Source organism: Euprymna scolopes, chromosome 8, assembly GCF_053919585.1.
Source record: "Euprymna scolopes isolate OS-2025 chromosome 8, ASM5391958v1, whole genome shotgun sequence".
NCBI classification, from domain to species: Eukaryota; Metazoa; Mollusca; class Cephalopoda; order Sepiida; family Sepiolidae; genus Euprymna; species Euprymna scolopes.
This window is the reverse complement of record NC_136489.1, coordinates 102,586,808-102,730,986: the sequence shown is the minus strand read 5'-3', so window position 1 is coordinate 102,730,986 and position 144,179 is coordinate 102,586,808. Positions and strand designations below refer to the sequence as shown.

At 33.4% G+C, this 144,179-nt stretch overlaps 2 protein-coding genes across 7 annotated transcripts in view; one reads left to right on the top strand and one right to left on the bottom strand.

Annotated features, from left to right (window-relative positions):
• The window catches only part of LOC145283684 (H/ACA ribonucleoprotein complex subunit 2-like protein), a 26,543-nt gene extending 11,435 nt beyond the window's left edge, over window positions 1-15,108 (top strand). Inside the window, exons 2-4 of one of the 2 annotated variants that reach the window (XM_080132709.1) lie at window positions 7,084-7,156; window positions 11,260-11,365; window positions 14,900-15,108. In XM_080132709.1, the coding sequence (XP_079988835.1) occupies window positions 7,084-7,156; window positions 11,260-11,365; window positions 14,900-14,920 (200 nt within the window). In that variant the 3' untranslated portion in view covers window positions 14,921-15,108. The remainder of the gene's footprint in view (window positions 1-7,083; window positions 7,157-11,259; window positions 11,366-14,899) is intronic. The other variant, XM_080132708.1, reaches the window with a different exon arrangement.
• Window positions 15,109-49,886: 34,778 nt separating this feature from the next.
• On the bottom strand, window positions 49,887-110,272 carry LOC145283681 (uncharacterized). 5 transcript variants are annotated; one of them, XM_080132703.1, is made up of 6 exons: window positions 109,376-110,272; window positions 90,616-90,672; window positions 86,533-86,589; window positions 86,255-86,332; window positions 82,511-82,958; window positions 49,887-55,346 (listed from the first exon to the last, which is right to left on the bottom strand). In XM_080132703.1, the coding sequence occupies exons 4-6, from the start codon at window positions 86,282-86,284 to the stop codon at window positions 53,806-53,808; spliced, it is 2,019 nt and encodes a 672-aa protein (XP_079988829.1). In that variant the 5' UTR covers window positions 86,285-86,332; window positions 86,533-86,589; window positions 90,616-90,672; window positions 109,376-110,272; the 3' UTR covers window positions 49,887-53,805. The 5 variants fall into 5 exon arrangements, with proteins under 5 accessions (XP_079988829.1, XP_079988833.1, XP_079988831.1 ...); XM_080132707.1 differs by having other exon boundaries at window positions 82,697-82,958; window positions 109,376-110,226; XM_080132705.1 differs by lacking the exon at window positions 86,255-86,332 and having other exon boundaries at window positions 109,376-110,244.
• Between the last annotated feature and the right edge of the window lie 33,907 nt (window positions 110,273-144,179).

Genomic DNA, 144,179 nt, shown 5'->3' with positions numbered 1-144,179 from the left:
AAATTTCGTATTTATTATTAGAGAGCCAATTATCTATTATTATAGTGGACCTAATATATAGTAATAATTTCAAAAGTAAAAAAAAAAAAAATGATCTGTGTGCTATCAATTAGAATTAAAACCAAAACACAACTCTTCAGCCTTATCTGTTAGCATATGACCTAAATTCACATATATATATATATATGTACAAAACTACAAAAAATACTGTTGTTTAACCTTTAACTTTTATTTAATGCATGTGCATAAAAAATGTAGCTGCCAGTTTTTTTTTTTTTTTTTTTTTTTTTTTTTACTCCTTAACAGCTATTTTACCATCTAAAAACCAAATCAAAAGTGTGCTTCAGAATCAAAAAAACTCTATATATCAAATTTCACCTCTGGAATTTTGTAGACTTTTTGCACACACACTGACAAGGTCACTTATATAAATAAATATTTGGTGCAAGTCTATAAACGGTCCACAAATAATCTTTTTTACTATAAAAATCTGAAAAAAAATTTTATAATGTACATACTTGTCACTGCATGAAAATGTCATATTCCAAAAATTATGTTAATCGATCAAGTAGTTTTTTCATTTAAGAAAATCAAATATTATCAGACATTTTATTGAAGCTTTGCTACATGCCATCTTGTTTGAGAGATAACAGCACTAGCAGTGTCAGAATCTTTGGAAAAATCGCCATTGCAAATTTGGCACCCCTAAGACAAAACTGCGAATAAAATATAAAAACTCGTAATTTCTGTTTTTAAAGTGGGTTGTTTATTTTCTTTATGGAATATATTTCCAAAATAAACTATTAAAGTTGTTTCAAACATAATAAAAAATTTCTTATTTGTTAAAAAAACATGACAAAATATCCGCTTGCGGTGATTGAATACGTGGACATTTTGTCTACACGGTCTTTTAACAAATAAAAAATATTTTTATTATGTTTTAAACAGCTTTAATAGTTTATTTTGGAAGTATATTCCATAAAGAAAATAAACAACCCACTTTAAAAACAGAAATTACGAGTTTTTTATATTTTATTCGCAGTTTTTTGTTGGGGGTGTAAAAAATTCCGTCAAAATTCTGATACTGCTATAACAGCACTAATGACCCCTGGCGGAAAAATGGTGGAAGTATGGGTCAACAAGGGCAGATCAACGACTTTTTTTTTTTTTTTTAATGTCGGAAACACTTTTTTATAATACAAATAAAAAATAATAAATTAACATAATGAAACATTTTTGGAATTAAAAAAAAATACAAAATGAGAAATTAACATAACGAGAATGTCTAAAACGGTTTTATTTTATTTTTTTATATAGACTTTATTAAGCGAGCATTGAACCATCGACTATTTTAAGTTTGTTTGTTTTTTTTTTTTTCTTAAATGTCAAACACTTTTTTATAATACAAATAAAAAATAATAAATTAACATAATGAAATATTTTTTGAATTAAAGTCCGTTTTCATACGGACAAATAAAAAAAAAAAAAATAACTTGTGTTTTCCACATTCTCTTTATTAAAAGAAGTCAATTTATTTATTTATTAAGTTAATTTATTAAGAAGAAAAAAAAAACTAAAAATAGTCGATGGTCTGCCCTTGTTGACCCATACTTCCACCATAATGCCGCCAGGGGTCGTTAGTGCTGCCACCTCTCAAACAAGATGGCATGTAACGAAGCTTCGATAAAACGTCTGATAATATTAGATTTTCTTAAATAAAAAAACTACTTGATCGATTTACGTGATTTTCGAATATAACATCTTCATGCAGTGACAAATTATAAAGATTTTTTTTCCAAATGTTTCTTATAAAAAAGTTGGGTTTTTTTTGGCCCCGTTATAGACAAGAACCAAATATTTCCATGTGCTATAACGTTTTCATTTTAAATTCTACACAATTATGCAGAATGTAGAAACTTGGCATAAATAGAATTCAGCATATTAGTGAAATGAAACCAATCATCTAAGAAACAATGAATAAGTAATTAACACTAATTTTTTTGAAGGAATATGCAAATTTGTTAACCTGCATATAGTCACTTGCATATTCATGACTGAGTATATTAAGAATTTCGCTTTGATAATTTTTAAATAGAAAATGTAGGCTTTTAATATCAATGTCAGAGCAAGAAAACTCAACTTTATAGGTATATAGATTAAATAATCCATAGCTGGTTGATATTCCATAAAACAAACCTACCATTTAGGCTGAATAAAAAAAAAAAAATGAATTCAAATTTTACACCTTATGGTGATGTTTTCTTGTTCATGATGGTTTCAGTTATACCTGAAGAAAAACAACATACAATGATACTAAACCTTGTGTCTGGAATCCTTATTCCAATTTTGCAAAAAATTTGTCACATGATTTTAATTCTAGAAAAACATCTCAAATTTAAGCTTAAGGGGCTTCAGGAGAAATTAAAATTCAGGGAGTTTTGCTTAATGTGTAATGACTATGGACAAAATGCAATGCAAATATGTAAATTGAATTTTAGTTTGAGAGTAGAAAAAGTGCAATAAGTTCATTGTAGCATATTTATGGATATACTTGTAAAACCAACACAAAGCTGTGATATGACAGCTTGGCAGACAGTGCGAGGCCTATTAGGTAGGAAATTGTTTGGTTGATGCACAGGCGAATGGTGGCATTGGTGGATATTGACCGATGAGAGAAGCCTTTTGGCCATGTAGAAGAAGCTGCAGCAGTAGGTGTATCAGAATTTTTGTAGCAATTTTTGACACCCCTAACACGAAACTGCGAATAAAATATAAAAAAACTCATAATTTCTCTTTTAAAAGTGGGTTGTTTATTTTCTTTATGGATTATACTTCCAAAATAAACTATTAAAGTTGTATAAAAAGTAATAGAAATATTTTTTTATTTTTAAAAAAAACAGTAATGAAATTAATTGAATTTTACGAGTTCAGTATTTTTCAATTTTTAAACTTTAAAAATCTATCAATTTTTCTATTGATTCTATTTTATCGATATTTTCAGGGTCAATGTGAAATTTTATGCTTTATCCAATAAACCGAATATAATATTTTAAACAAACGGGTTTTTTTTTTTTTTAATTCACGCCCCCCCCCCCCCCATTTTCAAATGTCTATTAAAAAGTAAATAATTAATTTACTCACCAAAGTGTTATATATCAAAAATTGAAGATAAAAGATCAATAAATAATATATTCAAATTTAAAACAAAAAAAGTTGTTTTTTTTTTTTTAGAAATTTACCTGTAAAGTCCGAAGTTTGAAATCTTTTTTTTTTTTTTTTTTTTAAAAACACTTTTTTATTTATTTATTTATTTATTTTTTTAATGAAACCTTGGTCCTTGCTCCTTTAATTGAGGAAAAAAAAAAAAAAAAAAATTAGGGTTTGAATTACATTTTCCGAGTAGTTATAAGCTTGGAAGACGGGTTGGAATTATTCAATATTTTTCACAAAGTTTGACACACCTACTGCAGCAGACTTGGTAGCATTTAGAATGTACTTATGCAGCAGACTTGGCAGCATTTGGAATGTACTTATTCCACTTTAAATTTGATAAGTCCACTTAAGTTTGATAATGTCATGCCAAGAAATTTAAACTTTGGACTCTTGGGAAGGGTGCTATCAGCCATGATAATTGGCAGTTTGAAAGGTCTCTTATGGTTGTTAAAGGAAAAGAGTTGTCTTAGTAGCATCAAACATGATCATCTATGTTGTATCCCATTTTGCTATAGGTCATTTTTTAAGGATTCAACCATTGCCTTGCATGTATAGACATTTGATTTTACCTTGTGCCGGAAATAAACATTTTATTTCATTATATTAAATTTACTCAACCAATTTTGAGAAAAGATTAAAAGAAAGATTAGGTTGAATCCATTTTCTCAAAGCTAAAGGTCTTATTTTTATGCTACAGCTACAGCAGGATCTCCAAAATATTAAGGTAAGAGGTCAATCCTAAAAAATTCAAATCCCCCCCCCTCCTCCTCTTTCTTCAACTTGCACTATCTGATGACTTTTAAAAATACCTACACTCTTCCGACAAGAGTTTGTTATTTGGGGGCTAATATATATATATATATATATATATATATATTAGCAATACACATGGCCGTTAAAACGCTTTGGATAATCAGATTTCAAGGGGTTTCTGTTAAAATAGTCATATTTTAAAAACCAAAGCACTTTGTCTTCAAATTACCACCGTTTTGTTTGGAAATGAATATACTTTCAAATGAATTAGTAAATAATAACATACATTATATATTTTTAGAGTTTTAAGCAAATAAAGTGATAAAAATGTGAACATCATAAAACGGCATTTTCGGTAAGATTTTGTAACGATCCCCCCCCCCCCCGATTTCTAAACATTCGTACAGTGTTTCTGTGAAGAATTTTTAAATGAAATTTGGAAATTAGTCAAAAGAGATGTCATTTTTATTAATTTCGAGTGTCTGAAATTCATTTGACCACTCGTTTTTTTGTTAAAAAAAATTTTTCAAAATGATGAGTATTGAAAATTTTGAAAAGAATTTTCTTAGAACACTCACTATCAAATAAAAAAATCTTTTTACTATGTTTATTCGTTAAAAAGATGATTGAACAGTGTTTTCTCTAGTGGTACGTAACAATTTAAAAACATAATATCCGAAAAAATCGTTATGAATTTGTCTCTGATGTATCGTTATTTTCATGGAAAGTGTTCGACTGAGCTTCAATCTATGGTCCCCCCTTGCCAAAGTTTCACAAGAAACACTCGTCTAGCTGTAAACACTATCAATAATTCCCCCCACTCTTTATCTGTGCCTAAACCTAAACGTAGATTCCATGAACAAAGCTTCTTTCTTAGAACTGCACGCCTGTGGAATTGTCTTCCGTTTTCCTGCTTTCCGACTGACTACAATATGGTTGTGTTCAAGTCTAAAGTAAATAAGTTCTTGATGAGCCGTTCCATATAAGTTATCAAATTTAACAAATTTTCATTACTAATGATTACTATATTGTCCAATTTCTACTGTACACTCTTTAACCCTTATCCTTGAGTGGCCTCTGGGCCTTGATAATGTGGTGATGCCTATGTAAAAAAAAAAAAAAAAGAATCAAGACTTCTGTAGTAGTAGTGGTGGTGGTGGTGATAGTAACAGCAGAAGCAGCAATAACATGGCGTAAACAGACGTTTTGTTTTTGTTATTTTTATACCAAATCGATTTTTTTAGTAATTGAAAATCTTACATGTTTAGTTAGAGCTATTTTGTTATCAACCATACAAATATTTAAAAAAATTGGGTAATAGAAAATTTTCAAATATTTTAACAAGCGAAAATGTGAACTATCATTGTTTTGTTCACGTGTACGAATGGTAACACACGCTTCTAATTTTCGTCCCTTAAATGTTTTCAGTGAATTATCGAATGGAAACTAATCTACCCGATTATTAAAAAAATAAATAAAATCAAAAAAGTAATCAATATTTAAATATTTGTAGGAGGTGCTCAGTTAAAAAATAAAAACAGTCGGAAAAGATATGAAATGTAATTAAAAATCAAAATAACATTAATTCAAAATTTTTAACAATTTGTCAGCTTTAGCAAAAACTTGTTTCTTTTTTTATATTTAAATAGAATTTAAATACTTGATATTTTCCAAGCATCATGTTTTCTGTTAGAGGGATGTCACTTTTTTAAATAACATTTATTTTTGTCTGTCATAATTCTTGTAAAGTTTCACAATGGGTATCAAACACCCTCTTCAAAAAAAAAAAAAAAAACTTGCTTAATTCTATATCTAATCCTAGGTATGAGTGGCAAGCGTCGTCCTAAAACCTTTAGCCTTAACAATAACGCTAAGTACAAGTAGCAGAGCTCCCCACTAAACAAACTTCCTCTGTGAGCTCATATAAGCGTTAAAAAAAGAAAATGCATAAAAAACGTTTAAAGAAAGTGCACATAATTAATCTCCCATAAAAAAATAAATTGCTCAACTGTCCTAAAATGCTAGGATCGTCTTGAAATGGTGAATTATTTTACATTTATGTGAAACCAACCCCCCACTCTAAATTCTAAAATTTTCGTTTTGTTTCTATCAAGTCTTCAGGATGTTCACACATAATTTTCCTTAGCCCTATCATTAACCCAAAGTCAGAGTGGCAACCTCCCCAACTTATCATAATTGCACAAAGACCCTCTTAAAACCATGCATAATCACCTTTTAGAAAACAAACAAAAAAACATCCAGGATTTATCTATCATAGGAAAAAGGGGGGGGGGGGTAACTGCCCTAAAACACTCAAATGATTCAAAATGGGAAATCATTTTACATTAAATTCTAAAATAATTTTTGTTTCTTTTATTAAAGTTTTTCAAGTTGTTTACATGCAATTGTCTATAAAGGTAGAATTGCATATTTTGGAGAGGTGGTCAGATGGGGAGGGGTAGCAGAAAGTATTAATCTACAATAATACCAAAGAAATATTGCAATATATTCATTTTTAACCAATCCTAGATTTCGATTTCGGCACATAAAAATGCATTACAACTAAACTTTGAGTTCTAACTTTTCTTCTAATGAATACATGGCATTTTTAAGCAATCGCAGCATATTTATGTGAATTTACTGCAGATTATTTGGAACCCATTCATTTCTGGAGATTTTCAGTAGCATATTCAGATTCCTTGCACAAAAATACAGTTATGGCAAATTTTATTGCTTAGTCTTAGTTTTAACAAAGATATAGCATTTTTACTGAAAAAGTAGTGCAAAAAATGTGACAAAACGCATATGGTCTTAAAGAGGGGAAAATATCCAAACATGCAGGGCATAAAAATAGTCATAACGTCCTTGATTTTAAAAATTTAAAAAGAGTCTTTCTTAGCTTATCCAGCTCTTTCTATATATACCAATATTGAAATATTTTAAGCCATTTAAATTTTTTCATGTGTAATTACTGATATATATATATATATAAATTTTTTTTTTTTTTTTTTTTTTTTTGCAATTGTAATTTTTTATTTTTAAAACTGAATTTTTTTTCCCTCCTCACATTAAAATATTAATAATTTCAATATTTTGTATCATTTGTTTTTCTTTTAGCTTCCAAAACGAAAGGTTCATTACGAAAAGGAGTTCGTGAGGTTCAGAAATTTATTAGAAGAGGAGAAAATGGGTCAGTATTAAAAGGAGACAAAAACATTTACATGCATGACATTTTTTTTCTCTCTTGTTTAATTATAATGAAAGTGGCATGATACTAATTGGTTTTCTGTCCAGTCCATTGCTTTTGTGTTTGTGTTGATATTGTTATTCCAATTATCTGACTCTACTGCTTGGATATTGAGTAACTTTAGCTGTAATGGTGAATTATTTGCTTAGTTACACATGCTTCTTCCTTTCTTTCATATAAACGGTAGACGCCTACCGAGCCCATCGATTGACACTTCACAACATTCGGTAATTTCTTGAAGCATTTTAGTAGAGATAATGCATAACCTGTTTAAATGTCATTTGTGAAAATAATAAAATTTTAATTTTGAAAACTCTTCAAATATTTCAAAAGCCTTACAACCTCCAAAATTTGTTGCTTTTTTTTTTTGCTAGGGGAAGAAGGTAATAGAATTGAAAATAGGAATGGCATTATGGTCTGAAGTCCTAGCAAGTTAGTCACTAATAAGATTTTTGACTAACATGATTACATTTATAACCATCTTAATATTTTCTTATAAAAGTAGATTTCTTTTTTTCCTAGACTTTTATAAATTATTTTTATAAATATAAAAATATACATTTCACTTTTGTTATTTCTCTTAATCTTAAAAACCATGACTTTTGTGTTCAAACTAATGAAGCATATTTATGCTTTTTTTTTTTTTTTACTAATAAAGTGGACATTCATTTTTTTTTTTTCTCACATAAAAATACTTTTTGATTTTAGGAATAAACCATAATATTCTGCAAATATATAAGCATTTGTGTGTGTAAATAGTCAAAATACATACTTATATCAAGTGAATTACAAACGTTTGTTTCTTTCTACTAAAGCAAAACAATTCAACTGGTTAACTGTTAGTCTGACGAACTCCTTTGATGGAATGAAACACTTGTGATAAGAGTATATTTTATATTACTGCAAAGCTCTAGAGTATCAAGCATTTATTTATATATATATATATATATTCTCGGGGTTTTTTTATTCAAAAGTAATGGACTAATGAATTTAACGAGGTTGTTAGATAGTGCTCAATAAAAAGAGCTGATAATACTTGTTTATTGTTATATAAACATGCTCACATCCCGCTGCTACAAATAGCCACTTGTTTCAATCAAACAACAGATATCATCAGGCAGCGACTTGACTATTCAAAAGTTCAATGAATAATCATCAAGTTCTTTTGTAGCAGCGGGATGTGAGCATGTTTATATAACAATAAACAAGTATATATATATATATATATATATATATATATACTAGCCTGGGTGTTTGGAGGTTTGTATTGAGCAAAAAAAAAAAAAAAAAAAGTTGTAGTAGGCAGCCAGGCTCGAACCCATACCGCTAAAGAGGAAAAAAAAAAAAAGTGACGTCTTTGCCGTTGCATCCATCGCCAAACCGGAAGTGGTGAAGGCTTAAATTAAGGCTAGTCAATCAAAGAGAGGGGATAACTTTCAAAAATATTGGCAAAAAAGCGACCCCCCCCCCTTGTAGAAAAGTGCCCAGTTGAGGGTGAAGAAATTAATGTTTTTAGCCAATATTTGTCATTATTTAGGGTGGATAAATATAGATATATATTTTAATTTATTATCAAAATAGATATTTTGTTATTTGAAAAAACTCAACAACAGGAAATGTGAGGATGTTAGAAGAATATATTATACTGGCTGAGTGATGGGTGGTGACCTTAGATTCATAGGACTTTAATATTGAATTGAATCTCAGATCGCGGTTAAATTGCACACCCGCAGTTGATTTGATTGGCTGAGGAAACTTCACCCCAACCACATCGGGTCAATACGCTCGAAAATTAGTCAGATTGCTTTTTGATTTCGGGGAGGACAAATTGCGTGGAGACCGCTGTTCCCTGAAGACATAACTCCTCCTCTTCCTCCACCCATCTGATGCTGTCTGTGAAAGATTTGAGACTTGAAAAACTTACTAAGAACTGAACGATATTTGTAAAAACATTGTACATAAGTTTGTGAATCAATTCTGTAGAATAGAATTCACGTGTCTGTTTTTCTTTCTGCCTGCGGCTTCGATATTCGCTTTCAGCATACAGGATCCAATGTAACAAAAAGGACCAGACGATCCAAGCAGAGTTTCCAGACAAAAAGGGGTCCTAGCCGAGCTTCACCAGGGCACCAGGGTGGAGTTACAGGGTATTAAGTTACTCCCGGAAATGGCTGAAACAGTTTACAATCTAAAAATTACTTGAGTATATGTATATTTTTAACTGTGGGTGGGGTGGAATATTAAGTTAGTCCCAGAAATAGCTGAAACAGTTTATGATCTCAAATTATTTTAATTCATATATATTGTTGGTCTTCTTTGAAGGTGAACTAGGCCAGTTTCTGTAAGGGGGGAGTCCTTTTCTTCTGAATTTTCAATGTTACCTTCAGGGAATGACATCAGTTGTAGTGGTGGGTAGAAAGAAGTATAATTATGTTGCTTTTAAACGTGCTCTGGAGTTCTCTAGGATTACCAAACCTTCTCTTTTGGAGTGGGGCTGGAGGAAGTGATGTCCGTTTTGGGGTCCCAAAGCGATCTCCCACAACGTCATAGTCCAAAAATATGGAATACCTGTGGAATCATATTCCGGAAATGACATTGTTTCTCTTACTATTATGTTGTTGGTGGTGGGAGGGAAGAACTACATTACTATTGAAATAAATGTATACATATAAAAGGCAAAATGTGTGTGCACATTTTGTGTATGTCTGCAAAAGGCTTTTTTTCGCCGGGATTCTCGGGGGAGGGGGGGGGGTTACTATCGCTTAAAACTTTTTATATACCCCCTAGATCATATGTATGATTTGTGAACACGCATCGCGGCTAGATTTATTTACAGTGACTTTTACAAAATTATTGCTATTTTGACCTCTCACGTGTTCATTCGGCTTTTTTTGTTCAAAAGTGAAACTGATGTGAAACTAATGAGCTGTTCCTGGCTAACCCGGGAACAACGTTCAGAAAGCAATGGAACCGTTTCATCAATGTCAGTTTTTCACAATCATATCATACAATTGCTTTTATTAAACAAACAAAACAACTATCCCGCAGTAAAAGGATTTGACCTCATTAAACACATACTTAAAAACTGCAGAATAGCGTGATGTCTGACATTAATTCACTTTTTAATTGATCTTATATTGCTACTGTCGCTGTAACGCAGGTGTTCAGGCTTAGCCTATCGGCCTCAAGGCTCTGGGTTCGAGCCTACCTGCCATCAACGCCCCCCCCCTCCCCCGCTTTTTTTTCTTTTACACCTACAAAAAATTTTTTCCCCCCATTTTTAAAATCACTGTTCAACATTTTTTTTTTTTCCCACGATCGCACGGACATTCGCTATTTAGATTGAAAGAAAACTTGTTTTCGTTTGGTGGGGTGGGGAGGGGGGTCCAGTGCTCAGGCTGGTGGAGAAGTTGTCACCTATTTCAGTTCTTTTCTGGGGGTTGCTCAATATATTTAGTATAGCAGTTGTCCAAACCAAACTTCATATCCACATGGGCAATGCCCGGTATCCATGCTAGTTCTAAATAAGCATCAAAAAGTGATAATTATGAGCTTAACTAAAACTTAATGAGAGCATGGGGTTCAAAGAGTGAGAAGGGTTAGTTTGGAAACAGGAAGGGAGGCTTTTCTTCAACCATAACCTCTCTGGTAATGAAAGTTTTTGATCATAAACTTATAAAATCTAAATTCTGAGAATTATTTTTTAGAACTGAATGTTAAACCAGTCTAAAATAGGAAGGAGGTAAAGGATGATGTTAAGTGGTTTGCTAAATTCTTGTGACGTGATGTCCTTGTTCTTAGGAATATGATTTCTTCATTGTTTTAACTCTTGATCTGAAGAGACATGGCTGTTTTGATTCCAGTCAGAACTTCAGGTATAAAAATTTTAATATTGATTCCAAAATTTTAGTTTATCTATATTTTATTTTCCTGAATTTTTTTTTAATTATTTGTAAACTTCTTTTTAGGTATAAATTTTTTTATTTATTGTTACTCAGTCTTGTGTGATGAAAACTTTTTTTTTTTTTTTTTTTTTTTTTTTTAAGATTTGTGGTTCTGGCCGGAGATACAAGTCCTATTGATGTTTTGAGCCACATTCCCGTGTTATGTGAAGACCATGAGATTCCTTACATTTACGTTCCATCAAAAGAGGTAATTTTTGTTTATTTCAACAAAAATAGCTTTTTGGTCCCCCCAATAAAAGGAGGGTGGACCTGTAAATTCACCTTTGTCCGTTTGTCTGTTTGTCTTTAGTCAAAACATTTAAACATGTCCGTTTGTCTTTAATTAAACATGATATGAGTAAAAAAAAGTAACAGAAAGGATTTTCTGGCAAAACTCCGGTTGTTCTTCCCCCCCACCCCCACCCACTTAGCAATGCCTATCAGGCTAAATGGCTAAAATTGACACTTTTGTGCTTATTAAAAAAAAATTGATGCCTTGGATTTTTAGAAAACTCTCTGAAAAGTTGTAACTCACTGATTTTTATATAATTTTGTTTGTCTATACTTTGCGATAACTCTTGGGTGTGTGCCCCAGGGGCTCTTTTAGGGCTAATAAAAACACTCCATTTTTGCCAAAATTTTCTGTATGTCTATTTAGCAGTTTTGCATGGTGCTGAATTCATATTTAAATGTTAAGACCTTGAGAACTTTTAGGGCTAAATGGGGTGGGTGGGGAATGATGGACTTAGTCAGTTCTTTTTTTGCATGGTGCAGAACTCAAATTTACATATGTTAAGGCTTAAAATTGCATTCACCAGGATTTGACATCCCCTGGGGACTTTAGGGGCTAAATGGGGGTGGGGGTCAAATACTGAACTTGGTTATTTTTTATTTATTTATTTTTATTTTTATTTTTATTTTTTTTTTATTTTTTTTTTTTTGTAAGTGCCTCATTCACTGTGCACTCAGGGGACCATGCATACTTCACTTGTTCTTATAGAAATAATCATAAATCATTTTTATAAGTTAAAATGTAAGCTATTAGGCATGTTTGTTGGAGGGGATGAAAATAGTGGATACTAAAAAAGGATGTAACAATGTTGAATATCTCATCTGGTGTGATAGAAATATCACCTGGTAGGAATAAAAACGTATGACACAGATATGCACCTGCCTGAAAGAAACAAATGTGGCTAATTGACATGGACACCTGATTCTTCAGAAAATAAAATATAGCTGGTGATTGATGTAAAAACACCTGCAAAGGTGACCTACAGATGGAATACCTCATTGCTAAATAAATGCCCTGTAGGCATAGCCACAGTGAAGGTGAAATTCCCAAATGGGTATTTACGAGAATTTATTTAATCGAGAGTTGATTGGTTAACGAGTTGCGGAATCAACCGGTACTTCCTCCACTTTTCTCCCACGCTCCTTGTTCGTTGCCACCCAACAATAAAGGTATATTTTTATACATTAGTGTAATTTAGGTTCTATTAATGAGGTCACAAATTTGCCGATTGCAACTCCATGCAGAATGTTTTCTAAGAGTAATGCTCCTACTCTATCTGTAAAATTTCCTTTTGAATGTAAAGTTTTCTAATAGTTGATGGATGTTGTATCGTAAAACAAAGCAAACTGTTCTAAGAGCAGGGTTTTTTAAGAATATAAATAATTATTCTATCTATAGGATTCTATTTGACAACTTTATTTGGTATTAACACATTTATGGTTGATATGCCGTTAACCAAACCATTCAGCATAATTTTATTTTTATCTTTCATCTGATACACTTTAAAAAGATATAATCTATTATAATAAGAGTAGGTCTATCATGTGTATTCACATAATTCTAGAGAGCCAGATTTATAAAATATCCTAAGTGGGGAGTTGTGCATTTTTTGTTGTTCACATTACATTTAAATTTCTACGTGTTGGTAGACTTACAGAAATGTAGTATAGAAAGAATTCCAAAGGCAAGCGGTTCAAGGAAAGATTTTTTTCTTTTTTCTTTAGAGTAAAATGTTTTCCAACATTCGGGGACATCTACAGTGAAAGGTGAGATTTTACTATGGGTCGGGGATACTTATGTGGAGAAAAGTGCAGGTGTAGTAAGTTTATCGATGCACATTCCATCACAGTACTTGTATAATAAGCAAAGAGATGCTACATTGCAATGACAGGGCTAGAGCCTGGTAAACAATACAGAATTTGTATTTGGATTCATCGGACTACTGTTCTCATCTTGATTGTGTTTTTTCACAACATTTCAGTCGATGTAACTTCCGACCTTCTGCGGGTGTATCTTGTCCGATGAATCCAAATAATACAAATAACCAATCCTCATCTCAAAAATTCAGAAACATCAATGTAGGATCTATTAAGTTAGAGACTTTTATGTACTCTAAATACAAGAGACTAGTGCTTAGTGCGCCCATCCAGATGTGGCAACAATACTCCATGCATGAGCGGATGTTGACTTCATTGAGATATAGGATACTGGCAGGTGTGAGAAATTTCATAATCCAATAGAGAATCATCCTTATTTGCAGCAGACTTGGCAGTATCTTCTATGTATATAAGATTTGAGACAGTTTATGTATTGGCAAGAATAACAATTTTTTTGTTCTTTTAATAAATATGCAACATTTCAACAAGAATGTTTTTATTTCAAATGCTAATAAATTTAAAATATATTAAAATGGCAAAAAATTTTGTAACTGTTGCATTTCTTCCCTTCATTATTTTCAATCATTATCATCAGTGTAACGTCCATTTTATATGCTGGCATGGGTTGGATGTCTTTTGCAAATTGACTTCCAAACTAACCTAACCTTGATGCAGATTATTATAATGCTTGAAATTTTTAGAATTTATAAAATTGTTTGTCATTTGTTTTGATGTTTTAAAGTTTCCAAATAAAATATTTATTCATTTGGATGAATAGTTAAATTGTAAATGGTGTAAAAGAAATATAACACATCTATAAAGGAATAAAGTGCATGACTTATTTGTAGATTTCTTTTTTATCATCATGGGAATAAGCAACAACAGATTGTGAAAGCAAGTCCTGGACATAAGATGGGGCGAACAAGTCTTGTAGCTCTCCTAGTAGTTGCAAAAACCTATCACTTCAGACAGTTTTTGTTTTGAGTCTTTATTTCATAAGAAGCTTTGTCTATTGCAAACAAGTTATAAACTTGTAAAACTGGATACTGCTCAGTTTACCTTTTTGTGTGGTCACATTGAGTTTTGCTCTAATAAGAGTGAAACTACATATTTGATTGACTTGTTTATAATGAGCAGTATCTATCTAACATTAGTCAGAATGTGAAGTTTTTTTTTTGGGGGGGGGCGGTTGCACTTAGGTAAAACCACTTTATATACTGCAATCTAAAATAAGAGTTATTTACTCTTTGATTTTTCATATTAGCAGCACTCTGCACAATACTATTTTTTTTTTTTATAAGTTTATATTGACAGTAATACTGTACAATAATAGCAAATGAAAGTTTCATTTGTTAGCTAAAATGTTATTTGGGGTCTGACTTTGAAAATACAAGATAACTTTGAACAGCTGTTGTGAATCTATCAAAGAATTTTCTGCCACGGTTCTTTGTGGACAACTTTTTAGAAAAAAATATCATGGATTATGTTACTTGCAATGATATATAAATTCTGATTGATCTTCTACATTATAAGCTTCATTTATTTAATTTTCTTGTATATATCCTTAAATTAGATTTTTCTTTATTGCAACTAGGACTTGGGTGCTGCTTGCGGAACCAAACGACCAACCTGTATGATAATGGTAAATAAAAATGACAACATAAAAGAAGCCTTTGAAGAATGCTATGAAGAACTCAAGTCATTACCTCTTCCGATCTGAATGTGATATAATTCAAAAATATTTTTTTAAATTTCTTTCATTTCTTTTATTTTTTTTATTTTTTTTATATTAAAATAAAATTTTTAAACCAACATTGAAATTTTTTATTTTATTTATTTTTTTATTTATTTATTTTTTTTGCCAGAAAAATCTGTGATATATATACACATGACAAAACAAGAATATCATATTTCGAAAATTATGTAAATTGATAAAGTAGTTTTATTTTTAAATAAGAAAATCAAATTTTATGAGTAACATAACCTTTGTTAGCCATTTTGAAATAAATAAATCAAACTTGCGAGATTTATGCCTACAAATTCCTATTAATTGCTTAAAAATGATTTTCTTTATAAAAAAAAATAAAACTACTTGATCAATTTATCTAATTTTTGGAATGATATTTTTGTTTAGTCATAAGAATGTACATCAGATTTTGTTTTCTGAACAAGAACCCAATATCTTTGTAAATCATGAGATCAGAAAAGGTAGGAGTGTGTCTTGCAAATAATCCTATATGCATCTATAAAAGTGAAATTGCCTGCCTGTGTGTACATTTCTCTACCAAACTACTTTGTCAATTTTCAGTCTACAGACTCGAGATTTGACATAATGAGAAAATCTTTTTAATCGGTTTTCAGCCAGAAATTTGCCTGTCAAAGTTCAACGTTTAACCTTTGAAAACTTTACCAAACTCCTGCCAATTTTGGGTTTAAACACTTGAAATTTTAGATGTAGGTTACTTGGACATGGATCAAACTTTTTAATTTGATTTGAGCCCAAAACAAATGTTAAGGGGTCAAAGTTTCAAAAAAACTTGACCTCTGCGGTCTCTACCAAATCACTCAGCCAATTCTTGGTCTAAACATTTGAAATTTTACATAAAGTATATATAAACATAGGATAAGATTTTTAATTGGTTTTTGGCTGCTAAGGGACCAAAGTTCAAAAGATTTGACCTTTGTGATCTCTAGCCAACTATTCAGCCAATTTTGGGTTTAAACATTTGAAATTTTACATAAAGGGTATTCAGACATGCAGCAAGCTTTTTTAATCAGATTTTAGGTAAAAATTTGGCTATCAAAGGGTAAAAGTTGAAAGAGTTGACTTTTGCAGATTCTACCAAACTCTTCTGCCAATTTTGGGTCTAAACACTTGAAATTTTAGATATAGGCTACCTGTACATGATCAAACTTTTGAATGAATATATATATATACACACACACACACACACACTCTATCTATCTGTGTGTCTGATCACGAATAGGCTCCTATATGGTTGACTGTTTAAAAAAAAACTGATTACATATAATGATAGATGTATCGAGGATCAGGAATGGGTATGTTTGATCTGGCAGAATGGTGGTTCATAAAAATTGTGGGGTCTGCATTTGTGCCTGGCCCCCAAAGTATGGAAATAAAAAGTGAAAAAAAAACAAACGTTTACAAGGGTTTTTGATATAGATGTACATAAGAATACTTTGATAAGTATGTTTCAACTTTAATAGGGATCGTATAATAAATTTGTGAGGTCTGCGTTCGCGCCTGTACTCCATGGAAATATGGCACAAACTTTAACAAAGACATTTCATATCTATTTGCGTAAGTTTACTTTGATAATTATGTTTAAGTTTGAAGAAATATGGTATGATAAAATTATGGGGTGTTCGTTCGTGCCTGACCTCCATAGAATGTAAATATGTTACAAAGTTTAACAATGTTTTATAAAAGGGGTGAGGGTCCACAATAACACCTTATCGATACTCTATGGCTGACTGGGATAGCTTCCGTACATTAATATTTGACCTACCTCTGCATTCCATGTTTAAAAAGGATGTGTCCTCTATAGTATCAGACCTGACAGAATGGTTAATTATAGGCATAGACCGATTCGTACCATCCAAAAAATTCCAACAAAAATCTAACAGCCAGCCATGGTTCTCCCCTGAATGTGCTGCTGCCATCGCGCACAGAAATCACTTTTTGCATAGCTACCAACCTAGTAGATGTACTGAGACAAAAGCTGCTTTCAGGACTGCCAGCAACCACTGTAAAAGAGTAATAAAAAATGCAAGAGAGCAATATGCGCAGTCTGTTAAATCCAAAGTAGCTGAGCAGCGGCTTGGTTCCCACCACTTCTGGCAAATAGCAAACAGGATCTTGAACAGAAGTGTGCGTTATATCCCAACTATCATCAATGAACCTGAGGTCATCTCGTCAGCATCAGACAAGGCCAAACTATTTGCCAAGAACTTTGCAGCTAATTCTACCCTATGCGACAATGACCATCAACTCCCTGTATTTCCTCCTATAACAGACAACACTCTATGCAACATACAAATATCTGTGCATGAGGTCACGAAGCTAATGAAGAACCTTGACTCCAGTAAAGCAACTGGCCCTGATGGCATTTCAGTTATAGTGCTGAAAAAGCTCCAACCAGAACTTGCCCCCATACTTACAAAACTGTTTAAGCGTTGCCTTAAGAAGTGCTTTTCAACACCCTGGAAAACCTCAGTATGCCCTGTATTTAAGAATTCAGGTGAAAAGTCATCTCCCTCTCAGTACAGACCAATAAGTCTCCTGTGTGTCATGAGTAAGTTGTTGGGATCCATATTAAATAAAGAAGTAGTCAACCACCTCAACAGAAACAACCTTCTTAGTGACATGCAATATGGTTTCCACTCTGCAAGATCTACAGCAGATGTGCTAACAGTTATATCACACAGGATTAGTGAATTTCTTGACAAAGGTTTCCTTTCCAAGGCAATTGCTCTTGACATATCGAAGGCCTTTGATAAGGTATGGCATAAGGGCCTACTTCACAAGATTTCCAGCTACGGTATTACTGGAAATGTTTTCTCAATCATTAAATCATTTCTCTCCGATAGGCTCATAAGAGTAGTGGTTGATGGGCAGAAAACAGAGGCCCACAGTATTAATGCTGGAGTCCCTCAAGGGTCCATCCTGGGCCCAACTCTCTTCCTGATCTACATCAATGATCTCCCAAAACACATACTTAAATCAGTTGTTGACATCTATGCTGATGACACGACCATCTATGGCAACACATCAAAGGCCATAAATGACAAAGTTCTCTCTAATTCTCTCTCATCTGATCTTGAGCACGTGGTACAATGGGGGAAGAGGTGGCTGGTCACTTTTAATGCATCCAAAACCAAGCTTCTATCTTTACATTATCAACGCTCTGATCCCCATCTGGCATCAATTGAAATGGATGGCTCTCGTCTTGGAGAGGCTCCATGTTTTGACAAGCTTCTGGGTTTGACCTTTACTCCTGATCTGAAATGGAACACGTACATCAAATCTGTTGCCAGGGACGCTGGGAAAATGGTGGGATCCTTCTACCGCTCCAGAAGATATCTCACTACTGATGCAATTCTCTATCTGTATAAAAGCCAAGTACGTCCAAGGATGGAGTACTGCTGCCACATCTGGGCAGGAGCTGCTAAAAACAGCCTATCCTGCCTTGACAGAGTACAAAATAGACTTCAGGGTTTAGTGGGGATGCCCTTTTCTCTTCCCTGCAACCTCTCTCCCACAGAAGAGACGTTGCAAGCCTGTCTTTGTTTTATCGCTATTTCCATGGCAGGTGCTCGTCTGAGCTCCAATCCCTCGTCCCCCCTAGCCAATCTTTCATGAGAAACACTCGTCTGGCTGAAACTACTGTCAATAATTTTCCCCACTCTTTATCTGTGCCTAAATCCAAACGTAGATTCGATGAGTAAAGCTTTTTCTTAGAACTGCACGCCAGTGGAACTCTCTGCCGCTTGCCTGTTTCCCACCTGACTACAACTTGGACATATTCAAGTCCAACATAAACAAACTTCTGACAAACCGCCCCCTTAAGTAAGACACTCTATCAAAACCCCCAATACTAATGATTACTACAATACTATCTCATTGATTACTGTACACGCAATAACCCTTATCCCTGAGTGGCCTTCGGGCCTTGATAAGTGGTGACCTCCATGTAAAAAAAACAAAAAACTTTAATCTTAATTCACATTAGCTTTTATTTATTTTTTTTGAGTTGAATCATATTGTGTCGAATAAATTCACCTCATAAATTCATGTTCTTATTAAAGTGAAAGCCAAAAATAAAAGTTGGAACTTTTGACAATTCTCGACACAAATTTTGCATAACTCTGTTTTTTTCCTTCTCCAGTTACACGTGGCACTCTTTTGAAAATAGATAAATAATAAAAAATAAGAACGTTACTTGTTATCGTGTCAAAAGAAGGAAAAAATCCTGCTCACATGATTACGTGTCTTTTTAAAAACATTTACATAACCTTTTTCTTTTTATTTATATATCTGTTTAAGCTTTTGTTTTTGTCAGTGATTACAACCCTTTCTGCGTGTTCTTTACATTACAATAGTACAACCCTGAATCCGACGGTGCAATACTACACCGTTCAATACTGTAAAACTGAAACGAAGCTGTTCTGCTTGAAAAGGGCGCCATTTTCTTCTTATTCATACTTATATCGATTCTTTGCTTTAAAAAACTAAAGTAATTACGTGTTTACTTTTTTAATATCCCATTTTCTGTTTCGGATTATTTTACTAAAGCAAGTAAAGCTTCATTATTTTTTCAAACTGTTTTTGTTTCTTTGTTTTTCGATATTTCGTCAATATTATTTAGTAAGAGTGTTTAGCAGAAAAGCCAACAAGCGACTACCCAAAAAAATAAATATACTAGAAATAAATGTTACCATAGTCAATAAAAGTTCAGTTCATGTTTTTTTTTGTTGTTTTGAAATAGTTTTTAATGCTCTTTACTTGAAATAATTTCAGCGAACAGAAATTACAACAAAATTTGAGTCGATAACTACTTAAATGAATTTTTATATAAACTACACATGCCATAATCGAATATTCCTTAAGCACAAAACAACGGAAAACATTAAAATATGTTTATAAATATTCCTTACGTTGACGGAAATCTCTTTAAAGAATGCTCAGGTGCCCCTCCTTCAAATTGAAAATGGGGCTCTCTATTTCAAAGTCGCTACCGTTTTGATTTTTTTTTAAAACCGGTTCGTGAATTAAAAAAAAAATTTTTTTTACAAACTACTTAAAAATACAAACCAATGAACTTTTCTTTTTTACATAGGCATCACCACATTATCAAGTCCAAGAGGCCACTCAAGGATAAGCGTTAAAGAGTGTACAGTAGAAATTGGACAATAGAGTAATCAGTAGTAATGAAAATTTGGTAAATTTGATAACTTATATGGAACGGCTCATCAAGAACTTATTTACGTTAGACTTGAACACAACCATATTGTAGTCAGCCGGAAAGCAGGAAAACGGAAGACAATTCCACAGGCGTGCAGTTCTAAGAAAGAAGCTTTGTTCATGGAATCTACGTTTAGGTTTAGGCACAGATAAAGAGTGGGGGGAATTATTGATAGTGTTTACAGCTAGACGAGTGTTTCTTGTGAAAGTTTGGCGAGGGGGGACCATAGATTGAAGCTCAGTCGAACACTTTCCATGAAAATAACGATACATCAGAGACAAATTTATTGACTATAGTAACATTTATTTCTTGTATATTTATATTATTATATATATAACATTTTCTCTTTGTAAAGAAACATCATTTTGTTGGCCACTCTTGACTACGAATGGAAACAAAGTTGATAAAAAAATATATATTTTCGCGAAAATTATCTTTACTTTCATCATATTTTGCTTAGGGTAAAATTTTTGAGCATCAAAACCTATCTCTTTACAACCCCCTCCTTTTCATAACCTATCATACTTTCATCAATCACGGTCCATTTTCTGTAGGCTGTTTTTGAACCTAGTCAACGACGGTTACTTCTGCTAGTATATATATATATATAATGCATATAAAGCTATGAATAGTACATAGGGTCCGAACAAAGCCGAGCTGAACTGCTAGTTACAAACAAAACAAGAACATGAATTTTAAAATTCAGACTTATCTTAAGGTCGCTGAAAAAATGGTTGGATCATTCTACTGCTTCAGAAATAATTTACAAAACATTTTAGAAACATAAGAAAAATATAATAACCATGATGAAAATAAAAATCGGAAGGAAAACTAGACAAAAATACAGGCAAAAAAAAAAAAAAAATCATACAAAAAAGTTAATTGCTACAAAGTCGATATTCTACTATAGTCCCCCCTGCCTCTATCATTATTTCTATGGAAAACCTTCAACTGAGCTCAAATCTTTGGTTCCTCCTTGTAAGCCATTTATAACAAAAATTCTTCTAGCTATCATAATGGAAAAAAACATGTACTTATCAGGTAGAATTTTTTTTTTTATGGACAGAGCTTCTTTATAAAGGGTTCTCATCTGAAAAACATTACTGCAGGACTGCTGCTCTGTTACAACAGTCAATAAGTTCTTTTCATAAACTACCCTATAAGTAATCAAACTCAGTTCATATTATTGATCAATGTTAGTACTCTGTTAGTGTTCCCTATCTTTCAGCTGACACTGATTACACTTCATTAACCTTTATTCTTAAGTGGCTTCTGGCCTTAACAAGTAGTAACTAATAGATGTTTATCTGTTGTAATATGCAGCTAAGTTGGGCATGAAGTAGCAATACACATGAAAAAACTGAAATGGCTTAAAATAATAAGCAATAATGACATGTATAGAAAGAGCTGGATGAGTTAAGAAAAAATCTTTAAATTTTTTAAACCCAATTAAAATTACGGAAATTATGACTATTTTTGTGCCTCACACATTTGAATATTTTTACCTCTTTAAGACCATATGCGTTTCGTCAGATTTTTTTTTTTAACACTACTTTTCCAGTAAAAATACTATGTCTTATTTTCACACTACTTTTCCAGTAAAAATGCTATGTCTTTGTTAAAGCACAAGCTTAAGCAACGCAGTTTGTTATGAGTATATTTTTGTGCAAGTGATCAGAATGCCACTGAAAATTGAAAATTTCAAGAAATTATTAGTTGCCAAATAATCTGCAGTAAATGCACATAAATGTGCTGCAATTCCTTAAAAATGCCATGTATCCATTAAAAGAAAAGAGAACTCAAACTTGAATTGTAATGCATTTTCGGTACAATAAACTGAAATTTAAATCTAGGACTGTTAAAAAATGAATATATTATAATATTTCTACGATATTATTGTAGATTAACACCTTACATTAACCCCTCTCCATCTGACCACATCTCCAAAATATGTGATTCTACCTTTTTAGGCAATTACATGTTAACACCCTGAAAAACATTAATGAATGATAAACAAAAATTATTTTAGAATTTGATGTAAAATGATTCCTCATTTTGGGGCCCATTCTTGCATTTTAAGACAGTTACCCATTTTTTTCTGTAAAAGATAAATTCTGTGCATTTTTGTTTTTTTTGTTTTGTTTTGTGTGTGTGTAAGATGATTGTGTGCTTTTAAAATCTTTGTGCAATTATGGGAGGATATGGAAGCTTGCCACTCTGACTTAGGGTTAAGGGAAATTGTGTGAACATCCTGAAGACTTGACAGAAACAAAAAAAATAATTTTAGAATTTAGAGTGGGGTGTTAGTTTAACATAAATTTCATGTAAAATAATTCACCATTTTGAGACCATTCTAGCGTTTTAGGACAGTTAACCAATTTATTTTTATGTGAGAAAATCATCTGCATTTTTCTTTCGGGAAGGATCTGTTTTTTGTTTTGTTTCTTGTTTTTTTTTTTTAAACTCTTATATGTGGCTTACAGAGGAATTCTGTTGGGTGGAGAACTTGCCATTCATGCTTAGCATTATTATTAGGGTTAAGAGGCTTTTAGGAGGAAGCTTGCCACCTGTACTTAGGTTAAGAGGTAGGATTAAAGGAGCTTGTTATTATTTTTGTTTTTTAAGAGGGTGTTCAACACTTATATTTACGGTTAGTGGTTCATAATTATTGGCTTTTGAAAATGTTATGCCTTAGATTTTGAACATCAAATTACTTTTGAAACTAAGGTAAAGAAAGGGGTGTGAAACATTACAAGAGTTAAGACAGACAAGAATAAATTTTATTTAAAACCCCTGACGTCACTAAAAGGAAATGTGATGTTTGGAAAAATATTAAGTAATTTTTGCTCACCTATTTAAATATTAAAAAAAAGATTTTTGCTAAAGCTGACAAGTTGCTCACAAATTTTGAATGAATTGCATTTTTATTTTCAGCTAGCAGGGCTACCCGGCGGTGCTCGGGATTGTATAAAACAAATGAGAAAAATGAAGTTGATTTTGAACATATCTGTTATTCTTAGGATAGAGGTATTTTTGATGTCTATGTATCATTTGCTATGTCGAGCAAAGAATATTTTACTTACCCTAGAACGGATATTACACAACATATGTATGAAATAAGTGTACCTTCCCTAGGACAGGTGATTTACAGCACGTATATGAAATAATTTTACCTTCCCTAAGACGGGTTATGTAAAACACACATTTAAAATAATTTTACCTACCCTCAAACAGATAATGTAAATACATATATGAAACACTTAAACATACTCTCGACAGGTATTGTACAACATATATGGATTAGTTTCTCTTCCTACTAACACTATCATAATTTTAAGAAAAATGAAGTCATATTTAGAAGGATCAATTCTTAAGAATAATTGTTTCAGCACGTTCCGTATTCTGCAAAAGTCAATTTTTGTTTATTAAATTGTGAGATGAAAGTACAGAATAGTTAACAAAATGCCCTCCGCTCCCCATATTAAGAATGTTTAACACATCATCCCGCTCTCAGTACAGGCCAATAAGTCTCCTGTGCGCCATAAGTAAGTTGTTGGAATCTGTGTTAATTGTTTCAGCACGTTCCGTATTCTGCAAAAGTCAAATTTTGTTTATTAAATTGTGAGATGAAAGTACAGAATAGTTAACAAAATACCCTCCGCTCCCCATATTAAGAATGACTTTCTAAATAAAAAATATTCCGGCACGGCCCATACTCTGTATAAGTCAGTTTTTTTTTCATTTATTAAATTGTAAGGTGAAAGTACAGAATAGTGACAAAACACCCTCTCATTATATTAAAAAATGTCTTTCTAAATATTATTTCAGCATAGTCACTTTTAATGCATCTAAAACCAAGCTTCTATCTCTACATCATCAACGCTCTGATCCTCATCTGGCATCAACTGAAATGAATGGCTCTCGTCTTGGGGAGGCTCCATGTTTTGACAAGCTTCTAGGCTTAACCTTTACTCTTGATCTGAAATGGAACACGTACATCAAATCCGTTGCCAAGGTCACTGGAAAAATGGTGGGAGCCAGGTACGTCCAAGGATGGAGTATTGTTGCCACATCTGGGCAGGAGCTGCTAGAAAGACCTTATCCTGCCTTGACAAAATTCAAAATAGACTTTGTAGCTTCATAGGGAATACTCTTTTCTCTTTCCTGCAACTTCTTTCTCACAGCAGAGACATTGCGAGCATGTCTCTGCTTTATCGTTATTTTCATGGCAAGTGCTTGTCTGAGCTCCAGTCTGTGGTCCCCCCACCTAGCTAAACGTTCACAAGAAAACTGTGTAAACGTTGTCTTAAGGAGAATTGCTTCCCATCACCTTGGAAATTCTCATCAGTATGCCCTATATCTAAGAATTCAGGTGATCGTTCATCCCCCTCTCAGTACAGGCCAATAAGTCTCCTGTGAGTCATGAGTAAGTTGTTGGAATCTGTGTTAAATAGAGAAGTAATCAACCATCTCAGCAAAAATAACCTTCTTAGTGACACACAATATGGTTTCCGTTCTGCTAGATCTATAGCAGATGTGCTTACAGTTATATCTCATAGGATTAGCGAATCTTTCGACAGAGGCAATCTTTCTAGGGCAATTGCTCGACATATCAAAGGCCTTTGATAGAGTCTCGCATAAAGGTTTACTTCACAAGATCTCCAGCTATGGTATAGCTGGAAATGTCTTCTCAATTATTAAATTATTTCTTTCTGATAGGTTCATAAGAGTAGTAGTTGAGGGGCAAAAATCAGAAGCTCACAGAAATAATGCTGGAGTTCCTCAGGGGTCCATCCTGGGCCCAACTCTTTTCCTGATCTACATTAATGATCTTCCAAATCACATCCTTACATCATTCATAGACATTTATGCTGATGGCACTATAATCTATGGTAGCACATCTAAGACCGTAAATGACCAAGTTCTCTTTGATCTTGAGCACGTGATACAATGAGGAAAGGAGTGGCTGGTTACTTTTAATGCATCTAAAACCAAGCTTCTATCTTTACATCATCAACGTTCTGATCTCCATCTGGCATCAATTGAAATGAATGGCTCTCGTCTTGTGGCGGCCTCATGTTTTGACAAGCTTCTGGGTTTGACCGTTATTCCTGATCTTAAATAGAACACTTACATCAAATCTGTTGCCAAGGCCACTGGAAAAATGGTGGGATTCTTCTATCGATCCAGTAGATATCTCACTGCTAATGCAATTCTTTATCTATATAAGAGCCAGGTATGTCCAAGGATTGAATACTGTTGCCACATCTGGGCAGGAGTTGCTAGAAAGGACTGGTCCTGCCTTGATAGAGTTCAAAATAGACTTCGTAGCCTCGTAGATGTCCTTTTCTCTTCTCTGCAACCTCTATCTCACAGAAGAGATGTTGCGAGTTTGTCTGCTTTATCGTTATTTTCATGGCAAGTGCTCGACTGAGCTTCAATCTATGGTCCCCCCCCTCGCCAAAGTTTCACAAGTAACACTCATCTAGCTGAAAACACTATCAATAATTCCCCCCACTCTTTATCTTTGCCTAAACCTAAACGTAGATTCCATGAACAAAGCTTCTTTCTTAGAACTGCACGTCTGTGGAATTGTCTTCCATTTTCCTACTTTCCAGCTGACTACAATATGGTTGTCTTCAAGTCCAATGTAAACAAATTCTTGATGAGCCGTTCCACTTAAGTCAACAAATTTACCAAATTTCCATTACTAACGATTACTATATTGTCCAATTAGCTACTGTACACGCTTAACCCTTATCCTCGAGTGATCTCTGGGCCTTGATAAGTGGTTATGCCTATGTAAAAAAAAAAAACAAAAAAAGAAAAACACTCGTCTAGCTGATCACTTTATCAATAATTTTCCACACACTTATTTGTGCCTTAACCCAAACAGATTCCATGAACAAAGCGTCTTCCTTAGAACTGCACATCTATGGAACTTTCCAGCTGACTACAATATGATGGTCTTCAAGTTCTTGATGAGCCGTTCCCCTTAAGTAATCCAATTTACCAAATTTACATTTCTAATGATTACTACGATATTGTCCCTTTGACTACTGTACACTCTTTAACCCTTATCCTCGAATGGCTTATGGGTCTTGATAAGTGGTGACTCCTATGTAAAAAAAAAAAAAGAAAAAGATTATTATCCTCATCTTTCTTAGATGTTGTTTCACAACGTTTCAGCCAACTATTCCCCTGGCCTTCGTCAGGTGGTAACCGCAACAGGATAGGAACTCCGAATCTCTTAACTGTATTCTCAGCAATTACTGCCATCCATAGTTGTTGTCGTGTCACCACGTTTTGGCCAAGTAAGCCTCTGGCCGGCTTTTGTTTTTTTGGGTAGGATTGAAACCGCTATCTTCAGACAATTCTCACCCGGAACCGTAGAGATTCAACCTCTATCCACTGCACCAAGGTTGGATTTTTTGGTTTTATAAATCTATGCTTACTCAGCATCTGATCTTCCACTGTTCGGGTCCATACCGAATGGTATATATATTATTTAATTGGAATTCATTATTGAAATGAGCATTATTTATTAATTCATTTTATTGCGGTCACCACCTGATGAAGGCCAGAGGAATAGTTGGCTGAAACGTCGTGAAACAACATCTAAAAGATGAGGATAATAGTCCGCAATAAAATAAATTAATAAGTCATGTTTTGTTTATTAAATTATGGGTGCACACCTGTAACAAAGACGTAAAGAGACATCTTTCTTTCTCTCCTATATATATTGATTATATTGCTTTTGTTTCGTAGATTTTAATTCAATGAAACTGTAGTGTTAATAAACTAATTCTCAATAACAAGTAGAGCAGGGTATAATATAAATTTCTTTATTAAATAATAAAATGTTTGTATAAATAAAGAAATTATGTGCGTGATCAACAGGTAAATAAGTCAGGAAATGGTATAAATTAGTTTTAATTTAATAAAAAGGCACTTTAAAATTTCAAATTACGAAATTTCAAAGAAAATTCCCCACAACTTTGTTGGCTTGTATTTCACTTAGAGTAGGTTAGACAAAAAAAAAAAAGGTTTCCTAATTGTAGTTCAATGTGTCTTCTAACTGTTTATAAACTTTAACGAATATTGATGTAGATTTGCTATTTATTTTTCAAAACAAATGAAACATGTAAAAATAAGTTTGAAAAAAAAAAAAAAAAAAATCATATTCAGCTGTTTGAAACAAAACACTTTTTAATTTGTCGTTAATAACTTATGCAATGGATAAAAGTGCATGCAAGTTATATATTTAAAAAGCTTATTTTCTTATCTTTTTCACCATATAAATATATTTTAAATTTGACCAGAAATATGTGAGAAGATGCAAGTTGACCAAAGTTCATAACGCTAGGCTGGTTGGGATTGCTTTAATTATATATTCTGATAAAACAAAATAGCTCTAAGTAAACATATAAGAGCATTTTTTTATAATGCATATTTGTATTTTTTAAATTCGTGCTGGAATAAGTCAACAAAAAACTGTCTGCTTCTACTACAGGGAGCTCAATAAATAGGAACTTTTTTTTTCGGGTATCAGTGGGTGCCCGAAGAAAATTTTTCTTTCAATATTCGTCATGTTTTTTTTAACACAGGCAAAAAAAAAAAAAAAAAAACTATTAAAAGTGACGTCTCTTCTGATTCGTTTCCAAATTTCATGACAAAATTCTTCATACAAATACAGTATGAGCATTTAAAAATCAGGTGGATCTTTACAAAACCTTACCAAAAATGCTGTTACATTTTTTATCACTTCATTTGCTTAAAATATATAATGTACATTATTATTTATTAATTCATTTGAAAATATATTCATTTCCAAACAAAACAGTAGTATTTTTAGGACTTAAAATAGTCATATTTTAAAGATCAAAGCACTTTAACAGAACCCCCTTGAAATCTTTAATTATCCAAAGCGTTTTATCGTCCGTGTGTATTGCTATATCAAGTCAGTTGGGGAGGGGGGGGAACTCCGTTCTGGAAGAGCGAAAATATAGCTGATAAGGAGTCCAGAAAGATACTTCAAGGAAAATATCTTGCTTAAATATTAGTATGAAAAGAACATTTTTAAGAATACAGTTGCAAATTTCGCCTTTATTATTTTTTTTGTGATATTTTAGCATCGCCTCTTTTCAAGATTATATCATTTATCTGATTACCATTGGCCAGTTTGACAAAATGACTTTGTGGATTAAAGTCCGAATCCAAATTAATAAAATCAGGTTCCTTGGTGATAACGTGTGCTGTAGTGCTACAGTCTACAAAAAGACTTACCGTTTGTCGTATTGCCAAATTTACGTGTGAATAGAAATGTATGTTCGTCATAAAAATTCTCAATGTTTTTGATGGAGTCCACTTTTAGGGTTTTGTATCGACATTGGAAACTTTTGTGATTGGATTGTCCACAATTATAAAAGATAATTTTATTCTTTTTCTTGGGAAAATTATTTTTGGGGAAAACATTGTGGCGAGATGTGTAATTTGGTAGTGTCGGTTTTTGAGAAGCATTTTTGAACTTCATGACATTGCTAGAGTTATTATTGTTCATGAGCATCCGATTCGTCTCTTCATAACTATGCAATACCACTTCAAATTTACTGAAAGTTATGGGTTTGTCTTTTTGAATTATAACAGTTGTAAATGGTTTAAAATCGGCTGTAAGTTCCTTGAGATTAATAGGCTGTCGCTTATTTCAACCGAGAGTTTTAATGCATTTACTGTTGTTTCTGCGCTTATAACATAATCAATAATTGTCTCGTCTCCGATATGTTTAGAGATGTTAGTTCTGTATATAGAAATATAATTTTAGGTTTCCCTTTTGATAAATGTTTTAATACGTTCAACGCTTTACGTCCATCATCCAAGGCATCTCTAATACTCAGAAACAGACTTCTGTCGTCTAAGTATTGAATCAGTTCTGCAAAAACAGTTGCATTCTTTTCGATAAATTTGGGGTTGTTAGGATTCTCTGATGGAGATTGAATAACTAGTTTTTATATCCTTAACTACCCCAGAAATTTCATCTGCCACAATTTGAATTTAGATTCCGATCTGTCAAAGCAAAGTCGATGGTTGGGTGCATAACCTGTTAAGTGTTGAGCCATTCTGCAGAACAAAAGATGGCAGCAGTAGATCCAGTCTGCGAAGAATCAATGTAATCCATGATCAGCAGTGGTTCAGTCATGTCAAGACGGAGACTGATAGTGAAATGACTGAAATCCAAAATTTGATATTTTTATAATTAGATTTCTCATTGGTTGGTTATCCTATGATGTAAATATAAATAAGATCATCCAAATTTTGGGAGCCATACCCTCCACATTCATCAAAAACATTTTAACAAGGACATTAAAACTAACTGATCTATTGGACTTTGCAGATCATGCAACACCATAACACTTAGCTAGTAACAACAGAAAGGTCAAATTTGGAAAAATGAGAAATAAAGTGGACATCTCTCGATTGCAATCAAGGTAAGCTGAGAAAAAAATATATATATATATCTATATATTTGAGAAAACAGATGTTTGAAGAAAATCACAGCCAGACACAATGGGTAATGGAGAATTAGTTAAGAGTTTATAGTTCAGACATAAATAGACACTAGCAATGGGACCATAATGATGCACACACCAATGTTGTTCAACAAGTCAACTGTATACACTACCTGTGTCTGTGTTCTTATGTAGGTAAATTGTGAACTTTTTGCACACCAGCAACCATCTACACTAAAATCTTAACATGGTCCATAAAAAATAAAAACCCACAGCATGTGTTTATGTAAAATAATCACTTTGGGGCACAGGCATAGTTTCACGTGGATAAAAAATGGGGGTGAAAGCCCTTTATGAAAGTTTAACTATGTATTAGAGATAATAAATATTCCTAAAATTTTAATTTTTTTGGAGTATTTTAAAGTGGTTTTAAGGAATTTCCTTCCATTTGAAAATTCAAATGTTAGATTTGCATTGAATTTTATCGAGCTATTGCACATCAATCAAGTAAATTTTAATTTCTTAAGCTTGAATCTTAAACATTTTCTAATATCAAAATCATGTAATGAGTTTAGTTATCAATGTATATGTTGATTTTGATGTTCATAAGAGAACAGAAAAGTAGTGCGAATCTGTTTTGTTTGGCAAATTAATTTTTACTCATTTTGAGAGGAGTATTTCTCTAGTTTATTATACTAGAACTTTAGAGGAATGTTTTCAAGATTTTTGCTGTTATACCTCCCTCCCCTTTGACTTTTAAAAGTGCCCTCTTAAAAATGCTCTATCTGTCCATTTGTGGTTGAAATAGTGCTCAGACCTATTGAAACACTATTTAGTTAGCTGGCAGAAATTTGAAAAGTTACCTGAAGTAAAGGCAGTGTCATTGTCAGAGATAAGATATGACAGAGAAATTTCAAATATGAAATTTACCAATAAATTCTCTTGCCAAAATGTAAAAACTAATTTCAGTGATAAATTTAATAAATAATCGTACACAAGTGTTTTTTTTTGCTTTTTTTTGGAGGGGGGGGGGGCTTGGTAGATGTAAAGTGATTGCCAATTTTGAGTTGAAATCGTGTATAAAGCCAATATTCAAAAAGAAACATTTTGTTTCTTTTACATAAGAAAAAAAGAAGATTAACTTGAAATAGGATAGGCTCAAGTGAGAGTTCTATCCAGAGTTGAATACAGTAAATTGGCTTTGTTGAAAGTATATGTAAAGGAAAAGGAGCGATTTGTTGATCCCCCGGTCATTTTGGGAAATTGGAATTGTAGATAGAAGAATTGGGAATATATGTTCTATGCAGTGAAAGGACCAAAATTTACCCACAAGAGACATTTAAACCAAAGCAGGAAAAGATATTCTGATACTGTAAAGGACACAACTACAAAAGAATTAATGGCTATCATGTTTGACAATCAAGTCGCCAGTCCCACAATTAATATCTCAAATGTGAACATTAAAAAAGAAAAGGGAAAAGATACCAACTTCATGGAAGTCAAACCTATAGAGAATACTATATTGCCTCTTTACGGAGCATAGACTTAAAGTTAGGAGATAAGCTGAAGTACTTATTTCAAGAATAAATGTACTTAGAGATAATACAGTTATGTCTAAATGTTGTGGCAGTTATGGCCCCAGAATCAAGATGTGTACTTCTGGAACTTACTTTTGTTAATAAATATTTTGTGAATTATACCACTGTGTTCGTCTTGATTATTACAGGCTTGCAAGGCCACAACAGCTGTGTGCAAAATCTACATCTTAAAGGAGATACTCTAGTATTTGTTACAGAGAATGGATTAGTGGTGCCAGTTACAGGGCAATTAAGAAAATTAAATGAGTAATAAATCTGTTTATATCACCAGAAACAGCTGATAAAGAATGCTGTTTGATAAAGGTTTATTGTATTCCTACTCCAAGTGTGTTATGTCATGTTAACAGCCAATTATTGAAAGATCACATTGATCTAAGAGGTCACATGCAATCCAAGATATCATCCTCAAGTCAACATAGCATAAAGAAAATGGTGAAATTAGGAGGCAAAGGGTGCTAACTGAAGACATGATTAAAATGTCTAAGGCAAACATTCAGCTGGTAGTAGCCCCCACTCCCAGGCTTTTGGTATTTGTTGTTGGAACTGGGAATTGCTAAAGATTAGGCTGCTGATCAATGCAGACGGACGGCTTTAATGTGGTGAATTAATTTGAAACTGGCTCAAACATCCTAGTTGAATATCATTACAAGTACAACATTACAGAGAGTGCCTTTTAAATAAAAATTTGTTTGAATGTTTTAGTATAACACCAATCTGGATTTAAATATTAATTTTATTCTCTACCACAAGCAATGAGAGACAACTATAAAAGAAAAGATGCTAGTTGCCTATGAGAGAGAAAAAAAATCTTTTGAGCAACATTCATATGTATTTGTGATACTATGACCCCCCCCTCTCTCTCTCAGGCCAGAAAATGATTCATAAAAAAGGAGTTGTTTGTAGTAAAGAGAGTCATGATCAAGGACAATGGAAGACAATGCTATTTTCTGCTTAAATAAAGACGAGATGCTTAGAACTTCAAATCCGAAATCAATATATGTATGAGTCAGAGTTAGTCTATGGTAGCTGACAAGTTTGTAGATCAGGCAGAGCTTTAACAGATAAGGAGACAAACTGACCAAGATACCTCGACAAATAGCTATCAACAAACTTCTGCCTGTCCTTTATCACTCACTCAGAACACAACTGATTTATACCTGATGTATTGGAGTTGTGTTTTTTTCTCGTGAATCTCTTGCTTTTATTTTTGTATACTTGTAAACCAGTGCTTGCACCCTCAGTAATCACCAAGATGAGACAACCAGAACAAGAAAAAGATGAAGGAAAAAAAAAAAAAACTCCATAGCACACCAGCATTAGGATTAACAGTTGTCAAGGAGTATTATATAGTCTTACACATTCACCAACTAGCTTTACTATCACAGAGCATGAAGAGGTTGTACATAACTTAGCACACCTTGACTCAACAATCCCTGACATCTTTTCTATTTTTTGAATTATTCAAACCACTGTTCTTATCTTGGATGTTATTTTCACATTTCAGCTGATGTAACTCCTAATTTTCAGGTATATTTTGTCAAATTCTAGAACCTATATAGAATTTTGAGCAAAACTCTTTGAAGTAGCTTGTTTTCGTTTCATCCATAATGATTGGGTAGAAGTCTTAAGTAGGGCTCACGATGCAATAAATAAAATTAGAAATAATTAGTTCTAAATCACTTTTGGAGTGATACGAAGAATACAATTACAAATTACTTAAGACTTCTACCTAGCTATGCCCGACAGAACGAGAGCAAGCTATCCCTGAAGAATAAATAAAGGGTTCCAATCTACATTCATTACAAATTCCCAAGTTTGATAATATACATCTAAAGACAGTTTGAGATTACATCAACTGAAACATTATGAGAATAAAACCCAAGATGAGAACAGTAGCCTGAATAGTCCAAATATCTCATCTCAAAAATTCCGAAACAATGTCAGACGCATTGCTAAAGCATCTTATTCCTGATGATAAAGAGAATTTAGTAAAATAAGAAACCGACAAAAAATCTGAACCCATCACAAAAGTTTTACAAGTCTGAAAGTTGCTCATGAACGATGAACTAAATTCATTGAAAATTGGCTTGGCAGTTTTCAAGGTTGGGTTTTATTTTTAATTTTTCCAGTAGTAGCAAATATATATATGCCTCCCAATGAATTTAGTAGTTAGTGCTCAGCTTTTATTAGTTAAGCTCAACAAATAAACTAAAACAGAAGACTAGAAAGTTAGTTTAAAGAAGGCTGGGATGCTCTACTATGCTTAGATAGATAAGTTTTCTTTCTAGTCTTTGACCAGCTTCTAGTTTGTGAGTGGACAATCCGTTATGCAAATACTGCTTCATTTAGGCAAGAATCATTCTTAACTATTTGAAGCCGTTATGATAAGTGTTAATTTGATTCTACATATCCTCAAACCTAAACTGCAGCTGTAATGGTTTTTGGAGAAAATGAGTTCCTTTTGATCTGGTTGATTATGAAGTAATAACCTGGACAATGCCCAGGCAGATTCCACTGGTATTGGCTTAGTGATACTGGATAATGTCAGTCTGCTAGTTACAGGTTGCAGTATTGGTAAGCATAAAGTATGCAGCATGTATTGCTCAGTTAAATGAGCAATATGTTGAGATAGGTTTATCTCAGTTCTAAGCTGGCAGTAATATCTGCTTTGACAAAATAATATTCCCAATCCTCAAGATCCACTATCCACTATACTGAATTTACTCATTGGTGCTTAGCTGTCTTATCAGTTGAGCTTAATAAAAACTGAGACAGAAGCATAGACAGTTAGTCTAAAGAAGGCTGAAATGATTCAATATGCTTAGATGAACAAGTTCACCCTCTGGCCTTTGACCAGCTGCTATTTCACAAGAGGACAATCCATTATATAAATATTGCTTCATTCAAGCAAAAGACTTCCAATCAAGTATTTAGAGCGCTTACGTTAGCAAGTATTAATTTGATTTTAACAGCTGCAAGGTCAGTTTATTGTGCGAATCAAGCTCCCTCAAAAAGAGGGAACTGAACGAGTAAAAAAATTAGTTATGACCGGTCCTGTTAGCACTCCTTGGCGAGTGTTTCAAGCAACAAATCCTTATTAACTATTACTTTGAAAGATAATGCTCCCCCCGTCCCTGAAAACTAAATAAAACAGACACTACACTAGTTTGAAGGTCAGGTATAAAGTTTTGTTTCTCTGCTTACTATCATTGTTAAATAGTGGTTTACTTGGAATATACTTACCAGGGTCATTTAGTTTTATAAACAGTTCTTAATAGAGAGCCACCTGACCCTTTATGCAAGATGCTGATAGAGCAAGTTAGATGACAAGACATGACGCAGAGTATTTGAAACAAATTTAATATTTTTTGGAAATGAAAGAAAATAATGTCATATCTTACCCAATAACTGATGTATTCTCAAAATACAAACTGCATCTATTAAAAGGTATTTTGCTGAATACAGCTCTCCCAAAGAATTCACACCGAACTTCTAGGCGAAACCTGTACCATAACCATCTGGTTTTTACGGTTTCCTTAGAGAGATGCCTGAATGCCAGTTTGATCCTGACAATCATCTTGCCCTCGAGTTGGTGGGAGAAATACACATCTTTTATGGATATTTATTAATCCCATCCAGGTGAATTATTTCTGATACATGTTTCAGCTTAAATCAACTTTTTTTGGTTAAATAACATGCAAACTAAGTGGAAATAAAAGCTCTATCATACTTTACTATCAGAGCTTTAAACTTCTCACAGCATTTTGCTTGTTTCAGAATGATGCAGTCCATTTTGAAACAAATATTTTAGAAATACCTTGTGCTTTTTCCGTTAAAATCAGAGATTCAAGCTTCACATCAAAGTCAAATATAGATGTAAGATTAAAGTCACCCCCGCCCCTCTGTTGCTTTAAAAAATAATTAAAAAAAAAAAAAAAAAAAAAAAAATGTTTAATTTTTATTTAAAGTAAAAAAAAAAAAAAAATCTTTAGCTGAAATGAAAAATAATAAATGAGCCGATCATTAGAAAGAACTTTTTTATTCATGAAGTTGTCAGGAAAAAAAAGTCTAATATAACAAACCAGTCAATCTTTCAAAATGCCTTATAACTTTAGGCTTTGTGGGTGGGGTGGGGGGTAATCCCATTCAACCTCCTTTTCTAACAGAACAATAAAAAAATTAATCGAATTTCAATTAAAATATGACAATGTTAGGAAATTTTATCAAATAATAATTAAACCTGGTAAGAAATAAAAGTCTGCTTCCTTTTACTTTAGTGAAGAAAAAAGAAAAAGTGCGTAGATATGAACAACCAATCAAAATCAGTTGTTGGTAGTTTCTAAGAGTGTGAAGACAAATGGATGTAAGGGGAGGAGAGATTATAGTGAAGATGTTGAATTGCTAATCAAAAATAAATAAATAAATAAAAATTGGAGAATAAACGCTTTAAGGGATTTGACTGACAGTTATATTTTTTAAGATGAGATACTCACGGTAGGGAAGAAAAATCCAAAGTGATTTGAAAAAAAAAACAAGTTTCTATTTAATTTTTAAAATAAATTATTTTATTAAATTTCAAAATAAGCATTTAGCCAAATTATTTTGCTTCAAATTTAAAAATCATTGATCATTTTTATTCTTACTAAAAAAATAAATGCCGACAGATTTTTTTTATGAAAAAGACTTTCCTCGGCATATGTTTGATTATTCAAATATATGATTTGTTAAACTTTCAATAAGAAATAAGGTTCTTTGATATGAAAAGTGTATATTTGAAAAATTCATCTTTTTCTTTGGTTTAGGAGCACAAATATAGAGTAATACTTGACTTATGCCTTTAAAGTTTAATTATAGCAAAATTTCTAATTGAAAGTTTAAAATGAAAAATAACATTCAATTTTATACTGCCATGAAGTAACTGGGACAGCTATTTTATCCTATTATTAATAGGTTGAAAAATGTCTGTTTAGTCACTGGAAAATTTAAGAGTGATTTTGCAGCCTTTAATGATAATTAGAATGTATTTATTTATTTATTTTACAAAAGAGTCACCTCTTATTAAAGCCCAGAGGCCATTCGATGATAAGGGTTAATGAGTGTATGATAGTCAATGGGACAATATCGTAGTAATCGTTAGTGGAAATTCGGTAAATTGGATTACTTAAGGGGACAGTTCATCAAGAACTTGTTTATGTTGGACTTGAAAACAACCATATTGTACTCAGCTGAAAAGCAGAGAAACAGAAAAGAGTTCCAACGGTGTGCATTTCTAAGAAAGAAGCTTTGTTCATTGAATACATGTTTAGGTTTAAGCTCAGATAAAGAGTGGGGGAAATTATTAATAGTAGTTTCAGCTAGACAAGTGTTTTTTGTGAAAGTTTGGTGAGGGGTACCATAGATTGTAGCTCAGACGAGCACTTTTCTTGAAAATAACGATAGAGCAAAGACAAGCTTGCAACGTCTCTTTTGTGAGAAAGAGGTTGCAGGGATCTACTAGGCTACAAAGTCTATTTTTAATTCTATTAAGGCAGGATAGGATGCTTTGAACAGCTCCTGCCCAGATGTGACAACAGTACTGCATCCTAGGATGTACTTGGCTCTTATACAGGTAGAGGATTGCATCAGCAGTGCGATATCTACTGGGGCAGTAGAATAATCCCACCATTTTTCCAGCAGCCTTAGCAATGGATTTGATGTACGTGTTCCATTTTAGATCAGGAGTAAAGGTCAGACCTAGAAGTTTGTCAAAACAGAGCCTCCCCAAGACAAGAGACATTCATTTCAATTGATGTCAGACGGGTCAGAGCATTGATTATGAAAAGAGAAAAGCTTGGTTTTAGATGCATTAAAATTAATCAACCACTTTTTCCCCCATTATGCTCAAGATCAGAGGAGAGAGAATCAGAGATCTTGGTCATTTACGGCCTTTGAAGTGTTGCCATAGATGGTAGTGTCATCAGCATAAATGTCTACAAATGATCGTAGGATGTGATTTGGGAGATAATTGATGAAGATCAAGAAGAGAGTCAGGCCCAGGATGGAGCCCTGACACCAGCATTAATACTGTGAGCTTTTGATTTCTGCTCATCAACCAGTGCTCTTATAAACTTATCAGAGAGAAATTATTTAATAATTGAGAAGACATTTCCAGCTATACGGTGGAGTAGACCTTTATACCATACCTTATCAAAGATCTTTGATATGTCAAGAGCAATTGCCCTATAAACGACCCCCCCCCTCCAAGATTTGCTAATCCTATGAGATAACAGTTAGCACATCTGCTGTAGATCTAGTAAAACGGAAACCATATTGCGTGTTACAGAGGCAGTTATTTTTGCTAAGGTGAGTGATCACTTCTCTAACACAGGTTCTAACAACGTACTCATGATGCACAGGAGACTGATTGGTCTGTACTGAAAGAGAGATAACCAATCACCTAAATTTTTAAATACGAAGCATACTGATGATGTTTTCCAAGATGTTGGGAAGCATTTCTCCTAAAGACAATGCTTAAGTTTTGTAAGTATGGGAACTAGTTCTGGTTGAAGCTTTTTCAGCACTATAATTGAAATGCCATCAGGTCTAGTTGCTTTACTATAATCAAGGTTTTTGATTAGTTTGGCAACATTATGCACAGATATTTGTAGGTCACATAGCATATTTTCAGACACAGGAGGAAATATGGGAGGCTGGCAGCCCTGATCGCACTGGGTAGAATAAGCTGCAAGGTTCTTGGTAAAGAGTTTGGCTTTGTTAGATGTTGCCGAGATTACTTTAGATCCATTGCTGATGGTTCGGATAGAGCACATGTATCTGTTCAGAACCCTGTTTATTATTTGCCAAAACTTTGGACTTGACAGACTGAGCACACAACTCATGTTCTTTATTACTCTTTTACAGTGGTTGCTGACAGTCTTGAAGGCAGCTTTAGTCTCAGTACATTGATTTTGTTGTAAGCAATGGAAAAAGTGATTTCAGCAGCATATTCTGGGGGACATAACGGATGGCTGTTAGGTTTTTGCTAGAATTTTTTGGAGAGTACATAGCGATCTATACTGGCAATTAATCATTCCATCAATAAAAGAAAAAAAGAATGTTTCATTAAATAGTGGCTTTTGACATGTTTGAAGAGAAGCAGTATCCGGCCATGTGTTTAATATTTCAAAACTTTTTCATCAAATATAAAAGCCATAGCAAATAAAGTAAGACAGGGGTATTTTCAAGTGGTATTTGATAAGCAATGAAAGTGAGATGTGTCTACACACACACACACACACACAAAAGGGAAGCCATTTTGTTGTCAGGAAGATCAAACCAGAATAACAATGTTAGAAAAGGAGGTTGGTGACTTGGAAAGATTGTAAAACTGTCATAAAATCAGAGTAGGGATGGGACGGTTTGTATTTACAGGGGAAAATGACAAAAAAATATTTCCAAGTTGGTAAAAAAAAAAAAAAAAAATGCTTACAATAACAGACAATCGAGGGGGAGGGGCATTCATTTGTAAACTTTAATAAATTTGTACAATCCGTTGCAAATTATAAAATTTAGAAATTCTTATGAAAATTAATTTTCATTGCTCTCAATACCGTTACAAGAGAGAAATAAAAATACACAAATGAACATTATATTCAGAAGTCAATAGAATTTTGGTGTTGAATTAACAGTAAACAGAATCTGTTTGAATCTAACTTTGTTTTTGTTTGTTTTGTTTTTCCACTTTCAGCTGTCATCTCAATATCAAGATGAAATCAATCGGATTCAAAAATACACAAGATAAAAAATACAAGAATTCATTTGTCAGTGATTTTTCATTTACAACACAGGAAACAAACACTTCAAATTAATCTTTAAAAAAATAAAATAAATAAAAATTAGAAATTTAAATAAAACAGCAAAAATTCAAAATCTTTTTAACGTTTTTCATGCATTATTTTCAAATTATATAAACATATTTTAATACTCCTATACAAAAACAGTTAATAACAGTGTAATATATTAATATACAAAAATGTATATAAAAATGATTCTTTATCCTTATTCAAAATAAATAAAAATAGACCATGAAAAAGAAGGAGTAGGCAATACATAGATGAGGAAGAGGACTGAAGAAATGAAGTCTAAAAATATATAAAAATGTTTTTTTTTTTTTTCAAATAGAGAAATGGAAAAAGTGAATGAATTTGAATTTGCAAGCAGACAACACTGAGGAATTTTAGGGAGCTGAAAAGTTTCACATTGGCAAGAAAATAGCAAATCAATAAATTATCAAGCAATCAAAAGAGGGGTGGTGACTAATTAAAAATGTGGTACAAGCATTCAAAATATAATGGAGAAAGAGATTGGAGAGAAATACAGAAATAATACTTCTCTCTCCAAAACTGTCACAAAAACTGACAATTTGGTGTATTCTGTCTTTGAAATCACAGACCGTAAATAATTCTTTTCACCCGGTTTTATTTTGTACAAATTTATAAAAACAAAAAAAAACAAAAAAATAAAAAAAATAAGGGAAGAATTTAGCCATTGCAACAGGTATTTACAATTTCTCTTTCTATTTTTATGTAAAAAAAAAAAAAAAAAAAAAAAAAAAAAGAAGAGTTTTTTCAATTTAATACAAGATAAAAAATTATTTTTTATATGTGTGTATTTAAATGACAAACTTCTTTAGCTGTGGAGTCAGAGCAAATTGCTTTGGGACTCAAGAGTTATTGAAAATTGTCTGACTAAAACAAAAAACAGCATACATGATGATCTCCCTCCCCACAATGTTAAAAGTTTTGTGGCATTATTAAGCAGTGACCCTACAACCACCTGTAATTAGATAAGATTTAAGTGAAGGCCAGCTGGTTTACCCATTCAGATAAAAGAAATAATCCAGTTCATATCACTTCACTAGTTATATATCTATTTCCTCCTCAGATCCTTGAAATGAAAGAGGCAACTACATTTTTGTTTACATAAAAAAAAACTAAAAAAAAAGACAAGGATATACTTTTTACCTAGTTTTCATACCTGTTCATTGCGTAACTCATGCAAAATTTTGAGTTTTCTGGGAGCTCATTCTCTAACATATTTCCCGTCTCGTTAATGAGTTCTTGCTACTGATTTTTTATAACACAGAAAAAAACACAAAAGGTGACTCTTATGACATCTGCTACACATTTAATAATACAGATTTTATTCATTAAAAAAAAATAAATAAATAAAAAATAAATTCATCCACTTTAAAATCAAAATCTAACATATAAATTATTATTATCAGAAGTAGATTTCTTAAGCCAGAGTGAAACCTTATAAAATTGTAGAAGTTTGGCCAATTGATTTCACAACCCTGTATACTACACCTGCCTTTTCTTTTTAACAGATCAGAAATATAAACAAATAAGCGTTTTAAAATGTGGTCAAAGAAAAGAGTTTAAAAAAGAAAAACAAAAATTATTTTGAAAAAAAATCCCTGTGAAAACACTTTGTAACAATTTATCTAAGTTTTAGACCTCCATTTTTCAAAAAAAAAAAACAAAAAAAAACTGCATGCACAGCTGCACCATTGACATGAAAAATGGAGTGAATAAATCACTCTTCATATCATATCTCTATTTCTTTGAACCCAAAACCTCCAACTTATCAGAGTCCCCTTGCTGTTTTTTTTTTTTTTTTTTTTTTGGTATGTATATAACATAATAAAATTAAGCTGAAAAATAAATTTTTGATAGTAAGGTATACCTATCCAGATAAATAAAAAAAGCTAAGAGGAGCAAACAACAATAAGTTAAGAGAAAGTAATGTTACATAGGAACTTTACTATATTATCAAAACCTATCCTATTCCTCTTTCTGTAACCCTTATTGATTTGATAATGTAAAATTCCTATGTAGCTTTACTCTGTATCTTAAACTATTTTCTCTCTCTCTCTCTCTATATATATATATATATCTCACAATTAGTTGCTTGATCACTATGAACCGTTTTTGTATGACATTTATGCCTTTACAAAATGGTTAACTTAAATATTGTTGTGGTTGATGGTGCCCCTATGGTTTGTTCCTTTCTGATGGAGACAAAGATGGTTTCGTTGCGGGGGTTCAAATCCCATGACCAGCGGCAATCATAACTTCCTGCATTGATGATTCTGGAAGGATGAAACATTAGTGTCTGTAGGTATTAAAAATAATTATATATATCTTGCTCTACTTTTGTATGGAGTACTTTTGTATAAACCTTGTTAAACTCATTGGATGTTTTCATCTTTGAACAATATTAATCTGGAATAATTATATATATATAAAAAAAAATGTTTCATTTTCCTTTTACCAAAAAGGGAAACAATGCAGATAAAAAATAAAGTTACAAAGATTAATTAAAAAATAAATTTAAATTAAAAAAATAGATATAAAAAAAACAAAACAAATTCCCAGAGGCTTTAAAAAACACACTAGACTTCTTTAAAATAAAAACCCTATAAATATGTAATAACATAAATTATACTATTAGCAAAGATGACAAACTATAAGAATCTATAATCAATTTCATGTCTGTTAAATACCTGCCTTAGATATCAGTGAAAATGATAACAGTTACCTGCATAGATTGTGAACATGGCATGCAATGTTCAAGTTCTGTGTGTGTTTTTAATTAACTTTCTCTTCTTTGCAGGTCTTTGAAACATGTGCTCATGCGATGGTTTATCCTCTTATGTGGTCAATTGTATTATTGAACTCTACAATCAGTGCAGCTTGAAAGATCTCAGAGTAGAGGGCAGACAAGAAGTACTGCATCATTAAGTCCTCTTCTCCACATTTGATGGTTAGGTCTGTTTCATAGCCCCCCCCCCCATCTAACTAAGCATCTTTTGATCATCTCATTGTCATGCAGTTATCCTCTATTGGACCCACAATATTTCTAAGAACTTTAGAAGGGTGGAATTCTCATGTGAGTAGGAGAGGAAGCATTCTCCATCCCTTCAGTCCACGGTTTCTTACTGTGGTAGGAGTGGTATCAGAGCTACCAGACTCACAGAGCTCTGGTAAAAGTTCAAGAAAAGCCGGCATCAAGATCTGACATCTCTGCCTATGCACATAGCAGACAAAGATGTGTTGGGCGTGGAAGCATAAATCAATGGAGTGAAAATGTTTTGCATCAAACCTTTCTCAACTTCGCATACAATTCCTAAGCTAGGCTGCTGCCAACAAAAACCTGAAATCATTGCAAATTAACAGATAGCTGTGACAATTGAGGACTTTGTGCAGGTCAGATAATCCTGAAGAACAAGTGTTGTAAATTCTATGCAAAAGTTTGACTTGTTTAAAAATAATGCATAGCTTCAGTCTGGTCTCTTCCTGAGATGTTATTAAGGGCTGGACATAGACAAACGAAGAGAAAAAAAACTTCCTTAGATAACTTATAAAAAAAAAAAAAAGAAGAAAAAAGGGACACTACTAAACAGAGTGTAAAATCAGACATACACATTTCGAATAGGCAGATTTTACATAGGTCACTTAAAGATTTCATATTTATACTTACTTAATAAACAACAACCAATGTGTCATTCATATCAGGAAGCACATAATGATCTCATCCATACAAGGGGAAAATTTTACAGAAAACGTAATATGAAAGAATTGTATGAAAATAAATTTTTAAAAATGAATAAAACATCGTAACATACTTTCAAACAGCAGTGGTTCCTATATAGACATATCTAAAAGATCTGACTAATGAAAAGCAAACATTTCCAAAATATAAAAATACAAATTAATATTTGAAAATAACTTATAATCTTTATTCTCTGATGGCTCTTGACCTTGATAAGTGATAACCTGCACTCCAAAAAACTATATTGTATGAAACAAATTGCTCAAAGAAAAAAAGAAAAAAAAAAAGTACGCTATGAATAACTATTTGAAGATATTAACTAAAAGCATAGAACATTTTATCAAAATTACTGGAATCTGTCTCAAGTATCCAAGAAAGGGTTGACATGCCACAGACCAAACAACTTTTCCTCTAAGCTTTAAGAGGCGCAGAGGCTGTTCTTGGCCTTCGGGCCAGGAGCAAAAGAAGTAATTAGTTCTGGTCAATGTGGGGGCAACCCTTCATATCAGACAATTGCTTTTGAGTCAATTGGTTTGGTCAATGTAGGGGAAACCCTTCATATCAGACAATTGATAATTTTGAACCCTGCCAGAGTGCCCCCCTTGGGAGAGCTGGTTTCCCTCTCCACATTAAAAAACGGCCTTGTGCCTAATTTGCTCAGTGGGGAAGCAAATAAATACAAGCTTTAAGTGAAAATAATTAACTTGCAAGCCTTAGGACAATTTATATAAAAGGAATTTTTTGGTTTAATTAAAAAGATGCTAGACTAATCTTGAATCTCTGGTTCCTCCTTGTAAGACATTTTTAGAGCAAGAACTAGTCTTTCTGCGACCATTGTAAAGAAATGTTCATTCTTTCTCAATGTGCCTAACGCGCGACTGTGGACCACTTGTAAATTTAATATTCCCCCAAAAGCCTGTTCAAATTGTTCAGGGTGAATGCCACACTAGATATCAAGTGCCTAACATCAAACAGAATTTTCATCTTTTCAAGGAACTCCCATCTGTGAAACACATTTTTTTCTTCTCTCGTTCACACCTAACAAGGCATAACACTACTTGGACATAAAGGGGGTAACCATTTGCGACAGGAAAGATTAACAAAATGTTGGTTTACATTACATTTAAACTTCTGCATATCAGTACAGTCAGGGAAGCAGGTAGGGCATTCCAAAGTCTAGCTGTTCAAGGGAAAAAACTATTAGAGTAGAAAGCTTTCTGACATTTAGGGACCTCAACAGTGAAATTTTGTTGCTAAACATGTTTGTCGGGAATATGTACGTCGAAGGGACACAAGTGCTCATCAAAGCACATTCCATCAAAATATTTGTAAAACAGGCACAGGAATACAACATTGCAGTGATGGGACAGGGGTTGGAGCTTAGTTGACAAAGTGGGACCTAATAGATTGAAAACTTTTTTTTGGGGACCCTATCCAAGAGGGAAAGGCTAGTGGTAGATGCACCAGCCCAGATATGGCAACAATACTCTATGCATGAGCGAATAGTGGCCTTTTAGAGGTACAGGATACTCTCAGGTGTGAGTAGTATGTTACTTCCCTGCTGGCTAGAACATGGCCATCTTCAAAGACAATGTCAGCAAAAACTTGTCAGTAACTGCCATGAAATTTTGTTCGTCATTTCAAACTTTTCGTAATGTCTTTGCTCATTCAACCAACAATCTATCCATCTCATTAACTCTTATCCTCAAGTAGTTTTAGCCTTAAGCAGTAACTAATCTATAATATAAATCTCACCTGTCTGTTTAAATGTATGTATGTATGTTTGTATGTCTGCCCAAAACTTTCGACAGAGGCGACGGATTTTCACGAGATTGGTATCATTTTGAACCTCAACCCTTCGGATGACAAATATTGAAAAATTTGCCAAAAACATTAATTCCTTCACCCTCAACTGGGCACTTTTCTACAAAGAAGGGTTGCTTTTTTCGCCGATATTTTCGAAAGTCATCCCTTCTTTTTGATTGATTAGCCTTAATTTAAACCTTTGTCATTTCCGGTTTGGCGATGGATGCAACAGCAAAGACGTCACTTTTTTTTCACTTTCTTTTTCTCTTTCGCGGTACGAGTTTGAGCCTGCCTGCCTACTACCACTTTTTTTTTTTTTTTTTGCTCAACACCTCCAAATACACGGGCACCCAAGCTAGTTAGTAAATAAAAAATAATATATATATTCTCTGCTTATCCAAGCACTGCTTTCAATCGTCTTGAATTTTCCCTGCCACTAGATTTAAACAATGTTTGGATCAGAAGTCACAACTCTTGTTCCATTATAAATTATCACACAAAATTGAGACAAAAAAGGAGGCCACACATCAATTTGGAAACAGTTTCACCTGTATCGACTATTGGATGTAAGTCTTCCATTTGAGATCTGAAGTAAAAACCATTCCTAGGAGTTTATCAAAGAAAGGGACTTAAGAGAGAGCTATTTATTTCAACTGAGGTAAAACTTGCATTTCAGCGTTCGTTGTGAAACATGTACCATATGTTCCAGGTTGGAAGGGAGAGAATCGGCAAGATATTGGTCACCACCGTTCTTCAAAGCATTGCTATAGAGAGTTGTGTCATCTGCATAACTGTCAATAAATGATCTCAAAATGTAGTTTGAAAGATCATTGATAAATATCAGAAAGAGGCTTGAGCCCAGAGTAGATCCTTGGAGTATACATTGATGCTATGTGTTTCAGTCTTCTGCCTATAAACAACTACTTTTATAAACCTATCAATGGAAAGGATTTGATGATTGAGAAGATATTTCCAGATATTCCATAGCTAGTAAGTTTGTGAAACAAACCTTTGTGCCAGACCTGACCATAGGTCTTTATATGTCAAGAGCTTTCACCCTAAAAATAAAGCTTTTATCATCAGATTCATTGATTCTGTGTGATATTACACTCAGCACATCATCTATTGATCTTGCAAGATGAAATCCATATTGCTTGTCACTAAGTAAATTGCAGTGTCTGAGGTGATTGAGAACTTCTTGATCTATAACAGATTCAAACAATTTAAAACTGATCAGTCTGTACCGAGATGTAGAAGACCGATCTTTAGTATTTTAAAATCCTGGGAAGACCTACAAACTTTTTCGGGTTAAATCATATGACAGAAAAATTTCGATTGCTGAAGATAAATTAATAAGGAGACATCTGTAATGTAAAGTCTAAATAGAGAGGTGCACTCATGTCTGTGAGGAGAATGATCCACTCAAGGCAATCCAGAGTTAAGTTAATGAAATAAGTTTTAAAATTAAATTATTGCCTTACTCCTGTATAAACATGCCTAAGTGTAGAAAAAAAAGTGTGTTATCTTGGTCAGAGAGAAAGGAAAACAAAAGGGGGAGAAAACAATGAAAAATGAGAAAGATAAGAAAAAAAGATATCCATATCACCCATCATGAGATATGCAGCATAAACAATCTTTAGGAACAAAACGTATCTGTTCTGATGCTACACTTAGTCTATTTTGTCCTTGGTCAATGAAGGAGAAGTCCTTCTAGACTTGGGCAAATTTTATTCTTGTCCCAATCCAGAGTGCTCTATTTTGAGAGAAGCTGGAATTTCCCTAAATTAAAAACCGACCTTGCATCTAACTTTGCCCTTATGAGGAGGCAAGTAAAATAATAACATAAGTAATCTTTGCCATGTAATGTAAACCTATGGGACAGATTGAAAACCAAGACAAATGATGGAGGGAGTGGGGTACAAAATGAGTTATCTCCCTTCCCTATTGATTCTACAAGCTGACCAACATCTTTTGTAAAAATAAAAAAATTTACCACTTACAATCTGAAAAAACATTCAAACAAAGCAAAGAAAATGCTGTTTTAGAGCTCACCACTAATTAACAGTCAATAATAAAAACAGAAGGGCTAAACATCTCTATGGAGTACTTTATCTATATGTGCCACCTTCAACATTTGAAGCATTTCGGAGAGAAGACAAAAATCTCATTGTCACAACTTGTTGCTTTTTCTTTTAATTTAATTTCTAAGCTTGTTTATGTTTAAGATATGGAATACCCAAAAAAGAAAGTTAATAATGGAAATGTTATATATAAACAATAAATAAAACATACTGTTTTTTTGTTTGTTTGGTTTTTTTTACAAGAAATGTGAACAAAAATTTTGGGAAAGTCAATCAAGATTATAGAAGGAGGAGGGGGAATGATGAAAGAGAGAGTCAAAATGAAATGAGTTGGAGAATGAGAAAATGAAAAGGAAGGTAGAAAGAATCCAAAGAGAGAAAGGTAGAGAGAGAAATCGAAAACAAAGAAAGGAAGGGGAGAAAAATTCACTTTCATAAATTCATACCTTTTACAGAAATGAAAAAAAAAAAAAAAAAAAAAAAAATTAGACCAAATTTTCCAATTAACTGGTGTTAAGTTTTTAAGTTTTTTAATAAAACCTGAATATTTGTTGTGGTAACTATATACTTTTTGCATGTTCAGAACCAAACTTTATAGACAATAAGATCACTTCACTGAAAGACATTTTGTTTAAACAAACCCTTATTAAAAATAAGGGAATTGGGACCCTGCCTGCAAGCCACCTGCCATTAAACGTCCCAGGAGAAAATAAAAATAATACTTTAGTTTCAGTGGTCAACAACCTTAAAACTAACATATGTCAGAATCATTTCAACTTATGTTATTCATGTCTGAAAAAAAAAAAAAAAAAAAAAAAAAAAAAAAAAAAAGTAACAAACTCCTTTAGGATAAAATCAAAATCAATTTTTTCTTTTGTTGAATCCGATATGAATTATCATTGCATTTGAATCTGGTTTGAGACTGAATTGTGCAAGGCTGTTGTGAAGATTATTCAGGCCAACATACAATTGTAATTGCGGAACACAATATGGTTGTTTTCAAATCCAATATCAACAAATACTTGTTGATCCATCCTCTTAAGTAATCAAACTCTACCCATCCAACCCACCATTTTCAATCCTCTCATAGCATTGTTCATCATCCAAGTGAGAATCTTGTTAATCCATATCCCTGAGTGGCTTTTGGTCTTGGTAAGTATTAGTATATATAACATTTTAATGCTGCTTTGATGCACTCTTCAAACTTTGGCTTGTTCTTCATGGTTTTCTTTAATGATTCCTTTAATTTTTTGGAGGAGTAAAAGAAAACCTTTTTATGAACTTGTTCAAAAACATGTCACTAAGCTAATATTCTCATCTGACATATTCTGAATGCCAGCAATTGACTTGGTAAACATCCACAAAATTATTAACCATCTTGCCAACAACCTTAACCATCTTTTTAATTATGTGTCTAAAATACATGATCACGTCTACAAAAAAAAAATAAAAATAAAAAATATAAACAGCACAGCTTCCATGACTTTTGTAAGCACTTTTTCATGCTCAAAATTGCTGAAGCATGGAACAACTGTCTGTATCGGTGGTTATCTGTTCAGACACTTCATCCTTTGAGAACTCATGTTTCTTAAATTTTGCCCACACTCTGCACAATATCTCCATCCATACACACATGCACTTTCGATGAGTTTCAGAGCACTGTAAACAATGATTTTATCATTGTTATTATTCTATTATTTAAATGAAATAAAACTGGGGAGAGGGTAAAAATAAAAAAAAAACCCAAGAAACTTTTACAACAGACATTTTATACAATCAAGTAGTAAAAATGGAACAAATTTAGTGCAAAAACAAAGATTTTTTTTTTTTTTTTTTAATTACATCGGAAAAAGTTCCTTTTCCAACTTTTCAATACTTAGGTTAAAAAGAATCTACTGCCTTGCAAATATTTACGACCAAAAATTAACGAGGAATATTGTTAAGTTTGGAAATTTTTCAGATGAAGATTGATAGTTTGCATGATTTGTATTATTCGGACTACTATTCTCACCTTGGATGTTATCAACATTTCAGGTGATGTAACTTTTGACCATCTTCAGGTGCATCGTCAAACTCAAGATAGACATGTGGTGCAACAAAATACTTTTAGGTAACAATCAGATTTGACAATATTCTGGAGGTTGAAGGTCCAATCTTCACGACAGATAATACTAATATATACATCTATAAAAGTGAGAATGTGTGTGAGGACATTTCTTAACCTATATACTCAACGAATTTTCAATCTACAAACTTGAAATTTGGTATGTAGGGTATTTAGACATGTGGAAAACGGAAAACTTTTTAATCAGTTTCATCTAAAAAAAAGGCTGCTGAAGGATTAATATTGAAAAAATTGGTACGTGGAGAGGGGGGGGATGTCAATTGTTTCACAAATTTGAAAACACTTTTTAAAGAACGTGTCAAGCTGGTCTAATGGTTATTGTACTTGACTCACTGTCTTTAGGTTTTGATATCGATCTCAGTGAAGTTTTTTTTGTTTTGTTTTTTTTACAAGAAGTGAACTTTTTAGAAAAAAAGTAATATTCACGTGTACACGTCTCAATTTTTTTCCGTTGTTCTTTTTTTTTTTTTTACTTCATTTTTTTTTTTTTTAAAGAATTTAATGCTATGTTTAATACCGGACAATGCTGGGTACATCTAGTTAAACATAAAATAAAAATTACTTATTTAAGACTTTTACATAATCATGGCTGATGGAATGCGAACAATATAACCTCTTCCCTCATAGATTAAATAAAGGATTCAGTTTGAAATTTCATATAGGTTCTGTCTTCAGTATAATAACAGAGCAATGATCAGACGGATATACAATGTTTGGTCAGGTCAGATTTGGCGTATCAGCTTTGATACCATGTTAACAAGGCTGACTATATCAAAGCTTAATGAACTCCTGACAATCAGTTGGTTACATTGGTTTGGCTTGAAGAGAACAAGTTCCAGATGAGAAAATGCATCGACCTTGAGGTAGAGGACTGGAAAGAAAGTTAGATGATCCAAAAAAATTTGGACACAAAACATCAGCAATACATTAGACAATGAAATTTGAATGGAATCAATCCTCAAGCTAGGAAACTGTCTTAAGTTAAATATTTGTTATATACAGAAACATTAAACTCCTGACCAAGTGAAATAAAACAATAAAATGGATGATAAGTCTCGAGTTTGACAGGATGGACCTGAAGGAGGTTGGAGGTTACATTGGCCAACATTTTATGAGAATAACATCCAACATGAGAAATTGTAGTCTGAATAATTAAAATTCAGAAAAATATTAAGTTTTCAATTTTAGCGTAACAGACCGATTAATGAACAGCGTCTTTTATAGATACTTGGCTACATCTAAACTAAGATTTGTTCAATAAAATGATTCACCCAATTTGTATTTTTAATGATGATGTAATGCTATTTCAAATTAAAACATGACAGACTGAGTGAAAGATAAAACTTTGGTTATATTGAAGCAGTTAGCTCCCCAAAAGGGTTACCAAACTATATACACTAGTTTTGTTTGATTTTTCAAGCCGTTTGGTATAAAAAAAAACAATTTCTTTGGCAATATTTTATATTAGATAGACAACTATTTTAAGGTTTAATTTGTAATATATATATATCAATTTCATTTTTAATAAACATTTTTATTATCTGTTTCTTACAAAGCAAAACATAGTCTCCTGTAATCCTACCACTAACCCTAAACCCAGGTGGCAACAAATTGAGATTAATGCAAACAAATTAATATTTATTTGCAAAATAAAAATTAAAAAAAAAAATCAGAAAACTAATACTTGCAAAATAAAAATTTAAAAAAGGAGATTGCCAAAAGTCAGTCCAAAAAATATGATGGATTAATTTGCCCTGTCATGCTGCTAGCAAAATCAGAAAACTAGTTGATAAAATTTGGCAGCAATTTTAGGAGTTAATCGCTTTGATATAATCAAAACCTTTTAAGATGTAAAGAACATGAAAAAAACAGGAAAGAAAAGATTTGGATAAATTAACAACTGTATCATTGAGTGAGTCTTGATTCCACCAGTAAATACTGTAGATACATGAACTGCTGATCAGTTCTGCATCTTGTTTCACCATTTTTTAGTCACGATTTGAGTTGACTACCATGCCATTTCTTTAGGATTCTCAAAGTGAAACCAGACTGATGGTTTTATCAATGAATTCTTCTTGCTGACACCATGACCAACCCAGCAAAGATGTCTTGCTAGAAAAGATTACTAAGGAGATGATGCTTAGAATCCCCATGCTTAAAATTAACTGCTGCCTCAGAGGATGCAATGGATTACCATGCCTCATCAATCAGCAGTGGTATTCAGAGTGGAAGAGAAGGTAATAGGGCAGTGGCCCCATGCATCCAAACTAGGAGGCATCCAATTATATTCAAACTATCTCCCTTTCTCATATATATGGGAGAATGGTGGCCTTGTAGAGGTACAGGATACTCTCAGGTGTGAGTAGTCTTCTAGCTCAATAGAGGGAAGCCACCTTGTTTGCATCAGCTTTTTTGCACTGTCCTTAATGTATTTGTTCCAGTTCATATTGCCTGCAAATATTAGGCCAAGGAGTTTGAAGGAAGAATTCTCGGGTAAGGTGTTACTTATCATGGATATAGGTGGTTGGAGTGACTTTAAGCCTTTTAAGGTCCAAGATCAATCAAGGATAAGGATTAATGAGTGTATAGTAATCACTGAGACAACAGCATATTAATAGGTAGTGGGGAAAAGGAGGAGGGCTCAACAAGAACTTGCTGAGATTGGATTTGAAGACAACCATATTGTAGTCAGCTGAAAAGCAGGCAAACGGAACAGAGTTCCACAAGTGGGCAGTTCTAGGAAAGAAACTTTGTTTATGAATCAGGGGACTTCTACAGTAAAGGGGTGAGATTTTGCTGCTTGTCACAGGTTATTTACTTAAAAGGGCACCAGTACTACAAATTTTTTGATGCATATTCCATTAAAGTACTTCTAATACATGCACAGATGCAATATTGTGATGATGGATCAAGTGTTGGAGTTTACTTGACATTGCGTGGCATTAGATTGAAAACATTTTTGAACCCTATCCAATAGAGAGAGACTAGTGGTTGATGGATCAGATCATATGCATGTGTGAATGGCGGCTTTGTAAAAATATAGGATACTGTTAGATGTATTTTTCTTTCTTGAGTGATCCTGTTATAGTACCTTCGTACATCATTTTCCATCTTTATCTAGCTTCTACTGTGTCATAAACTATTAAGGAAAAGCAATTTGTTTTAAACTAATGCCAAACATCCTTTATACTTACTTTTGCAGATTATTAAAAAAATAAATGATGTTTTGCTTCTTTTTTTTTTTTTTACATAAGCGTCACCACTTATCAAGGCCGATAGGCCACCCAAGGATAAGGATTAAAGAATGTACAGTAGTCAAAAGGACAATATAGTAATCGATAGTAATGGAAGTTCGGTAAATTTGTTAACTTAAGTGTAACTGTGCCTGTGTCGGATATATATACTTGACAGTCACAACAATGATAAGAATATTCTGTTGTCACAGCGCTAGTTATCATGCTTTGCTTTAGACTTAAGTGAAATTCAAACTCAGGTATGACAAGTGTATTTCATTTTCAGCGTTTTAATGATTTGATATTGTAAAAACTACTGCCTTGGTAATGTGTACTCTACTTATCCTTTTTTGTCAATCAATCACATCTATTTGTGCCTGCACAGACAAACTCCAAAATCACTAATAACTTTTTATAAATAGGGGAGAGGGGTGAACTAATGAATTTTTAAATTATAATGAAAAAAAATTCTTTAGATGCAGTCATTTAGCAATGAAAATGCAATTTCATTTTAGTCATAATCCACCATCACCCCTTTTATAACAATGAATGGATTATATTGAGTGGTTATCTCCTAAAATGGCTGCCAAATTTTATGGACTAGTTTTGTTTAATTTTCCAAAAAATGACGTGGAAAATTAATCCATCGTATTAATTAGCTGTCTAACTTTTGCAGATTTTATTTGTTTCTTAAAAAACATACTCTCCCTTAACCCTATGACTAAGTCTGGACAGCAACAAATATTTGTGAAAATAAATTAATATTTATTTGTAAAATAATCCATAAAAATCAGATTTCAAATATTAAAAAAAAAAAGCCACTGTAAATCTAGTTGAATTAATGCATTAAAAAATATTTTTTGTTTAAAAAAATGTTAAACAATCAAATTTAAAATACAAACTTTAAATTCAAAATGTATTTTAATTTTGTTTTTTTACTAACTAAAAGAACACTTGAGGATAAGGGTTAATAAGATGGATCGATCAATAATTGAACGATGTTCAGAGGATTGAAAATCTCCAAATACATTTAAATCAACAGCCAACCCAGAAAATAGCAGGACGCTGGCAAAATAAAATCAAGGTCAACTTTCTGTCAAAATACAACAAAAAATTTTGAACAATAAAAATGTTGTTTTTATCTCACTAAAACAGAATAAAAATGTTTTTAAAAATTGGATTTGATTCTTTGACTCACAGTAAACAACCAAACATTGAAAACAGACTGAATTATACAAAATTGTATATTCTAACATAACAAAACAAAAAAAAGAAACCCTCACTCTGTATGTATATATATATATATATTTTTTAAGAACAATAAATAATAAAAAGCTATCTTAAACAGAGAGAAAGGGTGAAAAGAGAGAGGTGGAGAGGGAGGAGGAAGGGAGAAAGGGGAAAGAAACAGAGATAGACAGGGGGATGGAAGGGGGTAGAAAATAAATGTGAGAAGCAGGAGGTGAACAAATTCTCTGCTACAAGAGTTATTGTCTTTTCTCGTTTAAAACAGACAGATTCAATATGTATACGTGCATTTCAGATGGAGTTAGACGTATTGATGCCCACGCATAATATGCGAATAAAATCCATATTTATTGCAGCATTGCTTTCCGCAGACATTACATACAAAGGGATCTGTGTGACTATGGCAACCAATGTGGATAGAAAAAAGAACTTCATCTTCAAATGTTACACCACAATGGTTACACCGATTATCTGTCATGGTGGCTGTGCTTGGCTGTTCGCTTCCCTCCGATTCACTGGCAAGGGACAATGAACGTGAACCGGTACGTCGTGATGGCAACAGTTCACATTGTACCGCTCGGTCGGTGAACTGGTTCCGCCAACTTTTCCGTTCTGGAGTCTCATCCTGTTCAGTACTGCAACCTTCTGTCTTCACACTGGGCAAGGCACACTGAACAGCGACACTAGAAGTTTCCATTTTTACCGATGACACGTTGACCTCGTCCTGGGAGAAGCTTTTTATAAGTGAGCTATTATCACAAACTGAATTCCTACTAGAAACGGAAGAGGGTTCTCCATTTAAGTTTTTCAAATTAGAAGAAGAATGAATGAGGCTTTCACTGTAGTGACTTAACAATGATGTTGACGCAACGTTCTCGTTTGGGATAGAGTTCTCATTGAGACGGTAATCCACTCGGTTATTAGAAGAATCGGCCAAATTCAAATTAGACTGCTCACCCTCTGCCAACTGACCGGCATCGGCAGACATAGTATAGGGAGTAGCACTGGCAACCGAAGTCTCATATTCTTTCGGCGTCCTTTGAGATGTTGAGAGAGTAGTTTGAAGGTCTCGAGTACAATCCGGCGTTACAGTCCGCATCGGAGTGGCTGCAGCAGAACTAGACACGTCCGAAATATCTTCACATTCGTATGGTTCAATTTTCACTCTTACTTCTGCTGCACTGTCTGTCTCATTTGGCACAATGGTCGAAGCAGGCAGACTGAGATGTGGCACTGTGGTTGAAGGTAGGGCGGGAGTTACTGAAGAGACTGCAGCGGAATAAAGACCCGATGAGGTAATTGTGCTTGTGACAGGCACTCGTGGTGGGGGTGGCGGGGGTGGTGGTGTGTTGATGATAGAAGACACAATGGAGCGCAGATAGTTTGAGGCGAGATGAGTATCCGGGTTCGCCTGTTGACCTGCACTTTCATAATGGTTGTACTGAGTAAAACAATTACCGATCGGTGTCTGGCCTGACCGTCGAAACTGAAGGTTTGGAGACTGCACGGTTGTTAGTAAGGTGTGTAACGTGCTCACCCCAAGGGGGTTATTTGCAGAATTGTTCTGGTCTACACCAAAATGCCTAAAGCTAAAACGAGTTTCACCGTAACTCGGAACGGAGTAACCAATAGTCGATTCCGCTACTGTGCTATTGGGAACCTCTTTGTGCTCCTCGCAGTAATGTTCACGGATTTTGCGAGGTAAAATAGTGGAATAAGTGCACTTGTCGCATTTAAGTACGTTGACAGGATTGTTACGCAGGTGAAGACGTTTGTGCCTACGAAAGTTACTCTTGTCATTTGTTGAGTAATCACACAAAGGACACTTCAGAGCTTTGACACCTGTGGGAAGAAAAAAAAAAAAAATTTAATGATTTTTAAACACTTAGAAAGACAAAGCAACAAATACATAGACATATAATAGAAATATTTTCCGTAAATCTTACCACTTTCATAAGTTTTGCACATTAATATGCAGATATAAAATATACAAATACTAGTAGGATCCCATGGAAACTCCACAATGCTTTCTATATCAATCTGTATAATTTACTGTTAATAATAATAACATTCCTTTTAAAATCATGTTTGTCAGGATTAATACTATTAAAATAAAAAATTTTTTCTTTTTGGATGAAAATAATTGTCATCAACAACTAAATATGTTCTAAATATATAAAATGAATACGTATCTTTATTCAAAATTGGAGCAATTTAATTTTTGAATTGAAAGCCATCTTTAATTTCAGAAGAGTTTTTAATGGGTAGCTAATCTGTATAAGTCCTGGAGATGAAAAAGTTTTTGGTAGGTAACTGATCTGTACAAGTCTTGAACTTTAAAATTTTGCAGACAAAGAGCAAAAGAGCTTTCTTGTGTGGACACAAAAAGTTTTGCACGGGATTTCTAAAAGATCAAATATTTTTATGGAGCAATTCTGGTTTCTGATTGGTTGCTAGCAGAACATTTGATTGCTCAGTTCCTATCACCAGTGCCTATAAGTAGAACCTTCCAATTTTCTTTAATCATACTTACTTTGATATCAAAATTATCGCAACAACAATCAATATTCTTTATCTTCTTACCATAAAAATAATTGTAAGCTAAATATTCTTCAAATCAATAAAACGAATGTCACTCTTTTGAAATACATTTAAAATTGTATTGTTTTAGTTGATGAAATGACAATTTGATCTTTGAACAATTCATTTTAAAATGGGTAAAGTCGGAATTATTTACGATAGTAACATCAAATCGATCACTAATCACCATCGTTGCGGATTGAATGATCTAATTTTTTTTTAATGAGTGTGAAATATAATAACATACATATGAACATTTTTTTTTTACCAAGAGGTTACTACATATTAAGGCTTAGAAGCTACTCGAGGATAAGAGTTAATGTGTGTATTGTAGTCATTGGGACAGTAGCGTAGTAATCATATGGCTTAAATTGACATCCTCGATTATGTTTTCAGCTTCAACCCATTGGAACTTACCATTAGAATAACAATTATGAAAGAAATCAAAGACATTACATGGACAAGTGACAACAAATAAAAACATTGAGTAACAATCAGTTTAAACTGACAGTCTTCTGGAGGTTAAAGGTTCAGTCCTCACTACAATTGATAATGAACGTGGCGCAGTGCTTAGAGTACTTGGAAAAATCAATTGTAAAGTGATATTTTCATGAAGGTTGAAGATTCAATCCTCAGTGTGGGTGACCGAAAACTGCAATTGGAAATTATTTAGGACCTCTATTGAGTCATGGCTGATGAGAGTGTGCTACCCTCATGAAGTAAATAAAGGGTTCCGTTCAAAATTCCATCCAGATTCCCGAGTTTGACAAGATACACCTAAAGATCAAAGGTTACATCAACTGAAACATTGTGAAAATGACACGCAAGATGAGAATAGTAGTCTGAAGATTCCAAATATGTATAATTAATCCTCATCTCAAAAATTCAGAAACATAAGGTGATAATGATTAAGAATAAAATTAAAATTACTTCTACTTGGTCATGGCTGATGGAATCAAAGCAATCTATTTATGGATTAAATTTAAGGGTTCAGTTTTAAATTCTGTATAGTTTCCATGAGTTCAACATAAAAATTCAAAAGTTTGAAAAGACGTACTTGAAGAGGGTTGGAGGTTACATCAGCTGAAGCATCGTGAGAATAACAAACAAGATGAAAATACTAGTCTGAATAATCCAAAGAAATTGTCATGCACCATTATGATTTGTTGTTGAAACTGAAGTTTAATTCTTGTTTTAAATTTAGAAACCTGTTCCACACTCTGATGATTCAATAGCCTAATCGTATGCAAATCAGTTATTGCAAACTTTACATGGGCCTGGTAAAATAAAATGTCTCCTATGCAGAGGTGACAAGTCCAAATCATCAATTTCTGCAGATGGTTGACGTTTAAAATCGTACTTAAGAGCTAGATGTATTTTCAACCGGCTCCTCACTTCTAAATTTTAGTCAAAGCAAAGGTTTATGTTTTTGGTCAAATTTATGTATAACCTTTTTTTGTTACTCTTATTCACTTCAAATAAGGCACAGTGCAACTAGAACATAAAGCGCTACTATTTGGAATCATATTTACAAGGATACTATGTAGGGAGTTGAGCAGCGAGATACCTGTTCATGTTACATTTAAACTTCTGCATGTCAGTACAGTCAGGTAAGCAGGAAACTTGGAATGGATTAAAAATCTAGCAGTTCTAAAGAAGCTATTAGAATAGAAGTCCTGGTATTTAGGGATCTCTACATTGAAGGGGTGGAATTTCGTTGCTTGTTGGGTTAGTCAGGGGTATAAGGTTATGTTGGGTTAGTTGAGAGAGTATAAGTGCTACAAGTTCTTTAAAGCATATCCCATTAAAATACTTGTAGAATAGGCACAAGGATGCAACAAGGATTGGAGTTTAGTTGACAATGTGGGACTTATTAGGTTGGAGACTCTTTTTTTTGACTGTCTAAGAATGAAAGACTAGTGGTAGATGGCACTAGCCATAGGTGACAACAATACTCCATGTATGGGCGAATAGTGACTTTGTAGAGATATAGGATACTCTCAGGTGCAAGTAATTTTCTAATATGTTAGAGAAAGCCCACCTTCTTTACAGCAACCTTGGTAATGTTCAATATATTTGTTCCAATTCATGTTGCCTCTGAATGTTAAGCTGAGGCATTTGAACGAAGAGCTTGCAGGTAGCATATTACATACTATTAGTCATGGCAATCAGTGGTTGAAACAATTTCTTGTAATTATTAAAGGAAAGAAACTTCGTCTTTGCAGCATTGAATGTTACTATGAATTTACATCCCCATTCCACTACAAACTGGAAATCATTCTCTAAAGTTTCAGTTACTGCCTTAAATGTGTTCATTTGTTTTCCCCTCATATTTGTAATAGGGTGTGGTGTAATCAGTGTAACATTCATATCACTTGAGTAATCTTTAAACTTTGTCAAAATATGTCATGATCTACTTTAGAACCAATTTAATTTGGAGATATCTAGATCAAAGGTGAAGGTCACAGAAAAGGTTAAAGTCATTTTTTGGCAATAACTTCGGTTTTGTTCACTGTAGTGACTTGGATACTTTGATAACAATAATCTTTGAGCCAAGATCAGTGTAGTATCTGTTCTGATGTTACACTTCACTTTTCTGTCCTTGGTCAGTAGAGGAGAAATCCTTCATGACTGAGACAATTTTAATTTTTGTTCCTATCTAGAGTGCCCCTTTTTGGGGAGCTGGATTTTTTCCACATCAAAAACTGACCTTGTCTCTAACTCTACCCTTGTGGGGAACAATAACCACCATGCAAAAATTTCAACCTAATCAGACAAATAGTTTTTGAGCTATCCAAGTTTCCATGGTATAACTTTGGGAATACTTCATACAATATGGAGAAGTAAGACCCAAATAAAACTTTGGTTCATCTTTATGTTGTCAAGCAGAGATATGTAGTCTCATGCCATGGAGACAAGTGGAATGATAAGTCCTGCCACACACAACTTCAACTTTTAATGACGTACCACACTGGGGCCCAACGTGAATTAACTTAGCTTTATAAGTGCCTTTCATTTGCCAACATTCATGAAAATGCCTCGAGTCTTCTCTTGGTCTATCAAGCCACACCAAGACATCCAGTGAAACTTCCTGATACTTGCATGTTACTTACAGGAAGCGTCATTATATTAATTATTATTTACCTCCCTATTTTTCTTCTCCATTTCTTTCTAGGTAACTATTATTTAGGGTTTGTCGCTACATTTCTGAAATGTTAATGACATTGGACATTTTCTCATTTTGATTAGTACTTCTTGTTTGTTATTTAACATGTAATTTTTTTAAACTGTAATTGGCAGTTTAATTCCTTGAATAAATTTTACTCTATTGTAAAAAAAAAAAAAAAAAAAAAAAAAATTAAGTAAAATAAAAAAAAATTGGTTATTTTTTTTTATTTGTTTTTTTTTTTAATTGTAAAGAGACTTACCACCTCTGAGGTAGAGATCCAAAATCAGAATCAAGATTCAAAGTCATTTTTTTTTAAAGTCCGGAGTTAAATTCTTTTCAGCTGATATATAAAATATGGAGAATTTTGGAATATACTCAACTATCAAAAATGAGTTAAATCAATATCTGTGTCTGAAGCGCATGGAAACTGAGTATACAGTTCTCATGCAGTAAATATCAATTCATTCACATATCCTTTAGAATTGGTAAAACTCAGAGAATGACATTCTTTAAAGTATTTCAGATACAAATGCAGAATTGACATCTAAGAATTTAATGGAGAATCCAGAGTTTTGACAAATTTTGGGCTTTGTTGAAACATGCAGGTGATAAATTATGTAGACAAATACTTGGAAAACCCAACCCTTTCACTAGTTTACTTTCATAGATTTCTAATTTCTAAAGTTTTCAGACACAGGCTATCAATCACCTTTTTCCTATTACGTCTTCACCTTATTTTCCTAATATTTTGACAATATGAATAGAAATGTATTGGCCTAAATTTTCCATTCTTTCTTCTCTCTCATATACACAAACAAAAAAAGTATAGGAACCTTACCACTAACCCTATCCAGGTGGCAATACAACTCCCCCGTCCTCTCAAAAAAAAAAAAAAAAAAAAAAAAAAAAAAGCCAAAAGAAATAATTGAAAATAAAATCGGTCCCTGTCTCCTTTGCAGACATGCAAAAATAAAATTAAAAAGATTGATCGCTTTTATACAAAAAAAAACAAATTGTTTAAAAAAAAAAAAAAAAGAAAAAAAGTTGGTCATGTTTGCCAAGTATTCAAGTAGTTACATATGTCACTACTCAGAAATCTTCATAAGTATTGAAATTCTTTGGCTGTCTATTCAGTATTAGAATCAAATTTTATGTAAGACCAATTTTAGATACTGGATTATTAGGTAAAAAACTCAGTTCTTTCCTAGATTAGTTGCTCCTCTGAGAAATATTGTTTATTTTTGCTTGCTTTTAAACCATAAAAAACTAACACTTTATAAATGTTATCTATTATAACTCAGGCTGAGTTAATCAATGTTTTTTTTTCATAATTTTTTTTTATATTCCTTAATGACACAAAATACATACTAAAATATTCCTCAGTTTGGAGATTGAGTTATATCTGAAAAGAATTCCATTTTAATTCTTCTAGTTAGCTGAACAAGTTGCTTATCTCTCAGTTATCTATGTATTTCTTTTGCCATTTCTTTTGCTCGCTCTCTCTCCATGTTGACGCAACCACTCTATGCAATAGTTTTAAATGTTTCTGTGAACACTTAGAAAAAGAGTGATTTCCTTTTCAGCTAAGTTACATAGTATGTCTGTACACACCGTAAACACTCATGAAAATTAGATAGAAAAATAATAGATCTTTTTAATTCTATATTCTCTTATTACCAAGGATAATATAGAAGCCTAGTAGAAGATGTATTTCTGTTCTATAAGCAAATTTATAAGTTATTGGATATTTATCTTAATTTTTCTGCAGTTAATTATTAAGTATTTTGTAATCATCATGAAAATAGCACAGTAATAGTTTTACAACTTCAACATACATGTGACATCATGTCTTGAATATAATATTAAGGTGATCACTTATTTTTATTTGATATCTTAAATATTCTACAAAAAAAATTATTTTAAAAAGATTCAATATCTGAATTTGAAATAATCTTTTAATACACAGCAGTGAAACATGACCTCTGAAAACTTTTGATTTGTAATGGCTTTGGCATAATAATCATACGATGACAAGATGGATGTGTGGTTCCAAACTGAAAGTAAGAATCTCATCAACTGTGTTTCATCTGAAACTTGGTATTGGTTGGATATGCCTTATGCTCTCAGAATCTCCAGCAGTCTGGTGATGTACAATGTGCCATGTCTTGCATCAAATTTTATGATACCCCAGACATTAAGGAGCATGGCAGCTTGGGGATGACAAAAATTGAGTGTGTAAGAAGTGATATGACAGCATGAAATCTGACTGCATGAACACAAGTGTAGATTTTGTCTGGCACTACTCACCCTAGAGTCTGGGATACGAATGGTACCTTAAATACTAAAACCAAATGAAAATATTAGTATGTAGTACCCAAGTATAATCAGCACATTCAATAAAAAAAAAAAAAATGCATTTAACAGCAAAATTAAGAACCGCAGTAGATGCAATATTAGCCAGAGTCTCACTCTCGAAGAGGATGCAATATTGGCCAGGCTGTCTGCCTAGAAGATCAGAGTATTGGAGAAATTGAAAACAGATAAAATAGGTATACCCTTCTTTTATTTATGTTGATTAGTTTTAATTGAATTTCAAGAATTATTTCATATTAAAAAGTTCTAATTCTCATTTTTCAGTGGAGTTTTTTTTAAATGTATTATTAAAAAGTTTTAGATGAATTTGTTTTCTCTACTGTAATATGAATGCCTTTTAAAAATTAATGAATTTGAGAAATATTTAAGAAGCTAAGAAAAAAAAAATGCAAACATCTAAATACATCTGCAAATTTTACAAGCTTACTGTTTCAGAGCACCTGAATGCAACCATTCTGTAATCAAGGAATACTGTAAATAAATAAAAAAAAAAAAATCAATACATGGCATTAACACTTGTCCATAATTAAATCTTTTTTAAAAAGATTCATGTGACAAAGAAAGATCTATTAAAGGATGATAGTGCAGATATTTTGCATTTAGACTTTAATATAGCCTTTAATAGTTTATCACATAAGATAAAATAAAAGGTAATTGCAACTTTTCTTCCAATTTTTGGATTTTGTAATTATACCCAAATGCATTTTATTTTTTTTAGTAGATTGATAGTTGCTATTTCTTCTGATAAGTTAAGGGCAAAATAGATTCATTAATATAATTAAATGAATGATTTTTCACTATGAAACAGTCACTGTCAAGAATTGTAAATGTCAACGTAATTAAAGGAATAAACTGTAATATAGTCAATATCATGAAATTTGGAATAGACTTTTGTCATTTGTTTGTTATATGCTCTGTAATTATATTGAGCTTCATAAATTAAGATTAGTATTTAAAAAATTGAAATATAATTGAAATATTTCCACAGAAATATATAAATAAATAAATATATATATGTGTGTGAGAGAGAGAGAGAGAGAGAGAGAGAGAGAGAGAGACAGACAGACAGACAGACAGACAGACAGACAGAGATATATATATAATTGAGTGACTAACTTAAAAATAACCCAAATACTAGTTGACTGGAAGAACATAAGAATGAAGTAATAGAAGTATGTCTTTCACTGTAAACTTGTTCGGAAAGATTCTATCAGTTATATGTATGTAGTATGAAACATAGCCAGTAAAAGTTGAGGACATGACTTTAATAGAGAGAAATGATATGAGAACGATACAATGGATATATAATGCAAGTTTTAAAGAAAGGCTTATATCTGATGATCTCCAAAGACTAAATTTGGACAGTATAAGGAGTATGTGCAGAACAGGAGACTGTTGGTACGGTCACACTGAAAGTAGGTTAAAAATATAGAAGAGTTGAGGTAGCTGAGGAGGACTAAGATAAATGAAAAACATGGAAGTAATAAGGATTGTTTTGAAAGAAAAAGGGATAATGACCTGACCAGAGATAATTTGGAAGTCACATTCTCAAAGTTGCTCAGCATATATCAATATGTATAACAAACACTAAACCAAATATGAAGATGCGTACACATTGGATGAGGTAAACAACACATCCAGAATATGGCACATAAAATATTATGGCTAAGAGACTGAGCTATGCTTAAGTGGGAAACCCTGTATCATACTGAAGCTATGTTAATCAATGTTTCTTTCTCCAAATACTTTTTTCTATATAGTTTAATTGCACAAAATATATTTAGTTTAATGTTCATTTTATATGCTAGCTTGGTGCTTTTGCATTTACTGACCCATGATTTTCACAAAGTTGGTTTGGGCTCGCTCGGCAGCTAATGAAAATAACCGAAAGATGTTGGCCAAGTGTTCCTCAATTTTTAACAAACACACTGTCTATTTTTAGCTAATATGAATCTATGAAAGCTACTTTTTTATAAATTGGGGGAAATAAATTAATTTTAATTGTTAAGGTTAGGATTAGGTTAGATGCATGTTTGTAATTTTATTTATTGTATTCCCATGTTTTTCCTGTTTATCATAATTTTCTCATAGCGGTTTAACGTTTTGTGATCAGCCACTTCCAGTTATTTCTTTCAGCGGCTGAGCATAAACAAGAAACTTCATGGAAACCGCAGGTCAGTAAAAATGCAGAAATACCACTAGCTTGTATGGGACAACACCAACACCAGCCCAGTGATATGATGGGGACCAATGCTTTTATTAACACACCATCTGTAGCAAGATAAAGATTAAGTATTAACTAAGTTAAGCATAGACAGTGAGAAGAATAGAAGTTTGAATTTAAAATTACACAATTAAGCAGAAGAGAATTTTCAAACAATGGCAGAAACAATAAAAAGTCCATTTCTTTTGAGTTCTTACTAAAAAAAAAAATAAAAATAAAAAGGATTAAAATCAGGAAAATTCTTAATTTCTTAATCTCAACTTGAGAGAGAAAAGGGTAGAGAGAAAAAACAGAATATTTAAAATAAAAGATGCAAAGGCTTACATGCATATATATGATAAATGCCAAAAGCTTCATGAATTTGAAATATAGAAAAATTTTGCGTGTGCATAGATATCAGATTAATATTGTACAATATTCTTGAGTAGTTATTGTTATTTATATGTCCTCGTATTAAGAAGTATCCAAGAGTGGCTTCTACTTGTAGATTAGGAGTTCAAATCCTGGTAAATAAAAAGATAAACAGCTATGAGATATCTGAAATGCAGAATAAGAACAAGTCTACCCTGGTGGATTAAAAAAAAAGGGTTTAGTTTGAAATATCCATAAAGTTACTAACTATGGCAAAAGACACCCGAAAGTCAAGAGTACAATGGTAGATATAATTATAAGAGGAGAACAATCCAAATCACAATAATCTAGATATCATGTTGTCCAGAAAATAAGAACTAGAAGATGAGGATAATAATCCAAATAATTAAAAAAAAATCATACAATTTACTCATCTCCAAAATAATTCCAAACTAATTCAATAATATAACAATCGGTAAGGACCCGACAATTGGAAGAACAATTGGATTTATAAGATCAATAAATCCAAACTTGATTGCCCTTTGGGGCCTGTGGTCCAGTGGATAGAGATGCAGAATATCTACGATTCCAGGTGAGTATTGAGCTGGAGGTTTCAATTCCACCCAAAGCCGGTCAGAGGATTAGTTGATCAACCGTAGTGAAATGACAACAGCTATTGAAGGCAGCAATTGCTGTGAATGTAGTTGGAAGATTCAACATTCTTATCCCATCGTGGTTAACCTGACGAAGGCCAGAGGAATAATTGTCCGAAACGTTGTGAAAACAACAACTAGAAGATGAGGATAATAGTCCAAATAATTAAATAAAAAATTATACAAACATTTTTCTATATATATTTATGTATGCGTGTATATATATATATATATATATATATATATATATATACTTGTTTAAAAAATTTTACCTACTAAACTCCTGTCAGTTTTTGGTTTATAGACATGAAACTTAATATATAGGGTATTCGAACCCATGCCAAACTTTATATTTGGGTTTTAGCCAGAAAAAAATCAGAGCAAAAGTGTGAAAATGAAAAAATGGAATTTGCCAGATGAAGGTTGAACGACGGCATTACAAATATGCATGTGTAATGTAATAGCTATTGGTTCATATTTAAATTTTTAGCCTTGGAGCAAACATGTCTTCGTAGCTCAAGCATTAACATCAAAGGAAAAAGTAAATCGTAAGTTAAACGTTTTGGTTTTCGATGTTGGCGCACAAGTCATTTTTTAAAACTTTAAATGATCACTATATATTGGATCCATTATAATCTATATATACATATAGAAAAGACAAAACAGACGCGCACTTTTTGTATGTCCAGTAAAGGCTTTTTTCATGAGGGTTTTCGGAGGGCTGGTGTTTACTATATTTTAGAACTTTTTATATACTCCCTAGATTGTAATATCTAGGATTTGCGAACGGAGATCATCTATAGCTTTTATTTGAGCGACTTTTACAAAATTCATGCTATTTTGTTCTGTTGAGTGTTTGTTCGGCTTTTCCGTATAAATAAAGTGAAAGTCACCAATGCAAAGGCGTCAGCGGCCTTTTATGCCAGGACGTCTTGAAAGCAATTAGCTTTGATCAATGTGGGGAAAACCCTTTATATCATACAATTGCTATTTATTTTAGAGTTCCCCTTGTTCGGGGGAGTTTGGTTTCCCCAACATCGTGGGGAAACAAATCTGTGGAAAGATTAACTGGCTTTCCTGCACCTGCATGAACTCATTCACTTAGCAAGTCAACTTTTGATTGACATTGTTAAATTTGAACCCTGTTCACTTCCTATGTTTTCTTAGCATAGTGGTAAGATGTTAGGTTTTCTTTCACTTTCTTTTATGCCTTTGCGTCACATGTTAGTCACGGGTTTGAGCCTGCCTGTCTAATAACATGTTTTTTTTGTGCTCAACACACCTCAAAACACCCGGGCAACGCTGGGTGCCCCTGCTAGTCTAATATATAAAAGGCAAAATGGGCGCAAGCATTTGTCTAAGTCCGTGAAAGGCTTTTCAAATCAGGATTCTCACATTGGTTAGATTCCTCGACAAGTTTTCGTATACTTCCCAAATCATATCTCAGATTCACAAACAGACACCGTCTGTTTTTTTGATAGAATTAAACAAAATTCCCACTGTGGTGTCATCTCAGGTGTTTGTTGGGCTTTCTCATAAAATGAAACTGAAAAAGTGGCAAGGCATTTATCATACGTTCAATTGACTATGCTTAAATTCAACACATGCAATTTCTGCTTGCGCAATGGTGACATAAGCTAACACGTTACATTTGTTCACCTTCTTTCCTTCATTCGTGTTAAAGGTTCAAGCCTGCCTGCCTACTACCACTTTTTTTTTTTAACCTCACCTTCTTTTCCACCTTCGCGTTACGGATTCCAGCCTACCACCACTTTCTTTTTAACACCTTTCTTGACCCTGTAGTTTCCCCTCCCCAACAGACTGCTTTTTATTCCTACCCTTACTACACCACCGCAACACCTACACAATGCTGGGTACCCCCACTAATCTATAATATAAATCTCACCCGTCTGTTTAAAATGTATGTTTGTATGTCTTGCAAAAACTTCGATAGAGGCAACGGATCCTGACAAGATCACTATCATTTTGAAGCTTGAAATCTTGGACGACAAATATAGAAAAATTGGCCAAAAACATAAATTCCTTCACCCTAAACTCTGACGCTTTGTACAAGGATGGGTCATTGTCACCGTAGTATTGACTTTGGTTAATTTCAACACTTTTGACTTCCGGTCAGCTAAGACGGCAGATTTTCTTTTACTTTCTTTTCCGCCTTCATGGCATGGGTTCGAGCCTGCTTGCCCGCTACCACTTTTTTTTTCTGGCTAGCACACACCTCCAAACACCAGGCAACATCGGGCACCCAGGCTAGTCTATAATATAAATCTCATCTCTTTGTTTAAATGTATGTATGTATGTATGTATGTATGCATGTTTGCCTAAAACTTTTGAGAGAGGCAACGGATTTTCAAAAGATCGGTATCATTTTGAAGCTCAACCCTTCGGACAACAAATATTGAAAATTGGCCAAAAACATTAATTCCTTCACCCTCAACTGCGCACTTTTCTACAGGGAAGGGCTGCTTTTTTCGCCAATATTTTCGAGAGTCATCGCCTCTTTTCGATTGCCTAGCCTTAATTTAAACCTACGTCAGTTCTGGTTTGGCGATGGGCACAACAGCAAACACACTAGGTTTTTTTTTCACATTCTTTTCCTCCTCCGCAGTACAAACACCTGGGTACCCAGGCTAGTCTAATATATAAAAGGCAAAATGTGTGTGTTTGTATGTCTCCTAAAAGCTTTTTTCAGTGGCATTGGATTGGGTCAAAACTCGTACTATCTGAAAGAATGATGTCTCAGTAGAATATTTGAAAATCAGAAAAAAAACTCAATTATTTCGTATAGATATAATCGTTTAAAAGAAGGGAGGGTTGCAAAAAAAAAAAAAAAAAAAAAAAAAAAGTGTTCCTTTTTAACAGACTTCAGCAACTACGCATGCCCATCTAGCGGTCTTTTTTTTTTTTTTTTTTTTTTTTTTTTACATAGGCATCACCACATTATCAAGGCCAAGAGGCCACTCAAGGATAAGGGTTAAAGCGTGTACAGTAGAAATTGGACAATATAGTAATCATTAGTAATGAAAATTTATTAAATTTGAAAACTTATATGGAACGGCTCATCAAGAACTTATTTACGTTAGACTTGAACACAGCATATTGTAGTCAGCCGGAAAGCAGGAAAACGGAAGACAATTCCACAGGCGTGCAGTTCTAAGAAAGAAACTTTGTTCATGGAATCTACGTTTAGATTTAGGCACAGATAAAGAGTGGGGGGAATTATTGATAGTGTTTACAGCTAGACGAGTGTTTCTTGTGAAAGTTTGGCGAGGGGGGACCATAGATTGAAGCTCAGTCGAACACTTTCCATGAAAATAATGATACATCAGAGACAAACTCGCAACATCTCTTCTGTGAGATAGAAGTTGCAAGGAAGAGAAAAAGACATCTCCTACGAGGCTACGAAGTCTATTTTGAACTCTATCAAGGCAGGCCAAGTCCTTTCTAGCAGCTCCTGCCCAGATGTGGCAACAGCATTCCATCCTTGGACGTACCTGGCTCTTATATAGATAGAGAATAGCATCAGCAGTGAGATATCTACTGGATCGATAGAAAGATCCCACTATTTTTCCAGCGGCCTTGGCAACAGATTTGATGTACGTGTTCCATTTAAGATCAGGAGTAATGGTCAAGCCAAGAAGCTTGTCAAAACTTGAGGCCTCCTGAAGACGAGAGCCATTCATTTCAATTGATGCCAGATGTGGATCAGAATGTTGATGATGTAAAGAGAGAAGCTTGGTTTTAGATGCATTAAAAGTAACCAGCCACTCCTTATCCCATTGTACTACGTGCTCAAGATCAGAGGAGAGAGAATTGGAGAGATTTGGTCATTTACTGTCTTAGATGTGCTACCATAAATGGTAGTGTTGTCAGCATAGATGTCTACAAATGATGTAAGGATGTGATTTGGAAGATCATTAATGTAGATCAAGAAAAGAGTTGGGCCCAGGATGGACCCCTGAGGGACTCCAGCATTAATACTGTGAGCTTCTGATTTTTGTCCCTCAACTACTACTCTTATGAACCTATCAGAAAGAAATGATTTAATAATTGAGAAGACATTTCCAGCAATACCATAGCTAGAGATCTTATGAAGTAAACCTTTATGCCATACCCTATCAAAGGCCTTAGATATGTCAAGAGCAATTGCCCTAGAAAGGTTGCCTCCGTCGAGAGATTTGCTAATCCTATGAGATATAACTGTAAGCACATCTGCTGTAGATCTAGCAGAACGGAAATCATATTGAGTGTCACTAAGAAGGTTATTTTTGTTGAGATGGTTGATTACTTCTGTATTTAACACAGATTCCAGCAACTTACTCATGATGCACAGGAGACTTATTGACCTGTACTGAGAGGGGGATGAGCGATCACCTGAATTCTTAAATACAGGTCTTTCTTGAATTGGTTTAAATAGAAAAAACATGTAATTTCGGTGATGTCATCATGGAGCAGTGGATATCAGGGCTGCAGGTTTCACGTTCGCGCCACATAACGGACTGTATTTTTTTTTTGTGGTTGTTGAAAGTTTTAAAATACAGAGTTATTTATGTGATTTTTTTGTTTACTTTATTTTCCTATTTTTTCTTTTATTTTTCCATGATTTTTTTTATGCCTTGCCCTTGCTCAATATCTTTACTATGCCATCTCTCCACATCCGGGCAACACTGGGTACCACTGCTAGTCTATTATATATAAGGCAAAATGTGTATGTGTGTGTGTTTGTATGTCTGCCAAAAACTTTCGACAGACGTGTCGGACCGTGACAAAATCGATATCATTTTAAAGCTTGATCTTTCGGACGACAAAAATTGAAAAATTGGCTAAAACCATTAATTCCGTCACCTTCAATTCTGCGGCTTTTCACAAGGAGCAGTCGCTTTTTTCACCAACATTTTCACAATTCATCATGTAAGACGTTAGGTTTTTTTTTTCACTTTTTTCCTCCTTCGCATTACGGGTTCAAGCCTGCCTGCCTACTACCACTTTTTTTTTTGGACACCTCTCTATCCACCTGGACTGCCTACTGTTGTTTTGATTAAACACCCGTCACTACCACTTTTTACCATCTCCCGGGGAGGGGGGGGGGGGTCCTTACTGCAATGCCAGGTATTCCTGCTAGTATAATAAATATGAAATCTGCATTAATCAAAATATATTTAAGCAAATTTTACGACCGGGCAATGCTGGACAGTCTACTTGTTCATTACTAAATTATTCATATAAAACCATTGAATCATGTCAGTAATTTAATTTTTCGTACATAAATTATCATCATTTTTGATGACCTAAAGAAAAAAAATAAACACTCATTGTTGATTTATTATAGAGTGGAGGATTTCTTTCAAAGTTCATTTCAGGTGGCAGAGTAAGTCTTAAAATAGTTTCATTTGGGAGCTAAAAGGTGTATTTTCATGGATGGTGAACTTTAAATTAAAATAACAGAAAAAATTTTATTCTATATATATGTGGGTCATTGCAAAGATGAATTTTTAACATAATTTAAATGCAATTTCGAGCATATGGCTCACACATATATGGCATACTCTAGAAATCAATTTTTCGAACTATGTATTAAATTAAGGTGTATTTTGGCACTAACACCTCAAATGTCTTCCAAGTGGTCTATTGTATCTGCTTTATCAGCATAGACATGGGACTTTACATACTCCAAAGAAAATAATCTAATGGGGTTAAATCACACTAATGAGATGGCCAGTTGACAGGTTCATTTTGTGAAATTACTCATTCATCAAATGTTTTTCTCAATAAATTGACTGTATCGTGTGGCATGTGGCTCCATCCTGTTAAAACCACATGATGAATTGCCAAACAAAGCTGAACTCAAAATAAATAATAGCTGTCAAATCTGCAATTAAAGAAAATAGAGTTGACAATTTAAAGTTTGATGTTTCATAAATAAAACTAAAGACGTGCTTTATTCACTAAATTTTGCATGACTGGATGGAAAACATATATATATTATATATATATATATATACACACACACACACACATACATACATACACACACTTTATACATTCAGAAATAAATACACATTGGTCTTTATTATATCATAGAAGATGTCATTATCATCATGTGTATTTAGACCATGATTATGATGATAGCGACAATGACAAAATCTAATTTATGACAATTTCAAAATAAAGAGAAATTATTTTTACATTTGATATTGGAGACAATATGTCAACAGTACTCAATCTAAGAAATAAATAACAGTGATTAACCAAACAAATATGTTAGTAAAAGTTTCAACTCATAAGTAGAAAAAATATGTGTATATTTATGACATACACAATCTTTGGAAAGAAAAATGGGTAATGAGAAATCACTCCGTAAATTGAAATCATTGATAAATTGCCTTTCAGAGCAAGGAAACGATTGGTAGGACAAAATTCAATATATGAATATTTTATGTATATATTAACATCCACCGACAGAAATATGTGTGTGTGTATGTGTTATGTATGTCTATGTATATAATTGGGTCAGCAAACTTCAACAGCTGTTATATCTAGTTTCCATGTTTCAAACTTCTTCTGGGGTTACAAATTTTAACTTCAATAAGACAATCAAATGTCAATAAAAAGATGAGAATGTTAAAAAAAAAATTAAAGAAAAGTAAAAGAGTTAATTTCTAATGAAGCATGTCATCAAACAAAGTTTTGTCTTCCTTTTTTTCCAAATGCCACAAAACAAAACAAACTGAATGGATTAAATGCCTTTTTCTTTTTAATAATTTTTTGATCATTACCTTGTGAAAAAAAATGTTAAAATCTTCCCACCTTATTACTTGTGTACAATTTTTGACAACTTCATATACACAAATCTTTCACCTTACACATTTTCCATCTAATGTGTATCAGTTTGATAAAGTTTACAAGACTGACTAGCACATTCTAATAATGTGTGTGTGTGTGTGTGTATATATACACCCACACATTATTATATATATATATATATATATATATATATAGTGAGTAGCAAAAATATTTAGTACATTGTTTTTTTTTTTTTTTGTATTTCTCAAAAAATATCAAATTAATTTGAATGAAATTTACACAATCTTTGAACACATATATTATCTATCTAAAAATAAAACCGAAATGAAGATATTAGTTGACAAATGCTTAAGAAAAAATAAAATTACCCATATGCAAAAGTATTTAACACATTATCAAATTGCATTCTCAAGCAGTCATTTTACCCTGCTACAATATTTCAACCAATCAGAAGGCACCCTAGGGTTCTGACTCCTTACAGGTCAGTTGATAACAGCTCTCAGACACTGCAGGTTGCCTCTTTCATTACTGTTTTAAAATGGTTAAAACAAAGGAATTGACTAATGATATGTGCCAGGAAATCATAGCAAGACAAAGATGGAAAAGGGTACAGGAAAATAGCTTCAGAACTAAATTTAGTGGTGAGTACAGTTGGGGCCATCGTGAGAAAATGGAAAACAGGTGATAATACTAAAAATCTAAGAAGTAGTCAGCCATGTAAATTAAATGAAGTTACTGCTTGTTACATTGCTCGTAACGTGAAGAAAGAATTATTTCTGACTCATTCAGAAATTTAGAAGGGTTTGCAGAAAGCAGGTATTGAAGAATGCAAAAACACAATCAACAGATCATTGAATTGTACAAGCCTGTATTCTAGATCATCAAGAAAGACTCCATTGTTGTTCTAGACACGTAAAAGATCGTTTGAAATTTGTTTATGAATATTAATATGAATCGGATGACTTCTAAAACAAAGTTATTTTGTCAGATGAAACAAAAATTGAGCTTTTCGGGAGAAACATGTGCACCTATATATGGAGAAAAAAGAACACAGAATTTAAACCATCTAATACCATTCCCACAGTAAAATTTGGAGGTGGAAATGTGATAATTTGGGGCTGCTTTTCTGCAAATGGAGTTGGAGGAATGTAATTCATAGAAAGAAAAATTAATACAGCAAAATACATGAAGATTTTGTCAACACATCTGCTCAAGAGTGCCGCAGACCTAAGATTGGGTTATGACTATCTTCCAGCAGGACAATGATACCAAGCATAAGGTTAAAAAAACTGAAATTGTTTAAGGATAATGAGACTAGTGTTCTACAGTGGCCTAGCCAGTCACCAGACCTAAATCCCATCAAAAATCTGTGGAAAACTTTGAAGTTAAGGTTGCATGCAAGAGATTCCAAGAATATTAAGGAATTGAAGAAAGTTTCCGAAGAAAAATGGCTGACACTACAAGAAAATGCTTGTAAGAAACTAGTAGGCAATTATAGAAAACGTTTGGAGGCTGTAAGGCAGGACAGAGGATATACAACTAAATAATAGTAAATGTGTTAAATACTTATGCATATGGATAATTTGATTTTTCATTAATAAATATTTGTCAACTAAGTATATTTTTATTTCTCTTATTTTTAGATAGATAATTCAAAGTTCAAATATTGAGTGCAAATTTCATTCAAATTAACTTGATATTTTTTGAGAAATACAAAAAAAACAATGTACCAAATACTTTTGCTACCCACTGTATATATATATTAATGATGGGACGATTCCAATATTTTTCCTGATTCCAATACAATTATTGATTCTGTTCTAAATTACCTATTCTGATTCCATTTAAATTTCTAAATATATTGTTTTTGTTGAATAGGGATTCGGATTACTGCACAAACCCATGTAAAATGTGGATGTATTTTTGTAAATGTAAAACACACTTATGGGTGTAATTTATAAATTTTAATTTTATTGGTAGTTTAAAATCAATAAATCTATCATTTCATCATTACTACAAGCCATAGAAAATTAAGTTTTGAATAAAAACAAAGAAATAAAGATAATTGTTTGAGGCATTGAAAAATAGGCACAATTTTTTTTAATTCCAATATCCCCAAAAATTCTGATTTTTTTCATTTCCCGATTCCAATTAATCGTCTCAACACTAATATATGCTGAAAGAATACCCATTCCAAAATGGGTAAAATGAATTCTCCAAACAAAAGTTTTGCATCAATTTTATGTCCTCTTAAGAACATTAAAATCAAGATATAATGCTACTAAACCTTATAACTAAAATCCTTATTCCAATTTTGATAAAAACCTATTACATTATTTTGATTCTAGAAAATGTCTAAAATTTAAGGCTTTAGCTTAAAGATAAATGGAAATTCAGGGAATCTCGTTTAATTGGTGTCAAATGAATATTTATTATATTCAATGCAAAACTAAAATATTTGAAATTTTAATTAAGAGGTTGTGCTCATTGTATATATATATATATATATGCTCATATTATATCCTGTAAAAATACTTCTTAAAAAATATTGCAAAGGAACTGAAATTTGGGGAATATTTATTAATTTATGTCTAATATCTATTGTTAGTATTTCACAAAAAATTGGAAGTATCTGAATTTTTACAAAGGGCTTCTATACCCGCTTTGTCCAAAAGTAAATTAACATAAATATAGCCCAGATTACAAACCCTTATGCCTGGAAGCTGCATTCCAAAATTCATAATAATTAGTTAATTTAGGAGTGAATACTGTACATACAAATAGTTAAACATGCCTAACTTTATATAAATAAAGATGTACATACATCTCTTCTGAAACCACCGGTAGCAATGTCTAATCAAATTTTAGGTAATATATCCATCCGTATTAGTGTATTACAACTGAGTTAATCACTGTTTATTTTTGTATGAATTTTTTCCTATATAATTTAATGACACAAAACATGTTAAAATATTACTTAGTTTTCGGATTGAGTTATATTTGAAAAAAAAAAAAAAAAAAAAAAATCAATTTTGATTGCTCTAATTAGTCTTAATTTGAAATTTATTCAGCAAGTCATCCATCTCTTACTAATTTTCTGTTTATTACTCTCATCCTTATTCTATGTTGTTTGCCCCCCCCCCCGCCTCACTCTTGTTTCTATCATTCTCGCATTCTCTCTTTTTTTATTAACAGTTAAAGATAATGAAACTAACTATCAAACATTGAAATAGTTCATTATAAAAAATAAGGAATATCACAAGTATTAATACTATTTAGTCCATAGCTAGAGTTCTAAAGAGAGAGAGAAAAAGAAAAGGGAGATATAGCAAACAGAATAACAAATTTGGGATTTTGTTTTTATTTTTAAAATTTAATTTATTTTGTATTTGTAAACTCACCTTTTCCCCTAATTCTAACAATCTAACATGACTTTAATAAGAAACCCAATGGGTTACATTTCTTCTTAGTTATGTAAGTACACCCACATGTTTAAAATTTCAAATCTTAGTTTGATTTTGACATTTTTGGTAACAGAGGAGGACTGATGAATCTTTCTGTGATGACTCGTCAGATTTTATTCTAAATCCAGAATGAAACCTGGGTATCCCAATAGAGATTAATGCATAGTATTTAAATAAAATAATTTATATTAGCTCTTTAGAACATACGATCAAGCAATTTTTTTTTTTTTGTTCAACTAACTTATGATAGAAGCTATACACACACCTGCACTCACATTTATATTTGTGTGTGGGTATATCTATATATATATATAAAAACAGTACTAGCGATCCATTACTGGGAGCTCAAATCAAGTGGAAGATAATGACAGACCGGTACATATAAAAATTTAGACAACTTGTGTAGATTGTCTGAATAAAAAATTTGAAATTTCAAACTTTAAAGATCTGCAAAACCTATTAAACTGTAGGAAGGAAATAGCAAATAACTGTATACACAGAATAAACTTTACTTTAGGATAATACATAAAAACTAATATAAAAATAATTAAATAAAAAAAATAAACTAAAACAACACCTAAAAAAGAAAAACTACCCCAATCATGCACATGTTAAAATTAGAAAACCTATTAATTTGATACATTCACAAAAGAGCGAGTCATCTCTATACAAAACAGAACAAAAGAAGAAAGTAGAAGTCAGTCAAACATTTGTTCGTGAAAAGTCTTGCCATCGGCTAATGAAAACATTAACCCATGGGAGGAACAAACAATGAATCTTATTGGTTATCTAGCTAGACTAAACATCACATTATATATATATATATATATATATATATATATATATATATATATATATATATATAACACTTAATAACATGGATTCCATGCATTTTAATTTGATGATTCCCAATGTTAATGAAATGCAGAAGCCTTTGTCTAGCTTAATTGCCATAAATATTTTTTCATAACACACACACACACACACACACACTATATATATATATGATAGGAGTAATACTTTGTAAAAGAATACAAATAAAGACTTTTGTTGCAGTGATTGATGCCAAATCTCATGGCTTCTACATTATTGCAAACATTCATGAACCTAATTTTCCCATCTGTTCATTATATAAACAACATCTCGTAGATGCTCTAGGGTCAGTCACCAATGATAACTGGTTTTGCTGCAAGTTTCCAAAGTTAAATCAGACCTGTTCCACTTGCAACCCAAGAATTTCTCAAAAGAAAATGTGAATATGTCCCCTCATAGAATCTGACATGTTACACATCACAAACATTGCAAACTAAATAGGATCAACAGAAAAGGCAGACTATATGTGACATGGATGTTCAGCATCTTCTAATGAATATTGTTCTAGCAATGCAACTTTCTGTATAGAAAAGTTCTGCCAGGATAGATCTTGTTACTCTATAGAACATAACTAGATAGAACTGAATGTCAACTTTCTTTCAATACATTTTTTGGTACTACATTGTTCCAATGTAGTAAAATTAAAATTGCAACTTTTGCTTAGAGTTTTGTAAATAGTTTTAATAACACAAGAGAATAAAACTAATGAAGCCGGCGTCTCAAGACCCTTGATCGCAGAAGGAGTGGAGTAATAGTAAGGAATCTGATAAGGGCACCAGCCTGGTGCGAAAGAACTAAACAAGAACCCATATATTGTAATTTCTTGCATACAAAATGTATTTTATTGGATGTCTAAAAAATTTTTAAAAAATAAAAAAATGTGATACATTTTTTTATTTTTTAGATGAAGATTGATAATTTGTATTATGCAGCCTCCTATTCTTATCTTTGGTGTTATTCTCACATTTCAGTCATGCATTAAATAAAGGATTTAGTTTGAAATTTTGTATAGATTTCAGCTGACAACTGCAAAATAATGATTTTATTTTTTCATCATCCACCAAAGCCACCAGAGTCTAGGTCATTGCTGAGGTGGCTTGGTCTCTGTTGGCAGCCCTAGGAGATTTTACCTTCTCACCCTTTGAGAAAGGGTTAGTTTGTTGCTAATCACCTGATGCACTCCTATCAGGGAATGCTGATGAGGATATCCAGATAATTTTTGCAGGCCAGAGTGTTCTTTCTCTAGGAAATTGGCTCCTTAAATCTCACTTTCCCAACCCTGTGTCACATATTCCTGCCATGGGCAGGAGATAAATAAGTTCTTTATAATAATGTATACCATTCTCCAATGTAATAGATGTACTGAAACTAAAGCTGCTTTCAGGACTGCCAGAAACCACTGTAAAAGAGTAATAAAAAATGCAAGAGAGCTATATGCTCAGTCCATTAAATCTAAAGTAGTTGAGCCGCGGCTTGGTTCCCACCAGTTTTGGCAAATAGCAAACAGGATCTTAAACAGAAGCGTGCATTCTATCCCAACCATCATCAATGGACCTGAGGTCATCTCGTCAGCATTAGACAAGGCCAGACTATTTGCCAAAAAACTTTGCAGCTAATTCTACCCTATGTGATGAAGGCTATCAACTACCCGTATTTCCTCATATAACAGACAACACGCTATGCAACATACAAATATCTGTGCGTGAGGTCGCCAAGCTAATCAAGAACCTTGATTCCAGTAAAGCAACTGGCTCTGACGGCATTCCAATTATAGTGTTGAAAAAGCTTCAACCAGAACTTGCTCCCATACTTACAAAACTGTTTAAGCTTGCCTTAAGGAGAAGTACTTCCCAACACCCTGGAAAACCTCATCAGTACTCCCTGTATTTAAGAATTCAGGTGATAAGTCATCTCCCTCTCAGTACAGACCAATAAGTCTCCTGTGTGTCATGAGTAAGCTTCTGGAATCCATATTAAATAGAGAACTAGTCAACCACCTCAGCAGAAACAACCTTCTTAGTGACATGCAATATGGTTTCCGTTCTGCTAGATCTATAGCAGATGTGCTAATGGTTATATCTCATAAGATTAGTGAATCTCTCGACAAAGGCTTCTTTTCTAGGACAATTGCTCTTGACATGTCTAAGGCCTTCAATAAGGTATGGCATAAAGGCCTACTTCACAAGATTTCCAGCTACAGTATAACTGGAAATATTTCCTCAATTATTAAATCATTTCTCTCTGATAGGCTCATAAGAGTAGTGGTTGATAGGCAGAAATCAGAGGCCCACAGTATTAATGCTGGAGTCCCTCAGGGGTCCATCCTGGGCCCAACTCTTTTCCTGATCTACATCAATGATCTCCCAAAACACATACTTAAATCATTCGTTTTACTTTGCACTAACTTGCAATTTTAGAAATAAGGATTAACAGATCTAATATAAACAGAATATCTTGTTTATAAAATATTCGATCGTCCTAATAAAGATTAATACATTCCTTATCTATTAATATCAGAGCAGATGGAAGAGTTAATTAAAGTTAAAAATGTTTTTCATTAAAGAAAAAAAAAAAGAAAAACTAAAACCAAAAAACAAAAGTCACAATTTTTGTTTTCTTGAAAAATCTTTTATATTTTCTCATTTGACACCATTTTTCAAATAAAAAAATGTCTTAAAACTTTAAAAATCTAAATAAAACAAGATTTTATTTTTATACTTTTTCTTTTAAGACAGTAATCAGTTGTCTCATATTGGGCATCAATTTTTAGTCTTAAAATAACTCCTTTAATAACCAATGAAAATTTAGAGAAAATGAAATTAATAATGTATGAGACATTCAGTAATTTTTTTACCTTCTGGTGACCAAATGGCAAAACCTGTGCTATTTATACAATCTTGAAAATCTTCCACACTCAACCTATCAAAAGTAGATACCATTATTGTTGATGAACTATTCAACTAAAAATCTACAATCATACTCAAGATCACTTCCTTCAATAATTCATGACTCCCTGAGCCATCAGATATAATTATGAAGTTCATGTGATAACAATATTAAATGTGAAAATATAAACTCTTGTTATAAATTCCATATAAGGTAATAAAACAACAAAAAACAAGCATAACAAATGTTATAACCAAAGTTAGTCTTTATGAAATTCAACAACTAAAGACACTTGGCATTTCCTTGACCTTCTGGCTGAGAGCAAAGTGTAGTATCCGTTTTAATACTACACTTCATCTGTTCGATCTTTGGTCAGTGAACAAGAAATATTTCTAGACCAAAGCAATTCTCCATTTTTTTGTCCTAATCTAAAATGCTCCTTTTTGGAAGCTAGATTTTCTCCATATTAAAAAGAGACTAACTCTGTCCATGTAGAGAGGCAAGTAATTAGGGTCAGCTTTTTATTGCAATAAGACTTATCTTTACATTAAATGGTAACAAGAGAAAATATTTAAATGTTTTAAGCCAACAAGTTTGTTTGTTTTATAGCATATCAACCATTCCTAGGTTATTTGATACCAAAGCAAAATATCTATTGTAAACAGTTCATTGTATATGGTTAATAGAACTCAAGTTGCCATAGGTGGGAATTGCAGGTCTATCAACAGTATAAGGGCACAAAAATCAGAATAGATCAATAACGATTTGAACTTCACATAGCTGATTTTGTAGTCTGATATCCATTTAGTGATATCCTCTAATTTCCCCTCTCCAATTATATTTTGTCCATCCCTATTATTCAGCAGTAGATTGAGCCAAATCTGAGCCAGTGTGACCAGTAGCCAGGATGATAACCTGATAAATTTTTCAACATTAGTGTTCATGTTTCAGAAGTTTTTATATAAGAATCAATAATTGGGATTACTATTCTCATGTTATGCTCAATGTTTCAGACGATGTAACCTCGGACCATCTTCCAGTGAGTCTTGTTGAACTAAAAAATCTTTATGCTGAATTAAAGTTATGGCTGATGGAATGTGAGCAAGCTATCATTATGGATTAAATAAAGAGTTTCATTTGGAATACCGTGCAGATTCCTGGTTCCAACAAGACATAACTGAAAAACGTCAAAGATTACATAAACCAAAACATTGTGAGAATAACATCCAAGATGAGAACAGTAGCCTGAATAATACAAATAATCAAAATTTGATGTTCAATCAACCAGCATTTATGTCATTTACCCATTGAAGTTGGTCTGTAGATATAAAATATTTTTTTATCCTTAAGTTTGAATTATGAAAATAAAGGTATTTTACTTTATATATACACACACTATTAAAACTTGGAGGATCTTGTTTATCTCTGTGATCACTCAATGATATCACAAAGGGATAATGTTACAAAACGATTATGTCATTCATTAAAACAGGTTGAAGACAAGGAAGTTCCATTATGACACCATAAATGATAAAAGTAACCAAAATTTAAGAGAGAACATAAACACATGGTCACAGGTCATCTATATGGACAGTGACATATATATAAGTAATGAAATCAAAAAGGATGTAGTGTTTACCTGATATACACAATGGTAAACTTCAATCTAATATAAATACTAATATTTATATATAGATAATTTAATCCCAACCAAATCAAAAAATCTCAATACGCAATAGAGAGTAGAGCTTATTATAAATAGTTTTTTAGAGTATTTAGTCAAACAATAAATTTTGATTGTAAATTTCAACTTAAAATTTTACTTTTCTTTCCCTTATATATATCACTAGATGAACCATCTAGACATGGAAAGTCCAGTATATTGCTAATTACCTTGTTTGTTCTCATGTACACTGGTGGCATCATAAAGCGATGATGCCATCCACTAAAACAGTGTAAAATCATGTGGAAAACCCTTTATGATAGTGGGCTTAATATACTAAAACTGTGTCTTGTTTGTTTGTTCCTGTGCACAATGAATGACGTCATAAAGGGATGATGTCACAATGTTGTCAAGCAAGAGAGAAAGATCCTTTATGATGTTTTATTTATACAATCTAGGCAATATGTTCAGCATCTTTGCTGATATTTTTTAATTTTAGGTCTGTTTATTATCTTGTCTGTCCCCATGCATAAATGATGTCATAAAAGGATAATGTCAGCCACTAAAAGTGATGAAAGACATGGGGGAAGATCCTTTACGACATCATAAGGAAAAATGTCATTCATCAAACTAGAGAGATCCTTTATGAGATTATATTTAGACGACCCAGGCAATGCCGAGTATCTTTGCTAGTATTAAATAAGTGGAACAAAATTTAAAAAAAAAAAAAATAATAAAAAAAAATGGTGCTTCTATAGTATTAGTTACAATTGAAAATCACATTTCAAGTAAAAACAATATGTACATAGCATGCAAAAATAAGTATCCTCATCAAAATTAGAAAAAGTGATTGAGTAACAGATTAATTACAAATAAAAATCAATGACTTGCAGTTTTATCATATTAGCTAATATTGAATGGTTTTTCGTTATTATAGCCGAAATCTGACAGCAAAAAAAATGAGTTTTCATTAAAAAATACAACTACTTACAATTTTTGTCAATTTAAACAATCTACCTAATGATCATGCCACAAATTAGTTAAATATTTCCGAATATTACATAAAACATTTTCATAATTCAACGGAAAAATTATTTCGCCATGTTTGTTTTGTCAAGTGCGATGCAAATATGAGGGAAATAACTCGGTTTGAATTGGACTAATTTTTTAAGTTTTCAAAAATGAATTACCTCCCTTGTTAATCTACGTGCTCTTCAGTTATGTATGCTGAAATTGCTAATTTCTTCGAAAACTATTTCCTTTAATTAATTTTCTACCTCATTGTTTTTCATAATTTTTTAATATTTTTTATAACTGCTACATAATTCAGTAAATACCATTGGTTTCACTTGAAATTTAATATTTCAATTTTCGCATCACTAACAGAACCTATTGAAGATTACTAAAAACAGGGGAGGTAATGCAGTATCATTTTGGTAACCTGTAGTTCTGCTCTTATCAATGGTGGATCGAAAGATTTTTATTTTTAATAAAAAGTTCTAGGCAACTTTCTACTATCATTTTTTCCTGATTTTTAGCATGAATACTTATTTCTGTATAATACGCAAGTACATCCAAGTATTTTACTTGTAATGCGATTCTCACTTGTGACTAATACTAAATAAGCACCAAAAGAGATTTTAGTTCAAGAAAGCAAAACTGAAAAAATACAGATAAAAACATCTAAAGTTTTTTTTTTTTATTTTTTTTTTTTAACTATTTTACAAACTGGGTAACAATTATTTTCACTTCTATATTGTTTGAGAACTTAGTAGAATTAATAGGGGTTGAGAATGACGGTGACAAGAAGAGTCACCTCGAAAATAATCAGGAGGGAAAAGCGTGGAAAATAGTAGCAGGTTGAGACGTCGTTTTGAACAAAAACTGCGCGTGCACACACATACACACACTCAAGGGAGAGTGAATGGAAAACGGTGTTTCTACTCACCACCATGCTTTGGCATGTGGAGTTGAAGCTGGGTATACTTCATGGTGGAAAAGTTGCAAAATCTACATTTGTAGAGACGAGCAGCAATAGAGAATCCGGTCGGAGTGACCAGGTTTTCAGGCGAGGACCTGTCCTCACTGTACTCGTCCAAAGGTGACAGATCTGTCCGGTTCAAGTCATACTCACTTCTGGCTGATTCAAAGTCACTCCTGGCAGCCTCGTAATTCACCATGTATTGCTGGTCTTGGGAGGAGTCCCCATCCAATGTAATGGTCGGCACTTCACCAAGACCACTATCTTCGGCAGTTGACGGCACATCTGCACAACTGATCTCCGGTCGTGTCATTCGGTTTGAAAGCAACAAACGTGCTATCGTGCTTTGGCGAACTTCTGGTTTGTCATCCCCACTACTAACATAGGGGTCTTCATCCATGACATATAGAAGTCCCTGAAAAAAATAAATAAAAACAATAACTTCTATAATAATAATCCAGAATAAGAGAAGAAAAAAAAAATGTTACATTTATAAGGAGAATAAGACTGATCCTAAACAAATGCTCAACACTTGTAGCTTTTAATCAGTTTAAGTTCATAAATATCTGCAAGAAAACTTGGAAAATTTTACTTTTATCTGATGCTATTTCTATTTATTCAAATTATTTGTCCCTGATTTTCTAATGATTCAGCATAAAACTAAATATAGTCCACATTATAACCTTTACACTTGACAACTGTGTTCCAAAATTCATAATGATCGCCTAATTAGTTTAGGAGTGAATCCTATACATAGAAATATATAAACATATAATCATACCAAACTTTATATAAAAATAGACTACTACTTGGTCTTGCCTTTCAAAATGGCTTCCACCTATTAGATCTCTTTTTCATAACTCATCATTTTTTATTTGTATTGCTCTAACTATTGCTCTTATTTTGGTTGTTATTCTCACAACATTTCGGTTGATGTAATCTACAATTGTCTTCAGGTGTATATTTACAATAGTTACCAATAGTTATTTGTGAATGATGGAAAAAAAAAATGTTTTTGCTAATTGTTTTTCTAATGAACATAGGTTTTAGAATTTAAGTGCAAAGGGTGTCGAGTCTATTTCATTTTTGTATAAATTTGTATCCATACCGACTTGATATTATGTTACTCTATGTTTTTTAGAGAAGGATCGATAAATTTTTGGAATTTTTTTTTTCACCAATAACATCCATTGTGAATATACACCTAAAGATGGTCGGAGGTTACACTGATCAAAACATTGTGAGAAAAACAACCAAGATGAGAACAATAGTTCGAACAATCCAAATATAAAAATTTATTAAACTGCATCTCAAAAATTCAGTAACATTATATAAACTATTCTTGTAGCACCACCTATCTTTTACCTTCTCTAAATTGCTAATTAAACATAAGTCAACAGTCTTGCTAGTCGATGAAAACATATTTGAAATGGAGACACTACTCTCAACTTAGAAGACCTTGCTTAATTAAATCAAAACTGGCATTATCTCCCAATAGACATACTCATACACCCATGCAGCAAAACGTTGAGTATTTCATCCTAATAACTATTCTGATTAATTCTCTGAAGAATTTATCAAGTTGGAAATAAAACAAACAAAAATAACGTGAAAATTGAAAATAAATTTGGAGAAATTGGCAACAAAAGCATTTTATGTTTTGGAATATTTTAGATAACGATTAACAACTTGTATTATTAATATTATGATTCTCATATTCTTACATTTTGACTGATGTAACCTCTGACCTTTTTCAGATAAGACTGGTTTATCTCAGGAATCTGTACAGAAGTTAAAACTAAACTCTTTGTTTAATTTACAGGGCCAGAATGAGAACAATCTATGTCCATGGACTAAATGAAGTGTTCAGTTCAAAATTTTGTACAAATTTCCAATTTCAACAAGATTCACTTGAAGAAGGCAAGTTTACATCAACCAAAAACATTGTGAGAATAATATCAAAGTGAGAACAGAAGTTCAAATAATTCAAAGAAATGTTGTGCATCCTTGTTTCATGATTATTCTGGTCTATTGTCATCCATCAAATAAGTTCTATTCACAGAAAAAAAAAACATTTTTATGGATTCCAACTTCGTTTTACTTCACAAAAATTTTAAAAAATATCAAAGTTTATCTTAGATCTTGCCCCTATTTTTTTTCAAACATGTATTCTCAAATTTTTTTTTTTCAAGCGCCACACTAAACTGCTTCAGACACACTTGAACAAGGTCTTCAACTTGACACGAAACCATGACACAAATCCAGTCTTTTCTACCTATGTTTTTATACCTATTCTATCAACGACTTGACTATTCTGAGTAGGAGACAAAACTGCATTTAGTGACCGAACTAATTTGGGAAGTTTGGAGAGGATGTAATAACTCCTTATCACTACTCTCAGGTATGCCTTGACCAAAATTGGTGGTATCAGTCAGATCCATTTATGGGTAATAATAGACACTATAATTTACAAAATATTTTTATATTTATGATGACAGTTGCTTCAATTGTTCAAATTTTATAGTTTGTCAAACTATTTATACTGATTTCAAGATTTTTGTTTTTAAATGAGGTCTTCAATTTCATCAAACATAAAAATCATTACAAAAAAATAAAGCTGCCATCCTCAAATATTTTCATCCAGGACTGAAGTCAGTAGCCTAATTCAAACTCAAAATTTCAAAAAAAGTCCGGCTCTGGCTTTCATTAGTAATAATTTATAAATAGTAGCTGCAGGCTTCTAATTTTTACAATTTATGTAGATTGCAGAAAAGAAAAAGAAAAGTAAAACTTATAATTTGAAATATTAAAAAATTAAACAATTGTGGCCTGAGTGAAGTTTGAACTCCCAACATCTGTCTACAGCATGCTAACCAATTGATTTATGGGGTAAGTATGAAGCAGTAATGCTATTAAATACATAAGACTCATTCTTCCCCTTCTCCCCCAAACCAAATGTAGATAGGTCGCTTATCAAAAAGGGAGAAGGAAGAGTAATAATCAATGAAACATTGAATATTTTGGGGGCATTTTTTCATTTATCAATTCTAAAATGGTGAATTTTTTTTTCCACTTTTTTTGACTAGAGCTTGATTCTAGCAAGAATAAAAGACTTAAATCTACAATCATTAGTTTTCAGAATTCTTTGCAATGATTAATGATTTGTATTCTATATAGTTAAAGAATGTTTGTAAAGATGCAAGTCCACATGCAAACTAAATAAGAAATAAAACAAATATACAGAAAAATCTTTGATGCATGTACAAATCACAGAATGAAGACATCATATTCCAAAAATTATATAAATTGATCAAGTAGTTTTATTTTTTTAACTAAGAAAATAAAATTTTATGAGTAAGCAAAAAATCTTGAAAAACAAAAGCAGATAACTCCACAATAATTCAAACTTGCCAGATCAGTCTTGTAATATTAACGACTTCATATTAATTCCTTAAAAATCATGATTTTCTTTATAAAAAAACTTGATCAATTTATGTGATATTTGGACTATGACATTTTTGTTCCATGATGGGTACATACATTATAAAGACTTTTCTGTACTTTTGTTTTATTTAGGTTGAAGTGTGGACTTGCACAATTACATCTTCTGACACATTATGAAAATAATAAAGATGGGAATAATAGTTCAAATACTCCTCACCCAAACACAAATCATAGAATTACTATTATTCAATAAATATTCAAACTTACAGGTTTTTCTGGAATTTTACTAGAATTCATTGCCTTCCTTCTCCATGATGATAATGATAATGATGATGGTCTTATAATCTGAAAAATTATGGCAAAATCATTTCATTTTATTTCAAAAAATCTGAATTAGCATTTAAGGATTCAAGATGAATTTTAAAATACCTCTGTTCAATCTGTTTATTTAGCAACGAAAATTGAATTCATTTTCATCGCTAAATTGTATGAAAACTCCAAAGATTTTTTTTAATAAAAAAAGAAAAAAAAAAAAAAAAACTTACACGAGATTCACTGAATTTCTTTAGGTTCTCCTTTGTGCATTTTTTCTTATCCACAACCTATAAAAAAAATTAAATTCAAAGATATGAAAAATTAAGAAATATCATCGAAGTCAAATCAAAACATTTTGGTATTTCAGTTTTAGTTTACTAACAAAAATGGAAAAGGAGAAGCAAAAGAATGAGAAAGAAAGTAAAATAAATGTGAACCAAAAAAAATGGTAAGAGTAGAAGCGATCAAAATACTGACTCTTCTAGAAAAAAAATTATGAAGAAAAGTTAATAACTTTATGACACATTTGTTGGCACTGAATTTACAGGGGAAGACAACCATGCCTCAATTTACAAGGAAGTAATCCTAACATGTTCCTCAAGTGGGAAGTTTGAGCTCGTATATATAAAAATTTAAAAGGACACTGTCAAATCTGTGCAATTTTCTTCATGAGTTGGTTCCAATTTTTATCTTATGGTAAAAAACATTACTTTTGAAGATAATTCAGATTTATTCCCCCCCCCCCCATCATGTTCAACATTTGTCAATTTTATATTTTAATTACTTCACTATTCATGTATCTGTATAAACAGGATTCATTCCTAAACTAATTGACTGATCATTGTGGATTTGGGAACACAGCTGCTAAGCATAAGAATTAATAATGTAGAATATATTTAGTTTTGCAGCTTAAGTTTAAATTTAAGCTGGAAAACACATCCAACCATTAGTGGTTGGTTGCCCAGAATCTCTTCAGTGGTGAGAGAAGTAGGGGCATGATATGCCAGACATTGCAACAAAGGAGAGGATGAAGTTGTCAGTGGTGTGGTGCTGTGGGATCCCAGGCACAGAACCGCTGGGTGGGGGTGAGGGGGCTGTCAAAACATACACAAAATTATTGACAGAAGGCGCTGACTTACAGCTTGGGGGGCTTCCTGGTGCCATGGAAGATGGAAATCTGGAGGGAAAGAGTCAATTTGATCCAGATAACCCGCCCGATACAATATATTTAGTTTAATTTTTATGGTGGTAAAAGGGGATAAAATTCCTTTACAAAAATCCAGATACTTTCAATTTTTGTGAAATTTTCACAACAGATATTAAACATAAATTAATAAATATTCCCAAGTTTCAGTTTCTTTGAAATATTTGAAAGCGTTTTGAAGAGTATAATTTCTACTATATAAAAGTCACTTTGTACGTGTGTGTGTGTGCGAGTTCCTTATAGGTTCCAAAATAGCTGAGGCTATCTTTTGTAAATTTCACCCAAAGCTAATTTATGTCTGGCATCGTTCTTAAATATGTTTTGTATAGAAATTCTTCTGATAAGTATCGAAAAATCAAAAAAAAAATCCAATCTTAAAAAAAGCTTTTCTCTCTTATAGATAAATAGATTAAAAAAAATAATTTTTACAGGGGAATATTATGTTTTACACCAGCCAAGAAAGATAAAATTTCAGCAAATCATTTCCTCTTAAAAAACAGATTTCTTATAATCTGGAGATATAGCTTAGTGGTAGAGCATTCGACTACAGATCGAATGATCCCCTGTTCAAATCCAGGTGTACCTTACCATTTTATTTTAATTTTTTCTTATTAAGGAGTTGAATTTACGATAAAAGAAGAGGTACCATTTGAAATCACAAATCATTTCTTTGTTTGTATATTTTAAAACTAAATATTAATCAGAAGTGACTTTTCCAGGGCATTCATCATCAAGCCCAAATATCAGCTGATGTGATATTGTAAACAAACACAGACGGAATTTGATGAATGACATCATTAATTTTTTTTTTTTTTTTTTTGCAAATTAGTCTACTGGGCAAATTATTCCTTCTATTCTATAATAATCAATAGAGGATTGATTCAATAATAATACATATGCAATCTGCATAAATTAAAATATGTTTAAGCGTATTGTACGACTGGGTAACTTCGGGTTGCCAGCTAGTATGGGTATAACCCCTCATTTGAAAATTAAAATAATTCAGATTTTCATTAAATTTTATCCATAGTCAATAGACACTAATTAATCAAGATTCTCTAAATTTCAATTTCTTAAGACCTGTTAAAACTTTAAATTTTAGACATTTTCTAAAATCAAAACTATGTAATGGATTTTGATCAAAATTGGAATAAGTATTCTAATCATAAGGTTTAGTAACATTTATATTTTGCTTTTGATCAACATTAAGGAACATAAAAATAGTGTAAAACTGTTTTGCTTTCTCCCCACCCCCACCCTACCCTGTGTTCCAATGGTATCACTAAAGTAACAAAATTTTTGAACAATCTCAATAACTCTTCACCATCCAAATATACTTCCTCCATAGAGTTTCAGCCATCTGTATTGTCTTACATTTCTTGCATACAAACTGGTTCATGGTTTAAAATTAAAAAAAAAAAAAAAAGTGTTGCTATATTCAATATGATGTGCAAAGCAGAAAAATCATTTTAAAGTGTCTGAGAAACAACAATTTGAGGCTCAACCTGATAATAGGACACAAAATTAAGTGCCTACACAACAATTAGCCAAACCACAGGTCAGTCAAGGAAAGAAAACTATCTCAGAATCTCTCACATATTGTATAAAAAGCCAAAACAAACTAACGGCTCAACAGATTGTCACAGACAAGCCCACAATGTACAATGCCTTAATGCTGAAATAAATTATACTTTTCTCCACGTGATATTGATCTCAGCCTCTGTTGCAGAAATTATTATTATATGTTGCCATGCTTTCAATGGAATCATCAGAATCAAAAAGGACATGATGATGACTAATAACATGGACTGACAACTGGTGTGTGCCAAGTTCATTCCACAAAAATACTTTCGCTTAGAGATGTTGGCAATCTTCACATGATTTCTCCCGTAAGTATCTGATGTCTTTCTAGAAAGAATTCTAACAAAAAAGATATCAGGGAAATGAATGTTAACAATAATCATCTGATTCATATGAAATGAATAAATGATACCCAACAATATCAGCATTGACAGAAAAAAATTATGACAAGCTGCCATCATCAACATCGTTCACATAAGATCAGCAACAATTGCAGCAAGTCACAATCATCAGTATTGTCCACAGAAAAAAAACATCAAACAGCAAAACCTACTATTACTGCTGATAATCTCACACATATTTGTTTCTCCCAGTGAACTTTTATGCCTACATAAAGTATCTCATATACACTCTCATACCAACACAACACATATACAAAACCACCAAGAACATTTTTCCTTTAAAAAAAAAAAGTTATATTTTTTAATTCAGGAGTCATTACGTATCAAGGCCAACATCCACTCGAAGATAAGGATTAATTAGATGGATGAATAGTCAGTTGTGTTAATGAAAAAATTACAACAGAATTAAAACAGAAGAATGGAATAAACAAAATTGGATTACTTATGAGGACTTATACGATTACTTATATAAGTATTTGTTAACATTGGATTTGAAAATGACCTGTCTGCAGAGAAGTTCTTGGAAAGAAATTCTGTTTGATGTTAGGTATAATGAAACAATGGAAAGTTCTAAGCATTTGTGGTAATAAGATGAATTCTTGCTGTTAATGTCTTCAGAAAACAAGAGACCATTTCCCACGCAGTCATATTTTTTATTCTGTCAAGGTGATAAGCTCAAGTGGAAATCTGTGGTCTCCCTTTGTAAAACATTCACAACAAAATCTTAGCTATAACCACTGGGAAGAATTTTCCTTTCCTTTTCTGTCCTAAAAGTAAACGGAACTTTCAAAACAAAATTTCTTCCAAGGAATGGCCATTTATGGAATACAATACCATGGGAATACTTTTCAGATGATTGCAACATGGTAGTTTTATAGGCAAATTGTCAGGCCACCCATCTAAATACTCAAATTCTTACTACTTTTTACCAATTTTTCCAATCCTTTCAATGTGCTCTTCATCACCAATGGACAATCGCAGTAACCCTTATCTTTGCATTGCTTTTAGGCCTTGATAAGTGGTGATGCATTAGTAAGGAAGACAAAAACATTTAACTTGTGCTTTAGACATGGACAGTGTGAAAAGATTTTTTTTTTTTATATAAATAGAACAAGAAGATGACCTACAGGTTTTTCAGAAAATTTCCTTATGTTTCCATTTCTCCATTGTAATAATTTGACTACCTGCAAAGAAAATTAAACTCAATTCAATTAAAGTTCAATTAATTCAACTTTTATAAAAATGTATTATACAATCAATTTTATTTAAAATTTTTTAATTTGAAAGGGAATGGTTTGTGGTTCGAACAACCCTTTTGTCAATACCAAAGGGTCATTCAAACCGCAAACCACTCCCTCCCGAATTTCCCTTTGTGGGCAGAAGTCACACTTGATAATTTAATAATCATCTATTCCCATATCATAAAAAACTTAGATATCTCTAAGGTATGCGAGTCTGATCTGATCTCAGTTATACTAATAAAGAAATGCTTTGCTGAGTTAGCCCTTGTTCTCTCCAAACTCTCCAACAAATGCCTTGCTGAATCTTGCTTCCCTGATAGGTTCTCCTGATAATTGCCTCTGTGGTACCAATATTCAAAAATACTGATGAAAGAACTGACCTGCTCAATTATCATTCCATTAGTCTCCTCCTCCTTTCAGCTAAAATCTTTGTGTCATTAATCAATCAAGCACTAGTTCACCATCTCGTAAATGCTAAACTTTTTTTTAACAGTATGGATTTAGGCAAGCCTGTTCTATTACAGATATGCTAATGGTGATCATTGAATGCATATACCATGCACTGGACAAGGTAAGGCGAAGTATGAATGGTAGCCCTCGATATATTCAAACCATTTGAGAAGGTCTGGCATGAAAGTCTTCTTATGAAAATTAAATTGTACAGTATTACTGAACAAATGCTTATTATAATCATATCCTTCTTAGACAAGAGAAAAATTCAGGTTGTCCTTGAAGGTCATATATCCAAACACAACATTAATGTGGGTGTACTCTGCGAGTCGATTCATAGACCTTTATTATTTCTAAATGACCTTCTGGATTAAATTGTATCCGGAAAAGTTACATTTGCAGAGGACACCATTCTCAATACCACGAATGTACACATATCTAAGGCAATGCTTGAAACCTTATAAAATGACCTCCAGTCTGTAGTAGAATAGGGACGTAAATGGATGGTAGCATTTAATGCTACTAAGACAAAGCTTCTTTCCTTCAATTATAAAAAAACTTTCTAGCCAGATTATCATGAATATAGCACTAGCTGAAAGTTTATCATTCAAACTCTACTTAATATTCATAGGTAACATGAATTGGAACAAATATGCAAGACATTGCCAAAGCTGCTACAAAGGTGGGCTCTGCTCCTACCATGTTAGAAAAATACTCACATCTGACAATATCCTATATCTCTAGAAAGCAAATATTTGCCCATACATGGAACAGCTTCTTTTTTTTTTATCCAGCCTGTTTGGAATCTAGGATTGAATGCTGGTGGTAGATTCTTATTCTAGCTTGGTTTGAAGTGATTCAACCTTTCTTTCTCTTTTTATTATTACGTATTCTACTAATCCGCACAACAATCACCTTATTATTTCCTACATCAAAGGTCTCAGGACAAACTTTCCTGATGTCTTTCCTCTTTTGCAAATCTCTTCATAAGTCTAATCTAGATGCTTCTACTGATAGCAACGATTTACATGTGGATAGTTATTTGCCTACTGTCTGCTTAGACTTTTCTACCCATTTATATAGCCTTGTTCTTTATCTTCATAAGGATCTCCTCATTTCACATGCACCCCCCTCCCACTCTAGAATCTCATGGGTGTCTTTATCATAGATTGTCTTTGGCACATTCTACTTCCTATTCTTTTTGTATTGTTAACCTTCTGACGATGACTGCTCAGTTGTTGATGCTATATCCAGCAGTATTGATAATGCATTGCAACTTTATACATCAAGCTCTACGTTTGTTTTTGGTGACTTTAATGCTCATCATTATATCTGGCTCCTCCACTAATCACACAGACATCTGAGGAAATCTGTCTTAACTTCTGTCTCATGACTTGTCCTAAATTGTCACCTTCCTTACATGTTTTCCTGATAACGATTGTTATCAACTATCCTTACTTGATCTTTTTCTCACTTCTGTTCCTGAATCTTGTTGTCTCCTCTTTTCCATTGGGTTCTTCTGATCATGCTGCTGTTGATGTTGAGATTGATTTTTCTGTTAAGTTTTCAATTAATCTTCCATTTTATAGGAATATATTTAATTACAGGAAGGCTGAGCTTCACAGCTTCCTTTGCTATATGTTTTTCCATGGGTTATATTTTTTGGTATGTCTCCCAATGATGCTGCTAAGTAGGTTACTGACTGGCTTCTTGATAGAATTTACACCTTCATTTCTAATAGTAAGTTTCAGTCCAAACGTCATTATCCTCCTTGGTTTTCATCTATTTGTACTTCTGCCATTTCCCATCATAATCATAACTTCAGTCAGTATTGTTAGGATGGTTCTGAGGCTTCTAGACAATCTTTTTCTTAATTTTTTTTTTCTTTTTAATTACATTTTCACCCCAAACAAGGCACAGTCCCACTTTGATGTAGGGGCTACTATCAGGGATATAAGTTGCAGAGATACTATGTAGGGAGTTGAGCAGCAAGATGTCCGTTCACATTATACTTGAACTTCTGCATATATGTATCAGTTGATGAAGCAGGAACCCGGAAGGGAATTCCAAAGTCTAGCAGTTCTGGGGAAGAAACTATTAGAGTAGAAGGTTTTCTGACATCTAGGGATTTCTGTGTAAGGGTGGGACTTTGCTGCTTGTTGGGTTTGTAGGGAGTATTTACATCGAGAAAGTACAAGGGTTTGTAGTTCATCAGAGCATCCACCATTAAAATATTTGTAAAACAGACAGCGGGATGCAACATTTTGTCGATGGGACAGAGACTGAAGCTTAAATGACAGTTCAGAACCTATCAGATTGGTGACTTTTGAAACCTGTCCAGTAGTGAGAGACTAGTAGCAGATGCACCAGCCCAAATGTGACAATACTCCATACATCTTACAGAAGAGTTAACAATGTCCAAAACAGCAATTTCTAAGGCTAAGTATCTATTCTATAAAGATCCATAGTTTTATCGTATCTTAAAAGGCTGGGTCTTGTGATTTTTGAAGAATCTACAATAGTGTGGTTAACTGTGGCAAGTCTGCTATTCCTTCTCTAATAATCTTCAGGTTATTTCATCTTTTAAGGGAAAAACTCATCTCTTTGTTTTTCTTTTTGATGACAATTCTTCTATTGATGATTCTGGTTCTGTTCCTTCTGTTTTTCCTTTGAAATCTGGTAAGTCTCTTGATTCTATAATTATTACATCAAAGAACCCTGACGGCCAATATACAAGTCTCTTAAAGCTTTCTCTCACAACTTGCTCTGAACTATGTTCATCCTCTGTTCTGTCACCACTGGGATCTTCTGACCACTCGGTTGTATCAGTTAAGATAAAAACGAAATGTAATAAGTCCTCAGATGTACCTCTTCATTGTACAGTATATCGATACGCTATGGCTGACTGGGATAGCTTCCGTACATTTATATCAGATCTACCTCTGCATTCCATGTTTCAAAAGAATGTGTCTTTTATAGTATCAAACCTGACGGAATAGTTAATTGTAGGTATAGACCGCTTTATACTCTTCAAAAAAATTCCCAACTATGTTCAATGGACCCGAATTAATCTCGCCAACATCAGACAAAGCCAAACTCCTTGCCAAGAACTTTTTTTTTTTTTTACATAGGCATCACCATTTATCAAGGCCGAGAGGCCACTCAAGGATAAGGGTTAAAGAGTGTAGAGTAGTCAAAAGGACAATATAGTAATCAATAGTAATGGAAGTTCGGTAAATTTGTTAACTTAAGTGGAACGGCTCATCAGAAACTTGTTCACGTTGGACTCGAAGACAACAATATTATAGACAGCTGGAAAGCAGGAAAACGGAAGACAATTCCACAGGCGTGCAGTTCTAAGAAAGAAGCTTTGATCATGGAATCTATGTTTAGGTTTAGGCACAGATAAAGAGTGGGGAAAATTATTGATAATATTTTCAGCTAGTCTAGTGTTTCTTGTGAAAGTTTGGCGAGGGGGGACCATAGATTGAAGCTCAGTCAAACACTTTCCATGAAAATAACGATGAAGCAGAGACAAACTCGCAACATCTCTTCTGTGAGATAGAGGTTGCAGCAAAGAGAAAAGGACATCTCCCACCAGGCCACAAAGTCTATTTTGAACCCTATCAAGGCAGGACAAGTCTATTCTAGCAGCTCCTGCACATATGTGGCAACAGTATTCCATCCTTAGATGTATCTGGGTCTTATATAGATAGAGAATTGCATCAGCAGTGAGATATCTACTGGATCGATAGAAGGATCCGACCATTTTTCCAGCGGCCTTGGCAACAGATTTGATGTACGTATTCCATTTAAGATCAGGAGTAAAGGTCAAGCCCAGAAGTCTGTCAAAACTTGAGGCCTCCCCAAGACGAGAGCCATTCATTTTAATTGATGCCAGATGGGGATCAGAACGTTGATGATGTAAAGATAGAAGCTTGGTTTTCTTTGCAGTTAATTCTACCCTTTGCGATCAAGGCCGGCAACCCCCAGTATTTCCTTGTGTATCTGAAAACACATGATGCAACATACAAATATCTGTGCATGATGTTGCCAAGCTAATCAAAACCTTGATTCCAATAAAGCAACTGGTCCTGACGGCATTCCTATTACAGTGCTGAAAAAGCTTCAACCAGAACTATCCCCCATACTTACAAAGCTATTTAAGCATGGTCTTAAGGAGAATTGTTTCCAAATACCTGGAAAACCTCGTCAGTATGCTCCGTATTTAAGAATTCAGGTAATTGGTCATCTCCCTCTCAGTGCAGACCAATAAGTCACCTTTGTGTTATGAGTAAGTTGTTGGAATCTGTTAAATAGAGAAGCAAAAATAACCTGCTAGATCTACGGCAGATGTGCTAACGGTTATATCTCATAGGATTAGCAAATCTCTTGATGGAAGTTTCCTTTCTAGGACAATTGCTCTTGACATATCAAAGGCCTTTGATATGGCATAAAGGTCTACTCCACAAGATCTCCAGCTACAGTATAGCTGGAAATGTCTTCTCAATTATTAAATCATTTCTCTGATAGATTCATAAGAGTAGTAGTTGATGGGCAGAAGTCAGAAGCTTACAGTATTAAGGCTGGAGTACCCCAGGGCTCCATCCTGGGCCCAACTCTCTTCCTGATCTACATCAAGGATCTCCTAAATCACATCCTCAGATAATTCTTATGCTGACAACCCTACCATCTATAACAACACTTCAAAGGTCGTAAATAACAAGTTCTCTTTGATTCTCTCTCCTCTGATCTTGATCACATGGTGTAATGGGGAAAGAGGTGGCTGGTTAATTTTAATGCATCTAAAACCAAGCTTCTATCTTTACATCATCAACGCTCTGATCCCCATCTGGTATCAATTGAAATGAAGGTTTCGTCTTGGAGAGGTTCCATGTTTTGACAAGCTTCTGGGCCCAACCTTTACTCATGATCTGAAATGGAGCATGTACATCAAATCCATTGCCAAGGCTGCTGGAAAAATGGTGGGATCATTCTACCGCTTCAGTAGATATCTCACTGCTGATGTAATTCCCTACCTGTATAAGAGCCAAGTACGTCCAAGGATGGAGTACTGTTGCTACATCTGGGCAGGAACTGCTAGAAGCACTTTATCCTGCCTTGACAGAGTTCAAAATAGACTTTGTAGCCTTTCCTCCCTACAATTCCCTTCTCCAAAGAGATGTTGCGAGCCTGTCTCTGCTTTATCGTTATTTTCATGGCAAGTGCTCATCTGAGGTCCAATCTATGCCCCCCACCTTGCCAAACTTTCACAAAGAATACTAGTCTAGTTAAAACCACTATCAATAATTTCTCCTATTCTTCATCAGTGACTAAATCTAAACAGATTCCATAAACAAAGCTTCTTTCTTAGAACTGCACACCTGTGGAACTCTTCCGTTTCCCTGCTTTCCAGCTGACTACAATATGGTCATCTTCAAGTCCAATGTAAACAAGTTCTTGATGAGCCGTCTCCTTAAGTAATCCAATTTACCAAATTTCCACTACTAACGATTACTACAATATTGTCCCATTAACTACTGTACACTCATTAACCCTTATCCTTGAGTGGCCTCTGCTCCTTGATAAGTGGTGACTTCTATGTATATATACAAAAAAAAAAAGAAGATGGTTGCTAAGATTCTTTCTGATCTTGACCAGTCCAAGACTTTTGGTCTTTATTCAATTCGTGTTGTCACTCAAAAGTTGTGCTCCTGAACTTTCCTCTCAAAATTATTCAATCTGTTTATCAAAATCATGTTTCTCTTCTTGGTAGAAAAGTTACTACTGTTGTTTATCTTGAAAAATGTTGGTGATCAGTTTGATCCAACTAAGTATCATCCTGTTAGTCTTCTCTCTTATGAGCAAAGTTTTTGAAAGGTTAGTCAATGGCAAATTTGTTGGTTTTCTGGAAAATCTCAGTCTCACTTTCATGGTTTTCATTCAACTGCTGATCTTTTAACTGTTGTAACTGAGCAAATTTGTTAGTTCATGGATAATTCAGGAGAGGGTAGGGCCATTGCACTAGACATTTCAAAGGCACTTGACAAAGTGTGGCATTCTGGTTTTCTACATAAACTTTTAAGATATGGTATTGGTGGTAAAGTTCTTGATGTTATTCGGTCTTTTCTTTCTGATTGAAACATGTGAGTAACTCTGAATGAAGTTTCTTCATTCTCTTTTCTTATCAATGCTGGTGTTGACTGTTTTCATTTAACCCTGCTGAAACGAAGCTTGTTTTCAATCGTAGACGTGTCCATTATAGATGGCTCTGCTCGAGGAACAATCAACTTTGAAACTTCTTGATTTTTCTTATCAAATCTTTCTTGAAGTACATATATTAGATCCACTGCTCCTTCTGATTCTCATAAAGCAGGTTCTTTATAACGTTCTAAACACTTTATCTCACACCGAAGGCTTTTCTCTATCTTTACGAATCTACTATCAGACTATATATGGAGTACTATTGTTATATTTGGGCTGGTGAATATCTGTCCCATTTTGAGGGTTCTTGATAAGATGTAGAAACTTATTTGCAATTTAATTGCCTCCACTCTCTTCTTACTCAACCTCTCAGATATGATGTTGCTAGTCTCAATCTTTTTTTATAAATACTATTATGACGTGTTCTTCAGAATTGTATGATCTATTTTCTGCTTCTCGTTTCACTTGTTGATTGTTGACCTAGTGGTCTCAATCAATTTGCTGTTTTTTATACCTCACTATGATACAGCTTCTTGTTCCAGTAACTTTCAAGACTAAGGTCAATATGAATTTTCTGTCTTTGCAATAATCTTTTGTTCTTGTTAGCTCCTTAGATTAAGTGGCATCATGCCTTGTTTGGATTGATTTCCATAAAAAACACTCAATTTTGGGAACTTTTTTACCATATTTATTCAAAATTTTCTGTGTATGGTCCCCCTGTGAGTACACAGTGAATGAAGTATAAAAAAAAAAAAAATGACTAAGTTCAACATTTGTAAACCCCTCCCCCCATCAGGCCCCAAAAGTCCCCAGGGGATGTCATATCCTGGTGATGCAGTTTTAGGCCTTAACATATGTAAATTTAAGTTCTGCACCATGCATAATGAGAAATGACCAAGTCCATCATTTGCCCCCTCCCACCATTTAGCCCCAAAAAGTCCCCAAGGCCTTAACATATTTAAATTTGACTTCAGCACCATGCAAAGCTGATGAATAGACATACACAGAAAATTTTGGACAAATATGGTAAAATAGTCCCAAAAATGGAATGTTTTTATTAACCGTTAACTCAAAGTATAGATAAACAAAATTATATAGAAATCAGTTACAACTTTACAGAAAGTTTTATAAAAATCCAAGGCATCAATTTTTTTAATCAGCACAAAAGTGTCAATTTTAGCCATTTTAACCTGAAAGGCACCCCTAGGTGGGCAACCAGAGTTTTCCCGGAAAATCCATTCTGTTAATTATTTTCCTCATATCATGTTTAATATTTGTGCAAAACATCAAAAAATTCCAAGGCATAATTATTGAAAAAAGTGCGGACAAACAAACGGACAAGGGTGAATTTACACAGGTCCACCCTCTTTTTGTCGGGGGACGAACTTGACATTTCTACACTATTACTTCTGCACATATGCAAATTTCTTCAGAGCTTGAAGTTGTTGAATTTCAAATCTTTCTTATCTGTCAATAGCTTAACAAGTAGAGAATGCAGCTTGTTTTGGTTCTAGCTGATTGCACCCAATGCATTTTTTAAAAAACTTTTGATTGGACAACATCACTGCTTTGTAATGCTATTTTATACAAGATAATCTACTCGTTGTTGTCCAGGATTTATGCATTTTTATACAAGAAATTCTAATCTGCTTTACTCAAGATAAAATATGATAATCATCAAAAACTGATCAATATATAAAGAATAGCAGGTATGTTCAAATGCAACTTCATTTTTCTGTTTTATACAGTCCTGGGCAACGCCGGTCTAAGGGCACATAAGTCAATTTGTTATTTACAGATAGGAGTCATTTATTTATTCATTGAAGAAAAAAGGTTAAAACATTTTCCCATTTCCGCCATTAAAAATTTAAAAAATTTTAATAAAATAATAGGGCTCCTTATTTTTAACTAGAAAAACAGGAACTTAAATTGTGAGCACAGGCTACGTTCAAATTGTTTATAAAGATGGAGACTATTTTGGGGGGTAAGCTTTCATTTCAGCATTTTACATGTACGACGAAACTCACTAGAACTTGGTGTTTTTAATATTTTGTTTTGTCTTTATGCTTATATATAATAAAAGAGGCACAGTTTTTTCCCTCTGGACCAAAATAGCATAGGTTTACAAGAACACATGGCACATACAAATTTATTATGTTTACAGTATTAGCCATTATCTTATTTAACTATAGAACAACATTTTAGACACATTAATTCATAATATTAAAACATTACATTTATTCCTAGAAGCGACATCATCATAACCTACAGGGGAAGTAGTTCCAATTATACCCCCTATTCCATAAGTCCTTTTACGTCCCCATTCTTCACTGCGTGAATTTATACTTTTTCCTGTGTCTACGTCAACATTAACTGACTACTGAATCGCTACATAGGACATACTCTTACCACTTTTTATCTACACAAATAATGATGTCTCCCTTTACATATTCACTGGATTTCGATTGGCTAAACTCTAAGCATTCCTACATTTTAGATTAACGATATCAGCCTCAAAACCGAACGCTCACTTGTATTTCAATATGGCCTCTTCTGATTACATACATATGAAAGAGAAACCTTCTGACTTATTACTTATTGCATTAAACACAACAACACATTACACACGTATTTACACATTAAAAAAACGTTGCTGTGTGTGTGTGTGTGTGTCAAACTAATAGGCCGCATATACTTCCGCATGCGTGTGCTTACACACATACACGTGCACGCTTTTGTTTACTTGCGTGCATGTGTTTGTATGCCATTAAACTAATAGGCCGTAAAAACTTGTGCAAGCATGTTTGTGCTTCTATACATACGTATGCTTGTGTTTTTTTTTGTTTGCTTGAGTGTGTCTGGGTTTATGTGTGTGTGTATGCGCCATAAAACTATTAAGCCACATAATATTGGACATGTATGTTGGTGTTTATACACGTGCGGTTGCTTTTTTTTTAGGGGGGGGTCTTGCATGTGTGTGTTTGCTTTCAGTATGTGTATGTGTGCTTTGTTTGTACATATGTATTTATTATGTTAACATGAGTGTGCAGCATTAGAACAGAAAATACACTTTCAGCTTTGGCCCGAAAACCAACTTATTATATTTACTGTTTCGAAGACTGTAGTAAATAAAATCTATAATATAAATCCCACCTGTCTTTTTGAATGTATGTATGTCGGCCTAAAATTTCTGACAGAGGCGACAGATTTTCACAAGATTGGTATCGTTTTGTAGCTCAACTCTTTTGACGACAAATATCGAAAAATTGGCTAAAAATATTAATTCCTTCACCCTCAACTGGGCACTTTTCTACAAGCCGGGGGTCGCTTTTTTTGCCGATATTTCCGAAAGTCATCCCCTCTTTTCGATTGACTAGCCTTAATTTAAACCTTTGCCACTTCTGGTTTGGCGATGGACACAACGGAAAAGACATTGCATTTTTTTCACATTCTTTTCCTCCTTTGCAGTACAGGTTCAAGTCTGTCTGCCTACTACCACTTTTTAATTTTTTTTGCTCAACACACTTCTAAACACGCGGGCAATGTCGGGCACCCAGACTAGTAATAAAATAAAGCGCAATTGACGAAATACTACTTTTTTAAAGTACACACACAAAAATTATTCAAACCGTCCTTCGGAATATAATTCAAACCGTCCTTCAGAATATAAATATGTCAAATGAAGTGGTGCTTATGCACTTATATTAGCGTGCTATTTTTTTTTCATAATATTTTCACATTAAATTCAAGTTTTATATCTTTTTGTTTATTAAATCGTTAGGTGAAAGTACAGAATAATTGAAAAAATGATTTTGGTAAAACTTGCAGAGAATGCTGTTTTATGGTTGTTGTAAAAATGGAACGTTAATTTAAATTTCCTTCTGTTTTAAATTTGGTACATTTTTACATTACGTCCAATTCATCTTTCACATTCGCCATGTCAATTTTTATAGGTTTTGGGGTATGCTGACAAAGTTGGAGGTGTTTCTTCAGAAAGATGTTCTTAACCTAGAGAGCTGTTCTTAACATGGGGAGGTTGGAGTGTTTATTCGTTGTATGCATACCCAAAAACCTATAAAAGTCGACATTTAAATGTGAATGGTGAGTTGGACTTATGTAAAAAAAAAAAAAAAAAAAAAAAAAAAAAAATACCAAAAAGGTACATCAAATTGACTTTTTTGTTTAAAAATTAAATTATTTTGTTTTGGTTTATAAAATTATATTTTTTATAAAAAAAAAAAATTTTTTTTTTTTTTTTGATATGTGTGTAAATAACAATTGTTGAATGTTATTTTGATGACTTTCTTTTGCGGGAAGCACAATAAAAAAAAAAAATAAAATAAAGATTAAAATGAAACGAAATTTAAATTTCCGTTCCATTTTTAGAATCATAAAACAGAGTATCCTCCGCAAGTTTTACCTGATTCTTTTTTTTTTTTTTTATATAATAAAATGATTCTCCTATATATTAATTCAAGTTTTACAATACCTGTTTTTGTTTATTAAATTGTTAGGTGAAAGTACGGAATAGTTACAAAACACCCGCCAGTCCGGTAACATAAGTGCATAAGTACCAATAAAATGATTTTTAATATTGTATTCAGCTAAATCCATAACAAGCGACAATTAAATGAATGGTTTATTTTATTGTCACTACACCATAATCACGTGATTAAAATTTTACCAGACTAAAAATTGGGAGACACAATGGTCAGGAGAACTCATAATAGTAATTCGAGCAGGTACGCATGGAAAAAATGCTAGAAATAACAATTTTGTTTTAGTAAGAAGGCTAACGAAACAGTAATTCATTCTTTCCTGGTAAATGCATGCCTAAATAAAGAAAAGTGCAGCAAAAACAACAATTTCGAGTTTCAGTTTTTAAGTTTAATGGCCACAAAGTATTTTTTTGCGGTGATTGGGCCAGGGTATTTCCATTGTAACATTTACCAAAAAATCAAATCCAACTCAACGATAAAAATCAAAAATAATATTTTTTAAAACTCCTGAGTGTTACGTTTGTAATCGATGAGATTAACATGATAAAAGAAAAACAAGGTGTCCTGAGTGGATTTTAGAGGGGGGCAGATTTCTGTAACCCTCAGCCATACGTGGCCAGGTACAGCTAGTTAAAAAATAATCTATATCAGACAACCTAACTGTAATCTCTGAGCGTATATACCATTCATTTGACAAAGCAGAGGAGGGTAGAGCAGTAGCTCTAGATATATCTAAAGCTTTTGACAGGGTATGGCATGAAGGTCTTCTCAGGAAAATCAGATCATACGGTTGGTTGGTTGTTTTTGTTTTATGGCATATAAACCTTTTTCAGGTTATTTAATGCCGAATCTAGTTATTTTGAAGAATGATTTTTAATGGAGTATATATATATATATATTTTTTAAGTCAAATTCTATTTAACCCATAGTTGGGACCCTAACAGGTACTACCACTCCACATCAGAGTGGACCTGGGAGCAATAGCAATTAAAGGGTGGCTCCAAACTCCCCAAGGCCTGCAAGGTGGGGCTTCACCATCGGATATAGTTTTAGGTCATATCCAGGACCGTAGATCATACGGTATCACTGGAAGAATCTTTAACATAATTAAATTCTTCTTAGATAAGAGAAAAATCCAGGTTGTCATCGATGGTCGTACATCCAAACAATACGATTTAAATGCGGGAGTGCCTCAGGGGTCTATCCTTGGACCTCTATTATTCCTAATATTCATAAATGACCTCCCTGACAAACTTGTCTGTGTGATGGGTTTATATGCTGATGACACCACTCTCTATAACTGACACAACAGGAAAACAAATGAACACATATATAAAGAAATGGCAAAAACACTAGAGGATGACCTCCGATCTGTAGTGGAATGGGGACAAAAATGGATGGTCACATTCAATGCTGCTAAGACTAAACTTGTTTCCTTCAATAACTACAAGAAACCTTCTCTACCACCAATAGCAATGGCCAAAGACTTTATCTGAAAGCACATCTTTTAAACTCCTCTGCTTAACGTTCACAGGAAACACGAGTTGGAAAAATTACATTGAGAGCATTGCCAGAAACGCTGCGAAAAAGGTAGGTTCTCTCTACCGTGCTAGAAAGCTACTAACGCCTGAAAGTATCCTGTACCTCTATAAGGCCACCATTCGCCCATGGATGGAGTATTGTCGTCATATTTGGGCTGGTGCATCTGCTACTAGTCTCTCACTCCTAGACAGGGTTCAAAAGAGAGTCACCAACCTAATAGGTCCTAAACTGTCATCTAAACTTCAGCCTCTGTCCCATTGACGTAATGTAGCATCCCTCTGCCTGTTCTACAAGTATTTCAATAGTGAATGCTCTGACGAACTGCAAGCACTTGTGCTCCCTCGACGTAAGTACCCCCCGACAAGCAGCAAAATCCCACCCCTTCACAGTTGAGATCTCTAGATGTAAGAGAGCCTTCTACTCCAGTAGTTTCTTCCCCAGAACCGCTGCACTTTGGAATTCCCTTCAGAGTTCTTGCTTCCCCAACTGTACTGACATGCAGAAGTTCAAGTGTAACGTGAACTGATATCTTGCTGCCCAACTCCCCACATAGTACTCCTGTAGCTTATGTCCCTGGTAGTAGCCCCCTACAGCAAAGTGGCAATGTGCCTTGTTTAGGGTGAAATTACAATAATATATCTATAGAAAAGTGAAATTGTGTGTGTGTACATTTCTCTACCAAACTACTCTGTCAATTTTCAACCTACAGACTTGAGATTTGACATAAGGGGTATTGAGATTTGGGAATATCTTTTTGGTTTTCAGCCAGAAATTTGGCTGTCAAGAAGTCAAAGTTCGAAAGATTTACCTTTGAAAACTCTACCAAACTCCCCTGCCAATCTTGAGTCTAAGCACTTGAATTTTTAGATGTAGGTTACTTGGACATGGATTAAATTTTTTAATTTGATTTGAGCCCAAAACAATAAATGTTAAGAGGTCAAAATTGGGGTCAAAGTTAAAAAAATTGACCTCTACGGTCTCTACCAAATTATTTAGCCAATTTTTGGTCTAAACATTTAAAATTTTACATAAACTGTATTCAAACATAGGGCAAAGTTTTTCATCTGTTTTTGGCCGAAAATTTGGCGGCCAAGGGGTCAAAGTTCAAAAGATTTGACCATTGCGGTCTCTAGCAAACTATTTGGCCAATTTTCGCCCTAAACATTTGAAATTTTAAATAAAGGATATTCAGACATGCAAGCTTTTTAATCAGTTTTTGGGCGAAAATTTGAATGCCAAGAGGTCGAAGTTTACAGAGTTGTAAACTCTACCAAACTCCTCTGCCAATTTTGGGTCTAAAGACGTGAAATTTTAGATGTAGGTTACCTGGACACGAGTCAAACTTACATATATATATATATATATATATATATATATATATATATATATATATATATATATATATATAATTTTTAAGTAAAATTCAGTTAAAACAATTCACTAAACAATTTAGGTGACCGAAATAGGAATTTACTCACTTTCTCATCCTTTGAATGAATAGAGAACAAGAAAAAAATGTATAAACAGGCTAGAATCTAAAATATTGTGCTGTACTGCCTTTTCTCTGGGTCGCAAGTACTTTAATGAGATTTTTTTAATGTCCCCGTCAACAGCAAAAACATGAGGAAAGGGAGAGTAAAATGCCTTTTCTTGAAAGTTTGGTTTTCTCCAAATTAAGAGAGAGAGAGAGAGAGAGGCAGCAAAAAGAAAAGTCACCTTTTTTAACATAGAAGATAGAGATGAGTTACAAACTTGAGCAGAAAGTTGTTGGCAATTTGTCAATAAATAAAATGGGTACCCTCATCCCCCTCGCACGCAGATTCCTGACTACGCAAGATTCGGTGGTTTCCAGGGTGATACAAAAATGTAGAGGTTGCAGAGGATGAAAAGAAAACACACACACACACACTGGCAAACACACACAATGAAGTATTTAAATCCTTCCAGAGTCGCATAAAAAAATGAGGATAGTCAACGTAACTGAGAAGATAAACTACCCGGCGTGGTTCGGGAGGCGTTTTAGTTTCATTTAAATTTTTTGTTTTATGAAAGGATTTTGAAAGTTAAATTTAATCATTACAATATCGTTTCGTTATTCAATTATTAATTGAACCAAAATGCTATAAAAACTAACTACTTTTGTTAGGGCAATGTTGTTTTAATAATTTAACTTAAAGTTTTTGGATGCAAATAGATTCCAAAACTTAATCTTTTAGTTACATTTTAAAAGCCGGAAATGACATTATTCCAGTTTAAAGACAAAAAAAAAAAAAAAAAAGTCACAATTCATTCGTTTTATTTCGGCTATTAAAAAGATTAAGATGGTTTACTTGTTTACAAAGAATTCGAAATGCATTCTCGTGGATTTCATATTTCAATGGGATCAAAGTGTAGTATCAACAAATAAATATCTTTTGTAAATAAAATTGATTTCAAAACATTGAGGATATTTTAAGTGGGATAATATATAGAGTAAATGTGGTACTGTAGTAGTGACTGCTGGACTAAAAGTGATGGCCAAATAATGAAAAACAGTACGTAAACGAACGGGTTAGAATACGTCTAGTTAAGAGTCGGATAGACAGCGGGTAACCAACGATCACCTGCAGTCCTGCAGTCTTGCACTCTTGTACACAGACACTCTTACACTTTTGATGACATTGCGTGTGTAAGTGAAATTGATTTTTATTTGCGAATAAATAATTGAAAGTGTAGTATCTGCTCTCTCCTGGAAAGAGGGAAAAATCTTCAACTAGAGTAATTTTTAAATGTGTCACATTAGAAGCCGACCTTGCCCTTGTGCACAGGTGAATAAATAGAAATTAAGACACTTATGCAGTATACGGACGGCGGCCATCATTTTGGGTGCGTTTCGTTTTATTACACTGTAGCCTGGCTACAGTGTAGCCATGTGGCGCTTTCGGTCAAAGAACAGGAGACAATAACTTGTACTTTTTGTTGATCCTTTAATGTTTTAATTCGAAAAATGTTCATTTAAATTATTTGTTTGGAAAAAATTACTTATTAAAAATCCAATGTTGCTTTGATTACAAAATTGTTTTATAAAAAATTATATTTTCTTACGCAGACTTTCGTTGACACTTCAACAGGTACCCCAATTTTACTTCAATTCAAAAATGCTTCGGGGGGGGGGGGGTCCAATGTTGCTTAATTCGGAAAAGTGTTTCATTTAAATTATTAATTTGTTGTTGACCCTTCAATGTTGCTTTAATTCGAAAAATATTTCATTTAAATTTGTTTGGGGGGAAAAAAATTACTTTAAAATCCAATGTTGCTTGCACGCATTACAAAATTGTTTTAAAATTATATTTTCTCACGCAGACTTAAATATTTATACAATTGTATATTGATATATATTTATGCAATATATGTTTTGGTTTTCAAATATTTTCCTGTTCGGAAAAAAATTCTTGTTTGTTACTTATTTGCCGTGTTATTTGACCAAGAAGAAATTGGAATCATCGCCCCCCCCCCAACAATGGCCGCCGTCCGTCTACTGCACAAGTGCACAACTGTCGAAATTAAATGGTTAATAAACACATCACATAAGTAATTTTGAGAGGGAATCCGTTCAATTTTCTTTTCTTTTTTTTTTTTTTTTTTTAATCAACAAAATAAATAGCTTAGTTGTAAAATAACCCTTTACTATAATAAAGACCAATGTGGATTTATATGCATTATGTACTGTACTTGCATCCAGTCACGCAAAGTTAGCGAGTAAAATATGTGCCCTTTTCTAACCCACGAGCAAAACCATTTCAAGTGGTGTGGGAAAGTGAGAAAGCAAATAGCAAGTCAGACAACCTCATCAAATGAATTCGGAAAGAACGGTGTGTTTTTCTTTGTTTCTTCCTTAAGGTTATCAGAAATAGTAACTTCGCATGCTAAAAGTTTATACGTATGCAGAACACGAACACGGGTCGTGCTGAAATAACATTTAGAAATCCATTCTTAACATCTGGAAGAAGTCGTGTTTTTGTAACTATTCTGTACTTTCACTTAACAATAAATAAAATATACAGTCAAAATTTTATTTAAAGATCCTATTAAAAAAAAAAAAAGCACCGTCCGTATTCCGTAAGTAAGTGCCTAAAAATTAATTTACTGATATAACTTTATATGATTTTGTATGAATATTTTAGTATTCTAAGTGCGAACATAGAGCATATTTTCTGTCCTTTTTGTCGGAAGGAGGTTGTACTTGTATACTATTATCGTAATAAAAACCCATTGCAGTTGAAACTAAGAAAAACAAAATTTAAAAAAAAAAAAATAGAGCAATAACATGAACAATGTTTATGTTTTTGAACGCAGAATTAATGAACGGAGTAGTTAAAAAAAAAAAAAAAAAAGCTTTAATTTAGAATTAATTATTTTTTTTTTTAGATTGATCATTCGTATAATTCGGACTACTATTCTCATTTTGATTGTTATATATATTCACAACATTTCAGCCGATGTAAACCTCCGATCCTCTTCGGATGAATCTTTTCGAACTTGTGAACCTTCTAGTCGCATTTTGCAGTCTTTATACGAAACCTGGACAGAATTTCGAACTGAACCGTTCTTTAATTTAATCCACGAGGGGTCCGATTCGGCTCTAAATTCTGTTCAAATTTCCGAGTTTCGCCAAACTTGACAAGAAGGTGCCCAAGTTCGAAAAGATGTCCTCGAAGGTAGGAAGTTACATCGGCTGAATATAATAACCAAGATGAGAATAGTAGTCCGAATAAACCAAATAAGTATAAGATTTTTAGAATTAAAACTAAGTGATTAAACTGCAAAGTGGGAAATCTGCAGTTATTTCGCCAAGAAAACAAATACGTTTTTGATGAATTTAAAACTGTAAAAAAGTAATAACAAAATATATATTTTGAAAATATGGGGAAAATATGTAAATGAAATAAACACAAAATCTGGACTTAAAAAATAATAAGTAAATAAAATAAAAATATCACTTGAAACCCTTCCTCTCCCAAACGAGTTTTCTATACTCTAACCATAATAAAAAAGGTACTAGTGCAGAGAGTGATCCGGACGTAAATAATAGCGTTATTATTTAAAAAGTCATTCTTAACATGGGGAGGGGTGGGTGTTTTGTACCTATTCTATACTTCACCCTTACAATTTAATTAAAAGACATATAAAACTTTAATTAAACTTGGAAATACGATTTTTAAAAAATAGCGCGGATCACTATGCACTAGCACCATAAAAAATAAACATTTATTTTAATCTTAGCTTTTCAGGTTTTGATTCGTTTTTTTTTTTATTATTGGTTATTGTTTATGTATACATGTCTAAAATAATATTGAATAATCGTGCCAAAATCGAAAAAAAAAATGAGCAGGTAAACATATTTAGGGGAATTAACGACCTAAATCACATTGAATAACTTGTGTTAAACGATAGAGAGGTGAGAATAACAGAATCCCCCTCTGTTATTTTTCTACTAATCTCAACATATAAAGATTCGGGTCAGTATATTGTTTTTAAAATATTCACCAGTAATAAATCGAGGAAAACAGCTAAGAAAAGTTGTAAAAGAAAAAAAAAAAAAAAAAAAAAAAAAACGAACGAAATAAAAACAAATGTTCCTCCCCACTCTAGTTTTAGACAAATCAAAATAAACTTAAAGGGAGAAAAGCGTGAGGTTTGATTATAAACAAAAACAAATTAAACCATTAAGGCAATAAACAAACAAAAAAGCGAATGTGATATACATAAATAAATGTGAATTGAAAGGAAATAATTTATTCAGCAAATTGACTAAAATTAAAGTCAAATAAATAAATAAACGAATAAAATGTGTACTAAAAAGGATTTTTCTGACCCTGGAAACGAAACGAATATGTCGCGTCGTCAGCAAGAAAATCCCAAAGTTGGAAGATTAATCTAACTACTAGATACGGATAACTAAAGAGAAATACCTGAGGAAACCCATGAACGGTTTCTTTTTGTCGTGCATAGTACAATTGTTGTGAACACCTGTTATAAGTCCCTGATGGTAACTGGCGATGGAGTTGAAACTTCAAACAGCCGCCATGATGCCGTGTTATAAAAATAGTCTTTTTTTGATTTCGCACTATTAAAGAGTCCTTCTCGATTGCTTAACTGGGAAACAGGACGCCAAACGGAAAACGAAACTCCGCAGTTTATCGTGCCGCTTTTTACACGCAACCAATTGGACTAAATTCTCACGCCCTTTTTCGCTGTAATGATTTTATTTTGGTAAATCTTACTAGTGGTAACAAATTATTTTGAAGGAAATGCAGTTGCGAAATTAATGAAAGCAATTTATTTTTGTTTACCTAGTTATTTGTGATCGGTTTGAGTTAAGAAAAAAAAAAAAAAGATAAGCTTGTGAAGTTTCGTTTTTGTTAGCTCCTTCCTTACATCAAATGGCTTCATGCTTTGTCTCGAGCGATTGTCATAAAAAAAAGTTAATGTAAGTATTTGTTTTGAATAAAGTTTGGCCATCTTGTTTAACCACAAAGAGATAAGGTACCTAACCGGCTATCTGTAGGTTAGAAGGTGTAAGTCGGCGTTCACCAACTCATAATCAAGCAAATTCAAAACAGGGAATTTTAACGCCTTCCAAGGCAGAGTTACTTTAGCTCCAGTCTTGGAGGAAACAAAAGAAATTGGAATAAAACTAAACCGAACTGATTTGATTTTCACATGCAAAACCTTATATACGGGTGTTCTGGAACATTCCAGTCTGTTTGTTGTCTCACTGCAACATAGTTCCTTTATAGTTCCTTTATTGCATGTGTGAGGCTGGGCAAATTACGACATTGTAATCCTGCGCATTCTGATATCCGTGGGCGTTGAAATAGTGATTGCTATGAAAATGTCTCTGCCAAAGATTTGTTCCGGCCGTATGTAGTGGTCGCTACATATCTATGGGTTACTTTGCTCAGAACTATAATTAACGTATCTTATATTATAATGAAACAAGATTTTTTTTAACGCAAATAGGTCACAAATGACTAAGTAAACCTAAATATTTGTTTTAATTAAATTCTCAACAGAATTTCCTTTAAAATAATCTGTTTATAATAACGTTTACCTTTTCTTTTAGTGAATTACATTTTCTTACTCAAGAAAAAAAAAAAAAAAAAAAATCACACGTCAGATTTCTAAATACTAGTGACTCGTCTTTTTTGTCACTTCTTTTGTGTATAATTTTTATTTTTCATTGGTAGTAAGAAAAAAAAAAGAAGAAATTCAACCTTGAAGATGCCTTTATGAAGTATTTTAGTATAACCTGAAGTGATAATTGTTGGTATTTAGTTAACAAATCAGAGTTGAACAATAGACCGAGCATGATAGCAACATTATTCAGGACAGCGCTTACAAACATTACATCCAGTCCCAGGCAATCTGAGACAAATAGTATCTGCGGTACTATAACATCTCCCCCCTCCCATTTAGTTGTATGTACATTTGTTGTCTGCTTTGTTTTGAATTATAGCATGTGATAGCGTTATGATCTAAATCTTTTTACTGCGAGGGTGTCCTTATAGTTCTGCTCGATTTAGTTTGAAGTGGGTCATAATTTGTTTTTTGTCTGGTGTAGTTGAGTCTGATGATTTCATCTCCAACATCAATCAATTGCTTCTCACATAGTGAGGTTAGCTTGAGATGTGCTTGATGCCCGAGGAATTGATGAAACTTTGAAAAGCCTGTTCAAAATAGTGTGGACGAATGCTCATCATAATTCCCTCTGGATGACCAAAAAGTGAGGTATATTTCATTTTATCTGTCACTGTTTTGCTGGTTACTGATGTTTGCCTTTCTTTGACAATTGGGTACTTGGAGTACATGTCAATGGTGAGCAGTAATTGCTGCTCATCGATCTCGAATAGGTTTGATGCAATGAACTTTCTAGACAGAGATGGAATTTTATGTGGGTACAATGATTCATGCCTGTACACAATCTTGGTATTCCTGGCAAAGTGTGCACGCCTTGCATATCCTTTGTTGATATTTACCCAGTATATGCTTTCTCTCACAAGTCGACATGTTTTCTCTATGCCTTGATGTTTTCTCTATGCCTTGAGTTGGTATAGGATGTCTTCCCGCATGGAGTCCAGAATCGCCATTGTACATGATTCCAGATTTGATGGTAATTTCATAGTGGAAGAACCAATATGATCGGCTCTTTTCAGGTAATTCATGGATATTATCTGGTCATCCTTGGTATATGATCTTAACGAGATCCATGGTGGAATCCTTTGTGGTTTTGTTTTGGAGCATTTTCTGCTTTTTGAATGAGAAGCTGATAGTCGAGATGGTCTGATCCTCATCAACTTTAGTGTTTATGCTATCTCTCCTCTAGCTCAATTGGCTTGTTGTTTTTGGGATTAGGTAACAGACTTAGGGTGTCAGCAAGGACCCTTTTGCAATCCAGTCTGTATATTACTTGGTATAGGTAGACCTAGATCTTCTGTAGCATTTGCTGTAGCTGGTGTGGTGCTGCATGCAATAATTTAGCATATATTGTAACCAGTGGCTTATGGTCTGTGATGAAGGAGAAAGGTGGACTGACCAGTAACCCTCCTTGGTATCAAGTTTACTGAACACCTTAGCTTTTGCAAAAGTTGGGTTTAGCTCAACTGTCGGTATTTTGTACAGACATCTTTTGAGGCTAACATTGAGTTTCTGTGTGTTCCTAACTTCTGGGAGCACATCTTCCTAAAAGAGCCTGTTAATTTTCTCCTTCAATTTGTCTTGTAGGTGGATACTATATCTGTGAGGAGGGTCAATTAAAGGTTTTGCATTTTCCATTAGTAGGAGTTTAGTGGTTTCATTAAAATTTCCGATCCTATCAAAATACTTGGGGTATGATGGCATAAGTTGAAGATAGAAGAGAGGCATATTTAAACATTTTTTTAAAAGGTGTCCACATGTATAGTTATCAGCCTCAGCTTTTCACATGTTAGAAGCCCTATGACTGCAGGCCCTGGTACTTCTACAACACAAAATGTTAGAAGTGTCCATTCTGAATCTCTATACTGACATCGAAAACTGATGGTTTCAAGACATCGAATTCAGTTGCCTCTAGATGAGGTGAGTTTCACATGTAGGCAGGGTCACGGAAGGGGAGAGGGATTTTAGTGATGTTCCATACATCTGTTAGAAAGTTTTCAGTGGGAGTATATTGCTGGATGCCCCAGAATCGATGTTCATATGTAGAATGCGGTCTATTCTGCATTTCAAGTGAGATGGTTTGATATTCAAGGTCGTATAAGCTTCAACCCTGGGTTCCCTGGTTATGCTATTCATGCATTTAGCACTAATAGTTATAGAGTGAAACTGCTGTAGGTAATCATCACTTCCAGTATTGCTGTGGCCAATGTTTTCCTTTAGTCTCCTGCATTCATTTCTCCTTGGAGATTAGTGTTGGTGATCAGGAGACTTACTCTGGTATCTACTTTTCTTTCTGTGTTCTCTTGATTTAATCTTTCTGCAGCATCTTACCCAAGGTCCCTTGCTTCCACATGCAGAGTACTCGTCACTGTATGCTGGGCACTGTCAAGACTTGTGGCTTGTATTGGAATTCCCTCAGTTCCTGCTTCATGTAAGGTTATATTATTTCTGCTTTCGACATTCCAAGCTGGTTCAGCTGGTCATTTATGGTGGTAAGGTTTTTGTACTTCTGATCTTCAGTCAATATGTTGGTTACAAACCTTTTGGTTTGCTATAAAGCTTGTTCCGGAAAGCGTCATATGGTGTTGAAAATATGATAAGCTCTATAAGTCTCTTGTTCAGTTCCTCATCCTTTGAGTCACATTTTTGTGCTAATGTTCTGGCTCATGTAATGAAGTCGTCTAATGATTCATTTAACTTCTAGTAAAGAATATATATATAGCAAAATAAAAGTTAAAGTAAAAGAAATCCTGGATAAGGCAGAGTAAGTACAGCTAATCTATATCTATAAAAGTGAAAATGTGTGTGTCTGAAGAAAATTCCTAACCTCTATACTCAACAAATTTTTGATTTACAGACTTGAAATTTGGTATATAGGGTATTCAGACATGTGAAAAACTCGAATCCGTTTTCATACAAAAAAAAAAGGGGGGGGGGACTGCTAAGGAGTCAAAATTAAAAAATTGGCATGTGGGAGTCATCAGAATTTTATGTTTGTCAACTGTTTCACAAATGCGCATGCGTGAATTGTTCATGTGACAGATTCCTGATATAACGGATAAGTACATTTGAAAACATTTTTTTAAAGATCATGTCAAACTGACCTAATGGTTATCGTACTTGACTCACTGTCTTTAGGTTTTGGTTTCGATCTCAGATTGAGTATTGTTTACTTACAAGAAGTGAACTGTTTAGAAAAAAAACTAATACTGGCATGCGCATGTCTCAGTTTCTGTCTGAATCAAAATATAATGTGCATATTTTACAACCAGGTAACACCAGGCGGCCTGCTAGTTTTAAATATTTTAAAGCAAATTTTGGAAATTCAATAAAGGCAAATGAAAAGTTTAAGTTTCAAGACCGATTTAAGCAAGTTTTTCTTTTATTGCCAAGTACATAAAGATAAAATTCTATCTTAACTTTTTATATTAACTTTTATTGGTCATCTACGTTAAACAAGTAAGGAACAGGTGTTAATATTTTAGGGTTATTATAAGTTTACGAGTACTGACTAGAAAAATTTTATTCAGGGTTAATAATAGAAGTTAATTCAAAAATCCGTACATAGGTATATGTGTGTATATATATATATATATATATATATATATATATATATATGTATGTTGTGAAAATTGCTCCAAACAAGACATGAAGCTCATTAAATCAAGGAACCAAAAACAAAAGCACATCCAGGTCAAAAACTAGCCAATGATTAATGTTATATAAATAGATTCCAACCCAGAAAACACCAATTCAGAGAATGTGAGGACTAAGGAACAAAATAAGGGAAATGTGTATTTCAGGTATCCGAAATTTCATAGTTATTTAGAGGTTTTGATTTGGGAGATGTATTTTTTTAGGTGAGCAAGTTTTAAAGAAATATTTTCAGTGAAAAAGATCTTTAGGGTTTATAATTAAATAAATGTGAAGAAATGAGAGGTGTGTTATACAACAAACAAAACAGAATGTGTTCAGAAGGCATATATTCACAAAAGAGATATTTTATGTTTAAAATGGAAGTCTACAGCAATAGGAAAAACATGTTTGTGAATATTTTTACAGGTCTTGTAAAACAAAGGGGATTCATTAGTTGAGATCTCGTAGAAATCAGAATCGATAGTTTAAGAGCTGTGCATTTACAGGGGTCAGAAAATCCTTATTGAAACTTCTCCACTTAATTATATAAATTATATTTCATTAAAAGTTATTAATAAGAGTCAATAGTCATCGTACATTAGAAAGAGAGATCAGTGAGAAGGTTTGGAATATTTGAATGAATAAATTGGCTTATGAATGAGCAGATGAGAATAAAGGAATTTGAACTGATTGTGTATGAGTGAGTGAGAGAGAGAGAGAGAGAGAGAGAGAGAGAGAGAGAGAGAGAGGGAGAGACTGAGACTTTGTAAGTATGAGAGTTGATATGCCAGCAGGCTCAAAACCCAATGGAGAGATACAAATCTGTGGGTTTTGGTTCAACTGAATTATTGAAGAAAAATCTGGCTTTTTAAGGCATCAGAAAGACCACAAACGTGTTTACACATTTTGATTTGGAACACAGAATGCAAATATCGGCCGCTGCAAGTGTTACGAGGCTACAGTAAACCCAAGATGCACTTTCTTCTAGGAATAAAAAGTTTGTTTGTAAAGCTGGCAACAAATTGTTCACACTATCAAAAGGAGATGACGTCACAAAGGGTGTCACAAAGATTGTCTCTATCCATTTAAATAGATGTGTAAAATACTTTATGACACCACAAAGATGATATCCATTAAAGCAAAGACAATAATGTCAAAAGTTACTTGGTAAGTAACTGTATAGGTGTGTGTACTATATGTCTGTCGATCTGTGTCTCCATATTTTCAAACTATCTCCTCCAAAACTAAAAGTTGCAGAGCAGTGCTACAGGCCTCAAATGATTGGATTTTTTACAGGTTGTTCTTTTATGGATCTTTAGCCAGTTCAAATTGTTTTTAAGGGGTCAAGAATGGGTCAAAATTGAAAAAGAAAATCGTTAAACATGCATTTTGTGCAATCAGTTTATTTTTAATCAATTTATATGCATTTTATGTTCATACAGTGGTAACATCATCAGCTTTGAATGCTACAGAATTAGTTTTGATTCTAGTTGATGGCACCTAAATACTTTTTTTTACTTTTGAAATCACGACTATAATAATATATACAAAATCTGGACAAATTAAAATCATATTTAAGCGTATTTTATGCCCAGACAAAGCTGTCCCACCCATTAATATATATATATATATATATACGAAGCAATAAAAATTGTGCCTAGAATTTAAGCTGCTGATTGTGTAGTTGTAAGTTGAATCCCATGCCAAAAAGTGTAGCCATGTTGGTGACGAGTGATACCCAGAAACATGTGTCCATGGATAACTTTTATGCACATAAAAATATTTTCAAAAATATTTAAATATTTGAGTATTTAATAAATAAAACAATGTCCCATCACAAAAAAAGAGGACAATGCAAACAAAAAAGGGAGGTAACCCCTTGACTACTTCAGAAGATGAAATTAAATAAGCAGCATTTCAAAATTGCTTATATCTCTAACAAAACATAACAGATCATATATATATATATATATATATATATATATATATATATATATATATATATATATATATATATATATATGAATAAAAAAGAATGCGAAAAGTATAAAAGCTTATAACTTTTCTTTATTCGTTTTTAATTGGTGACGTGCAGGAATACAAAATAATAATATTATGAAAAAAAAATTAAAAAACTTTTTTCATAAGTACATATTTTCGACCGATCCTTCAGTCTTCATCGGTGTAGTGAAAGTATGAGGATGCACGGGGGAAAAGGGGAATGGAAAAGGAAGGAAGGTAGAGGAGGAGGAGGAGAAGAAGAAGGAGGAGGAGAAGGAGGTATAGCCAATGAGAAGGTGTCACGTCAGTCTTCTATATTTTTATAAAGTAATAGGGTTCGTGTGTTTCTGTCTGTGTGTACATCTCTCCACCATCAACGAAATATAAAGGAGGTAAGAGGGTAGATCTCTCCTGGTAGAGAAACATTAGAACCCATTTTAGGATGTTTCTGTTATAGGAGACATAAGAATCAATGCCTAATTTCTTTATATACTAGTCTACAAACCACCCCCATATCGAATGACTTATGCTCATTTGCATATCACATTATATTAAATCTCTTTAACTAATTACCTCGACCTTATTACATATTGGAAATATTCTAATCATTTCAACTGTACTATTTACAAAATCTATTTAACATTTAATTATTTAATATATTTTCATTTAATTTTATATTCGATTTATTTCACTTTACGTATATTATCAAAACAATTCATTGGCGAGGAAAGCTTTATGTTTTGGGATTGTATTGAAAATGTAATGGAAATTTCAATTTCGTTCCGTTTTAATCTTTTATATTTTACTTGCCAATATAATTGAAAGAATACAATTCAACTATCGTAATTTTATATAAATGAACAAAAACAAATATTTTAAAATAAAACTTTATTAAAAAAGAAATAATTTTATTTTTAAATGAAAAAAATCAATTTAGTAAAATAATTGTATTAAACACCCCCAGCCTTGTCAGCAAACCTGTAAACCTATAAAAGTTAACATTTCGAATGTAAACAGTGATTTTTCGATTTTGTTAGCGCTTGCCGCAATTAAATACAATTAAAACGGAACTAACTTTATTTCCATTCTATTTTTTAAACAACCCCCAAAACATAACGCTCTCTTCCAGTTATAGCCAATTTTTTTTAAATTAAATAAAACAGGTCAAAATAAACAGATAAGCGCATTTTCTTTTACATTTTTCTTACAACCATTGTCATTTAACCAACTGCAGGATATCGTTACTGTTGTGGGGTTGTTTTGAAAATGGCACGGAGATTATAATTTCGTTCCAATTTAATCTTTCTGGTCGAGCCTATTTCAAAAGCCTGTCTTATCATAGATTTGAACTACAAATAATTTATTACATTTTGATTATTACTATCTGAAGACTTAAAGCTTATATTTATTTCATTTTTCTATTTATATATTGAATTAGTTATTTCCAGTCTTATTTAAACTTAGTGCTTTCTTTAAACCGGATGAACCTTTTATAAAAATATGAGTTTAACGTAAAGAACACGAACAAGGTTTTATTCAACTGAATTTCTTCCAGTTTACTAACAAAATATATAAATTTAAAAGAGATATAATTAATAAAATAAAAAGGTTATGTAATTTAAAAGAAATACACGTACTCACAAAAGCAGAACTTTTTTTACACATTTTTTTCTTTAAAACCATAACAATGAGACTAACAATTACCTAGATCTTAGTAATTATTTGTTTTAATAGAACTGTTTTAATTGTACTGTTTACTTAGTTAACCTAAGTTGGTATTACATTTATTTTACATTTACTTTTTTTTTTAATTATTACTTTTAGACTGTGACGTTTACACCCGGAAGTAATGAGTCCCACGTAGGTCGCTTTTATTCATTCCTTTTGGTCAAGATCAAAGTGTAGTATCTGTTCTTCAGATGCTGCACTTCATTTTCTTGTTCTCTTTCGGTGGAGGAGAAATCCTTCACGACTGAGACAATTTTTATTTTTGTACCTTTTCTCCACGTTAAAAAACGACCCTGGTGTCTAACTCTGTCCCGTGGGGAGGCATAGTAAATAGGTACAATATAATTGTTTATAATTGTACTATTCAGAAATATTATTTATAGTTCGTCCATTTCAGTTAGTATACATTTCCTTTACGCTTAATTAATTTACAATCATTAATATCGTTAAACAATTCCGTTTAAAACCGAAATTATGCCACTCAAACGAAGTAGAAACGAAAGTGAGGAAGAAAGAATGGAAAGATTGGAAGCTAATAGACTAAGAGTTGCTGCAATTCGCTCCAATGAAAACAATTCAGATAGAGAAAGACGTCTAGAACTTAACAGGATACGTCAAAGAGAAAGGAGAGCAAGACTGTCAGATTTGGAAAGAGAAACCCAACGTGAAGCTGACAGAACTAGACATGCTGTAAGGCGGTTAAATTCATCACAAGATGAAATTCAAGAAAGGCAAAGATATGCACTGGAAAGAGAAGCAATATTACGATCGAATGAATTATATGAGGTAAGTAGACGTACACAAGGTCAGTTGAGAGTGGCTCAACGACATCAGAATGAATCGGAAACCCAACGAAGCTTTCGCCTATACCAAGGGCAACAACGAGAGGCTGCATGGAGAGAGAGTATGACTTTGCCCCAGCAATTGACAGAAAACGAGGCAGCTAGACAACGAATGACTGCTTTGAGACACCATGAAATAGAACACTGCAATAGAAAAGGATTGCTCTACAACAAAAATGACTCTCTCACTACAGCTGATATAGGAAAAATGGACAAAGTATGTCAACATTGCTCAGCTGTAAAATTTAAAGGAGAAACCCCTGGTTGTTGTTGTTCTTCTGGCAAAGTTGTGCTTGATAGCTTTCCACCACTGCCTCAGTTGCTTCAAGATTTGCTCTCCGGCAATGGTCCCATCTCTGAAGATTTTCTGCAAAATCTACGCTGTTATAACAATTGTTTTGCAATGACATCATTTGGTCACAAAATTGCGGCAGTACATGGGTGGAATCCTTCTTTTAGAATTCGAGGCCAGGTTTGCCACCAGATTGGGAGTCTTTTACCACCTGAAGATGAAACAGCAAAGTTTATTCAAGTCTACTTCTTGGATAGTCTGGAAGAGGAACTACATAATCGGGGACGTGACAGTAGACTCAATAGAGACATTCTCCAAAGTCTGACTGAATTTTTACATGAGAACAACAGCTTTATTTGTCAGCTGAAAACAACAAAGGAGAGGATTGAAGAAGAACACTTGGTAGAACATAAAGTTGTCATAAGGGAAGACCGAAGGCCGCAAGAAGAGCATCCACGGCGATTCAATGCTCCAACAACAACGTATGAGATTGGAATATTAATGGAGAATGAACCAACAGCTAACCGGAATATTGTCTTGCGTTTTAGAAATGATACATTAAAATGGATCTCCGAACTACATCCCCTCTACGATACTTTAATGTACCCGTTAATGTACCCCTATGGTTCTCCATCTTACAACATCTACATGAAGGCATCCAATGGGCGAAAAGTTACCCAACAGCAATTTTATTCGTACTATTTAATGACTCGGCCTGGAAACTATTTTCTCTGGTACCGAAGGCTATTTCAACAATGGCTGGTGGATGTGTACTGCAAGATTGAAACAGAACGTTTACAGTTCCTGAGGCGTGAGCAACAGACCCTGAGAGCTGACAATTATAGCAACTTGAGAGATTCAATTCTTAGGGAGGATGGGAATCCAGAACAGTTTGGTCAACGAGTTGTACTTCCGGCAACTTATACAGGAGGCCCTCGATACATGTTTGAGCGTCAAAGTGATGCCATGGCATATGTTCGGCGAATGGGCCGAGCCGACCTCTTCATCACGTTCACAACAAATCCAAAGTGGACAGAAATTACAGAAAATTGTCTTCAAGGGCAAGACCCTCAGGATCGTCCAGATATTGTTGCCAGGGTTTTCAGGCAGAAGCTAAAAAAGTTACTTGAATTTATTAAAAAGGGAGGATTTGGCAGGCTGAGGGCTTTCCTGTACAGTATTGAATATCAAAAAAGAGGACTGCCGCATGCACACATCCTCACCTGGCAGGCCCCAGAGGACAAACTTCTACCAGAAAAAATGGATCTCTGCATATCTGCAGAGATCCCTGACAAAGAGGAAGATCCTGATCTTCATGCTAAAGTGATGGCACATATGGTGCATGGACCTTGTGGACCATTTAATCCAAATTGTCCATGTATGATTGACAACAAATGTTCCAAAAAATACCCAAAAGAATTTCTTCAGTGTACCGAGCAAGGCCAAGACTCTTACCCCAAGTACAGGCGAAGAAAACCAGAAGATGGAGGCCAGACTGGTACAATAAGGATGAAGAGAAATGGTCGGTATGTTAATCAAGAAATAACAAACCAGTGGATTGTTCCGTACAACAAGGTCCTCCTTCAGCAGTTCAACGCTCACATTAACGTAGAAATTTGCAGCTCGATCCAAAGCATCAAATATGTCCTCAAATACGTGAATAAAGGATGTGATCAAGCAGTGTTTGAACTACAAAGAACTGATGGAGCAGCTAACCAACAAGGCCAAGTACAAAGTCACATTGTGGATGAGATCCAGCAGTTCCAGAATGCAAGGTATGTCGGCAGTTCAGAGGCGGCCTGGAGGATATTGGAACATCCCATCCATGAATATTTCCCCCCAATTGTACAACTTTCTGTTCATCTTGAAAATGGGCAGCGTGTCATGTTCTCAGCTGATACTGCTCTGGAACGAGCCCAAGGTCCACCGCCTGCCACAACTTTGACAGCATTTTTTCAACTCTGCCATGAGGATGACTTTGCAAGGGGTCTCAAATACGTAGAAGTCCCTGAGTTTTACACTTGGAACAAATCGACAAAGAAATGGATGAGAAGAATGCGTGGGGTACAAGTTGAAGGTACTGAAAATGATGATGTATGGAAGGCACCATGCATTGGGAGAATCTACACGATTAGTCCAAAAGCAGGGGAGTGTTATTTCTTACGCCTGTTGCTCAATGAGGTTGCTGGTCCAACTTCATTTCAAAATTTGCGAGCATACAATGGTCAGGTGTTTGAAACATACAGAGCAGCGTGCCTTGCTCGAGGCCTTCTAGAAAATGACCATCACTTGCATCAAGCAGTAGGAGAGGCAAGTGCCACTCAATCACCTTCAAATTTGCGAAGCCTATTTGTGATAATTTTAACAGCCTGTGAGCCAAGAAATCCTCTTGAGATCTGGATGGCTTTTCGTGATGTAATATCTGAAGACATTCTTCACAGATACAGGCAAGAAGTTAACAATCCAGAAGCAGATTTTAATGAGGACATCTACAATAAAACTCTTTGTCTAATTGAAGAAAAAGTTCTCCTTATGTGCGGTCAACCATTGGCAAGCTATGGATTACCTGCACCAACGCAAGGGAGAGATGAAAGACTCGCGAGAGAGTATCAACGTGAAGTTACTTATAATCTTGAAGAACTTTCCCTACAAGCAGAAAATATGCAAGAAAAACTGACCGATTCTCAAAGAGAAGTTTACAATTCATTCATGGCAATGTTGGAAGCATAAGGTGAAATGAACAAAAACATGATGTTTCTTGATGCTCCAGGTGGTACAGGCAAGACTTTTGTAATCAATTTGATCCTTGCAAAGATTAGATCCATGAGAAAGATTGTGCTTGCAACAGCATTCAGTGGCATTGCTGCTACTCTACTACAAGGTGGCCGCACTCTTCACAGCACTTTTAAAGTACCCTTGGATACTCATCGAATGGATCAGCCAGTTTGCAAAATTACTGGTAACTCAGCCTTGGCAAATGTAATTAGAGACACCTCTGCAATCATTGTAGACGAAGCCCCAATGACGCACAAGAGTGCTTATGAAGCAATTGACCGAACACTGCAAGACATCACAGGAAACAAGAATCCCATGGGTGGCATTCCAACCTTATTTTGTGGTGATTTCCGTCAAATCCTCCCAGTGGTTAAAAATGGCACAAGGGCTAACATTGTCAATACAAGTTTGAAACAATCCTATCTCTGGAGGCACGTTATAGTGAAGAGACTGACTACTAATATGAGAGCCTATATCTCTGATAACACAGCTGCAGCAGACTTCTCAAAATTGCTTCTCCAAATCGGTAATGGTCAGTTTCCTATCACTTCTTCACCTGACACAATTAAGATTCCAACTGCGCTTGGTAAATGTGTCGGTAATCAGAAGCAACTGAAAGACAAAGTGTACCCAGACCTGCAAAACAATGGAAAATCACCGGATTGGCTTGCTGAGAGGGCTATTATTTCGCCATTAAACAGCAATGTGAATCATTTGAACAATTCAATAATGGATGAATTTCCAGGAGACACAAAGCAATACAAGTCAGTTGATTCGGCTACTAATGAATATGAAGCTGTTCACTACCCTGTGGAGTTTTTAAACTCTTTGGAGATATCTGGAATGCCTCCACACATTTTAAATCTCAAAATTGGATCGCCAATCATGATTCTTCGATCCTTGGAACCGCCAAAAACAACAAACGGAACCAGATGTGTTATCACCAGATTGCACACCAATGTACTTGAGGCCACCATTTCCTGTGGTCCCTACAAAGGCGAAACCGTTCTACTGCCAAGGATCCCCTTAGTTCCATCGGACTCAGAACTTCCATTTAAATTCCGGAGACTCCAATTTCCTGTGAAGGTGTGTTTTGCAATGAGCATAAACAAAAGTCAAGGTCAGACATTTAACACCATTGGCGTAGACTTGACATCAGACTGCTTCAGTCACGGTATGTTCTACGTCTCCATCAGCCGGACAGGAAGTTCAGAAAAACTCTACATTCTGGCTCCAAATCAAAGCAGCAGAAATGTAGTTTACCCTGAGGCTCTTCAGTGAAAAGTTCGAGAAATGGATATGAGGAAAAACTGACATGATCTGATTGTGGTAAGTTTTTAGTATTGAATGTGCAAGATAAAATTTAAGCAAGAGTTGAAAATTACTTCAATGAAAAATTTACTATGTAACATCAAGTAACCTTCCTTTTTGATGAAAATGTTTTGTGAAGTTCCTGATTGAATTTCAGTCACTACAAGAGGTAGTTAAAATGTTAATCACCTTATGCAATCGTTGCTCTTACATACAACATCAACTTACTGGAAAGGTGCCCACAGATTTTGGTACCCGAGTGCGCAACAAAGCTCCGTGCGAAGCACGGGTATCTTTGCTAGTAAATATATAAACATATAAGTACGCACATACACACATGCACACAATACATATACACATACAAACGAAAAATTAAAAATTAAACAGTAAATAAAAATGAGAAACGCGTCTTTAACGGTCTAATCCTTTGAATTCTAACAATATTATTTATTCTAAGAGAGAATAAGAATTCAAAGGATATGAGACGTTATGAAGAGAAACGCTATGATGCTCATTTGTAATTTAACGGCTATTTCTCGTTCGAAAAAGAACGAAAACGTCGTTTCTAAATTCAACCGTTTTAAGACAAAAACGAAACGCTACTTTTTATTAATATGTATATTAATATGTACATATACATACGTATACAAACAAATACTCACATGTACAAATATATATATATATATATATGCACATATGCATACATAAATGCATGCATATATACATATACTAACAGACATACATGTACATACATAAATGCTTGCGCATACATTTACACGTAGAGACAGCTGTACATATATACATATAAGTTTACATAAGCGAATGTAGGGAGAGAGAGAGAGAGGAAGAGGAGAAGAGAGTGATGGGAAAAGAAGTATAGGTGTGCGAGAAATACATACACTTATATACACATATACATATACGGTAATATGAAGAAAATTAACTCTTAAAGAAAATGTGTTTTGAAAACATACACACATATGCGCACACATACACATATCCAAACGTACATACACATATGTATATACATACACGTATATACACATACTGACGTGTATATACACTATCAGGTACGCGTACACATACACTCGCACAAATACATACAAATATGCGTACATAATACGCACACACATACACATGCCATGTGTATAAGATGATAAAGAAAGAAAACATTAGGGAAAATGTAAAGATTTCGGAAAGAGTTCCCTCATCTCACCGTGCATTTTAGTCCTAAGGAAATGTTTATAGAATATCTTTGTAGTTATGAAAATTGTAGTCACTGAGTAGTCCTAGGTTTTTGTTAAGGCCTGTAGGATGCGTGTTGAGTTTTAGAATTATTTTATTTTCATATTTTCTTCTCTGGTGTTGTGTAATAAAATTGGATGCTATGAGGATATATCTGATATTGTCTATTGTGTGGTTAGGTAAATTAAAGTGGATAGCTACTGGATGCTGTGTAGATTTATCTCTGATGGTGTGTTTGTGGTTATTAAGACGTAGGCGGAACTCCAGGCCTGTTTCCCCCACGTAGTTGCCTTTTGTGCATTTTGTGCAGTATAACAGATATATTACATTTGAGCTGTTGCAATTTAGAGGGGGAAGTTTGAGATGGACGTTGGTGCCTGGAGGAGTGAATGTGCTGTTGATGTTAATATGTGTACATATTAGACACCTGGGTCTATTGCAAGGTTTGTTTCCTTGAGATGTTTGGGTGCGGTTACTTAGCAAATCTTATTCAATTTCCTTTACCATCATTATTACTATTTTTTTTTTTTTTTTTTAACTTTTTTAGTATTATTATTATCATCATCTTGATCCCCCTACATGTATATTTTTATGATTTTATATTTATTCAATCCATATCTGGCAATTCTTAATTTACTTAATTTCTTAGAGACCTTTTATAACCAATGCATTTAAATAGGTAAATGCACTTAAGTTGGATGTAACTAACCTTACTCCAAGAGGATGCATCTTAGTTACTGCGAACAACACCTCCCCCCAATCCACATAAATCTTTAACGTATCAAAATCCATATGACATCTTTCCAGCAACTAACCGCGACAGTGTCCGCTAGTGAGCGCCACCTCCTTAACTGCTTGTATTTCTCTTATCTCTCTTGCCTTCAAAGTCTTACGCATGTTACACCCTTCCCTTCTTTTTCACCTTCTTTCTCTCTCGTTCTCCCCCACCCCCTCTACTGCTATCCGTGTCTGGTTGAATATTTTAAACTCCACCTCACCCCTTTTCAATATTTATTTAATCATTAAATCTGAAAACTTAAATGTTGTTGAATCAGATTGCCCTCCCCCTTTTTTTTGCTCGTTTTTCCAATCATAATAACGATTTCTGTTAAAGTCTGATGAAGTTACTGGGTCGCTGATACACATGTTTCAGTGTCTGAATCGTAACTAAGCAGATAAAACTGTAATAATATATATATATCTCGTTAGTCACTATTCCAAAACCAGATGTATTTAATTTTCATTCATATTTTTTATGACGTACATGTTACATGTGTTTAATCGAGTAATAAAAGTCCAAATAATTCATTAGAGATAAAAATATATTCCTCAGAACATTGTTGGAAAGTTTGTTTGTTTTTCTCTTGAAATAGAAAAGGATTTGATAAGAAAGAAAAAATGCTGATATACAGGGTGCAGCAGAAATAACTCACATTTTAAACTTTCAACTATATGTTGCTAATGAACTTGTGCAAGTGCCAATGATGTTTTCATTTAGCTATCACACCTGCAAGTACCCTATATCTATGCAAAGTCACCATTCGCCCATGCATGCAGTAGTGTTGTCACATCTGAATAATGCACCAACCACAAGCTACTTCCTCTTAGACAGGGTTCAAAAATAGTGTGTCATCTAACAGATTCTGCCCTATCTAACAAGCTTCAGCCCCTGTCCCATCACCACAATGTTGCATCTGTGTTTTACTTTAATGGAATATGCTCTGATAAACTTGCTGCACTGGTGCCTCTTTGATATAAATACCTCCGACCAACAAAGTTCCACCCCTTCCCTGCGTAGGGTCCCCAGATTTCAAAGAGCTTTCTACTCAAAGAGCTTCTTTCCTCGAACTGCTAGCCTTTGGAATTCCCACACTGCTTCCTGTTTCTCTGGATGTATTTACATGCAGAAGCTTAAATGTAATGTGAATAAACAACTTGACGCACTCCCCCCCCCACATTGGATACCCTAAATTCACAGAAGACACTTATATCTAGTTGGAAATGTGCTTTGTTTTAAGTCAAGGAAAGGAAAACAAAACAAAAACAAGAAACATTGTTCTGAATACATCAATAATTGGAATTAGAAATCGAAAAAATTGAACTTTTTAGGCTATCGGAACTGATATTGGAATTGAAAAATGTTGAGCTCGTTTTCTGATGCCCAAAACGATTCTTTTATTTTTATTTGTTTGCTTTTGTTTAAAACTTAATTTTCCACGACTCGTATTGATAGTGAAATGATATTTGATTTTAAACTACCAGTAAAACTAAAATCTATAAGTCACACCCATAAGGTTACTTTTACAGTTACAAAAATATATACACATTTTACAAAAACAACTCTATATTTAGAAATTTTGATAGAATCGTAAGTTGTAACGGAATTGGGGAAAAATACTGGAATAGTCCATCCTTAGAATGCATACTACCTTTCTTTCTCTCTTTATTCTGTTCTTACTGGGCTTTCTTTTTTCTTTGCTTACTTTCCCTTGTCTTGTAAGAAAAGCAGTACACAACTAAAACTGAGAAAATACTGGTCAGTTAGGTCAATTAATTTGGATCAAAATTCAAATATTTGGATTTCAATTAATGGACGAGTTTGTGTGTGAACAAATCTTACAAATGAAAAATGCAGTTGGAATCGATCATGTGTTAAACAAATTGATGCAACCGCTGTTGACCCATGGACATGTGGAAAGAGAGAAACAGAGCTTTCATAGACAAAAGATTGCTGTTGCTTTGTAAAAGTAATAACTATGTTTATTTTTCTTTCTTTTTTTTTTTTTATGGAAATCGCCCCAGACAATGCATGAAGCCACTTGATGTTAAAGAGCCAAAACACAAAATACGACTGCAGTCAAAAACCAGCCAATGACAAGTGTAAGATGGATAGATTTTGCCCCAGAAAACAGCAATTCTTCCCCTTTTTTCGAAATGTGAGGATTAAAGGACAAAATAAAAAAAGCAAGAGTTACAAGGTTGCCAAAAGTAAACCCAAGATTCACTTTCTATCTTTTCCTTTGAAAAGGGTAAGTATGGGACAATGGGACATGTTCATTCAATATACTAGCGAAACATATAACTGGAAAGTGCATATTGCTAGTATTGTTCCTGTTTATTTGCCTCCTCACAAGGGCAAAGTTAGAAACAAGGTCTGTTTTTAATGTGAGGAGAAATTTGGGATAAAAATGGCCTCGATTTAGAGGGATTCTTTATTCACTGGATGTGAACCCTGTGTTTACTTTTGGCAGCTTCATAATTCTTGCCTCCCTTTATTCTTTAGTCTCTTACATTCAATGAGTGATATTTCTGACAGGAGGAAGAATTGCTGCTTTCTGGGTCGGAATCTATCCATCTAACACTTAGTGTTGGCTAGTTTTTGATCTTGAAGTAGTATTTCTTATATATTTATTTGCTCCTGACATCAAGTGGCTTCATGCCTTGTCTGGAGCGATTTCTGTAAAATAAAAGTTTCAGAAGAGTCAACTCAATCGCCACATTTAAATGCCCAAGTGAAGATAGCTAAAGTGAGTTCCAGTAAACTATTTCAGTGAACAAGCCAAGCTGCCCTAAAACAGTACATTTTATAGAACTTAACAGTTTTACAGACTGATCACATACTTGTCCTCATTATCATAGTCACAATAATGAGGCAGAAGTAATATAAAAATTGAATAAATCAATAATCTCGTGTTATTTCAACTTATTTAAACTCCTATGAACAATTTGACTGAAAAATTTCAAGATCAAAAGTTAAATGCAGGAAGTATTTCATAGCAAAAAAACAAACAAACAAAAAAAAAAAACTTCAAAAGCTAAATAAATATGTATATAGAACTACTTAGACTTAATCTTTGTCCAGATTGTTATAGATTATTTTTAAGAACATTGATTTGACTTCTGTCCGAGATTTTTAAATACTTTGTTTTAGTAGTGACAATTTTCGTCAATTGCATTAACACGTTTCCTCATATTTGTTATTCAAACGACTATAACTATATTATATATAGTCTACTTTTTTGTATTTTTTATTCATCTCATAGGCAAGAAATCACTTGGTCGTAGGCGTTAGTTTTAAAGTTTTTACTTTTTCAAGACTTCATTAAACTAAGACAGGAAAATTCTTTATGACATCAGAAGATGACATCACATAGGAATGAAATCATCCAGTAAATCAGAAACAAAAAGAGTCAAAGGCCATCTGTTTGGTCAGTGAATATAAATAATTATTCATTTATACCTACAAACACTAGTGTTTCATGCTTACACAATCATCAGTGGAGGATAACAATTCCTGCCGGTCATGAGATTCAAACCCAGCCATAAAGAATATGTTTATATATATATATATATATATATATATATATATATATATATATATATATATATATATATATATATATACACTGGACCAAGGATCCAGATCTGGAGGGTATAGTATACTATTAAACAGCCATTGAACTTTTATGCTTCCTTATGTTTTCGTGCATACAGGAGCACAGGGGATAGGAGACAACAGGCAAACCCGCTGATAAAGTAGAAAATTAATTATTACTGAAAATAGATTTTTGAAGACAATTAGTGAACATTGAGTTGTGAAAAAAAAACAAACAAGCAAAAAAAAAAAAAAAAAAAAAAAAAGAATTCGAATAGTGACAAAATGGAGCTAAATATTATCTAAAAACTGAAAATCTTTGACCAATTTAGCAAAACTTAATTTTCACTAATTGTCTTTGAAAACTTTTCATTAATAATTAATTTCCTACCTTATCGTTTTTCATTATTTTTAGAATAACATGACAATTAAGTAGACACCATTGGTTTTACTTGAAATTCAATTTGTAGATTTTCAAATTTTATTATAACGAAAAAGAACGATTTCTTCGTCACTGACCAAAGAGCAAAAAGATGAAGTGTAATATAACAGATATTACACTTTGTTCCTGGTCAAAAGGTCAAGGATAGTTTTGAAAAAATATATTTTCTGTGTGCTTTTTAATACTATTCTGATATTTATTACATTATTTTGTAGAACGTTAACTTCACCGACAATAAATTAATATCTTTGAAATAATCTTAAAATAGTAAATTTTAATTTTAATTTAATCTCATCATTCGGCTTGAATTAATTTTATTTAGTCCATCACAATATATTTGGTGTGGAGGAAGGGTATTACCTATTCTTACAGTGTTACATTGTCTTCTATATATAAATGTGTGTGTGTGTGTGTGTGTGTGTGTGTGCGTGCATTTTTTCTGTATGTCCGCCAAAAGCTTTTTTCGCCGGGCTTCTTGGTCGGGTCACTCCTTAAAATTATCTACCAATTATGATTGGGGGTTGCGTCTATTTTTAATTTGCCCGACTTTTACGCGCTATCATCGAGAGAAAAAAATTGCTGCGTCTATGTTACGCTTTTCAGTATAAAAAAAGTGAATGCTGGGGCGGGGGAAACAGAAACTGGCTTGCAGCGCCAAACTTACTTAACTTTCTCGCACCTGTCTATTTCACTTTATAAACGTTAAATTAAGACGCTTTTCACTTCCTCTCCCCTCGTGGCCGAGATGATTAGGTGACACATTTTTTTTCCCCTTTCGTTTCCACCTTGACGTCAAGGCTTCGGGTTCGAGCCTACCTTCCTACTAAATTTTTTTTCTTTTACACCTCCAAACACTCGGCCAACGTTTTTTTTTTTTTTTAAACAGGGTTGTTTTGATCTATCACCCCCCTCCCCCCCAACACATACACCTCCAAACACCCAGGCAACGCCGGGTACCCCCACTAGTTTATAATATAAATCTCACCTGTCTGTTTAAACGTATGTCTGATCTTAAATGGAATACGTACATCAAATCTGTTACCAAAGCCGCTGGAAAAATGGTCGGATCCTTCTATCGATCCAGTAGATATCTCACTGCTGATGCAATTCTTTATCTATATAAGAGCCAGGTACGTCCAAGGATGGAATACTGTTGCCACATCTGGACAGGAGCTGCTAGAAAGGACTTGTCCTGCCTTGATGGAGTTTTAAAATAGACTTTGTGGCCTGGTGGGAGATGTCCTTTTCTCTTCGCTGCAACCTCTATCTCACAGAAGAGATGTTGCGAGTTTGCCTCTGCTTTATTGTTATTTTCATGGAAAGTGTTCGACTGAGCTTCAATCTATGGTCCCCCCTCGCCAAACTTTCACAAGAAACACTCGTCTAGCTGTAAACACTATCAATAATTCCCCCCACTTTTTATCTGTGCCTAAACCTAAACGTAGATTCCATAATCAAAGCTTCTTTCTTAGAACTGCACGCCTGTGGAATTGTCTTCCGTTTTCCTGCTTTCCAGCTGTCTATAATATGGTTGTCTTCAAGTCCAACATGAACAAGTTTCTGATGAGCCGTTCCACTTAAGTTAACAAATTTACCAATCTTCCATTACTATCGATTACTATATTGTCCTTTTGACTACTGTACACTCTTTAACCCTTATCCTTGAGTGGCCTCTCGGCCTTGATAAATGGTGATGCCTATGTAAAAAAAAAAAATGTCTACCTAAAACTTTCGAAAGAGGCGACAAATTTTGACGAGATCAGTATAGTTTTGAAGCATAACCCTTTGGATGACAAATATCGAAAAATTGGCTAAAAACATTAATTCCTTCACCCTCAACTGGGCACTTTTCTACAGGGAGGAGCCACTTTTTTCGCCAATATTTTCGAAAGTCATCCCCTCTTTTTGATTATTTAGCCTTAATCTACATCACTTCTAGTTTGGCGATGGACGCAGCAGTAAACAGGTCACATTTTTTTTCACATACTTTTTCTCCTTCGCAGTATGGGTGTGAGCCTGCCTGCCTACTACCACTTTTTTTTTTTGGGGGGGGGCTCAAAACACACCTCCAAACACCCAAGCAATGCCGGGAACCTAGGCTAGTTTTTTTTATAAATTAAAAAGAATAAAACCGTAATGAAAAGTTAAATGTTTTTAAAAGCCATTGAATAATTTTTATATTACTTTTAGATGTTCATAAGATGAATCTCACCCCTTCACTATTGGTGCCTGTACTAATCTGCAGAAGTTTAAATGTAATAGGAACAAACATCCTCCAAATGAGAAACTCATTAACCATGTGGCATTTGGACCTTGATAAGAGGTGATGTGTATCTGTATAAAAAATTCAGTATTTCATCTGAGAAACACACACACATTTACAGACATCGCTACACTGACACGATAATATTTCGATCTGCAATTATTAATAACTAAGATCTCATCAGGCGAGATGTTTTTCCTTTAAATGTTCATATTAAAAAGTTTTTTCAATATATAAACCCGATTGATATTCTCTGGATATTTATCTTATGAATAGATTATCTACCTAAACAACCATATATAAGTGTGCGTGTATATGTGTATATATATATATATATATATATATATATATATATATTCTAGCTAAAAGTGTCCTGCAGTATGCTGTGTTTTAGCTTTACAGTCTGAAAAACAATCATGCCAACCTTTTCGCCTGAAATGTATGTAAATATATTAAAAGTATACAGCAGTCAAACTATAAATTGTTTCTCCACACGAAGAGTTGACGATTTTATATACAGCCATACAACAGCCGAGTTTACAACCAGTGTGTTCGCTATCTCTCAAAATTATGTATAATTAGTTATGATTTCAAATTAGTTTATAAGAGTCAATGAGTTAAGTTACTGATTTATCAGTGACTTTAGTTGAACCCTGATCACTGATTATTTACAAGCAACTTTTGAACTCCAATATTTGTACAGGTCACTTGCTAATGAATTCAGTTATTTATTTCTGGAATGAGGAACCTTCAACAATCAATTAAAGATTATTACTGATTGTACTCTCTAGGAGTTCTCACACAGGTCATCAGAGATTACTCACTGATAACAACCAATGATGTTCCCTGGAATCTCGGCGACAACAGATCTCACCAGATTTCCAGTACTCTCCATCGCTTTTGATAACCTTTGCAAATGAATTTGCATTATCGCAACAGCCATTTGCCATTGAGTTCTCGATGATAATTAGGTGGCTATGAGCCTCTCCAAGTAGCTAGTCTTCTTTGCACTGCAAAAAAGGGTTATGTTTTAGGTTGAGTTTGTTGGTTTGTTACGATGTTAGTTTTATTGTGTACAGACTAATGTCCACATCGCTTGATCAATCACCACCAAACTTAGTCAAAATATCGGCTGGGATCTAACTTAGAAATTTTTTAATATTTTGTTCAAATGTCAAGGTCATGGAAAAGAAAGACACCCTTCGATTCTGTTCATAATAGACTCGTTACTTCATCGATTTTCTATGAAGTTATCTTATATGGCTTTGAACTTGACCTTTGACATTAAAAAGTTCATTCATGGTTGAAATTTTGATGGAATGTCAACTTCCACTTTTTTGCAAATTTAATGTATGGATCTAATGCTGTTTGATAAGAATATATGCAAATTTTTAACCTTATCAGATAAACCGGTTTCTAGTTATCAACATTTTCAGTATATGACGTAAGAGGAATGCCAATAGGACTGCCCAGGCATTTTTTGCAAGCCAGAGTGCTCTTTCTCTAGGGTGCTTGCTCTTTAAAGCCACTTTTCGACTCTTGTGTCACATCTTGCTGACGTAGGAGTAAAGTAAATAACTTCAGAAATACTTCATACAATATGGAGAAGTAAGACCCAGATAATACTTTGGCTCCATCTTATGCTGTGTAGAAGATATGCAGTCTCACGATGAACATGTTCTTATTATCTTTATTTTTAATGGAAGTCGCTCCAGACAAGGCATGAAGTCATTTGATGTAAAAAAGGAAAGATAATTATCAAAAAGACAGAAGGTGCTTATTGGCCTTAGTCTAAAAAAAAATAAAAAAATAACAAAAAACAACAAAAAACAAAACAAAGCCTACAGTTAGGAGAAAAAAAAAACCCAACTGTAGAGTTTGGTTGGTCTAATGGTTTCCACCAGTTTGTTGTTTTGTTTTTATACCTCATTTTGATACAGCTTCCTATTGTGGTAGCTCTTTCCACGAATTGCAAGCCTGTGGAACTTTCTTGCTACAGACTGCTTTCCCCCTACTTTTAACTTTGGTCTTTCAAGACTAAGGTCAATAGTCATCTCCTCTTTCCGATATTCATTTTTTGTTCTTGTTAAGAAGAAAAAAAAAAAAAAAAAAAAAAAAAATTTTTTCATTACTTCTTACAATACAAAATTCAACGTTTATAAAATCTTTGCTATAATAATTACGTAGTTCGTGGAGTCAATAATCTTAGAGCTCAAGGGAGGTGATGGTGGACAAAATGGTCAATGACGGACAACTTGGTGTGCACAGTTCAGATTCAGGTCATTCACAGAAACACATTCGCTTAGAGATACTTGACTTTTAGGTGGTATTCAATGCTCTGACTAGAAAGATATTGGAGAAACGAATGCAAAAAAAAAAAAAAAAAAAAAAAAATCATCCAATTCATTCAAAATGAATGATGATGCTCAAGAACAACAGGAAAAGCAGGAAAGAATTAGTTTCAATCAAAAATGACATTGAGCTAAGGCCACAGTTCAAGACATCTGGGCAGGAGCTGCTAAAAGTGCCTTATCCTGTCTTGACAGTGTTCAAAATAGACTTTGTAGCCTAGTAGGGGATGCCCTTTTCTCTTCCCTGCAACCTCTTTCCCACAGGAGACGTTGCGAGCCTGTCTGCTTATTATTTTCATGGCAATCCAATTTACCAAATTTCCACTACTAACAATTACTATGATATTGCCCCATTGACTACTGTACACTCATTAACTCTTATCCTTAAATGGCCTCCAAGCCTTGATAAGCGGTGACTTCTTTGTAGAAAAAAAAAAAGAAACTGATTTTATCTAGTATTATAGAACAAATTAAAGATATAGTTTATTCTTTTTCGGAGATCGTATTCAGTAGAACATGGCTTCAGTGCTGGTGCCTTCCTTCTTTCCAAGCAAAAGACTTTGAATAACAAATATGCAGGTTTTATGATTTATTCTTAGCAAGTTCCAACCTGATATGAACAAACTAATATCCCAACACCAAGTACACCTATCCAACTAGAAACAATTGTGAAAACTAAATAAAATGGTTGATTAAATTTATTAGTATTTTCTATGCATATTTTAGGTTTAATGTTATTTTCAATTTGAAACAAACAAAAAATGATTGCATGTGTGTATTGGCAACAAGATCAAAGAAAACGGTTATTTAGACCAATTATTATTTTTTAAATACATATTTTCTGTTTAATATTGTTGTTTTCACTTAAATTTTTTTTTTTTTTTTTTTTTTAACTTGCATGGGGCAAAAGGGCACTATGAATCTTTCTGCAAATCATGAAGGTGTCAGCCTAAACAATTTTTGGAAGGCACTGCCTTCTACATTTATTGACAAATATCACTAGGTAATATATTTTAATGATTGTATATCTTTTATAAAAAAATTAAAAAAAACAAAACTTTCTTTTACTATTCTTTTTACTAATATTCATCCATATACCTATAAAGTTGTGTTTTTCTTATCGACATTGATATTAAAAGCCTACTCTTTCTATTGGTATTTATTTGCTTCCTACAAGAGCAAAATACGACACAAGGTCATTTTTAATGGGGAGGGAACCAGCTCTCCAAAAAGGGGCATTCTGGAAGTAGGCAACAATAAAAATTACCTTAGTATAGAAATAGAACGTTGGTTGGTTGTTTTTGTTTTACGGCATATCAACCCTTTTTGGGTTATTTAATGCCGAATCCAAAGATTTTGAGGAAAAAATTTTTAATAGAATATATTTGCTGTTTTCAAGTCGGTTTCTATTTAACCCATAGTTGGAACCCTAACAGGTACTACCACTCCGGGTCAGAGTGGACCTGGGAGCAATGGTAATTAAAGGGTGGCTCCACACTCCCCAAAGCCCGCAAGCTGGAGCCTCACCACTGGATATAGTTTAAGGTCATATCCAGGACCAGAAATAGAAGAGTTTCCCTTACATGACTAAAGACAAATTAACTTTGATTTAGCATCAGAACAGATACAACACTGGAAAAAATTTATTTCTGAAAAATACAAAAATAAATTAGGCACTAGGCCATTCAAAGTAGCGCAAAGACCAGATCTACTTTCTCTATTGCTTCTCTACATATTTTTATTTGCTTCCCCACGTAAGCAAAATGTAACACAAGGTCATTTTTAATATGGGAAAAAAACAGCTCCCCAAAAGAGACACTCTGGAAGTAGGCAAAAATAAAAATTACTTTAGTATAGAAGGGCGTTTCCTCCATTGACCAAGAACAAATTAACCCAAGTGCAGCATCAGAACAGATACCACACTGTGATCCCAGCCTGAGGTTAGATAATTTTTAAATAAAAAAAAAAGCATTAAAACGAACTTCTTAATATATTCATATATCTGAGAAACTAAAAGGTTAACTAATTTTCATATTCTTAGAAAAACGAACTTTAATTATTCATTTTTTATGATTGCGTATTGGATGATTAGTTTAACTATAAATGCTTAGTTCTATTTATGCATATTTCCTACATTGTGCATAACTGTGTAGCATTTAGGATAAAACGGTTCTAGTAAACTTGCATATATATTATAAAAAGCAGGCTCCTTCAGTCTTGGACAGACTATGGATACCCACGAAGGGTTGCTGACGCATGAAATCTTTGTGACAGAAGCTGCGCAATCTCCAGCCACACCTCTCCTGAGACAACATTGTTAAATACCAGTGGCAAGTGAAGTACAGGACCACTGGAAACAAATGCCGAGATAAGAGGAGAGCACATACAGCACCTAAAATTCCCAAATGGTCACCCATCTGGTCCTAACCAGGCTCAACATTGCTTAACTTCGGCGATCTGACGAGAACCGGTGTGTCAACACGATTATATATAAAAAATGTTCTTGCTTGTGTGTGTGAGGAAATTCTCTACCAAACTCCTGAATTTTTGGTCTCCAGACTTGAAACTTGATATATAAGGTATTTGGAATCGTGGAACACTTTCGGTTTGGTTTTTAGCCAATAAAATAGCTGCTAAGGGGTCAAAATTAAAAGAAAAGCATAGCGTAAGTTGACTGTTTCCATGTCTTTCTGTGCATGCGCTAATTAACAATTATAAGGTAAACGTTTTTTGCTGCTTTTGTATACATATGGATTTAGATCATATGCAAATAGACAAGGCTGGAAAGCTGTAGGTTTTGGTTTCGATTCTAGCTGATGGCAGCTAGGTCATACATATATATTTTTTTTTACTTTTGAAATCATTACTATCTATTGAGTACAATATAATAATCAATAGAGAATTAACTCTAAAATATGAAATCCGAACGAATTAAAAGATAATATTTCAACATATTTTACAAAGTTAAAAGTGAAGGTAAAGTTAAAGAGAAATTAGAAAGAAAAAAACGTCTCAAATTGGAAAGTTTAAACGTTTTGCTTTGTTTGACTTGTTTTGTCGTATATCGGTCATCTGTGGTTATTTAATGCTGAATAAAATTGTTAAATGTAATTCCATATTTATATTCTCAGAAGGAAATTTTACAGAGAGGATAGAAGCATAACTGTCAGAAAAACACTATTTGTCGATTAATTTAAAAAGTTCCTTGGGGGGGGGGGGCTATTTTATACATAATTTTTAGTTCTTGAGTGTTAACTATTCTGTACTTTTATTGCATTTTGTCTTTTGGCAATATTTTTGTTTTACTGTGCAAAATTCAATGTTATAGATATTTATTTAAATCGAACAGTTCTGATTAGATATGTTCAGTTGCAATAAAACTTTTTAAAAATTTAAATTAATTTTTTGGTAGTAAATATAATGATGCAACAAGTGCAAATACGTTCAGCATTTCATAAATTAAAAAAAAAAAAAATACAATTATTTTTTATCTACAGCACATCACCTTTTCGATAAAATTACATGGGTCGAGAGATTACGTAATTACCTATTTCAGAACTAAAAATATAATTTAATATCAATAATCAAGTTTGTCTCAAGAAAAGGAAAATGGAGGTTTTACATCTGTCCCTACTCTACAATTAAACCCCAAGGACTTTTTACAAGAACTATTTACTTGGCCAAAAATAATGGTAAAAAAAGATACACAGTTGGGTATAAGTGTGTCTTCATCTGTAGCAAGGAATAATAGATTGTCATAAAAAAAAAAGAAAAAAAAAGAAAAAAAAAAAGGGGGAGTGGGGCAAGTGCAAGTCGGTGGCAGAAAGAAGTTCTATTTGTAAGTGGGGGAAAGAACAGCAGCGTACTGAACAGAAGCCGCAGTGGTTTGTTATTTGATACTCACTGGAAGAACCAAATGAAGAAGAAGAAGGAGAAAAAGAATAGTGAACACGAAAAGTTTTTCTGTTTTCCTATTTTGTTTCTCATTCTTTTTTTCTTCACTTGTTGCATCATTATATTTACTACCAACAAATTAATTAAAATTTTTTTTTAATTTTATTGCAACTGAACATATCTAATCAGAACTGTTCGATTTAAATAAAGATCTATAACATTGAATTTTGCACAGTAAAACAAAAATATTGCCAAAAGACAAAATGCAATAAAAGTACAGAATAGTTAACACTCAAGAACTAAAAAAAAGCATTTTAGTGAAACTTCCTATTGAACCCGCCTGATTTTAATGCATAGACACGATTTGTCGGTTTGTTGTAAATGCTTCACCGTTATGAATCGTTTCCATACCTTAAAATGGATTAAGTTCTAGAGAATAAATTGCTAACAAAAATGTGACCAGAGGAGAAAGTAATCCTGAGAAGATAGTATCATGATCACAGAACAGGTATTTGATTGATACAATACACCCCTCCAAAAGAGGAGGTAATACCTGGGAAGATGGTCACATGGCAACATTAAAGAAATACTACATTACTTCAACCCTTACACTGAGCATTAATCTGTGTTTACATTTATTTTTTATTCTTTCTAATCACTACACGTAACAAGAGATTTTTTTTTGTTGCTCTGTCGTCTTTCCGCTTAAACAGGGAATGATGTAGCAGTCAAAAGCATTGACATTTATTTCACACGATGACCAATTAGACTCCAAAGCATATTAATTTTGACTGAACTTTTAAAGGACTGCATCCAGATTTTGGGGAATTTGTATGTAAGACAAAGAGCTTCCAGGCACCGATAAAAAGACATCTCTCTTACCCCAGTCATCTTGACCCCGATCAAAGCTATTTTTCATTGGAAGAAATACTGCTAAAAAATACTTTTGACAACTGAACTTTCTTACTTTATTATTAACACTATGTAACTTTCGGCAACCTACACCCAATAGTGTAGGTAACTTAAATAGCTACCTGCCTGTATTGTTGTTCATAAGAGAAATTTGTTTTCCTTTCACTTCATGATTTATAGGAGTTCTTTTACAGCCTATACGAAGACTAAGCCTCTATGTATAGTAATAGTACAGTTTCGGTTTAAGACAGACAAATATCAAATCTCCATTAATAATAGATAATAAAAAGAATTCTTTATTCCAATAATCAAATGAATTCTATTAATTTCTATAGTTCTTTTGAAATGTTTTACAAACATTATTATATTACTAGCTGGACCTATCCAGCATTGCCTGGGAGTATTTTTACTTTCATTTTTGTTTCGATTTGTTTCTTTTTAAACTACGATTTTGGGAGAGGGTATTAAATTATTTTATTTTGTTAGGGACCTATTTTGTTTAAATACACGTATAGTATCATGTTGGAGTTGTGATTTGGCTTTGCGCATGCAGACTTACGCGTGGACTTATAACGAAGTACGAAGAAACTGAAACGCATTATGGTGGAATATTTATTTCCCTCCCATCGCGAGAAGATGTGACACAAGGGTCGGAAAGTGGGATTGACGAGCCAGCGCCCTAGAGGAGGATCACCGCCCTAAAAAAAAAAAAAAAAAAAAAATGCATCGCTATTCCCCGATAGAGACGCCTCAGGTGATTAACAATTAACTAACCCCCTCTAAAAGAGAGAAAGTAAAGCCTAGGAGGGTTTGCCTTCTAGAACTGCACAGATCAGCAACATATCACAGTCAACAGGGAAAAGATATTTCAGAAATGACCTATGGCCAAGATGCATTATAGATTTTGTGATTAAATTAGTTTTTTAAAGTTTGTTTTAAATCACGTAGAGATGAGAAAAAGACACAAAAGTGATCACTTAATCGTATTAATATACAAATGGAGCGAGAAGATAGATGGAGAGAAGGTATTTTAGTTCTTATGCACTTTTATTACCGTGCTATTTTTCAAATAGTATTTTCAAGTTAAATTAAAGTTTCACAAGATTTTTTATTTTATTAAATTGTTAGGTGGAAGTACAGAATAGTTACAAAACAACCCTCTTCTCCATGTTAAGAACGGCTTTCAAAATAACTTATTTCAACACAGTAACATAAGTGCATAAGTACCAAGATCCTTTTTTTTTTTTTTTTAAAGTTCAAGGGATAAAACATCCTTTCCCTTTCCCATAAAAATAATTTTTCAGGGTCTTTTACTTTTATTTTGGCATATTGGGTGAAACGAATGTCTGTTTCCTACGTTTTGTTTTTTAAACCGACTTAGTATATTTTGGCAACCTGCCTCAAGACACAAGTAATAAGATACGACGACTTGAGGTACATCATCAAACATCATTACCCTACCCTATATCTCTTCCTCCCACACACTTTCCTTAGTCTTACCCTTGTTATCAACATAAGTTGGTTCTACTTTCTCAAAAGACCGACACCTGCCAAGGTTAACAAGTATTTTCTTTCCTTTTTTTCTTTTTAGGTTTGTGGGTAAGAAATTTAAAAAATATCACAGTTCTCAGTTTACATTTATTTTTTTATCATTTACTAATGAATCACCACTTATCAAGGCCAAAAGCTATTCGAGGATAAGAGTTAATGAGATGGAATGATTGTCATTTGCAAGATGAAGAACCTTATAAGAGGAATGAGAATGATTGTTGGGAGTGACCAAGTTTGAATATTTGTGAATCGTAACAGGAATCTTGATATTGTATTTGAAGACGACCATGTTGTAATCTACTGGGAAGCAGTCCTAAGGTAATGTGTATTTGCCATAAAACAGACTTGTCATGTGGCTTAAACACGTGACTATGGTTCATGTAAACTGGTAGTTAGAAAGGTTAATGCATAGCGGACAATTAGCAGTTTATTTGCCAACTCAGTTACCATAGACTTCTAATATTGTACCTATCAGAATAAACCTATTCTATATTATTGCAAGATAGAAAAGCATTTCATCCAAGGCATGAAAATTGTTAACCAAAATGTTTTTACTATAGGCTTTAAAAATAAAGGTACAAGATTCAATTTGAAATTTATTTATCTTCAAAGTGCACTTTTATAAATTTTACAAAGTAAGGTATAAAAATTTAATTTAAATTGAATCAAAAAAATTACCTTGGATTTATTTTATGTAATGTACATTCTGTTGCACTTTAAAAAAAAATCATTGAAAATTTTATATCTATATCATTAATTGCTAGATGAAAGATAATGTTTTTAAATTGCAACAAAATGTACATTACATAAAATAAATCCAATTCAATTTAAATTAAATTTTTATACCTTACTTTGTAAAATTTATAAAAGTGCACTTTGAAGATAAATAAATTTCAAATTGAATCTTGTACCTTTATTTTTAAAGCCTATAGTAAAAACATTTTGGTTAACAATTTTCATGCCTTGGATGAAATGCTTTTCTAACTTGTATCTTATCATTTTAAGATTATATTTTAAAACTCTCCTCTCTATTTCAGTTTGTATTTCTCCTCACACCACAACTCATTTTTGCAACCCCCTCTTTGTAATACAGGTCTGAATAATGAGAAAATCTGAATTTTTTTTAACAAAAAACTTTAAAATAACTTTTTTAGATTAAATTTTTTAAAACTTCTTTCAGAATAGAAACTCTTTAAAATTTAACAAGGAACATATTTCATATAGGTTTCATTAACAAATATTCAGTACACAACGAGAAAAATAGAGATGAAAATTTCAAAAGGAACGTATAACTGGTTACGGTCAATAGTAGTCCTCGCCAGCGAAAGTCTTTGTTATTGTTATTCTATTATTATTTAAAACATTTTGTGTTCTGCTCTTTCACGTGAGGACTAATATCTATTGTTGTCCATACAATACAGACAAATGAAACCTTTTTAATAAAGAGATAGAATTTTCGAAACCAGCAGACTCTCCAAACTCTGAAGATTAGCATCATTAGTCATGTACCAATCAAAGTCATAAAGAAACCTTAGAATCAAAGAGATTCAATTTCTTTTGCATTTCATGTTTATTGATGAGGCACCAATTTGAGATATTCAGAGGGTGTGGAATCATGTCTTGGATCCATTGCACCCAGGTCCACTCTTACTGCTGCATTCTCAACCTTGTGTTATACAAGTTATGTGATATACAAGTTGATGTAATCATTGCAGAAATACTAAAGTTCAAAAACTGTTATTCATACCTTAGTTGCTCGTCGATGCTATGCATACTTTCAACTGAGACAATGTTGTCCTTTAATTAAATCTCCTTATACCGTCAAAAAACATTAACTTGATGTAAGAGCAATTATTTATTCAACATGATCTTCATTCTAATCCACTGACCAGTGGGTGAGGAGGTAGACAGAGAGAGAGAGAGAGAGAGAGAGAGAGAGATCAAAATCACTAATTAGTTGTATCTTATCAGTCCATATCCTTACACATCCAAACAGACTATTTTCTTTCACCTTCTCTCTTGGAGTCGTGATCTCATATCCGGTTTTAGCATATTCCAAAAACCAAAACAATTTTCAACTTGGAATCATCAGATTGACCTCTGTTAATGCCTCTGCATCTGAAATTCTCACCCAACTAAATTATATGCAAAGGTATCTACCAGCTCAATATCCAACATTATCCAGAGTGTTGGTATCTGCCAGGGTCCCATCTATGAGTTAAATAGTATCTGTCCTTGATATGACATAAAACTATATATAATGCATAAATTACATCATGAACAGCTAGTTAAAACAAACAACATGAACTAGTATTATTAGTTTATCAATATTGTCAATGCTTGATTCATTGGATCATAAGCCGAGGATATGTTCTTGGTAATATTAGACAAAGAGGAACTTTATTTGTTACTAAGAAGATCTTTAGTATAGAAAAAAGGGTTCTTGGCCTTCAAACAATTTTGGATATTATGCTATAGATAATTCATGAGTATTCAGAGAAAATAAATTTCTCTCCATGCAATGCATGCCCTGATCAGGTTTCACTTCCATACATCACCACACTGCATCCATATGTCTGATAGACCCTTCCCTCAGTCAACAGTGGTAATGCAAAAGTTCTTGAACTTACTCCATCCACTCCTAATTCTTACAATCATACTAACATCTGTTCTGTTCTCCAATGGTATCACAAATGTAACAAAACTTCTTCACAAACTTAATAGTTTTGCCATCCAGATATACTTTCTCCACATGCAAGTTCTCATCTATCTTCATTGCCTTACACTTTTTACACACAAATTAGTTATCTTTCACCAATTTACCAGCAATTCCACTGCGGTTCTTGTGTATTGAATGCTTACAGGTAACACAAAAATTGAATTGCATCAAACTTCCTTTCAATAAACTGCGTAAAGAAACGTTCCTCTTTTTGGGAACGTTCCAACATCACAATTTGGATCCTGATGACATTCACTTTCAGACTTTTACTTCACATAGTCATTAACTGAATAAGTTGGTTATCCATTATTTCACAGGCAAGACATTCAGGTTTAACTTTCCTGCAGATAACAAATGGATATTGAGAGAAAAAAGTACATTGCAAAGAAAACTCCTGCATAAACGGCTTGTTAAAAGCAAACAAAACAAAAATACAAAACAACCAGGATGATGCTTAATACGATATATGTGTGGTGGACCAATAAAGGTCTGGAAGACTGAACCGTATTTAGTGAAAACAAAATATATTAAAGAAAAACAAACACAGCATAAAAAGAAGAGTGGTTGCAAATCAGTTTGGCTGCCAAGTGTGCCTAACGTGGAGAGGCATATTCTCCCAGTTTTTATAGTAAGAGAAAAAGTAAGGTAGGTATCATAACAATATGCAAAGGGAGAATAGACATTAATACCAAAGAAATAACACATTGATATTCTAATATAATAAGACATTTGTTGCCAGAGTTGAAGATAAAAAAAATATGCAAAAACTGTATTATATGATTTACATTTACATTGGTTGTGGAAGTTTGGCCACCTATGACCAGAACCTGATGGACATGGTGCCCGAGATGTGAAAGCTCATGTACAGATAGCCAGTTTTTTTTAGTTTTTTTTATTTTGCAAAGAGGTTACTACTTATCAAGGCCCGGAAGCCACTCAAGGATAAGGGTTAATCCATAATGTATGTACGGTAGTCATTAGAACAATAGCATAGTAAAAGTAGTTGAAATTTGGTATACTTAGATTATTTAAGAGGGTGGTTTAACAAGAACTTGTTTATGTTTGACTTTAAGACTATTTTAGTTAGCTGGAAAGAAGACCAGTGGAACAGAGTTCCATAGGCGGGCAGTTCTAGGAAAGAAGCTTTGTTCATGGAATTCACATTTAGATTTAGGCACTGTTAGAGTGGAGGGAATTGTAGATAGTGATTTTAGCTAGACAAATGTTTTTTGTGAAAGATTG

What these genes read in the sequence shown, in the direction of transcription:
- LOC145283681 (XM_080132703.1), bottom strand. Translation starts at nt 86,284, where the DNA reads ATGAATTCTAGTAAAATTCCAGAAAAACCT. An exon ending in GTAAAATTCCAGAAAAACCT is followed by an intron (nt 82,959 to 86,254) that starts GTAAGTTTGAAT and finishes TATTTTTTTCAG; the next exon opens with GGACTTCTATATGTCATGGA. An exon ending in CCACATGCCAAAGCATGGTG is followed by an intron (nt 55,347 to 82,510) that starts GTGAGTAGAAAC and finishes TTCTTCCCACAG; the next exon opens with GTGTCAAAGCTCTGAAGTGT.